Source organism: Hyperolius riggenbachi, chromosome 3, assembly GCF_040937935.1.
Source record: "Hyperolius riggenbachi isolate aHypRig1 chromosome 3, aHypRig1.pri, whole genome shotgun sequence".
Taxonomy (NCBI): Eukaryota; Metazoa; Chordata; class Amphibia; order Anura; family Hyperoliidae; genus Hyperolius; species Hyperolius riggenbachi.
Genome location: NC_090648.1, coordinates 346,107,566 through 346,248,765, shown reverse-complemented (window position 1 = coordinate 346,248,765; position 141,200 = coordinate 346,107,566). Strand labels below are relative to the sequence as shown.

Sequence of the window (141,200 nt, the reverse complement as noted above, 5' to 3'; positions counted from 1 at the left end):
CACCCACCCACACCAATAGATCGCCCGCAGATCCGACATCAGATCACCTCCCAAGTGCAGTGTTTACATCTGTTCTCTACTCTAAACACCCACTAATTACCCATCAATCACCGCCTATCACCACCTGTCACTGTTACCCATCAGATTAGACCCTAATCTGCCCCTTGCGGGCACCCAATCACCCGCCCACACACTCAGATTTCCCTCAGACCCCCCCCCCCCTTATCAATTCGCCAGTGCATTATTTACATCCGTTCTTTCCTGTAATAACCCACTGATCACCTGTCAATCACCCCCTATCACTGCCACCCATCAATCAGCCCCTAACCTGCCCCTTGCGGGCAATCTGATCACCCACACCATCAGATTGCCCCAGACCTACCCTCAGATCACCTCCAAAGTGCATTGTTTACATCTGTTCTGCCATCTAATTACCCACTGATCACCCATCAATCAGCCCCTGTCACTGATACCCATCAGATTAGACCCCTATCTGCCCCTAGGGGCACCCAATCACCTGCCCACACCCTCAGACCTCAGCCCTGATCACCTTGCCAGTGCATTGCTTGCATCTATTTCCCCCCTCTAATCACACCTTGAGACACCCATCAATCACCTCCTGTCACCCCCTAGCACACCTACCCATCAGATCAGGCCCTAATTTGCCCTGTGTGGGCTCTTGATCACTCGGCCAAACCCTCAGACCCCCTTCCGATCACCTCCCCAGTGCATTAATTGCATCTATTTTCTCCTCTAACCACCCCCTGAGACACCCATCAATCACCTCCTGTCACCCCCCTAGCACTCCTATCCATCAGATCAGGCCCAATACAACCTGTCATCTAAGAGGCCACCCTGCTTATGACCGGTTCCACAAAATTTGCCCCCTCATAGACCACTTGTCGTCAAAATTTGCAGATGCTTATACCCCTGAACAGTCATTTTGAGAAATTTGGTTTCCAGACTACTCACGGTTTTGGGCCCGTAAAATGCCAGGGCAGTATAGGGATCCCACAAGTGACCCCATTTTAGAAAAAAGACACCCCAAGGTATTCTGTTAGGTGTATGACGAGTTCATAGAAGATTTTATTTTTTGTCAACAGTTAGCGGAAATTGATTTTTATTGTTTTTTTCACAAAGTGTCATTTTTCACTAACTTGTGACAAAAAATAAAATCTTCTATGAACTCACCATAAACCTAACGGAATACCTTGGGGTGTCTTCTTTCTAAAATGGGGTCACTTGTGGGGTTCCTATACTGCCCTGGCATTTTAGGGGCCCTAAACCGTGAGGAGTAGTCTAGAAAACAAATGCCTCAAAATGACCTGTGAATACAACGTTGGGCCCCTTAGCGCACCTAGGCTGCAAAAAAGTGTCACATGTGGTATCGCCGTACTCAGGAGAAGTAGTATAATGTGTTTTGTGGTGTATTTTTATACATACCCATGCTGGGTGGGAGAAATCTCTCTGTAAATGGACAATTGTGTTTAAAAAAAAATCAAAAATGTGTCATTTACAGAGATATTTCTCCCACCCAGCATGGTTATATGTAAAAATACACCACAAAACACATTATACTACTTCTCCTGAGTACGGCGATACCACATGTGACACTTTTTTGCACCCTAACTGCGCTAAGGGGCCCAAAGTCCAATGAGTACCTTTAGGATTTCAAGGGTCATTTTGCGGCATTTGGTTTCCAGACTACTCCTCACGGTTTAGGGCCCCTAAAATGCCAGGGCAGTATAGGAACCCTACAAGTGACCCCATTTTAGAAAGAAGACACCCCAAGGTATTCTGTTAGGTGTATGATGAGTTCATAGAAGATTTTGTAAAAAAAAAGGTGGTACGAGCGCTCCTCAAAGTCTCACAATGTCCACTCCCTGAGTTTTGTAGATTATCACCAAACTGCTGGGTGGATCGCTATACAGTGGGGATAGCAATTCCCCTCTTCCTAATGTTACACGTAATATCTGTACAGCGCTCACTCCCCACAGTCATATATCAACAGGTTGATCACACAAAGTTCCACATTTTGCCGCTTTTCCCAATCTCTGCCAGAAATAAATACTCTCACCGATGTATAGAGGCTGATTTGCCACAGATCAGCTAAATACGCATTTCCGATGAACTCCCAGTCTGTCTTCCTCACACCGGCACCTCCGCTTTGGTTGCACTTGTTCCTCAGAAAGAAAAGAAGGCCAATGTACATAGCGTGAATCTGTTATAAGCCACAGTGCTTCTAAAGTCTATGTGGTGCAGAGTGAATACACCTCTTCACAGTGAACGACCTCCACACTTAGTGCCCGTGCTGACAACTACCACCAGACCAAACAGATACCCCTAACCGCTCACCAGATATCTTGCTGACCTCACAAGGACCAGCAATCAGTGCTTTTTGGTGTCAGTATAGGGACTCTCATCCAGATGTGAAATGTAATATCTGCAGGGCTGATATATAACTCACATAGCGTAATACCGTCTTTATTCCATCATAAAAGATTAAAAGTTACACTCACATTTGATAAAATAGTATGCGCATATCATAAAACCATTTGGACGTCCTCACCGCCGCTCAGCAAGCGTCTTCCTGTCTGCCGCTTGAAGCCACGCCCTACCGGTTTCGTCAGAGTGACTCATCAGGGGCTTGCTGGTCAGCGGCAGATTGAGACGCTATACGCTTTCCTCTATGCAAATTTTCTCTGAGCGGTCCCTAGTCTCGCGGTGTTTCCTCTGGGGGTTACGTGGCAACCTCCAGCGTACGCTACGCATCCCACCCACCTCATAGCGGGTATCCGATGACTGAATCTTCTCTAAAATTAACCCTATGTTTCCCCTAAAACACTACTCCGTGCTAAAAGTGCATTGGAACTACGTTTAATTCCATCCCATACTAATCTACTCCAAACACTGCTCCATGCGCAGTCTCCCTAGTACTCCATTCTCCTCTTACTATAAGGTGCATCATATATGTGACCAATATCTACTATATTATGTGAATATATGAATACCATAATCCCACTATTATACTATTATACGTAATCATGTAAATTTCATATGATCCCAATATTCTCCTATCATCCTAATCCCTACACCATCCTATTAACCTAACCTGTTACATTTAAGTTCAGATCTTTGTGCAAATCATAATAGGTCAATTACGTCTAGTTAGGAACCCAGTGGTGACATGCCATGAGCCAGGTTCAACCTATTATGATTTGCTCAAAGATCTGAACTTAAATGTAACAGGTTAGGTTAATAGGATGGTGTAGGGATTAGGATGATAGGAGAATATTGGGATCATATGAAATTTACATGATTACGTATAATAGTATAATAGTGGGATTATGGTATTCATATATTCACATAATATAGTAGATATTGGTCACATATAAGATGCACCTTATAGTAAGAGGAGAATGGAGTACTAGGGAGACTGCGCATGGAGCAGTGTTTGGAGTAGATTAGTATGGGATGGAATTAAACGTAGTTCCAATGCACTTTTAGCACGGAGTAGTGTTTTAGGGGAAACATAGGGTTAATTTTAGAGAAGATTCAGTCATCGGATACCCGCTATGAGGTGGGTGGGATGCGTAGCGTACGCTGGAGGTTGCCACGCAACCCCCAGAGGAAACACCGCGAGACTAGGGACCGCTCAGAGAAAATTTGCATAGAGGAAAGCGTATAGCGTCTCAATCTGCCGCTGACCAGCAAGCCCCTGATGAGTCACTCTGACGAAACCGGTAGGGCGTGGCTTCAAGCGGCAGACAGGAAGACGCTTGCTGAGCGGCGGTGAGGACGTCCAAATGGTTTTATGATATGCGCATACTATTTTATCAAATGTGAGTGTAACTTTTAATCTTTCATGATGGAATAAAGACGGTATTACGCTATGTGAGTTATATATCAGCCCTGCAGATATTACATTTCACATCTGGATGAGAGCCCCTATACTGACACCAAAAAGCGCTGATTGCTGGTCCTTGTGAGGTCAGCAAGATATCTGGTGAGCGGTTAGGGGTATCTGTTTGGTCTGGTGGTAGTTGTCAGCACGGGCACTAAGTGTGGAGGTCGTTCACTGTGAAGAGGTGTATTCACTCTGCACCACATAGACTTTAGAAGCACTGTGGCTTATAACAGATTCACGCTATGTACATTGGCCTTCTTTTCTTTCTGAGGAACAAGTGCAACCAAAGCTGAGGTGCCGGTGTGAGGAAGACAGACTGGGAGTTCATCGGAAATGCGTATTTAGCTGATCTGTGGCAAATCAGCCTCTATACATCGGTGAGAGTATTTATTTCTGGCAGAGATTGGGAAAAGCGGCAAAATGTGGAACTTTGTGTGATCAACCTGTTGATATATGACTGTGGGGAGTGAGCGCTGTACAGATATTACGTGTAATCATAGAAGATTTTATTTTTTGTCACAAGTTAGCGGAAATTGATTTGTATTGTTTTTTTTTTTTTTCACAAAGTCATTTTCCGCTAACTTGTGACAAAAAAAAAAAAATCTATGAACTCACCATACTCATAACAGAATACCTTGGGGTGTCTTCTTTGTAAAATGGGGTCACTTGTAGGGTTCCTATACTGCCCTGGCATTTTAGGGGCCCTAAACCGTGAGGAGTAGTCTAGAATCCAAATGCCTCAAAATGACCTGTGAATAGGATGTTAGGCCCCTTAGCGCACCTAGGCTGCAAAAAAGTGTCACATGTGGTATCGCCGTACTCAGGAGAAGTAGTATAATGTGTTTTGTGGTGTATTTTTACATATAACCATGCTGGGTGGGAGAAATATCTCTGTAAATGACACATTTTTGATTTTTTTTTTAAACACAATTGTCCATTTACAGAGAGATTTCTCCCACCCAGCATGGGTATGTATAAAAATACACCACAAAACACATTATACTACTTCTGAGTACGGCGATACCACATGTGACAATTTTTTGCAGCCTAGGTGCGCTAAGGGGCCCAACGTTGTATTCACAGGTAATTTTGCGACATTTGGTTTCAAGACTACTCCTCACGGTTTAGGGCCCCTAAAATGCCAGGGCAGTATAGGAACCCCACAAGTGACCCCATTTTAGAAAGAAGACACCCAAAGGTATTCCGTTAGGTGTATGGTGAGTTCATAGAAGATTTTATTTTTTTGTCACAAGTTAGCGGAAAATGACACTTTGTGAAAAAACACAATTAAAATCAATTTCCTCTAACTTGTGACAAAAAAAATCTTCTATGAACTTACCATACTCCTAATGGAATACCTTGGGGTGTCTTCTTTCTAAAATGGGGTCTTTTGTGGGGTTCCTATACTGCCCTGGCATTTTAGGGGCCATAAACCGTGAGTAGTCTTGAAACCAAATGTCGCAAAATGACCTGTGAAATCCTAAAGGTACTCATTGGACTTTGGGCCCCTTAGCGCAGTTAGGGTGCAAAAAAGTGCCACACATGTGGTATCGCCAGACTCAGGAGAAGTAGTATAATGTCTTTTGGGGTGTATTTTTACACATACCCATGCTGAGTGGGAGAAATATCTCTGTAAATAGACAATTGTGTGTAAAAAAAAAAAAGTCCTTTACGGAGATATTTCTCCCACCCAGCATGGGTATGTGTAAAAATACACCCCAAAACACATTATACTACTTCTCCTGAGTACAGCAATACCACATGTGTGGCACTTTTTTGCAGCCTAACTGCGCTAAGGGGCGCAAAGTCCAATGAGCATCTTTAGGCTTTACAGGAGTGCTTACAATTAGGCTCCCCCCAAAATGCCAGGACAGTGAACACACCCCACAAATGACCCCATTTTGGAAAGTAGACACTTCAAGGTATTCAGAGAGGAGCATAGTGAGTCCGTGGCAGATTTCATTTTTTTTTTTTTTTTTTTTGTCGCAAGTTAGAAGAAATGGAAACTTTTTTTTTGTCACAAAGTGTCATTTTCCGCTAACTTGTGACAAAAAATAAAATCTTCTATGAACTCATCATGCCTCTCACTGAATACTTTGGGATGTCTTCTTTCCAAAATGAGGTCATTTGGGGGGTATTTATACTATCCTGGAATTTTAGCACCTCATAAAACATGACAGGTGGTTAGAAAAGGCAGAGATGCTTCAAAATGGGAAAATTCACTTTTGGCACCATAGTTTGTAAACGCTATAACTTTTACCCAATCCAATAAATATACACTGAATGTTTTTGGTTTTTTTTATCAGACATGTAGCAGAATAACTTTAGCGCTCAAATGTATACAAAATTTAACTTTATTTGAAAAATGTCAGCACAGAAAGTTAAAGTCCTTTTTTTGACAAAATTCATCTCTTTTTTGATGAATATAATAAAAAGTAAAACTCGCAGCAGCAATCAAATAGCACCAAAAGAAAGCTGTATTAGTGACAAGAAAAGGAGGTAAATTCATTTAGGTGGTAGGTTGTATGACCGACCAATAAACCGTGAAAGCTGCAGTGGTCTGAATGGAAAAAAAGTGCCTGGTCCTTAAGGGGCGAAAAGACTGTGGTCCTCAAGTGGTTAGTAAGGTTTCTAGAGTTATCACCATGGTGATAAGGCATGTAGTATTCAGGAAGCATTTTACCTCAGGCAAACCTAAAGTTAACTCTTCTGTCGTTAGAGGAGCTGTCAGCCATACTATCTCAGAAAAAAAAACACATATATAAGTAGATAAATAATTTCTCTACTTGCATAACATATGTATTGCACTGTCCCCATTTTGACTTTAGTGATTTTTCTACAGTAAAAAAAGAGAAAATCCTTCTTAGCATTTCCTATTTTAAGTGTGGCTATTTTAAAGCCAATTCTGATGTCATTTCCTCCATTCGTCTCTGTCTGATTTGCCTGCCCTTCACTATAGAAAGTGCATTGTCTTAGCATGAGAAATATTGGCTAATCAGAGAGAAACAGGCGTGGGAGTGGAAAACAGGAGGGAAAGATGCTTCAGCCAATCAAGCTGCATTAAGGTGGCCATACACTGGTCGATTTGCCATCAGATTCCACCAACAGATAGATCCCCCTCTGATCGAATCTGATCAGAGGGGGATCGTACGGCTGCCTTACTGCAAACAGATTGTGAACCGATTTCAGCCTGAAACCGTTCACAATCTGTGGTGGTGTCGCCGCCGCTCCCCCCTCCCCCATACATTACCTGCTCCACCCGGCGTGACTCCCCCGGTCTCTGCTGTCTTCTTCTCCGCTCTGGTCTCCGGCATGCTTCACTTCTTCCTGCCCGGCATGAAGTTCAGTGGAGCGTCTACTGTTAAAACTTCCTGCCGGGCAGGAAGAAGTGAAGCATGCCGGAGACCAGGGCGGAGAAGACAGCAGAGACCAGGGGACTCGCGACTGCCGGAACAGGTAATGTATACCCGCTGTATTGAGTCGGTCGTCGGGCATTAGAACGCCGCTATCGCCACACTCCCGACCCGCCGGCGATCGAGAAAAATCTTCTGCGCGGACGGATCGACGGGAACTATCGATTTCGGACGGAAATCGATTGTTCTGTCAGCGGTGTGCGTGGCGATTTCCCAGCCGATTCGATCACCGTGATCGGGAAAATCGTTAGGTGTATGGGCCCCTTTAGTTAAGTCTGAGGGGAGATACAGCGGAGCAGTGCTTTTCAGCGCTGCTAGATTTGGGCGCAGCCGGCGCCTCCTTAGACTACAGGAGACGGAGCCGAGGTTGCTTAAAAAACACAATAATTCGGCCTCCAGCAATCGCTGGAAGCCGAAATATTTCATTCTCCCACTATCCATGTCGGCCTGGAGGGGGAATAGTAATTAAAACGGCCCGGACTTGTGCAGAAGCAGGATCAGCCATATACCGCTGTATCCTGCGCCCAAGTCTACCAGCGCCGATTTCAAATGTACTCAGATACAGAGGCAAAAAAGGACAACCCAGCATACCCTGCAACTTTTTTATGTACCAAATGTTGTGTCTACCAAATAAGTCATGTAAACTGGGGAATGATCATTTATTAACAAGAAAAGTAATAGAGATTTTAACCTTTGGATTACCTGGTTAGCATCCTTATTACTTGTTTACCAGATAAAAATTAAAGATTTGATTTTATGCCTGACAGTTACTCTTTAAGTTAAGTTAATTTTAATCCTTAAAGGAGTTGTCAGGCAATTTTAAATAAAATAAATGCTACTTACCGGGGGCTTCCTCTAGCCCCAAGCTCCCAGGACCTCCCTCGCCGCATCTCTGCAAGCAGCCGTTTGCCGGAGCTCCGACCCGTTCCCCGGCGATGACGTCAGAGCGACCTGTCTGTACTGCGCCTGTGCGATCGGCGCTGTCAATCACCGCCACGTGGGCTGGAGCAGATTGCGCAGGTGCAGTAGTTCTGCGCCTGCGCAGTCTGCTCCGGCCCACATGGCGGTGATTGACAGCGCCGATCGCGCAGTACAGAGCGACCTCCAGGTCGGTCATCGCCGGGGACCTCCGGCAAACGGCTGCTTGCAGAGATGCGGCGAGGGAGGTCCTGGGAGCTTGGGGCTGGAGGAAGCCCCCGGTAAGTAGCATTTATTTTATTTAAAATTGCCTGACAATGCCTTTAAAACTACAGAATGTTAAATTTTAAAGACAGGCTGTAGTTATTTTCACATGCAGTTAATTAACAGAGGAGGTAACTTAAAGGGACCCTGAGCAGAACTGTAAATCAAAACTTTCACTTACCTCGGGCTTCCTCCAGCCCAACGTAGGCCACGAGGTCCCCCGGCGTCCTGGCTGGCGTGACAGTATTGCGCATGCACGGTTCAGAGTTAGAAGACCTGCATGTGCAGTTCTGTCACGCCAGCCACTGCGATGATCCAGGAAGTGCCGGTAACGGAGCCGCCAGCGGCACCTGCAGACGAGTCAGGAGGATGCCGGGGGACCTCACGGCCTACGGTGGGCCGGAGGAAGCCCCAGGTAAGTGAGTTTTGATTTACAGTTCTGCTCAGGGTCCCTTTAAGGACTGAAGTGATAAGATAACGCTCTCACTGTGAAAACTTACCTCTACACCTTAAAGCTTCTTTTAGTGAATTAACACTGAAAATACCATGATGTGTGGTGGTGAGTTTTCTCTTGCCTTATCTCCACCATGATCTTAGTGAATTGAGGCCATTGTAATGCTAGGTACACACCATACAATTTTGTGTTAGATGGTTCGATAGATAATTTCCGACATGTCCGATCTTATTTTTCGATTGTTTTTCTGATCGATTTCTCATAGAAGTGAATGGAAATAAATAAGAAAAGATAACCGAATTGAAAATCGAATCGGAAATCAGGCGGACAGAAAATTGAATGAAAAAAACGCATGGTGTGTACCCAGCATTAGAGTTGAAATCCCCAGGCTGAATATATGTAGGGAAGACCTAAAATGCCTCCCTTTTTAGAGGATAAAGGGGAAATAGGTGCCCAGAGAAGATAAAATGCATTAAAAACAAATAAAATGAAAAAGTGAGGTGGCTTACCTCAATGAAGACAAATTCATGTATGAATAGAATTTTATTGCATTGGCAACGTGTTTCGTGGGTGCATACCCACTTTCTCAGGTCAAATAGTGCCTACAATCATCATACAAGGCGCTTAATGCCACAGCACTAACAGCATATAAAAAAACATATTTCTATCTATAATAAATACTACAGACAACATTGTATAATAAGAATCAAAAAATAAATAACAGCATTCAAACAAATTTATGCATATAGAATTTGATTTAAACTACCAGAGGCAACTATCAGTGCCAGAGCAGTTGCATGCAGTTTATAAAATACGCACATATCTGCCAGTGCAATAAAATTCTATTAATACGTGAATTTGTCTTCATTGAGGTAAGCCACCTCACTTTTTTTCATTTTATTTGTTTTTTAACAAATTTTATCTTCTCTGGTTGCCTCTGTCCCCTTTTATCCTGTGCCTTCACCGTCCTTTCGGAGGGGGATCAACCTTCTTTGACCAATTTAGGTCATTTGAGGTTTGCTTTTTATCAAGGGCGCGACCATCACCAGGTCTGTCTGGTCACCCGAGTGGAGTCAGGGTTCTGCATCTCCATCTGCTTCTGGTGGTCGGTTGCCCTTCTGCAACCCACTTTTGTGAGTATAATCCATCCACATATTTTACATACTTCTGGTACTGTGACACACTGCACCATTTGGGCTCCTGTTGTCTCTGTGTTTTCCTTCTGTCAGGGTGCAATTTTTATTATCCCTACTTTCTGTCCCTTTTTAGAGGAACATGCTGCTTCTGCTGCCACCTCTATTTATGGCTTTGAAATCCTATCGATCACCACACTCCAAGCTCATACAGGGAAGTGCAATGTGGTAGGTTTACTGGCATACAGATCCTTTCACACAAGTGGGGCATATTTGTTATCCAACAGAGCTACTTCAGGTTCAGTATTTTGCATCCAAAAATGTTATCTCCACAACAGCATGGTGAGATACTTTATTTTTTTTTTCCTTTTGTGTGAAGTCTACAGCACAGCAGATAGTAACTCAGTGGTGAAAGGCTTCCGTTAAGGTGCCCATAGACCTAACTATTATGGGCAGATTCGACACAGAGACAAATTTATCTCTAATCGAATCTGATTAGAGATAAATTTGTCTTTGTTGATTCTGCCCATATACTACAGGCCGATTCCCGTCCAATTTCAGCATAAAATCTTCAGGGAATCTGCACCACTGCTGCCCCCACTGTATAAATGTTCCCCCCAGTGTGTGCATTTATACATTACCTGTCCTGTAGCAGCCTCCGCGCGGTGTTCATAATCCTCCAGGCGGCTCTCTGTACACGCTACTGATGGCGCATAGCTACAGGACAGGTAAAGTATAAATGCACACACGGGGGGGGCACATTTATACATTGTGGTGGGGGTTTTGACGTCTCGTCGCTTGTTATGAAATCGGACGCCGAACCACCGCACACCCGACCAACCAACTTCGGCCCGACATCTTGCGGCATGCGTGATGGAACATGTGACCAATTACCGCCCCAAAATTGGTCGCTTTATCGATCGGGCATGCACTTGGCAGCACCAATTGTCATTCAATTCGATTATAATAATCAAATTGGATGGTCGATTGGCTGCCATGTCGCCTGATGTATGGTCACCTTTATAGGCATAGTGTTGGCAGCCTCCATCACTACGATTGACCAAGGAGTACAGACTATGTTGGAAAACTTTTAGCACTTTTAGCACTACAACCAAGCATGAGGTGTTTTATTGTTGAATGTACAGTATATACAGTATATATTGTTTTTTTTAAATGTTATATTGCAGAGATTTTCAAAAACATTTTCACCCAACAGAGTTAGAAGCAAAAGTGGTTGCCATAATACAATGAATGGAAGACAAGCTGTGATTTATAACCCTCGAAACATCAAAAGAGAATACCCCCCAGCTACTGTTTCCCATGTAGGAAAAGGGCATCTATAACTTACAGCAATGAATTCTCAGAGCCCATATTGGTCTGCTTCTAGACTCTAAGGCCCGGTTCACACTTGCGGTTCTCTGCCAAACGGACCGGATGACCTGACCGGATCCGGATCGGAACCGTACGGTTCTGATCCGGATCCGATCCGGTCAGGTTGCATCAGGTGTTCATCAGGATGCGATCCGGATCCATTTGGCAAAAGATAGTAGAAATAAAATAAAAATGTTGGGGTCTGGGAGGTCAGCAGAAGGTGGACCTGTGGAATCAGGCCCTCCGCTGTTTAGCACTCACCTCCACCTCCGACATACTGCCAACATCTCCAGCACGTTTAAAGTCACTGCTGCTCCACTCCAAAATGCTTGCCCATGTGTCCCCATCCAAAATCGCCGCTACAATACGCATAGGAAGTGGGGTAGAACATCCGGATTTTATAGCCAGTGTGTTGTGCGCTCTCCGGTTCTCATTGGTTTGTATTGGCCGGATGGTGCAGTCCGGCTCCGCTCCGGATCCGTCTGACGGAGGAGCCGGACCAAAAAATAGCGCATGTTGGATCTTATGCCGGAGTCCGGATCCGGTCCGGCTTCGGATCTGATGAAACGGACGCATGTGAACGGACGCATAGACTTGCATTGCTATGCCGTGCGTCCGTTCTGTCCGTTCGGCATGCGGTCCGGCTCCGGCACGGCGATTCCGGACGGAGACCGCCAATGTGAACCGCGCCTTAGTCTAAAGCCTTATCTACACGGTACAATTTTCCATAAGATAGATGAATCTATTAGATAATTTCCAACTTGTCCAATCTTAGTCCATTAGATGTCGCAAAAGTGGCGAGATTTTGAGTATTTAACAAAGCAAAATCTATTGGAAATTGAATCTTAAACAATTTGAATGTCTACACACAATGCAATTTCTTATTAGATTCTTATTAGATCTAATAGATGTCTAATAGATCTTGATCTGCTGGAAAATTGTACAGTGTATTTGTAAGCAGGTAAGATGACTGTCAGATCTTAAAAGACAACTGTAATGGGGATATATGGAGGCTGCCATACTTATTTCCTTTTAAGCAATACCTGACTATCCTGCTGATCCTTTGCTTCCAATTCTTTTAGCCATATACCCTGAACAAGCTATATGCAGATCAAATGTTTCTGACATTATTGTCAGATCTAATAAGATTAGCTGCATGCTTGTTTCTAGTGTTGTTCAGACACTACTGCAGCCAAATAGATCAGCAGGGCTGCCAGGCAACTGGCATTGGTTAAAAGGAAATAAATATGGCAGCCTTTATATTCTTGTCAATACAGTTGTCCTTTAAGATCCCAGAAGTTCCTTGCAGAACCTTAAAGGATACCACAACCGAAGGGTTGTGGTAAAAATCATTGCAGCACTTTGTAGCTTGATATTAGAACATACCCGCTGTTCCTTCACCCCCCCCCCCCCCTCCGTCTGCCGCCGTTCAGAGTGTATCCATCCCGGTGAGCGGCGACTTCCCTGACCTTTGACCCGGACATACTGCGCCCTGTGCACGCAGTATGTCCTTCCCCCTTGTCTTCTGGCCGGCGCATAGTGCGAGGCTCAGAAGCACATTGACTGCTCTGCGCTGCGTGTGCGCTCCATTACACAGAGCGTCATGTGACGCTCTGTGTAATGGAGCGCACACGCAGCGCAGAGCAGTCAGCGTGCTTCTGTACTCCATTTATTCACGTTACGTTTAGCTAAGTGTTTCACATTTAGACATTGAAGATCTTGGTGTATATCCGGTAACAATTTTGCTCCCCCCTTTGGCTTTAGGAACCTATCAAATAGGTTAATATCCATTATGGATTTGACATCGACTACTTGTGCATGTAAAAATAACTGGCATAATATACGAAGTGGGGTTTGGGGACCCCATAAAGAGACTTGATGTCCAGGAATGTAGACCACCAATTCTTTTTAAAAGACCAGAGATTACCTATCTTGGTAATCCCTTTTTGTTCCCACTCCAAAAAAACGTCATGGGCTATACTAGCCGGAAAGGTGGGGCGGCCCCAAAGAGGCATGTATTTAGAAACATGGCAGTGCACATTTTTTTTTCCTGTGTCAATTACCATCTTACAATTTTTAAGGTAATGGGGGAGATGGTTGAATGGTGTATGTAAGACTGCAATTGTTGTCCAGGGTTCTAGAAAGGCCTCCTCAAGGTGTGTATTAGCCTTTACCAATCATGACTGTGGCTGTCATACTCCTGCAATGCATTGTAGGACTTGTAGTTCCTTAACATCTGGAGAGCCAAGTTTGCAGATCACTGCCTTATATGATGAAATAAGCAAGCATGGTTGTAGAGACGCACGTCTGGTATACCAAATCCCGCCCAGATTTTAGGTAACTTTAATTTGGCCAGTGCTATCCATGGCTTCTGCCCTGCCCAGAGATGTTTTTGTGAACGGACTAGCTCTTGTAGGTCTTTGTTTTAGCCAAAGGGGAATAGTCTGTAGTGGTAAAGGAGTCTTCCAAATATCACACAGTTGAGAACTGCTGCCCTTCCCATCAAATTGAAGGGTAGGTGAGCCCAGCGCTCCATTTGTTGCTTGAGACTGCCCAAAAGTGGTTCATAATTAAGGCTATATAGAGAACTCAGATGTTTACTTAATCTAATACCCAAATATTTGACTTGCGCTTTTACTTGTATACCATGTCTCTCCAGTTCTCTTCTGGAGTCTGCTCTATTTGTTAGGTAGAGCAACTCGCTTTTAGTCCTGTTGACTTACCATAGTCCTATTGACTATTGCTGACCCATAGCTTGTATGATGTGAAACAGTTTGGGGATGTCTTTGTAATGATCCGCTCTGCTGTCTGCACAGACAGCTTTTTGACCATTTTTTTAGGTCTGAGTGCTGCAGGTCTCTGGAAAAGAGACCTGTCTTCACTTTGCAAGTTTCAGAGTTGCTCTTCTGGTGAGGAATTTGCATACACTTGTCATGCAAATTGCCTAGCTGCTTCCTTTGATGGCTTGCAGTATAAATACCTTTTGCTCCCAGAATTCCCTGCTGGTCATAGAGGTTTGTTCCTGCTAAACTCACCTGGAGTGTCAGCCATTGCTATCTTAGTATAGTTAATTCTTGGGGCGTGCTCCTTGCACTCCTATTTAGTGCAGTCAGGTTTGTGTTTAATTTGTACTGCCTATTCTGTCTTGTCTGTGCGATTGCACGGTCGCCAGCGGTTGGCGATAGTGAATCGTTCTGTCTTGAACTTAGATCGCATTTGCCCTAGCGTTAGAGGCAGTGGATCTTTCTAGTCCGTATCTTGGAGTATAACCTCGGCTGCGGTTGCTACTGGTTACTCCTTCTGTCTTGCGATTGTCTTGTCGCCAGCGGCGGTCGACAGGAAATCGTTCTGTCTGTTGGGATCGCACTCGCCCTAGCGGTAGTGGCGGTGGATCCTTCTGTACTTTGTCTGGGAGTGTAGGCCGGAGCTGCGGTTGCTACTGGCTACTCCTTCTGTCTGATATGAACGCTTGCTGTAGGCTCGGTGAGGTAACCGTTTAGCAAGCGTTTGCTTTCTCTATTTCGTGTTTGTGTTTCATTGGTTAGGGTGGCACGCTTATCACTGGGCGCCTAACGCGCGGTGATCGTGTCTTAAACACGTTCGCTGTTGCGAATGAGTTCGGTGTTCGCGTTTAGCTAGCGTGTGTTATTTTCCTTAAACGTTTTGATCATTGTTTATTGCTGTGTCTTTCTTGCTACACTTGTGCTCTGTCTAACTCGGTCTTGTGTCACTATTGGCAATCGCCACTTTTGCGATTGCGTTCCCACTTCGTTTCTGCTGTTGTGTGTTCACCGTCGCTGGGTGGTGACTAGATTGGTGGACACACATACATTCTGTCCCTGTGCTCATTCTCTCTCTTAGGGGTTATCTTGCCCTGTGTTGCTTCCCTTCATACAATTCCCATCTGACATCTGTGGCAGCGCAGAGGGTTTACTCCTCTGCACTCCACAGCTCCATCTGCCGGTGGGAATTCCCCTCTACTGGTGCTTTGCATCAAAAGCTGGGTTCTATCATTTGATACGCTTGTGGAGGACTTCCGCAGTGTCAGCGCACATCTTGTGCGCTGACCACGGAGATAATTCCACAATCGTTAGTCTTCTTTTGAGTTAGCTAGGAAAATCACTATATCATCTGGAAAAGCAGCTTGAGTGATCACTGCATTTCCAATTCTCACGTCCATAAAGGGACACTTAAGCCAGGAATAAAAAAAATCATTTTTACTTGCCTGGGGCTTCTATCAGCCCCCTGCAGCCGTCCCGTGCTCTTGCAGTCACTCACGAAGCCTCCTGTCCCCCGCTGCCAGCTAGTTTCGTTTTCGCTAACATGCCCTGACAGGGAGTCGGCGGGCTTTCTGCGCCTGTGCAGACCTTGCCACGCGTAACCTTCATGTTTCCATCCTCAATAGCGTCCTGCACAGATGCAGGACTCTATTGTGAACAGGGAACACAAAGAAAAATACACGTGGCCAGGCCTGTCGGCGAAAACAAAACTAAGTGGCAGTGGAGGACCGGATTTTTTTTATTCTTGGCTTAAGTGTCCCTTTAATGTATGTATGTAGTACGCTTAATATATGCTCCAGGGTGAGATCAAGCAACAAAGGGGAGAGGGGGCAACCCTGTCTAGTACCCTTTGATAGAGGGAAGCTATGTGAGATGAAGCCCGGTGTGTAGATGTGGGCCGTTGGGTTTACATGTGTGGCACGTAGGAGATTCAAAAGCCTTCTCGGCATCTAAAAGTAAAATGCCTTGATTTTGACACACAACTGAATAGGTCTTTGCATAGTCTAGTACCGTGAGAACTTTTGTGATTGTTGTGGACCTTCGTGGAATGAATCCAGATTGTGAAGCACTAACTAGTTTACACATTACTTGGGCCAATCTGTCTTGCATAATTTTGTTTAAAATTTTGATGTCTTAGTTCATCAGGGAGATGGAGAAATTTAATATATGCTACACGGGACGTGTCTGGCATAATGTCTCTTTTTAGGATCGCATTAAACAGTGTCAGAAGTATATGAGCTATATCTTGGCACAGTATTTAAATAAAAAAAATTGGCTGAAAGACTGTCTGGTGCTGGTGATTTATGGTTGGATACATTTTTATTGGTGTCATGGATTTCAGTCAGCATAGAGGGATTCTAAGGGATTCTAAAGGCGCATACACACACTGTATTTTTACAAATGACGGGTCCGTCAGACCCTTCCACGGGGCGGTCGTTCTGCCGACAGTAGCATGTGAGTTCAGACTTTTGGCAGACTGATAAAGACTGTTTTTGACGGATCCGACGAGCTCTGTACCCGCTGCCCCCCCTTCCTGCATGGGGGCATCTATAGACCTAACTAGGGGGAGCGCGGAAGGGGTGGCTCTAGGTGAGGGAGGGGGGGAGGCTTCCCCCCCTCCCCACCGCGCCATGCCCACTGCCCCCCTTCCAGCATTGGGGCCCCCACTAACTGGGGACCTGTTTTTGTGGGGAAATCTGCCGCCAATCTAATTGCATTTTGTGGGGATATCTGCCACCAATCTGATTGTATTTTGTGGGGATATCTGCCACCAATCTGATTGCATTTTGTGGGGGCATCTGCTGCCAATCTGATTGCATTTAGTGGGGACATCTACCGCCAATCTCATTGCATTTTGTGGGGAAATCTGCCGCCAATCTGATTGCATTTTGTGGGGATATCTGCCGCCAATCTGATTGCATTTTGTGGGGAAATCTGCCGCCAATCTGATTGTATTTTGTGGGGAAATCTGCCGCCAATCTGATTGCATTTTGTGGGGGTATCTGCCTCCAATCTCATTGCATTTTGTGGGGACATCTGCCGCCAATCTGATTGCATTTTGTGGGGATATCTGCCGCCAATCTTATTGCATTTTGTGGGGATATCTGTTGCCAATCTGATTGCATTTTGTGGGGATATCTGCCGCCAATCTAATTGCATTTTGTGGGGATATCTGCTGCCAATCTAATAGCATTTTGTGGGGATATCTGCCGCCAATTTGATTGCATTTTGAGGGGAAATCTGCCACTAATCTGATTGCATTTTGTCGGAAAATCTGCTGCCATTTGACTACTTGATGAATTATCATGAGGCATGTAACTACTTGATTATTTTATCTAAAATGTATCTGGTTTGACCTAATCTCTGTGAATAACACCGCTACTTATTTTGTGGTTTTTGTTTAGTCTGCCCATGACTCATCATGACCACGCCCATGTTCCAGTGCATAGTGACACATTCACTTTTGCTGCGGCGCGCCACATGTGGACATAACCCTATTGGAGACTGTCCTCAGAAGTGCTCACAATCTATTCCCTACCATAAAATCATGCAAAATTTGTAGAGTACATGTGTATGTGAGCCCAAAATGGGGGGGGGGGGGGGGGGGGGGGCGGGGAGGAGGAGGAGGAGGAGAGGGGGCGGGCCCCAGGCTGAAACTTTCTTGGTGGGCCCTTAGTGTCCCAGTCCGACCCTGTTGCCTATCATAAGGGTGATGTAACCACAAGATGTCAGTCAGCTGTACCCCTTCCATGAAAGTGCGCAGATTTTAAATTCGTTTTGATACATGGAGGTTAGAGTACAGTATCTCCTGTGGCTTCCATTATGGTTTTAAAATCGCCACCTACAATCCAGCTGGAGGTGGGAGAACTGAGAAGAACATTACCAATCTCAGACAAAAAGCTTCTATTATCCTCATTTGGGCCATATACAGAACGTTCAAAATTTGTATTGTCACCCATCTCTCTCACCATGTTTTACTGATTTACTCTCTAGATGTTAAGCTTTTGGCAGGGCCCTCTCCCCTTTTGTATCATACTTGACTGTGTGCACTTTACCCAGAATTTAGAACTTGTATTCGTAGCACTACCACTCCAGTGTATGATCTGGTATTGTATTACTATCTGCATTGTGTTGTGTATCTTATTGCTTATTACCTGTATTGTTGTATCTATTTTCTATTACCTGTACTGTGCTGTCACCCCTGTTATCATTGTCTGTAATCCTATTTATTGTACAGCACAGCGCTGCGTAATATGTTGGCGCTATATAAATCCAATACATAATAATATTACCGCATCTACAACTGCTGCCAAATTTGAAACCCCTGCTTTCCTGCTTTGTGCAGGAGACCCAAAGACTTGACCCACCTAGCTGTGTTTAAGAAATTTAAAGTGTTCCTGCGCAAGGTGGGTCTCCTGTAGGAGCGCCACCTCGGCACGCAATTTCTTGTGATGTCTAAGCACCATTGACCTTTTCTGTGGTGTTCTAAGGCCTTTGACATTCCAAATACAGACATTAATCACCTTGATGGGTTGGAAATGGAAGATAAGTGAAAATCTGCATCTGCATTAACAGTGTAGGTTGAACCATGTCCAGGGAAACCGTGGCATAATTAAAGACACTGAGGAAGATATCAAAATCCCTACAACCGATACTTCACAAAGACAAACGCCTGAAGGAAGTTTTTCCTGATTTACCACTGCTTGCTTTCAGACAACCTCCCAATTTGGGACAAATGATTATCATAAGTGCATTATCTACAAAAGAAACTCCAGGCACATTACCCTGCTGCAATAACGCAAGGTGTGAGACCTGCCCTTATACCTTGTGCACAAGCCAAATACAAATACCAAACTCACAGAAATATCATCAAATGCCAGACCAATTTTCCTGTGAGTCATCCAATTTTGTATACATGATAGTCTGCATGAAATACCCCTCAAGAGGAATCTATATAGGAGAAACAGGACAAAAACTGTGCACAAGAATGAACCATCAACGCTTTAAAATCAATGAGTAAAGGACAATGAGTAAAATGGACACACCAGTGGCTCAACACTTCTGTGAACCAGGACACAGCATGCAAGATCTGAATGTACTTATTCTTAAGGGTAACTTCAAAAATGAACAATCAAGAAAAATTTCTGAGTACAAATTTATGAAAATGTTCAAGTCAGACATTAACAGAAGGTATATATTGTGTAATGGGATTCATGACAGCTTATTGACTTGGCTTCATGATCTTCAGAAACCTTCTGGCAGGGAACACACTACATGCGTTTTTGCGCATTTTCCGCGAACGGCAAAACGTGCACGATTTTAAAGGCTATTGAAATTAATAGCCTAGCGCAGGAACTGCTTGCGCCACATCCGTTTGTGCGCGTTTGCTAAATGCACAGTTTTCTGCTTTTTCCCGCACATTGCATGGCAGTACATACCATGCAAACGCATAAAGGCGGAAATGCACGCAGAAAAACGCACGCTTTAGACGCGAACGCTAAAACCCGATGGAAACCTGGGAAACGCAGGGGAAAACGGCCCTGCAAGTGTGTTCCCTGCCTCTGGATTTCATGTATGCTTGCACTAACTCACTGGCTCCAGCCTGCTGATCACCCGACACCTAACGGCTAAACAGTAACCAGCACAACTGTCATCTTCTTGTTTACTATTTACTGGCATCAGTGTTTTACTTCAGCTTACATCTGGAAATATGTCTGAAAAAGGGGACTAGATCCCAGAAAGCTTGCATAATTTAACTCTATCAGTTAGCTATTAAAAGTTATTACTTTTACAAAACTTAGTTTTTTCTACCTACACAATATTGAGGCGAAAGCCTGAAAACCATGAGAAATCAGAGATAACATTTAGACAGGGGTCACACTTGTCTTTCAGTTTTCTACACTTTTCAGAAAACTGAAAGACAAGAGTGACCCCTGCCTTACAGCAGCTAATGTAATTTATAGAGAAAACTGACAAATTATGCAAGATGTAAATTTTTTTCTGGGCACGAAATCTGCATTCAAGTGTGACCTAGCCCATTGATAAACATGAGTTCTCAGTTGAAATCAGTTTTTCTGTGCAGAAAATGCGCACAAAAGCTGACAAGTGTGACCCCTGCTTCAGTAAGTGTGGGATAGAAGTGTGAGGGTCAGTGAGAGTCAGCAGGATGTCGTCGGCAAAACAAGCTTGTTTTGTACACCTTAGCACCTATAGTAACCCCCTGGATATGAGGATTGTTTCTAATACAATTGGCAATGGGCTTAATTATTAAGGCGAATACCGCCGGGGACAGTGGGCACCCCTGCCTTGTGCCCCTCTCAATGGGGAAAGAGGTTCTAACAGCAGCGGGGAGCTTAAGGAAAGCACTGGGCGTAGAGCATAATGCCCCAATAGGATGCAGGAATCTGCCAGTAAAGTCAAATTTAGCAAGGGTCCCTTTTTATATATGGCCATGTATGAAGGTCAAAGGTAATGAGAGGACAGCGAATGGGAAATAATGGGTTTTAACACTTTGTTGTATGTTGACACATGGGAATAAACCCGACCTGATCTCTGTGAATAAGAGATGGGAAGACTGTATTGATACGTTTGGTCTCACTGGATTCTTCACTCCACATTGGGCTCTATTCTCAAAGAGGCAAAATTACGGCAAAATTTTACCGCATTTTTCCACATTCACTAACATTTTCCGCATGCCATAAAAAAATGCGGAAACAGCCATTATTCTTGCGGTAAACATGCGGTAAAAAGGTCGCATGAAAAAGTGTTAGAAAAAAAAAATCAAAGTCCAGCAAGCACAGCCCTTAACCACTTCAGGACCACAGTCTTTCTACCCCTTAAGGACCAGGCACTTTTTTTCCATTCAGACCACTGCAGCTTTCACGGTTTATTGCTCGCTCATACAACCTACCACCTAAATGAATTTTACCTCCTTTTCTTGTCACTAATAAAGCTTTCTTTTGGTGCTATTTGATTGCTCCTGCGATTTTTACTTTTTATTATATTCATCAAAAAAGACATGAATTTTGGCAAAAAAATGATTTTTTTAACTTTCTGTGCTGACATTTTTCAAATAAAGTAAAATATCTGTATACATGCAGCGCGAAAAATGTGGACAAACATGTTTTGGATAAAAAAAAACCCATTCAGTGTATATTTATTGGTTTGGGTAAAAGTTATAGCGTTTACAAACTATGGTGCAAAAAGTGAATTTTCCCATTTTCAAGCATCTATGACTTTTCTGACCCCCTGTCATGTTTCATGAGGGGCTAGAATTCCAGGATAGTATAAATACCCCCCAAATGACCCCATTTTGGAAAGAAGACATCCCAAAGTATTCACTGAGAGGCATAGTGAGTTCATAGAAGATATTATTTTTTGTCACAAGTAAGCGGAAAATGACATTTTGTGACAAAAAAAAAAAAAAAAAAAGTTTCCATTTCTTCTAACTTGCGACAAAAAAAAATGAAATCTGCCACGGACTCACCATGCCCCTCTCTGAATACCTTGAAGTGTCTACTTTTCAAAATGGGGTCATTTGTGGGGTGTGTTTACTGTCCTGACATTTTGGGGGTGCTAAATTGTAAGCACCCCTGTAAAGCCTAAAGGTGCTCATTGGACTTTGGACCCCTTAGCGCAGTTAGGCTGCAAAAAAGTGCCACACATGTGGTATTGCCGTACTCAGTAGAAGTAGTATAATGTGTTTTGGGGTGTATTTTTACACATACCCATGCTGGGTGGGAGAAATATCTCTGTAAATGACAATTTTTTCATTTTTTTACACACAGTTGTCCATTTACAGAGTTATTTCTCGCACCCAGCATGGGTATGTGTAAAAATACACCACAAAACACATTATACTACTTCTCCCGAGTACAGCGATACCACATGTGTGGCACTTTTTTGCACCCTAACTGCGCTAAAGGGCCCAAAGTTAGGATTTCACAGGTCATTTTGCGACATTTGGTTTCAAGACTACTCCTCACGGTTTAGGGCCCCTAAAATGCCAGGGCAGTATAGGAACCCCACAAATGACCCCATTTTAGAAAGAAGACACCCCAAGGTATTCCGTTAGGAGTATGGTGAGTTCATAGAAGATTTTATTTTTTGTCACAAGTTAGCGGAACATGACACTTTGTGGAAAAAAACAATTAAAATCAATTTCCGCTAATTTGTGACAAAAAAATAAAATCTTCTATGAACTCCCCATACTCCTAACTGAATACCTTGGGGTGTCTTCTTTCTAAAATGGGGTCATTTGTGGGGTTCTTATACTGCCCTGGCATTTTAGGGGCCCTAAACCGTGAGGAGTAGTCTGGAAATCAAATTCCGCAAAATGACCTGTGAAATCCTAAAGGTACTCATTGGACTTTGGGCCCTTTAGCGCAGTTAGGGTGCAAAAAAGTGCCACACATGTGGTATTGCCGTACTCGGGAGAAGTAGTATAATGTGTTTTGGGGTGTATTTTTACACATACCCATGCTGGGTGGGAGAAATAACTCTGTAAATGGACAATCGTGTGTAAAAAAATCAAAAGATTGTCATTTACAGAGGCATTTCTCCCACCCAGCATGGGTATGTGTAAAAATACACCACAAAACACATTATACTACTTCTCCCGAGTACGGCGATACCACATGTGTGGCACTTTTTTGCACCCTAACTGCGCTAAAGGGCCCAAAGTCCAATGAGTACCTTTAGGATTTCACAGGTCATTTTGCGGAATTTGATTTTCAGACTACTCCTCACGGTTTAGGGCCCCTAAAATGCCAGGGCAGTATAGGAACCCCACAAATGACCCCATTTTAGAAAGAAGACACCCCAAGGTATTCCGTTAAGAGTATGGTGAGTTCATAGAAGATTTTATTTTTTGTCACAAGTTAGCGGAACATGACACTTTGTGGAAAAAAACAATTAAAATCAATTTCCGCTAACTTGTGAGGACAGTTAACAAACCCCACAAATGACCCCATTTTGGAAAGAATACACGCTAAGGTATTCCATGAGGGCCATGGTGAGTTTATAGAAAATTTTATTTTTTGTCACAAGTTAGCGGAAAATGACATTTTGTGAAAAAAAACAAAAACACAAAACCACAATTTCTGCTAACTTGTGACAAAAAATAAAACATTCTATGAACTCACCATGCACCTCACGGAATACTTTGGGGTGTCCTCTTTCCAAAATGGCATCATTCGTGGGGTCTGTCCTGGCATTTTAGGGTCTCTGCAATCATTACATGTATGGCCAGTATTAGGAGTTTCTGCTATACTCCTTATATTGGGCATAAGGGTAATGCACTATGGGCTGAAAGGAAAAATGAACGTCAAACAATCAATCAATGTGGATGAAAAAATATCTGCCAAAAAATTTTGAAAAAAAAAAAAAGAGGAGGAAGGCATCTGCCAGGACATAGGAGCTGCCGCCCCAAAAATCCAAACCCACCAGCTCGTATGCCCTGGCAAACCTGATTTATCCATTCACACTGATCGATGTGGATGAACAAATCATTGCCAGAGTTCTTTTTTGATACAAAGTGTTTGCCAAAGCATATGAATCCCCAACACCACTCCTCGGCCCATATGCCTCGGCAAACATATCTTTTTGACTGCGGAGGAGAAATCTCGTCCTGCAGCGCTACATGCACCGACTTGTGTGTAAGCTGACAGACGCGCAATGTTCTGTCAGGATGCACCATCAGTGCTGCAGCTGATTGGTCGGTCTGGATAGAAAAAAAGAGAGAAGAAAAAAAGACAAAACAATACAAAAAGGAGGGGAAGGCGTCTGCCAGGACATAGGAGCTGCCGCCCCAAAAATCCAAACCCACCAGCTCGTATGCCCTGGCAAACCTGATTTATCCATTCACACCGATCGATGTGGATGAACAAATCATTGCCAGAGTTCTTTTTTGATACAAAGTGTTTGCCAAAGCATATGAATCCCCAACACCACTCCTCGGCCCATATGCCTCGGCAAACGTATCTTTTTGACTGCGGAGGAGAAATCTCGTCCTGCAGCGCTGCATGCACCGACTTGTGTGTAAGCTGACAGACGCGCAACGTTCTGTCAGGATGCACCATCAGTACTGCAGCTGGTTAGTCGTTCGCTCGGTCCACCTGGAAGGTTATTGGATGGAAAAAGAGAAAAAAAAACCCAAAAAACAAGCAAGCAGCAAAGCAATTACTTCATTAACATTAATAACCTTTGAACTTTTTTAATAAAAAACTTAACATTGCAAACCAAACATTAACTTCTTTGCTTACCTGTTTTTTGTTTTTTTTTAACTTACCTCCCGAGGACAAACCTCTCCTCCCCCATGGAACAATGTGCGAAGTGCAAATCGCACAGAGTTGTGGCGAAATACATTACGCAATTTGTCCCAAGTGAAAGGAGAGGTTTCTGGCAGCCCTGTGTATTAGGGTCTCTGGAAACCCGATGTTTGGTTTCACACTGCATATTGACATATCCGGTGGGTCGAGCCCGCCGCACCGTATCGTCCAAAACAGACCTTCAGGCAATACCACAAGAGTAGCATTCGGCCTAGTAATGAACTGCGTCGCCATAGACTAACATGACTTCCGGGCCGATCGATATTGCCACAGAAGCCACGCAGTAACGTAGGCATGCACTAGCGTTAAGTCAAGCACTTCCGGCGTAGGGGGGGACCACAAAGTGTGACTTTTGCTAGGCATTTTGCCCTAACGCATCGCAGCAGTGTGAAATAGCACTGAGAGACCCTTGTGTGCCTACCGCTGTGTGTGGAGTTCCCTACTCTAATAGTGTACCTGCTCGTGGTACCTCTCAAAACACTCCCCTAGGCATAGGCCAGGCTGGTCAGGACAGGTGGGACAATAAACAGTGGTGTCACGCCTTATTCCAGCCCTGCTGCAGACACGACAGCGTTTTCTTCGGATTCGTTGACCTGGGGTAGTCGGAATTGGATAGGCGTAATGCCTTCCATGCAGCCGGCTAGTTGCATCTTGGGGTTGGGCCACGGCACCTCCTGGATACAGGAGTTCCATCACGATCTGTTTATTAAATTGAATAAACGAGCCAGTTCTCCCAGCCTTACTGTAGAGAACAAAGCTGTTGTAAATTGCCAATTGAATGAGGTAAAAAGACACTTTTTTATACCAGCGTCTTGTTTTTCGGGCAACTAAATAGGGCGCTAACCTCTGGTCATTGAAGTCCACCCCTCCCATGTTAGTATTATACTCGTGGACGACAAGGGGTTTTTCAATGACCTCAGTTCGCCGTTGAATTTCAACTGTCGTGTCTGCGTGAATGGTGGACAGGAAGTAAACCTCCCTCTTGTCCTTCCATTTCACCGCGAGCAGGTCGTCAGCACACAAGGCGGCCCTCTGCCCCCGTTGAAGTCTGGTGGTAATGAGCCGTTGGGGGAAGCCCCGGCGACTAGGCCGCACGGTGCCACAGCATCGGATTTTTTCTATTTTTAAGTGCTGAAAGAGGGCCACACTTGTGTAATAATTGTCCACAAAAAGATGGTACCCCTTCTGGAACAAGGGTGACACCAAGTCCCACACAACCTTTCCACTGCTCCCCAGGTAGTCAGGGCATCCGACCGGCTCCAATTTTGAGTCTTTTCCCTCATAGACCCTAAAATAAGATGTATAGCCTGTGGCCCTTTCACAGAGCTTATACAGTTTCACCCCATACCGGGCGCGCTTGTTTGGGATGTACTGTTTGATGCGAAGGCGCCCGGTAAAGCGTATGAGGGACTCGTCTACGCAGATGTCCTGGTCAGGGGTATAAGCATCTGCAAATCTGGATGACAGGTGGTCTATGAGGGGTCGAATTTTGTGGAGCCGGTCAAAAGCAGGGTGGTCACTTCGATGACAGGTTTCGTTGTCATTGAAGTGCAGGAAGCGCAGGATGTTCTCAAATCGTGTCCTGGACATGGCAGCAGAGTACAGGGGAACATGATGTGCTGGGTCCGTAGACCAATAAGACCGCAACACATTCTGCTTTACTAGTCCCGTGTGAAGGAGAAGGCCCAAAAAAAATTTCATTTCGGAAACTTGGACTGGTTTCCACCGAAAAGGCTGGGCAAGGAACTTTTCAGGATTGGCGGTTATATATTGTGTGGCCTTACGGTTGGTCTCTGCCACAATTAAGTCCAAGAGATCCTGGGTGAAGAACAGATAGAAAAAGTCTAGGGCCGATCCTAGATTATCTGTCTCCACCTGGACTCCAGACTGGGCGGTGAAAGGGGGAAGTACGGGTGCGGCGGAATCAGGGGATTGCCAATTTGGGTTTGCCAGCACCTCTGGTAAATTAGGGGTAGTACGGGCCCGTCTTCTTGGTGGCTGCGACTGGGATCTTACTGCACGTGCCACCGAACCAGTTTCAACTTCCATGCTGGTGCTCGCCACTTCACCAGGGTTTACGGAAGTACTGGTGCTAGGTCCAGGAGATGTTGTGCTGCTGGTGCCTGCCCCACCATGAAATCTCAGACCAGCACGAACACCACTCTGCTGCCCTTGAGGCTGATCCTGCGCCACCTGCGGTCCAACAACATGGGGTGTGGTACGCCTGGCTTTAGCCGGGACCTCAACCTCATCATCACTATCGGTCAGTGAGCCACTGCTCAATTCAGGTTCAAACTCTGACCCGGAAGATTCGTCGAATGAGGCGTCCCAATCGTCCTCATCCGACTGGGCCATGTACCTGAGAACCTCATCATCGGAATACCCCTTTCTTGCCATGGTGGGCTGCTAAATTTAGGGAGTATTTGAGAGGTAGAAAGCTGTGGTCACTGAGTTTTGATAAAAAAAAATAAATCAAAACTGAGGTTTACAGTGCCACAGCTATTGTACAGTGTTTTTTGCAGTGATCAGAAAAAAAAATTCAGTCACTGCGGTGGGGCGGGCTGAACGCAAGTGCAGGCGAGCGATCAGGCCTGATCGGGCAAACACTGCGTTTTTTTTGTGTGGATCCTAGTGACCCTAATAGATCTGACTGCGATCAGTAATGATCACTTACAGATACTATATAGTACCAATGTTGATTAGCGACAGTGATGACGCTAATTAGTGACTGTGGTGCAGTGGGCTGAGCACTAACTGACACTTAAGGCTCATACACACATCAGACTATAGTCTTTGGAAAATGAAAGATCACAGACCAATCTTACCACCCTTCATGTAGTATGAGAGCCATACCTACACAGTCTATTCTATGGAGCTGAACTCCACATCAGAAAAAATCTTTGCAGGCTGCTGCACACACAGATGCTGTACAGACACAAAAGATCAGTATCTGCAAAAGATCTGTTCCTGCCAAAAATCCATTACTGCAAATTGCAATGATAGTCTATGAGATCTGCAGATCATCATACACACATGATTTAACTGACATTCATCTGCAGATCAAGCAATCATTTGCAGATCTGAAAATCCATCCTGGCGGATCTGATCTGCAGATGAATGTCAGTTAAATCATGTGTGTATGATGATCTGCAGATCTCATAGACTATCATTGCAATTTGCAGGAATGGGTTTTTGGCAGGAACAAATCTTTTGCAGCTACAGATCTTTTGAGTGTGTGCAGCATGTTTGTGTGCAGCATCTTGCAAAGATTTTTTTCTGATGGGGAGTTCAGCTCCATAGAAAAGACTGTGTAGAGTATGGCTCTCATATTACATGGAATGGAGTAAATTTGGTCTGTGATCTTTCATTTTCAAAAGACTATGGTCTGATGTGTGTATGTGGCCTAACAAAGGGGCCTAGCTAACTGGCCTAACTGCTAACACTAGTGATACTAAAAAAGTGACAGTTTTCACTGATCACTGTTTTTAGATCACTAGGATAGTGACAGGGGGGTGGTGGTGAGTGGGGAATCAGAGGCAATCAGAAACAATCACAGGACAATCAAAGGCAATCGCAGGCCAATCACAGGGCACTCAATTCACGGGACAATCAAAGCCAATCACGGGACAATCAAAGCCAATCACAGGCCAATCAAACCAATCACGGCACAATCAAAGCCAATCGCGGGACAAAGCCGATCACGGGACAATCAAAGCCAATCACGGGACAATCAAAGCCAATCACAGGCCAATCAAAGCCAATCACAGGCCAATCAAAGCCAATCACAGGCCAATCAAAGCCAATCACGGGACAATCACGGGACAATCAAATACAATTACAGCACAATCAAATTGAATGTCAGCACAATGAAATTGAATGTCAGCACAATCAAATGCAATTACAGCACAATCAATTACAATGCACTGGGAAGGTGATTGGGGGGGGGGGGGGGGGTGTCTGAGGGCGATCAGAGGGTGTGGGGGGTTGACTAGGTGTCCGCACGGGGCAGACTGGGTCCTGATCTGGTGGGTGGCAGACACAGGGGGTGACGATAGATCAGTGAGGGATTACAGGGGAGAATAGATGTAAACAATGCACTGGGGAGGTTATCAGCAGGGGGGGGGGGGGGGGGCTGAGGGCAATCTGAGGGTCTGGGTGGGTGATCAGGTGCCCCCAAGGGACAGTTTAGGGTCTGCTCTGATGGGTGGTGGTGACAAGGGGTGATAGGCAGGTGATAAGCAGGTGATAGACAGGTGATCAGTGGGTAAGGCAGCTGTATACAAACGTATACAGTATACAGGGGGGTGGTCTGGGGGGTGGTCTGGGGGGGATCTGAGGGTAGGGAGGGTGATCAGGGTACCCTAGGGGGCAGTTAGGGACCTACCCTAGGGGATAGCGTCCCTAGATAGTGACAGGGAGTGATTGATGGGTTTTTAGGTGGGTGGTGGGGTGCTAGCAGTGGTGTGCTGGGGTGGTCAGGGGGGGTTCTGAGGGCTGGGGTGGTCGATCGGGGGGTCTGTGTAGGTAAAAGAGTGTGTTTATATACTTATCAGCAGGGCTGCCGTCCTCTCTGATGGTCGCACGACGAGTGACCATCAGCGGAGGATGCAGCCAGTATAATACACTTTGTTACAATAACAAAGTGTATTATACACTCTGATTGGCCAGATCGCGCAAGTTTGAAACCTGCCGGCGCTGCTGATTGGCCGGCGGGTTTCCGAGTAGGGTGGGCGGAGCCTATTGCCGGCGGCGATCGCGTCATTGATGACGCGATCGCCGCACAGCCACCGCTGATGCCGCCCCCGCCGATGGGCGTATTGCGGTCGTTTGGGCCCGGACTTTGCCGCCGCCCATCGGCTGGGGGCGGTCGTTAAGTGGTTAAGCCTCCAGACTTCATTAAAATCATGGGGATGCGGAATATATCACCTACTACTTGTAGGTGATTAAAAAACGGTAAATAACGACAAAATGATGCGCCTGGCCTGAACTGTTTTGTGAATTTATTTTTTTTGCGGAAAATAACGACTTTTGCGGAACTTTTTACGAATGAATCCTGCACATTTACCGCATTTTCTCCGTACTTTTTCCGCATGCGGAAAAAACATGCAGAAAATTTTGTGGATGCGAACTTGCCGTTATTTTGGTCGGTAACTTCCCGCATGTCCTCTACCGCATGCGGGAAGTGATTGAGAATAGAGCCCATTGTGTTAACTCTAGTGTGTGACCTCCTGACTTGTGCGGTAACTATAACACATTTACTGGTAGAAAAACAAAAAGACTACTGAACCATGCACTGCTTTTCATTTCGTTTATTAAGTCTGTGATTTGCACTAAACTACTTTTTCAAGATGCCGAAGCTAATGGTAATTCCCAATCACAATGGAACTTCATGGTGTTCTTTCTGTTTAAAGGAAGGAAATAAAAGAGGTAAATAATTCACTCTTAACAGATATAAATTTCATTTTTTTTTTATTTTTAAACACTGTTAAATCTACTGTGCCACTTTAAATAGGAGAAACTAAACAATTTTCTGTTAGTGTTGGTGAGGCTTTGGCCTCCACTAAGTACTCCCCAGCCTCCTCAGTCTGCAATTATCAATGCTCCCTTTAGGTTTCGGGTCAATACAAAATGTCAGTGTAGAGGTTAATCCTCTAAGCTTAAGCCTAATACACACATCCAATTATGATTGGCCAATCACTGACCAATTTTACCACTTCCATTTAATATAAAAGTTTACCTACACAGTTGGTTCATAGTATTTAATATCTTTTGACCCTCATATATGGAGGTGGTAAAATTGGCAAGTGACTGGCCAATCAAAATTGGATGTGTATGCACCCTAAAGCCTGGTACACACTTTCAATTATGTTTGGCCAATCAGTGACCAATTTTACCACTTCCATGTAGTATGAGGGTCAACAGATATTAAAGGGGCACTATGATGAAAAATTGTCAAATTTAGAATATGTGCAACCATAGACAAATAAGAAGTACATTTTTTCCAGAGTAAAATGAGCCATAAATTACTTTCCTCCTATGTTGCTGTCACTTACAGTAGGTAATAGAAATCTGACAGAAGCGACAGTTTTAGGACTAGTCCATCACTTCATAGGGGATTCTCAACAAGGCTTTTATTCTTTATAAAGATATTCCCTAAAAGGGATTTAACCACCTTGGCGGTAATGACAAGCTCAGCTCGTCCATTACCGCCGCGGTGGATTGCTCAGGCCCTGGTGGGCTGATTTTTACAATTTTTTTTTAAAACACGCAGCTAGCACTTTGCCGTGTTACAGCCACCCGAGACCCCTTGCGCAGCCTGGCCAATCACCGCCAGGCTGCGCTATGGGGTGGATCGGGACTCCCTTCGGCGCCATGACGTGGATGACGTCATCCCGATCGCCGCCATAGCGACGGGGGAAGCCAAACAGGAAATCCCATTCTGAACGGGATTTCCTGTCTGCTCTGATCGCCGGAGGCGATCGGAAGGGGTGGGGGATGCCGCTGCAAAGCGGCTATCATATAGCTAGCGCTAGGCTTTTAAAAAAAAAAGAAGAATATAAAAAAAAAAATGCTGCGCCGCCACCCTGGCGATTTTAATAGAACCACAAACACTGGTCCACATGACAGCCCAGGGGCCCCAGGTCTCTCTCACTCACTGGGGCCCCCAAACCACCATGCGACACCTAGAGGGAAGTGCGGGCAAGCCCTGGACCTCTCACCTCCAGGGAACTCACCCCACCACCTCTAAACTGAATGCCAACTGCAACAAACACAATTGCTAACTTCCTGGGGCCCCTGGGCTGTCATGTGGACCAGTGTTTGTGATTTTAAATTTATTTTTTGCAGCTTCTAGGATGCGGTTGACAGGTGAGTGGTTAGGGAGGGGACCGTGTGGGAGATGTGCCTACACGGGGCGTCCCTGTAAACGACGCAATTCACAATTGCGTCCAACCGAAGCCTCCCACCTGAATGCTAATCTATGTAATTCCTGCTAGGTATGGTACAGCAGGCAAAGGGTGTATGACAGTGCACTTGATTGGCTGACTAGCGTCTGCTGGCCAGATAGAGACAGGATATTGCTCTGACTGGAAGTTAGCAATTGTGTTTGTTGATTTTAATAGAATGCCAGGGTGGTTAAACAATGATGCTGGCCAGCTTCCCTGCTCACTACACAGTTTTTTGGCAGTTGAACACAGTAATTGCCATTCACTAAGTGCTTTTTAAAATAAATAAATCCCTGAGAATCCCCTATGAAGAGATGGACTAGTCCAAAACCTGTCGCTTCTGTCAAATTTCTACTACCTGCTGACAGCAACATAGGAGAAAAGTCATTTAGGGCCCTTTTCCACCTGCAATCGCTAGCGTTCACGCTGAACGCTAGCGATTGCTGAATCGCAATTACCGGCGATTCCCCGACGTTCGCGGCCGCGATTTTGCTATGCTATGCACTGCATAGCAAAATCGCGGCAATAATCGCTCCGCCGCGCGATCGCGATCCGGTCAAAAACGAATCGCGGTAGTGGAAATGACCTACCGCGATTCCTATGTTAAAAGCAAACTGTAGCGATTTGACAAATCACTAGCGGTTTGCGGTTTTGCGATTAAGCAATCGCAAACGCTGTAGTGGAAAAGGGCCCTTAGGGCCCTTTTCCACTAGAGCGATTGTGATTGCTGAATCGCAAAATCGCAAATCGCTAGTGATTTTTAAATCGCTAGGGTTGTTACTTTATCATGGAAAGCATGAGAAGTATTTTCCACTACAGTGATTCGATTTGGAAATCGCTAATCGCAAATCGCAATCGCTTGCTGGAGCGATTTTTACAATGATAATGCAATGCAAATGAAAATCGCAAATCGCAATCGCATAACAGAATTAATGAAAAATCGCAATCACTGGCGTTTGTGATTTGTGATTGCGATTGCTAGTGGAAAAGGGCCCTTATGGCTCATTTTACTCTGGAAAAATGTACTTCTTATTTGTATATGTTTGCACATATTTTAAATTTTAAAATTTTTCGCCATAGTGCCTCTTTAAATAAATAGCAATTGTGTGCTGTATGATGTACATGAAAAAGCTGACTAGAGATGGTATCTGGATTCTTTTTCTTACTCCTCAATGAGTGTCAATTATAACAACTGAGCATGGGTCTTATTAGATATTAAGGTTAATAACTGGTATCTGAACGTTAATTATTAAGCTAGTGCAATGGCGTTTTTAACCAAAGGCATTAAGCTCTACCCCAACGTAACCCTGCCTGTGTGCAGAAGCAGGAAGTTTGGTGTCCTGAAGAGCAACAGTCCCTGGAAAGCAGACATTACAAGGTCCAGATAGTATAAGTTGCAGACAGCTACCATTGTGTCCCTCTGTGTCCTTCTGTCCCCCATTGTGCCAACTTCTGTAGCTCTGTGCCACCCCTGCGTCTCCTTTTGTGCCTCCTTCTGTCCCCATTTAGCCTCCTTCTGTCCCTCTGTGCTACTTCTGCTTCTCAGAACACTAAAGGTTTAGCTGCGTTTCCTGCTGCCTGCTACTGGATGGACAGAAGGATTGGATGGTTCAGCAGAAGACGGCACTGCTTTGACAGCCCTGCTGCCACCTGCACCTCTCAAACTCCCTCCAGTGGTGGATCTTCTAGTGGGAATGGAGGCCTCCACTTCCCAGCTTTGAAGCCCTTTTCCCTCTCCGCACCTTCAATTGGCATATTGTGCAGATGGAGATGTACTTATCCGTGGCAGACTGGCGAAAATACTGCCACATGGATGCCGTAAACAACCCCTTACAGCTAGAAGGGGGTGCAGCTGTCACTGTGGTTTGGGAGCTGCTGGTTGCAGGCTTCTACGTCCACTGGAGGCCCTGCCCCTGGATTCCATGATGTACTGCCCCACCCTCTGCCTTCTTTGTTCCTCTGCCTTGTCCAAGCTGACTTCAGAGACACATGGAGCAAAAACAAGGTCATCCTCCTCATCATTCACTTCTTCCTCCTCTGTAACATCACAAAACACTGCTGATTGTGATGAACTACCTGCCTCTCCCCTTCCTCATTTGGGTCCTGTGGCTAACCTGCAATGGTTGGGATGCTGCTGTGGCTATCATCATCATCACCACCAACACCTCCTACTACAGGTGACAGGCCAGACAGAGGAGAATGTGCAGCGAACAGCACCTCCTCCTCCAGCAGATCCACACCATGCAGATCCTGCCCGTCAGCAACAGCTCTGCCGCCTCCAAAGCTACACACAACAAACTCACTGAGGCTGGACTAGATCAAAGCCGAGCACCCACACCCAAAGTAACCCCTCGGCTCACCATAGCCACCAATTTGCATTGCGGTCTATGCTGGTGCTGAGTTGCAACAGACGCAGGTCGCGCCTAAATGGCCTGTACCTGAGATAACAGCTCCAGAAATAAAGGCAATGGGGTGTTGACTCTACATATTGATTTAATATTTTTTTGTCTTTATACTGCACAGTCTAGGAATTTTATTAATAAAAACTGTACATGATATTCTTTTTGAACGCATAATCTACAAGTGCCTATGACTTTTGGTAGTACTGCACAAAGCTAGTCTGTAAAGTTGATTTAATTTGTATGCATGAAACTCAAGAATTTTAATTCGCTTACCTTGCACTATCCACCCAGTATTGATAATAAACCACCACCACTTTTTCCTCCTGCGACGCTATTAAGCAATCCACCTCCGTTGCCACCTCCAAGAAGGCCACTAAGCATTCCACCACCTCTGCCATTTCCAAGAATGCCACCAAGTAATCCGTCACTTCCAAGAAGTCCTCCAGTTAGACCTCCCGCAAGATTTAACACTGGGTCGATGGTATCTAGCGCACCTGTTAGTGAGCTAAGTAATGCAAATAATCCACCAATTCCACGAGTCAATCGTTTGTGCTCTTCTGGATTATTTTTCACAATATCCTGTATATATATAAAAAAAAATATTATTGTACTGTTTAATTTTTACTACTACTGTACATGTTTTAAACAAACAACAGGAACATTTGTAAACTAAATGTAATGGGTTGTATGCTTTCATCAAGCAAAACTTGGATCCATATTCTGGTTAACTAAGTATCTGAGGCTTTTGCTACCAAGAACTCTGGTTTTCACAAAGTTTGCTGCTTTCGTTTTTTTTTATGGCAATTTGCATATACTCCAGAATGTTATGAAGAGTGATCAGATGAATAGTAAAGTGCTTCTTTACCATGAAAATAATCTTCATCCCCCCAAAAAAAAATTCCACTGCATTTCCACCCTGCCAGAAAAGGACCTGCTGAGATCATTTTGTTAACACAGATCATTCTGTCATGCTGACTGAGTTAGAATAGCAGACTGCGAAGACATAACAAACGTTGTTTACATGATACCTTTAATAACTTACTGTACAAGATTTCTTTGCAAGCTTTCAAAATTTTAAGTTTCTTCTTCAGGAATGATAAAGAACTGGATCAGTACAGTTCTGATCCAGATCTGTATCATGCCTGATGAAGAAACGTAAAGTTTTGAAAACTTGCAAAGAAATCTTGTACAGTAAGTCATTAAAGGTATCATGTAAACAACGTTTGTTGTTATGTCTTTGGATTCTCTCCATGACTAATACCAGACCACGCGCAAATAGCAGACTGGATGCTTTAAAAGGAGGGTGATGCTTGAAATCATTGCTCTTCTTCTGTTAACCATGGTTACCTGCAAGAAAACACACACAGTGGCGTAACTGGGGAGCTTGGAGCCCAAGTGCGAGTTTTACATGGGGCCCCAAGCACTCTATTGATATGAAGCACCAAAACCTACCAAGGACAGGTGCAGTGTCAGAAATAGGTATTTAGAGTAAGGAAACAGTTTGTTAAGGATTAGCATTATGCAATGCACATACAGAGGTATTAATTACCAGCATAGCACCAAGAAAAGCTAATAAGTTGGATGGAGGAGGGCCTATAGTGGGCCCCTCTGGTCCAGGGGCCCTGGTGCAGTCGCAACCTCTGCATCCCCTATTGCCACACCACTGCACACACATGTATAACTTAGGGGCTCTATTTTCTATATTTTGAGCACTTTGTGAAATTCTTACCTGACAACAGAGTATAGAGTTCAAAAAGTCTCAGCTATTTAGTTCGTTTTTGAAGAATTGAAGCAAACTTTAGGCCGCTAGAGCGATGTCAGCAGCGTTTCGGCATCGCTGGCAATTCCAAAAGCGCTAGGTTAATTAATCTTAGTCAATGTAGGTGATCCCACAGTAGCGACTGCAAAGTCCCGAAATTTCAGTTGTGGATGTTGGCAGCATTTTTGGACTGATTGCGCTTCAATACAAAGTATAGGATTGTATTTCTGTTTCCCCTTGCTTTGGCAATACCTGTAATAAATCTTGGTCATGCCAATAAAGCTATCTTTGATTTGATTGTTGCAAAATGGCTTTTCAGATGCTGTACAAAGCGATTTTGCAGCGCTTTTTCTACCAATCCCATGGAAATGGTAAATCGTTATGGAAATTGCACTCACTGTACAAATCGCTTGCTATAAATTCAAAATCGTTTAAAAAACGCTGGAGATCGCTCCTAAAAAAGCTGCAAAAATAGCTACCAAAAGCACTCCCCACTTTCTAGTGGGACCCAATCTTTAGATTCCACCGTGAGGAGAAGACTAGACCAAAACTTGTCAGTAATCATCAAATTAAAAAACTGACAGCTGCATAAAAATAAAGTCATTTGCAGTGCATTTTACTCTGGAACAAATGTACATCTTCTGCATGTGTTTCTACATGTATTTTTAATTTTACAATTTTTATCATAATTTATCATAGTATGCCCCTTTAAAAGAAAACTGAAGTGACAGGGATATGGAGGCTGCCATCATTATTTCTTTTTAAGCAATGAAAATTTCATGGCTATTCTGCTGATCCTCTGTCTCTAATACTCTTAGCCATAGATCCTGAACAAGCATGCAGACGAGATGTTTCTGACAAAAATCTGACTAGATTAGCTGCATGCTTGTTTCAGGTGTGTGATTCAGACTCTACTGCAGCTAAAGAGATTAACAGGACTGCCACACAACTGCTATTGTTTAAAAGGAAATAAATATGGCAGCCTCCATAACCCTCTCAGTTCAGTTGTCCTTTAAGTGTTGGTACACAGGAACTAGGCATGAGTCCAGAAAGGGATCAGTACTTGATCACTTGGGCAACAGTGTAGGGCCCAGGCTGTAGAGAGGTGTACAATAGCATGTTCACTGGATTCAAATTGAATTAATAATAAGGGGGGGCTTCTGGTACTTTTCAAAGCTTTTTTTGAACAATAGAGGCCCAGGTAGTCATTCACAGGGGAGCAAGTATAGTGGGTACATTAGTCCCCCTTAAACACTCCCACAACCCTTAAAATTAAAAAAACAATTACACTGAGAAAAAAAAGAACAGAGAAGGAGTTGTTATCAAAGTCTACTGCCAAGTCTTGTGAACTTTCCCAATTGCTACAATACTCAGGGCTATTTGTAAAGCTAAAGTGTACCTGAGACGAGAAACATTCTACTCTCAGGGTAGCTTAGAGGTAGAGATAAGCCTCTTTGTGGTATATTCCCTAAACTTCAGTACAACTTACATGCACAGAAAGTACACAGGAATTGTAATAGGCATTATACAAACTACATAACATACCTTATGCAGTTTATGTAAATCACGTTAACCTCCCTAGCGTTCTGTGCTCGTCCAGAGACGCTAGAGGCACCGCTCAGGCCCCGCTGGGCCGATTTTGATAATTTTTTTTTTCAAACACGCAGCTAGCACTTTGCTAGCTGTGTGTTTGCCCCGATCGCCGCTGCTCGCCGCCGATCCGCCGCTACTCGGCGCGAAAGAGGGTCCCCACAGACCCCCGTGCGCAGCCTGGCCAATCGCCGCCAGGCTGCGCTTTGGGGTGGATCGGGAGTCCCAGTGACGTCACGACGTCGATGACGTCACTCCGTTCATCGCCATGGCGTTGGGGAAGCCCTAAAGGAAATCCCGTTCAGCTTTCCTTATGGGCGTGATCGCGGGCGCCGATCAGAAGGGTGGGAGGGAGAGAGGAGGAAGGGAAGAATCATGTAGCTAGCGCTAGGCTAGCTACATGATAAAAAAAAAAAAAAAAAACGGGCAAAAAAAACCCTCCCGCGGGAATTGAAACGCCCAGCAGGTTTTAAACACACGAGTTACAGAAATAACATGCCCACTGTCTGCGCACATTCATTTTACAGAGTTTAGTTAATATAGTGTTCATTACCAGACTGACACTGGTGACAGTTCTGAATGACTCCACATCATTGAATTCGGCCAGCGCTTCTGTGACTGACTGTATGTGTCAAGCGGAGGGACTCAGGGGGATAGTTTGGGACAGTTAGAGAGCCGGGTAGGGGGGAAGGAGATGAAGGTCACATGTCACTGTAGGGCAAGGGGGTTGGCGGGAAGGTCCCCCACCTCTTGTAGGTACTACTGTGATTTTTTTTTCTTTTTTTTGGGGGGGGGGGGGGGGCTTTTTTAAATTTGAGCACCCTCCACTTATAGAGAACTGAACTGAAAATAAAGAGTCAAAATAACCATACACATGTCATACTTACCTCCTGTGTAGTCTACTCCTCAATCTCTCTCTCCTCTCCTGCGTCCTGTTTGTCCACTGTGATCAATGGAATTCTCCATCCTCCATTTTGAAAATGGCCATTACCCCATAACAGCTTCCTGGTCAGCACACTATTAAACTGTAATATCACCCACTTGAGCCATAGGGAAACATGGATATTACCTTGCCCATTCAGTTGTAACTGACAGCTGCTGATATATAACTGACAACAACTGGTATATTTCAGCTCTGACAAAATATTGTCAGAACTGGAAGGGATCACTGTAAGAAGAAAAGCATCTGAGAGGGATTGACGGTGAGGTTAGTATGTAATATTAATTTGCAACTACATCATGTGTTAATTTTAAATAATTTTACTCGCTTCAGGTTCCCTTTAAGGACCCTCTGCACGGCCCTGCCCAGGAGAGGAGTAAACTAAGTACAAACTTGAATGGGACAGAATGGATTAGAGATGCATTTATTCGGTAAGTAGCAAAACAACAGAGTGCAAATGGAAAAGAGTGAGTAATGATCGTGTCACATTAAATAATGATCTACATATTGTAAATTTGTAGACTATGGGCTAGTGCAAACCAGAGCGGTTCTGAAGCGTTTTTTAACCTCCCTAGTGTTTTGGACGAGCTGAGCTCGCCCAGAGACGCCAGCGGTCACCACTCAGGCCCTGGTGAGCCGATTTTAATAATTTTTTTTAAAACACCCAGCTAGCTGTGCTGCGTGTTACTTACGATCGCCGCTGCTCGCCGCCGATCCGCATCTATTCCCCCCCCCTCCCCGCCATGGTGATTGGGGGGAGCCCTGAAGGAAATTTCCTGACGGGCATAGGCGGCGGCGGCGATTGGAGGAGTGGGAGGGACGCCGCAGGGAAGGGGGCATCATGTAGCTAGCGCTAGGCTAGCTACATGATAAGAAAAAATATGCAAAAAAAACCTTCCCGCGGCTGTAGCGCCGCGGGAATCAGAACGCCAGGGAGGTTAAAATGCTTGCAGGGGGAAAACCGCTTGGCTAATGAAAGTAAATGGGATGGTGCACACCAGAGCGGCTCGTTTTTTCCACAAACGCAAACTTGGAGGCTGCAGCATTTTTTGGATTTCTGAGGCGTTTCTGCCTCAATGTTAAAATATAGGAAATTGGAAAACCGCTCTGAAAAACGCTAGATCAGAGCGGTTTTCCAGGCGTTTTTGTTACAGAAGCTGTTCAGTAACAGCTTTACTGTAACAATATTTTTAATTTGCTACACACAAAACACTTCAAAAAATGCTAGGCATGTTTAGAAAATATGCCTAGAATCGCTCTGAAATCTGTCTCAAAAAGCCTCTAGCGTTTTGCGGATCTGCTAGAGTTTTTTGGTGTGCACTGGGCCTATGTCAGTTTTGGACTGAATGAATCCCAGGATGTTACATCTCTTGGGAGCATTATTAATAAGGTTTATGCATAAGTGGCCAGTTGCGCCAAATAGCTACAACATTACAAATGGGACTCACCATCCCTAAGGCCCCATTCACACTAGAGCATTTCGGCGAAATCTCTTTTGAAAGTGCTAGTGTAATAAAACCCTATGTGCCCGTTCTCACTTGGGCGATTTGCATTAATTGTCATGATATCGCAGCTAGTTATGATGTTGGGATAATACAGAAGCCATATTTTCCCATTTTTATGCCTGCTGTGTATTATGTCAGGTGTGTATGTTGGCTAAAGCCAGGCTGGCTTTGGGGGAAGCTGTGATTGTCTGTATGACACAGGATGAAGTACTTTGAGTCTGTATTCAGTCCTCTGGAAGTTGGAAGCTGCTAATTGGATTGCCTGTCAGCCAGGAGATAGTACAAGTACATTTGCATCTGAAGGTGAACTCTTGTGAACAATAGAGCAGGAACTGCTAAATTGACTTGCTAGCTTCGGGTAAGGAAATGGCTCATTAGGCCACTAGCCAGTAACCTTTGATCTGCTGTGAAATACTGTCTCAGATGTACTATTGTCCTCTGGCTCACATAAGCTGCTACTGTGATTGTTTGTATGTCAATGAAACTACATGTGCATTCGGTTCCTCTGGATACAGGTAATTGGGTAACAACCCTCTATTCTGTCCTGGATCTTGCATTATTTTGAACTTTGCGTATATGTAAACAAGCCACTATACAATCCAGCCTAAATGAGTCTGGACAGTTGGAAGCTAACACAGGATTGTTTGAAGTTTACATATGACAGCCTTCTGGAAGTGTGTGAAGGGTTTTGAAATCTCAAAAAGATCAAAAGTGGGACAGGAAAAACCTTGGAAGTTTGCATATCACAGGATATGACAAGTATTCTGTGCAAACCTTCGGAGGCGGGTTGGACTTGTACCCCCAGGCCCCAAATGGGCCTATAAGAATCCGCACAGGTCCTTCACAACTCGTAGCTCCTCGGCGATAGCAAAGACGCTAGAGCTGCCCCGACTACTACTCTAGCTGCGTTCTCCCGCAAACAATGCTCCGTATATGCTGGTAACGTTTATTTCCCTTTTATTTTTGCAACCTGTCTTGTGTGTACCTTTGTAACTTTTATTTTGTAATTTTTACTTTGTTTTTGAAAATCTTTTGTATATATTATTTTCTGCATTTTTCCACTTTTTTCTGGAATATTAAATTGTTATTTAATAAGTTTGACTTCTGCTGTACTAAGCTAACGCTCATAGCCTAGAAGAGACTGCAGTGTAACTTGCGTTACAAAGTCAGTGCCTTATTGTGCCTTGCTACTGTACAATTGTACTGTGTGTGTGTGTGCGTGGCATTCCCGTATTCTGCCTAAAGCGCAAAGCTGACCCGAATACGAAAACGTGGATTGCGTGCAAATCGCTCGACAGCAGAGTGGAAGTGTCTAGTAACAGCTAGTGATGGCAGTGAGAAGTGTTCTGAGGGGTCACAGCCTTGTGTGAGCTCGACTAAGGCTGCTTCCCCTCTCGATCTGGTCAAACCCGCAGTCGGGTACCGTATCTGCAGGCTTGCCGCGGGGCCGGTTCCTGACATTAATTGCCGGTGATTAACGCAAATCGCCAAACACAAACACGTAGCCTGCACCATTTTCAGGTGATTTCCCGGCGATCGCGTTTCAGTGCTATAGAGGCACTAAACGCAAATGTGGAGAAATCGCTGCAGCGTCTAGTGATTTTTCCACGTGAAATCGCAGAAAAATCACTCCCGCAAGGTTTTGCGCTTTTAAGTGTGAATGGGGCCTAATGGATATTTAATCTATTATATATCAGGTAGAGAGCAACAAATGGAGTGAGACTCTGTGGTAGGAATGCGAATGCAATTGAAACAGCTGAAAACTAAACATAACTGAAATCGCAGTTTGGTGTTTTACAGTTAACATCAGTTACATAGTTACAGAGTTATTTGGGTTGTAAAAAGATGTACATCTGTCGAGTTCGCCCAGGATATAAGGTACAACACTGGCCTGCACCTTCACATATCCCTGCTGATCCAGGGGAAGGTCAAAAATCCTTACAAGGCATGTTCCAGTTAGCCCCAAAAGGGAGAAAAATTCCTTCCCGTCTCCAGGTAGCAATCTGATAAAATCCCTGGATCAAAACCACCGGGAGTTACCTAGTAGTTATAGTCATAAATGTCTTTCAATGCAAGGAAAGCATTTAAGCCCCCTTAAATGCAGATATCGAATTTGTTACCACCTCCTGTGGTAAAACATTAAACATTTTAATCACTCTTACTGTAAAGAACACTTTACAGTAACACTTTACTTTCCATGCACGGATCATGATCCCTAGTCCTTTGCACAAAGCTTCGGACAAAAAGCTCATCTGCCAAGCTTTTATATTGCCCTCTGATGTATTTATGTATAATTAGATCTCCTCTAAGGCATATTTTCTCTAGACTAAAGTAGCCCAGGCTACTGTAAAGAACCCTTTCCTAAATATTTAGCTAAAACTTTTTTTCCGCCATGCTCATATCATGTCCCCTAGTCCTTCGCACACACACCTTGTGACAAAAAGCTTATCTACCAAGCTTTCATATTGCCCAGTGATGTATTTATACATATTAATTAGATCTTCTCTACGGCACCTATTCTCCAGACTAAATAAGCCCATGTTATCTAACCTTTCCTGGTAAGTGAGACCTTCCATCCCTCTAATCAGTTTTGTTGCTCACCTCTGCACCTGCTCTAAAACTGCATTGTCCCTCCTGTAATGCGGTGCCCATAACTTCCATATTCCGTATACGGATTAATGGGGTTCTGCCTAGAGTGAAAAAACAAAACAAAACTGACACTTACCTGGGTCTTCTATCGCCCCTCTGTAGCTGTCATGTCCCGCGTCGTCCTCCTACGATCATCCGTTCCCTGCCGTCAGTCCCAGTCTAATTATTCTTCTATGTAGACTGTAGCTACGCGTGTCTCCAGGAGCTTACTGCGCAGTCGCAATACGAAAAAACCTTGTACTGCGTCTGCACAGTAAACTCCCGGAGACGCGAGCTGGAGTGCGCACTATTCGTCTAGATGGATGAATAACTGGATGGGAACAGTGGCGGGGTATGGTTGATTGTAGGAGGACGGCACGGGACATGGCAGCTACAGGGGGGCAATAGAAGCCCCAGGTAAGTGTGAGTTTTTTTTTTCCCCACCCTCCACAGAACCACTTTAAAGAGAGGTAAACAGCTGCAGCTGCTTGGCATTAAATACAATTATTCCACTTGTTGTTGACGAGGATTACCAAGTCCCTCTCCAAGTCTGATGTCCCAATCTGTATCCTATTTATTTTGTATGGTGCCAGACTGTTGGTACGACTAAAACGCATGATTTTACATTTTTCAACATTGAATTTCATCGATGTTGATATTTCTACACAATTTTGTATCCAAAAATAGAAACATGACTTTCTACTTCATATACTAGGTCATTCAAAAATAAATTTAAGAGAACTAGACCCAGTACTGACCCCTGTGAGACCCTACTGCTAAAAGTCACTCATTTTGAATATGATCCATTGACCACAATTCTTTGCTTTCTGCCCATTAGCCAGTTCCCCAGTTCCCTATCCATGGACACAGATTCTTCAAACAGATTATTTATAAATAAATATTACCATCAGCTGTACTGTTAGAAATAATGCACTGTTATGATGGCTAAAACTAATAAAGCAGAATGGGCAGCTGGTTGGCTCAGTGGTCAGCACTATTGCCTGGTAGCACTAGAGGTCTATTTTCAACTACAAACTAGGTAAGACATGATCTACATGGAGCTTGACTGCTGTCTTATTACTTTGGGGTTTCCTCCTGAAACCGTGCTGGTAGTTTAATTGGATCCCTCCAATTAGATTGAGTTCCCTGGACTGTGAATTGCTTGATGCTTGAATGTTGACCGAGCAAATACAGCAGCTGCTTGACCATATTCAGTCTGCATAAATGTGCAGATAATCACCATAAAATTCAGAAATACTTGCATTTCACCGAGCATCCATACTAGATACGCTATTGAAGAAACTATGCACTTTATTTTAAAACCCAGCCAGTTGCGTAACAACAGCCCCCCGGGTTCTCCTGAAATCAAAATGATCATAAGGCCCCCTGCAGGACCCCTCCACTTTTTCTTCCGTACGTAATGGCTAAGCAAAATTATGCAAACCCCTCCCCCAACCTCCTCTTTACGTTATCCAAAACTAACATTAAAGTTTAAGTCACGCAAAGACATTGTCAGAGTCTCAACTATAGGAACACTTACCATTGATAAACAAGTAGCTACTCTTGGCAAATCTCTTTGAAGAACATGTCTCTGTAAAAGACAATACAGTAAGGAAAGTTTAATACAGTAAAATATAACAGTAATATAATGCTTGTGGACAAATATCAGCAAAGTAGGTTTAGTTTCATGTTGCACATCTCTGGTTCATTGATTAAAATTGTCATGACTTTTATCAGAATTACACAAGTCATTTTGTAATGTTACATTTAAAGGAAACCAGAGCTGGAATAAAGTAAACGTTTTATACATACCTGGGGCTTCCTCCAGCCCCATGCGCACGGATCGCTCCCATGCCGCCGTCCTCAGTCTTCACCGTCTTCTGTACTGGGTCCCGTTACTTCCTCCAGTCGCGGCCAGTCTGATGCAAGTGAAGTGCTCTATTTACGTATCAGCCACCGAAGAGATACGTAGAGGGCGCGCTTCTCTAGCGCAGACTGGCCGAAACTGGAGCAAGTAACGGGACCCGGTACAGAAGATTGTAAAGACTGAAAACGGCGACATGGGAGCGATCCGTGCGCATGGGTCTGGAGGAAGCCCCAGGCATGTATAAAATGTTTATTTTATTCCAGCTCTGGTACATTTTAAGAGTTGTTATACTGTACAATAAGGCAAATCTACACAAGGTAGAACATACCATATGATTAATGAGTAAGGAGCAGTGAAGGAATTGTCAACGCGCCTATTCAGGCTGCAACTGAAATGATTACTAAGAGAGGTATTCAATGCCCCCCAGAGACTTAAATATACAACTTGAATTCAAAACAGATGCAAACTCAAACTATGCACTGACTAGACCCTAAAACTAAATCAAATTGAATGCAAACCGAAACACATGAATGCAGCTAGCCATAAGCAGACTTACATTTTTGTACAACAGGAGGAAATGGCAGCGCTTCCAAATGCCGGCTGCACCCAAATTGACCAGCTGAATAGATGTGCAGAGCCCATACCCGGGATAATTACACAACTTGCATTCAAAACAGATGCAACAAATGAAGGAGGTTAGCTTCCAATGAACAGTTTACATGCATTTGTTTCATCTGTTTTGAATGCAAGACGTGCATTCTTCACATCTATCCAGCTGGTCAATTTGGAAGCAGCCTGCATTTGGAAGTGCTGCCATCTCCTCTTGTTGTACAAAAATGAGTAAAGAGCAGGGTCGGTTCTAGACTTTTTGGCGCCTGAGGTAAACTTTAGAAGATGCCTCTTCCCCCACCCCCACCCCCCATTCGGAGATCTATTGGAAATCTGTTCCTAGTGTGTGGTACACATCAGATAGATTCCGGTCAGATTCGACCTTACAGGCATCTGACAGAAATCTAGCTGGTGGTCGAATCTGCAGCAAATCTATCAGTGTATGGCCACCTTAAGAGTTAAGAGCTAATTCTCTTTTTTTTTTTTTATGTTTAACTAGGTTTTAACCTTTCTCTAATAATAGTTACAGCATCTGTATGACTATGAGTAAACAGTTCGTATAAAAATACTGCATTAATTCAAGTTTTATATCTTTATTAATAAGCCTATATCGTATAATTGTTAGTTTGTTTTACCAGCATCCTTTTCACATTTTGTATAAAGTTCTTCAATGTTCCATTGGTGTCCATAACCAGCTCCTCCTGGAAAATTAAAAACAAAAACAGCAATAAATGCATTATTTATGTGTTTAGTAATCGTTCTCATCTGCTCAATCTATGTTTTCAGAACTTCTCACAAGCTTTTGGAATTTACTTCAAAGATGCATTCTTCACTTTCCAACACTTGAAACCTTAAATCTAACATTTTCAGGCAACTAATTAAGCTATTATGAAGCGAGAGCTCACCCAGCGTAACCCCACCCTGAGGTAGTCCGGAAGTACCCGACAAAACTAGTAGGCGTCTGCATGCCGTTCTCCGCTGCTCCTGCTGCCGACCCTTTGCCTCAAGCCTGCTTCTGTGTGCTTCGTAAATATGCTTTCATGCCTGATAGCAATATGACTTACTTGTGTTGCCTTCTAAGAATCCAAGCTGGAGAACTGTCGTCCTAATGAGGAATTGTTGTTAAGTGGATGTTGCTTGCAGATTTAGGATTAAGTTCCCGTATACTGCTAAATCCCCAATTGGTACCACCTATGTGACTGGCCGGCATGTATGTGTGGTGAGAGAAGAGGTGTGTTTTTTTATTAACAGTGCTGTTATTTTTTCATGTTCTCCCACGTACAATCGACTGCGATTGTTCGTATGTTCACTTATATGTTTGACAAATAAATCCGTGTTTTTTCACATTGTTGGCTGGCTAAGCACTTTTTTCTCATTTAGTCTACACGACAATGGTGTGCCAGCCAGGGCATGCCCCTACAGTGGCTAAAATTACTGTGTAAAAAAGGTGAATCCTTCATAACCCCCCCCCCCCCCTTTCTCCTATAACTAAAGTAACTAATTAAGCCAACCTAGGTCATTAAGTACGGCTACGCTCATTACTGAAGAGGTGCACGCCCCTGATCTTCAATCTAACAAGCCATTCTCTGATTTTTTTCAGGAGGTCCATAAGCAGTAATAGGGGCCCAGAGGAATTGTCGTGGGAAGCCTCTACAGGATCCAGAGGCTTCCCTCTTCGTAGGTAAATATGTGGTTTTTAACCCGGGGTTCACCTCAGGTACACTTTAAATACTAGAGATGGCCAACCGGAGTGAAAATAAGAGGTTACCCACCCGGGTCTCTGCATTCCTTTTTCTCGGGTCTCTGCATTCCACTGACCAGATCTCTCTTTAGTGGGAGGCACCTCTAGCTACTTAATACTGAGGCTTCCTAATACTAAGGGGCAAGGGAAATAAAGTGACAGCTGGGACAGCCTGTACACTTGCAGTGCAGTTTGGTGGGGGTTTAGGTTCATGAGGGGCGAAATCTAAGCTGCCAGGACATCTGTTCCTATAGGCTCCTGTGATGTAAATCAGGGCCTGCCTGGTTGGATAATAAAGACTAGCAACTGATGCTATTGTACAGTCCTAGCTCCACCATATATTTGAGAACAATATTGTCAACAGTCAAGTGATACCACTTAATAGTTGCTCAGGATTAGCAATACACAGGCTAACTACAGTTGTGCAACATACAATTATACAAGGCCTCTACAGTCAGAATGTGAGCTGTGTGACCAGCTTAACAGAAATGCAAAGCGAGTAAAGCCATTAAATCAAACAAAATATTCTTCTTACTATGTTTGCATCTGATTCGAATAGGTTGTTGGTGGTGCAGCTGGTGACTTCCTAGTTGTGGAGACAAAATATTAATTCAAAGTGAAAAATCCAAAGGACAACTGAATACCATGAATTATCTGTAAGAAAAACAGATCAAAATACACCTAGAAACCCATTCACATCTATGAGTGCTCAGTTTTTATCATTCAAACACATGGAATTTGACTTCAAACACATGGCATTTGACAGGCAGATGCACAGGTTTGTATAGTGGAACAAGAAAGAATTTGAATCCCACTTTAAATATTAAAAAGGATGGATAGGAATATGGAAATCTGCATAAAGTTGCCTGGCTTCCCTGCTGATCCTCTGCCTCTAATACTTTTAGCTAGAGACCCCGAACAAGCATGCAGCAGATCAGGTGTTTTTGACATTATTGTCAGACCTGACAAGATTAGTTGCATGCTGGTTTCTGGTTTAATCATTTTTATTATTATTATTATTATTTAGTATTTATATAGCGCCGACATATTACGCAGCGCTGTACAGTATATATATATATATATATATATATATATATATATATATATATATATATCTTGTCACTAACTGTCCCTCAAAGGAGCTCACAATCTAATCCCTACCATTGCCATATGTCTATATTATGTAGTGTAAGTACTGAAGTCTAGGGCCAATTTTAGTAGGAGCCAATTAACTTATCTGTATGTTTTTGGAATGTGGGAGGAAACCGGAGTGCCCGGAGGAAACCCACGCAGACACGGAGAGAACATACAAACTCTTTGCAGATAGTGCCCTGGCTGGGATTCGAACCAGGGACCCATCGCTGCAAGGCGAGAGAGCTAACCACTACGCCACCGTGCTGCCCGGACTGCAGACACAGACACGACTGCAGCAAAAGAGAGCAGCAGAGCTGCCAGGCAACTGGTATTGTTTAAAAGGAAATAAATATGGCAGCCTCCATATACTGTACCTCTCACTTCAGTTGTCCTTTAAAGTGTACCAGAGACCATAGAAAATATAAGTTTTATACATACCTGAGGCTTCCTCCAGCCCCATCCGCATGGATCGCTCCCACGCCGCTGTCCTCATCCTTCTCCAGCTCCGGTCCCGGGTCTCATAACTTCGGAGAGTTACGTAGAAGGCACACGTTAGAGAGATACGTAGAGGGTGCACTTCTCTTGCGCAGACTGGCCGCAACTGGCTGAAGTTACGGGATCCGGTACCAAAGAGGGAGAAGACTGAGGGCGACGTCGTGGGAGCGATCCATGTGCATGGGGCTGGAGGAAGCCCCAGGTATGTATAAAACTTTTATGTTCCATGGTCTCTGGTTTCCTTTAACGGACACCCGAGGTGAAAATAAACAAATGAAATAAACAATTGTATCTATCCTCCTTCTCCTCAAAATGACTTTTTAAGATATTCCACAGTTTAATTTTATATTTTAATCTATTTTATATGTTTTTAAGTTTTTCCCGTTTTATTGTTTTTGCTCAATGACACATTCATTGAAGTATGCCAGAGCTAAAATCTATAACTATTGACCTTTTTTATCTCTTTCCTGCTCTCAGAAGCCATTTTCTGCTAGGAAAGTGTTTTATAGTTGTAATTTCTTATCAGTGAGGGTCACACTGTAGTCTGACCCAGTCCTGACTCAGACAGGAACTGACACTTGCATACCTGATATTTAACAATTTCAGGCAGAGAAAGAAAAATAGGAACACAGCATAGTTATTTGTGTCCTAGGCACTATACATACACATGTTCTTTGTTACAGCTGATACAAATCCTGCACTAAACCTGCAGTGTGTCTACCTGCTGCTTTCATGAAAGCAGACATAGGGTTAACATCCTATGCTTAAAAATTAACAGCTCTGGCAGAGGAGATTCCAGAGCTGACACAGCTGAAGAGATCAAATTGCACTAGTGATTAGTCACAGATGAGGGGGGGGGGGGGTGTTAGACAGTCTAAACTCTCTAAATACATTCAGAGTGCATTTCTCTATGTTTTTTTTCTGTCCTGTGCAAGAGTTCAGGTCCACTTTAAGCAGTTCTCTACCTCCACTGTACCTGTGTACTGGAGTGTGTGAGTATCAGCAGACCCTTCAGCTGACGTAAATGCAGTACTGCTGCAGGCAGTGTGTGCATTAAGGCGGTGGTCTTTTGACCAACGAGGAGTGGATAAACAAGAGGCATAACTACAGAGGGAGCAGCTTCTGGAATCGCTATTGGAATAGCATGTGTTATATGGAGTGTTTGTTCATTTTTCTAGTTGCACTGTGTTAAAGAACAAGCGACACCCATGCTAACCTAGAAATAAAAAACACATATATAAGTAGATAAATAATACTTCTACTTACATAACAGATGTATTGTGCTATCAACGTAATGATTCCTGTAAATTTTATAAAGGAAAAGCAGAGAATCCTATTCTAGGCAGTGGTCATCTTGCCAAGCTAATGCTGACATCATATCCTCCCTGACTCTTGTTTCCCCCACTCCCTTCTCTTGCTCATTGTGTATTCATTAGCTGCCCTCTTCCCAGAGTCTTCAGACATTCCCACTGAGGTGTTTACTAACAACTGCACTGTCTTTTTTTTATTTACACATCCAATCACTGAGTCACCTCAGCCTTGCTTGTAAACACAAGTAATCAGAGGGTGTTTCTGATAAGCAGCAAGGCAGGGAAATAAATGAAAGAGGAGGAATATATTATAGATAAAAAGAACTCCCAGAATTCAACTCTTTGGCACTGTTTGGCACTAGGGCCAGTGCTCCTAAAGTATGTGATAACTAAAAACCATAACAGCAGAAAAAGTTTTGCAAGTTTTGAATGTAGGATTATCATCTTTATCACTTAATACACTCAGACTAGTTGCTGTTTAAATTTGATTTTTATGGTGACAATACCGCTTTAACATGTGTTCTTGCTTGATAGGGGAAACAGTGCCTGTTGGCCTATCTGCTCTCAGCCGCCAAACTACATAACTGGATACTATTTCTAGCAGTTTAAATGCTGGTTTTTTTGTTGTTGTTGTTGTTTTTTTTTTTACTAATTCATGAATTTTGTTTGGCTGGTATGTGTTATTTCACCTGAAGAACAAAACTGACCTGGCATACTAGGAATTAGAGATGGGCCGAACGGTTCGCCGGCGAACGGTTCCACGCGAACTTCGGTGGTTCGCGTTCGCGTCCCGCTGGCGAACCTTTACTGCCTTGTGAAGCACTGCCACCTTCTCCTGCTGTACTTACTGTAAGTCAGGGGTCTCAAACTCAATTTACCTGGGGGGCCGCAGGAGGCAAAGTCAGGATGAGGCTGGGCCGCATAAGGAATTTCACAATCGCGGCGCATCACCGCCTCTGCCTGCCCCTCTCACTCTTCCTTCACAGAGAGGGGCGGGGAGAGGCGGCGATCCGTGCGGCGATTGACATCAGGAGGGGCAGAGCTGAAGCTGAAAGCTCTGCCCCTTCTAGGAAATGCCGGCGAATTGCCCCCCGGGCGATTTGGGGGCTCTGCAGCCCTCGTTTAGCGGCGGGGATGCGGCGGATTACTTGGGAGCACTGAAGCGAACTATAAGGAAGCTTTTGCCAGCGGGGGCCACAAAATAATTTATCAAGGGCCGCAAATGGCCCTTGATAAAGTGATCTTTGTACAGCAGGAGACATTGGCAGTGCTTCCAAACAGAGGCTGCACCCGAATTGACTACCTGCAATAGATGTGCAGAGCTCCACAATTGTGGACTAAAATACACAACATGCATTCAAAACAGGTACAGCAAAGGAGGATAGTATAGTATAAATAATATGTGCACAAATTATTCCCTACTAGACTTCCCCACGGCGGTGACGGGTCCTCTCGGGGAAGACCTACCGCTAGTCTAACAATAAAAACACGATTTTTTTTCTAGTGCTGCTAGTCATAAAATTGTATACACATTTCCCTCAAACAGACATCAAACAAATGACAGCGCTCATAGGCTGCAACTGAATTCGAGACTAACAGAGGCATGCAGAGCCCCACAGGGATAAATACATGCCTTGAATGCAAATCAGATGCAAATCTGATTTGCATTCAAGGCATGTATTTAGCCCTGTGGGGCTCTGCACGCCTGTGTTAGTCTAAAGGCCCATACACACGTCGGATTTCCGCGGACGGGTCGTTTGAACGTCCCGTCGTTCGCCCGCTAAATCGGGCGTGTGTACAGACTGTCGTTCGCTTGATAAGAGTGAGTTTGAGCGATCCACCGGGCGGATCGCTCAAACTCACTATTATCAAGCAAACGACAGTCTGTACACACGCCCGATTTAGCGGGCGAACGACGTAACGTTCAAACGACCCGTCGTTCGCGAAAATCCGACGTGTGTATGGGCCTTACAATTCAGTTGCAGCCTATGAGCGCTGTCATTTGTTTGATGTACTGTAAGTGATCGCAACATAGGGGAACAGTAATTCATGGCTCATTTTACTCTGGAAGAAATGTACTTTTTATATGTACGTGTTTACATGTGTTCTAAATTTTACAATTGTTTTCTGATAGTTGTCCTTTAAGTGTTTTCAGATCAATAAACCCATAATAAACGAACTGGATTGCTTCTTCCCTTATATAAACGTGTCTGATTCTATAGCATACATTCACTCTTTCCTATATACCAATTTTTTTTTCAGTTTCTTTTAACAAAGCATAATGTGATGTAAAATGGCACAGATAACCCCCATGCCAATGTTCTCTTACCTCAATTTTTTGTATTTCTGACATGATTTCATCTTTGCTTGGCATACCCTAAAAAACAAGGTTGAATAGGTTTTAAGTGCATGTTACCAACCCCCCCCCCCCCCCCCCAAAAAAAAAGATAGTTTTTACATACAGCAGACTGATTACACAAGTTTTCATTTATAGTAATTCAGGTCCCTATGCTGGAATAAATACGGCAGCTGTTACATTCTTTATGACCACTTCCTGATCTCACAAAATCCTTCAGAACTGATATAAGCCTCCCACATACAAAAAAACTGAAAAAACACCCTACCTGACCTCTAACTTCCACTCCCACCCTCTCCTGCACGCCTAGCCCTAATCCCCCCCTCCCCGCCAGTAATTGCCGCCCTCTCCGCCGCAAGGATAAAACAAAAAACGGAATTTTTAGGGTGCCCCCCATAGGCACTGGGAGATAATTTGGGCACCTTGGCGCCCGCTATTTATTAGGCACCGCTGGCGTCCAAATTTTACCTCATTTACATTATTTCAATGGGAGCAGCATATAACAGCAGGCACCCACATTTCATGCTACCAGCAGAGGAGGTTAAAAATGTTGTGAATTCTCCCTGCTGACATTGGTGTAACAACCAACGACCCCTGCGACCCCTGCCATCGTAGGGGGGCCTGGAGGCTTTGGGGCCCCTCCTCCTCCCTCTCCCCAACTGCAAGTGCAGCCAACTCAAAAAAACAGTTCCCGCCACTCCTGCCATGAAGAGTAGTGAGTAGCAGGAGCGTGCACCATTTTTTTTTACAGCTGCCAGACGCTGCTTCACAACAGAACACTCTGCTGCCATTCGCCGGCTCCCGATCACGTGACCCCTGCATGTGGTTCAGGGACCAAGGGGGCCCCATGCCATCATTTTTGCAGGGGCACTTATTAAGTCTAGTTACACCCCTGCCTGCTGACATCACCAGGATAGCAGCTTCCATGCAATGACAGTGAAAATGTGCTGTAATAAGCATGCAGGTTGCTGCAAGATAGACATAATGCCACATTTATTTTAAAGGACAGCTGAAGTGAGAAGAATATGGAGGCTGCCAAATTTATTTCCTTTTAAACAAAACCAGTTGCCTGGTGGCTCAACTGATCTATTTGGCTTCAGTAGTGTCCGAATAACACCATAAACAAGCATGCAGCTAATCTTGATAGTTCTGACAATAATGTCAAAAACACCTGATATGCTGCATGCTTGTTCAGGGTCTTTGGCTAAAAGTATTAGAGGCAGAGGATCAGCAGGACAGCCAGGCAACTGGTATTGCTTAAAGGGACATATGTACGGTAGCCTCTATATCCCTCTTGCATCAGGTGTCCTTATGTATGCATAAATCAAAGGTTTGGTTGCAGGATAATCCAATAGCATAGCTTCCAACCGTGCCTTTTTCAGAGGGATAGTGGCTCTTTTGAAACCAAATCCCTCTGTCTCTCTTTACACCTTATCTGTATCTATTGTAAGGCAAGTTTTACACTAGGACGTTGTATTGTGTAGTGTTATATCTTGCACATCAAGCAATCAAATACATTTGCGGTGCCACGCAATGTATACAGGCAAAGAAGCAACTGATCAACATGCACGTTTATTGATTGTGCGCATCAACCGTTGTGATTGTAGCAATGCACTGCATGTCCTGCATTGTAACAACAGGATCACTTTCACCACATCGCAACTCATGAGGTGGGAATGAGTTCATTGAAAAAGGGCGCTGGGGAAATTTAGGCACTGGAAATAGCTGCTAGTGGATTATTGGTAAAATTACTGATATTCTACGATTGTACAGTGGTAATTTCGATAGTAAAATATCAGTAAATTTTACCGATATTTTACTAACGCCAAACTTAACCCTATTCTCACACACAGCCTTCCTTCTACCGATGCCTAACCCTAACCCCCCCCCCCCCCATTGATGCCTAATCCTAACCCTAGCCGATCCCCCCACCAATGCCTAACCATATCTGACACCCCCCAACTCACCCTAACCGATTCTTCCACCGATACCTAACCCTAGCCAATCTCCCCACTGATGCCTAACCCTAACTAACCCGCCACCGATGCATAAAGTTAACATATCCCCCCCCCCCCCACACACACACATACACACACACACAATATCTAACCCTAAGCCCCCTCCCCCGCCACAAACCCACCGATTATTGTGCTCATCACTATAAATGGAAAGTTTGGTAGCCCCATAGGAACCCATGTTAACATTTTCTGCTTCCATGTGAACTGCTCATGGAATTTGAATTGCACCACGTTACAGTGCACAAACCTGTGTCAGTTACACTGCAATGTGTCAGTGTGAAATACCCTTACTCTAATTTATGTCAATATATGCATTTCTCTGCTTAAAAAAAATGTGTATATGTGTCTCCAAACTTTATTCTTACTCTCTAAACTAATATTTTGTTTCTAATTGCTAACATAAATGACAAGTAGTAAGAGATATGAGCACCAGTGTAGTTTTTATAATGAAAATATGTCTTTTGTTCATTAATTATTTGTGGTATGTATGACTAGAGGTGTGGCACAGAGTTGTCTTAAAGGAGTGCTGTAGGGGGAAAAAGAGTTGAACTTATCTGGGGCTTCTAGTGGTCCCCCGCAGATGTCCCGTGCCCGCACAGCCACTCCAGTCCCCGCCTCCGGTTCACTTCCGGAATTTGCAACTTTAAGGTCGGAAAACCAATGCGCCTGCGTGGCCGCGCCCTCCCACTGACGTCACCTGGAGTTTATTGCGCAGGCCCAGTAAGCAGTACGCTCCTGGTGACATTAGCGGGAGCGAGGACACGGCCGTGCAGACACAGTGGTTTTCAGACTTTAAAGTCGGAAATTCCAGAAGTGAACTGGAGGTGGGGACTGAAGCATCAGTGAGTGGCTGCATGGGCACAGGATGTTTGCAGGGAACCATTAGAAGCCCCAGGTAAGTTCAACTCTTTTTCCCCCTGCCCCCCTACACTAGTCCTTTAAAGGAAACATCAGGGTAATTTTAAAAAAATCAGATCTGGGGCTTTGTCCAACCCCTGGAAGCCTATGCGTCCCTCGCTGCAGCTCCACTCCAAGCCGGACTCCCAATGTCCTCTCCATAGCAAGCACTCAGGCACTACGCATACGCAAGTGGGCAGCAGAAGTACTGCGCCTGCGCACAACACTCCCGGCTACAGGAGTGCAAGTGGCGTGGCATATCCAGCACGCGCTGGACTAGACGTTGGTGACATGCAGGCGTAGTATGTCTGGGTCAGAGGACATGTGCACTGACTACATCTTCCGCGCGTACTCCTGCAGACTACTGCACGTGCGCCGACCCCACTGACCAGGATTTTGGAATTGGCACATTTACATCTAAACAAAGACAGCTGCTGGGCCACAGGACGTACGTTAAGCCCTTCTCACACACACAGGGCATCAATTACAGAATAATTTAGGGCTAAGGTATCCTTTAAGGGTGCCCCTCTTTCCTATCTCAAAATGCTGAGCAAAACCTCTTAAAACACACCTTTTCAAACAGGTGTTTGAATTATGTGTTATAGTTAGCATTGGAGGCTCACTGCCTCATCTGCTAACGCCTCTGTCTCCTATCCTAGTATCTCTACCCCAATACCCTCTAAATTGTAAGCTCACAAGGGGAGGGCCCTCCCTTCTAAATTGTAAGCTCGCAAGGGAGGGCCCTCCCCCTAGTGTTTGTTTCTGCTGTATTGTAATTTATCATATGAACATGTACCAGTATTGATGATGTCTCTAACCACACATCAACTATGTATGTATTTGTATTTGTATTGCTGGATGTCCTTATTGTAGTGTGTGTTGAACTTCTCATGTATCTATGCTTCCCACTATTTGTTTTGCATCATGTACAGCACTACGTAAGATGTTGTGGCTGAATGATAAATGATTATAAAATCTTCATATAATACAAGTTTCATAAACATGGAATATCATATCAGAATACTGAAAATGAGAAAATTATATTTTTAATTACCTTCTCTAATGAACACAGAAATTCTATCAGAATAACTGATACACTTGACTTGTTTTCATTCTGTCAAATGAAACAGAGACATACAAGTGAAAAGATGATGAGAACCACAATACAAAATTAAACTGTGAACTTAAATGTATGTTTTGATTAGGAAAAACAAATGCCTTAGTTTAGATGTAAGCAAGGTTTTTCAGCAAATTGTTCTTATGTGAATGTGCATCAATTGCTCAGAAAATGCCATATGGGTGTGTCAGTGTTTGCTGCAACCACATTTTGTACATTGCACAGAAACCGCTGTTAAATTACTCATTGTTGGATGGGTAAATGAAAAAAGGGCGCCAGGAAAAAAGGCCCCGGCTGGATAACAAATTTGCCCCGATGGATAACAAATCTCACTAAAGATAAACATTGCCAACAAAATTGGTTAACAATAATTACCGTTTTAAAATAGAAGGGAGATGAAAACAAAAAAATATTAAAGCGGAACTGAAATATATAAAAAAAAAAAAAAAGTGTTTGACTTACCTGGGACTTCTTCCAGCCCCTTGCAGCCTTCCTGTCCCGCGCCATTCCTCCACAATCCTCTGTTCTCCTGCCGCCAGCTACTTTCTGTACTGTCGTACCATCGACTTGTAAGAGGCCGGCAACGGGCGGAGAACTGAGGATCGTGGAGAACCCGCATGGGACAGGAAGGCTGTAAGGGGCTGGCAGAAGCCCCAGGTAAAAGAAACTCTTTGTTTTTTAAATTTCAGTTCCGCTTTAACTTTAAAAATCATTACATAATGCAACAATACAGCTTAGCATAACCTTACTCTCACACAGAACCCTCTCCTGGTGGTGCCTAACCCTATACACCCCCTTGGTGGTGCCTAACCCTAACCATCCTCCCTGGTGGTGACTATTCCTAACCATTCCCCCCTGCACTAATACCCTTACACACATAGAAATTATATTATATAATGTGACAATAACTATAACGTTGTAAGTTTTTAAAACGATAACATATTTCAAAAACTTTAATGCTCTAATGTTGTTAACGATATATATTCTGCTTTGTATTAACGATAAATGCATTAGAGTCTATGGCTGCACCCTTTTCGTCCACTAACCGCCGGTGTCGTTTTTTTTTTGCTACTGTTGGATGGGTTTGCAAAGCTGTCCTACCTGACAGAAGTCAGTGAGCTATCTAAACTCCTCCCCCATCTAATCACTGCCCACATGAGGTAATCAGGGAAGAAATAGATTGGGGCACTAGCTAGGCTTTGGCTCTGAGCAGAGAGAAGACCCAGCAGAAATGAAAATAGTCTACTTAAGTTTAATATTATTTTTTTCATCTACTTTTTTGTACTATATCAATGGCAAGGTGCTGAAAAGTTATTCTGTAGATAAGAAGAAAAATTATCTCCGGGGGTCATAGTGTACTGAATGCAGTACAACATAGTGGGACAATAGTGTACTGGGTCATAGTGTACTGAATGCAGTACAACAGTACTGCATTCAGTACACTATCAACCTCTCACCACTCCTAAACCACGCCTGCTGGGTGGAAATCTACTGCCGTATCTTACCACCCTTTCAATTTATGAACTTTCCAAAACTGGTCTGAAGTTAATTCTTCAAACATGTTCTTAGGAACAGATCACTGATACTGAACATTTAATCAAAGTGTTTGAACCTTCTGAAAAAAATTTACCTGTTTATGGCTTACCGTTATAAAATTCTTCCAGGGTATTGGAACTTTAGCATTACATAGGCATGAACATCCATCACTTAGGGCCCTTTTCCATTGCTAATGTGATGCTAATGCAGCTACCTCGCCGCATCTCATCACTTCCGCTGCCGTTCGCGTCACTTCCGCATCGGCAGATGCAGAAGGTTATGGAGGTAACGGCGGGCGGATTCTCGGATTGCTCCGCAGGCAATGCACGCAATAGAAACTGTTCTATTACTGTGCATTGGTTTCAGGAAACCCGTAGTGCGATAGGGCTATGCAGCCGCATCGCATTGCATGTATTGGAAATGGGCTCCTAGTCACTGTACTGCTCAAACTCCTCATCAATACAATTATCCTTCATATTTTTAAGCTAGCCTATACCGAACAGAAATTTTCCAGAGTGTGTGAACACTTTGATCAGGTCGGCCTGTAATCTTTTGGTTGCCATCTATCTGGTCAACTAATTTATGTTCAGTTTTAGACAGCTTAATATCCATCAAAGGCATGATTGTTCTTCAGGCAGCTGGATTGATTGACAGCTGAATAGTTTTGGATCGTACTGAGCAGTACAAATGTTTGCGTTTGCTGCAGTACAATTGATTTTTGGGCAGAAATCTAATTAAGATCAATGCTGCAATGTAATTAATCAATCTTTTCTCAACTTGTCACATTTTTAATTGGAGAGAATGGGAATTTGTATAATTGGGCCTTTGTAGACCTTTGTATAGCTACCTTACAAAGCTGCCTAAATTCCTCTGTATAATATTTTTGTTCTGGGTCTCTGAGTACTTCCAAAGATGAGTGAATCCGTACTGGGCATGCGCAGTACTCGGAAACATGAAGACAGGAGCTTTAAACGGGGGCCTGGTGGTGGAATGAGGGTAAGCAGAGAGGAACGGAAAGACTCCAAGAAATTCAGAGCCTTTCCTCCTCTTATTTGAGTTTTCAACTTTTTTGTTTTAAAAGGTTACAATTGCCCTTTAAGATCATATTAGACTAAAACCCTCCTCCTGTGTCATGTTTTGTGACTGCTTGACTTGTATTCTACAGTCCTTACTAACGTATTCCATAGAACTGTTTAATATGTAGGTAATTCATGAATAAATCATATAAATAATATAGTAGTAATAATAATAGGGAATCAATGTAAACACATTACATCCGTCTCTGTTTCCCAGCACTGGAAATTATGTCATGTTGAAGTGAAATAGACATAAAGGTTCTATCTTTATTAGGTTTTTCCATAGAACTATAATGGACATAAACAGCAAGATTCTATAAATGAACGACTCACCAATGCTTTTTCAAGGCAACTCATTTCTTTTGAGGAGTCTTCCTCATGACTGCCAGTTGGAATGTAGTAAGATCTGGACGGAGCTGTAATACATAAAAGATGCTACGTTAGCAATTAGGTGACTATTTCAGAATGGGAGCTGCACAAACTCACTGTTTGGTCATCTGATCTGTTGTGCAGCTTGTTCTGTTCTGCAGTGAGGGAAGGGGTGATGATCAAGAGAACCTCAGTGCTGACAATTGAAAGGAAGTTCCTTTAATTAGGATAGGGGTTGGGAAAGAGTGATCCATGCCACTGAATGGCTGAAAGGGAGGCCAACAATATCAGCGGGACACCTTTAAATACAGATGTAAAAATGTGTATGTACAAGGGTTTATATACCAAACCGCTAATGAGGTAATTATTATCCTTGTATCCTTAATAAAGTTGAAATAAGACTAAGGCCAAATTCCCAGTGCGTTTTGGTGCGGTGTAATGGCTGCGGTGTAATGCGGCTTTCCGTGCTACAATGCACCACCTATGTGGCGTTTAGAGTGCAGTGGGAGTGTTATATATACAGTAAGTAGTATAGTGGGTTGCAGCACTGTAACGCAGTGAATGCAGTGCATTACTGGAAAAGGTGTGCTTTTAACAGTACAGGTGAAGCATACTTTTCATTGACTGTATGCTTCACTATATTCGACACAACACAAGCGTAATGTGCGGCGCCGCTGTCCCAATCCATTGCATTGCATTCCTGCTGTCACAGGGAATGCAAGTGCCACTGTGAACGTGGCCTTTTGGCTGGATAAAGGACAACTGACTTGATAGGGATATGGAGGATGTCATATTTATTTCCTATACCAGTTGCCTGGCTTCCTGCTGCTCTTTCATGCTTTAGTAGTGTCTGAATCACACAACGAAAACAAACATGTGGTAAATGCAGTCAAATTAAGTCAAATATCTGATATGCATGCTTGTTCAGGGCCTATGGCTAAAGGTATTGGAGGCAGATGATCAGCAGGACAGCCAGGCAATGTCCATTGTTTAAAAGGAAATAAATACCACAGCCTCCATATTCCTCTCACTTCAGTCATCCTTTAACACAGGGGGGCGATTGTACTGAATCGCCAGTGCAGTGTCACCCTATGAGGGTGTTCCCACAGCAGCATTTAGCTTTTTAGAAAATCTAGCTACAAGTAGCATTTTTAGAAGCAATTCAGCTTCAAGGAGTGTGAAAAACGTACATTCCTTTTAAAATCGCTCTGAAAATCACATTGCAAAATCGCAATCGCTAAGTGCTTGCTGACTGGGTTTTGCATTGTGAACAAAGCCTAAGGCTAGGGCCACACTAGCTCCGGGTGCGGGACGCATCCGCGGTCCGGGCTCCGATTTTCAAAAACCGGAACGCAAACGGATCCGTTCTGCCTTTTTTTGCAGCACACGTTCTGGATCCGTTTGCGTGTTTTTTTCTTCCTAGAGGGGGTAATAGCCACAATGGGAGGCGGCGGGCAAAGCGGCGGACAGGGGGTTCGCACCCCCCCCTTGCTCAACTGGGTGCCCCCGTCCCCGCTCCCCCTCCAGCTCACCCATAATGTAATAAATTGTACCTAAGGAAGTTCGGCAAGCCGGGCACTTCCGCCCACACCGCTCAAGTCACTTCCTGCAATGCCGCCCTCTGTATTTCAGTGGGCGGCATCGCAGAAAGTGACTCGAGCGGTGTGGGCGGAAGTGCCCGGCTCGACGAACTTCCTTAGGTACAATTTATTACATTATGTGCGAGCTGGAGGGGGAGCGGGGACGGGGGGCACCCAGGTGAGCAGGGGGGGGGGGGGACCCCCCTGGCCGCCGCTTTCCCCGCAGCCCCCCGTCCTGGCTGCTACCCCCTTCAGCATGGCGGCCCCATCCTTCACCAAGGGACACTGGAAACTGATCCGTTTCCAGTGTCCCAAAATGTCAGTGAAGAGGGAGGCCCGTTTCTCCATTGATTTTCACTACCCGTACGTGTATACGGGTCCGTGAAAAATGCTGCAAGTCCGGACTCTGCGTTCCGGGTTTAAAAACGTATTCCGCGGATCACACGCGGATACGTTTTTAACTTGAGTGTGTACTGTTCCTATTTTTAACATTGGTATCCGTGGCTCAGTTTTTTGTCCGGGACAAAAAACGTAGCACGGATACGTTTTTAAAGCAAGTGTGAACTAGCCCTAACTGTGAAAAACAAAGCTTGCTTCACAACGCTCAGCATTTAAAAACTTTGGAGAAGGTGCTGAAATGTGTGGCCACATTTATTTTACAAAAACATAGCAAATTAAACATCTGCACTCTTATATTGGATTACCCAACAGTTGCCTTGCATAGTATCAGGGACTATAACTAAAAATCAAGAAAAATGGTTTCAGGCGACATCCCTTAATGATTGTTTTTATCTAGAGGAAGTCATGTTAGCTAAATCAGTAATAGAGTATCTAAATTCTAAGAAGACTACATGTTTTTGAAAAGAAGTTTCGGTACTTATCCGTTAGCCGGGCGCATCCTCTAGGTGGCGACAAAACTCCACCAAAGTTACATCTTTCCCTACTATCCATGTCGGCCTGGAGGGAGAATAGTAATTAGCGCCACCTGCCGGATGCGCCCGGCTAACGGATAAGTACCGAAGTTTCTAAGTGAAATATTAAATTTGCATATTAACAATCTTTGTATAACGTCTGAATTTGTCGTGTTTGAGGAAAGCCACCGCATTTTTTTTTTCATTATAATAGTTTTGTCATATCCTGGGCACCCCTTTGTATCTAAGCGAACGTATACCATAGTGAAATTATATTTGCACGCAAAGGCAGCTATGTTAACAAAACAAAACATTTTAAAAAACAGAAAAAATACCTGTTGAGGTCACTGTTTGTAACTCACTTCAGAGTATCATAAGGAAGGTTAATTTGGAATGATTTTTTTTCAAGATTTTTAGCTAAAGGGAACCTGAAGTGAAAGCATATGAAGGTTGTCATATATACTAGTTGCCTGACAGTCCTGCTGTTCTTTCTGGCATCAGCATGATATCTGAATCACACACCTGAAACAGGCATGTGGTTAATCCAATCAGACTTCAGGTGGTATGGCTACAAGTATTAAAAGGCAGATGATCAGCAGGACAGGCAGGCAATTTGCATTATTTCAAAGGAATTAATGTATCAGCCTCCATATCCTTCTCACTTCAAGTTTCATTTAAGAAGTATTACAAATTCTCAGGAATTATAGTTAATAAATATAATGAATTCTCTATGCTAATATCTCAATCATTGGATACTTACCAATGCAATAGATTGCAGCTACCACAAGAGCTGCCGCAATCATCTTTGCTTCTTGGTATCCTGCAGAGTAGGAATACCAGATAGATGCAGTTGCTGAGGGTTGGTCACTTTATATACATTTCAGCTAGTCCGTAAAGGTAATACTGATTAAACATATTTCAGGAGTGGTAATATGACACCACAATTATATTGAAAGATAAGAACTAGTATCTGTAATCATGATCCTAACTCACGTCGTCATCTGAAGATGATCACAGGTTTTACTGTGTGCTCACTTTCTCAAGTAGAACAAATCTGATGTTATCTGTAATGTTTACCTGGAAGATTATAATAACCATAAAAAATGACTTCCTAAGGTGTTGAAAAGGGTAAATAGCAATATCTGCTGGGTACAAACTTAATGAAATCCAATTAAATCATATCCAAACCAAACAGAAGCAAGGGAGGAAGGTTTCAACAAAGCTGCAGTAAATTATGTGCTATTACTCTAATAACAATTTATGAACACTCCATTAATCAGTAGCATAGACTGGTATGATGTCTATATATGAGTAATAGACATAATTCTGGTGTACTTGTGGGGAACCCAAACTCTCTTTCCCCCATTTCATCTTTATGGTGACCATGAGTATACATTATTATTACAGTGTATTATAGCTCTGACACACACACACGCACACACACACACACGCACGCACGCACGCACGCACGCACGCAGCACGCACACACGCACGCACGCACACACACACACACACACACACACACACTATTAAAATCGTTCATCAGTATCAAGCTTGATCCTTAAGGGAATGAGCGTACTTTGGATATCCCCCTACTTACAAACAGGGTACATTCTAGGAGATTGTTTGTAAGTTGAATTTGTAAGTTGAGTCCTGTGTTATACATAGGGAAATATGGATAAATGATTTACTTTCTGACAACTCTGGATCTGGACATATAACATAAGCAATGCTTTTTGGTTGTTTCATCATGCTTTTACAAAAATGAGTAATACCAAAATAGTACTGTATATTTTGTACATGGAGACAGCCTTTGATTGTATGTATGAAGTATTATCATTTGATGTTTGTAATTAGGGGACAGTCTGTACAGACAAGTTGCTTGGGTATTTTGGAGGAATCAATAAATGTAGCTCTATGCTTTTGGGATGTGCAAAGAAACCAGAATGCCTTAAAGTGACTCAGAGCTGAATAGAATAAAACGTTTTATACATACCCGGGGCTCCCTCCAGCCCCATTCGCTCAGATCGATACCATGCTGCAGTCCTCCGCTGCCCGCAGCTTCAGTACCGGTTCCCGTCACTTCCGTCAGTCGGAGTCAGTATGAGGTAAGAGAAGCGCGCTGTTTGCGTATCTCTCCAGCAGCCCTTGGAGAGTTACGTAGAGGGCGCACTTCTCCTGCGTAGACTGGCCCCGACAGGCTGAAGTGATGGCACCCGGTTCCCGAAGCTGCAGACAGTGGAGGACGGCAGCGTGGGAGCGATCTGAGCGGATAGTGCTGGAGGAAGCCCCAGGTATGTATAAAACTTTTTATTCTATTCAGCTCTGGTACACTAAGGACACACACTGGGAAAGCTTATAAGCAGTGTGGTGGCGCAGTGGATGGCATAGTGGGTAGCACTGTGGCCTTGCTGCGCTGGGTCCCTGGTTCGAATCCCAGCCAAGGCACTATCTGCAAGAAGATAAGTTAATTGGTTCCCCCTAAAGAAAAAAATTGGCCCTAGACTATGATGGACATATGACTGTGTTAGTTAGGGATTAGATGATGAGTTCCTCTGAGAGGCAAAAGAAGTTACAAGAGTATACTCTATGCTCTGTACAGCACTGCAGAAGATGTTTGTGCTATATAAATAATAATCTTGATGCAAAGAGTGCCCTGGCTAGTTTCATACCAGGGACCCTAGCAATGCTAGACATGGTGCTTAGCCATCATGCCACCCAGCTTTGTTCCATACAACTGCATGGGTCAAAGCTTATTATTACAGAATAAAAAAAAAAAAAAAGGAATTAGAGCAGGATTAAACTCTGATAAAACATTCAATAAAATTCCTACTTTTTATTACCCATACAGTTATCATATTTGCTTTTGTGCAAGTATTATTGCCCGTTTACATATTACAAGTTCCCAAAGTACAGTTTATCTGCTCTAAAAGCTGCTAGTATAATGTATACTGTTTTTTGGCTTCAAAAGGAATTATCGCTTTTTAGTAATCCTAATGCTAGACACAGATGTGAAGAACTGATTGTATGATGAAGCGATCAATTTAATAATTTAATAATCAGGCTACATCCATGCAAAATCATGCTATATTTGATTCATTGCCATCATTTTCCAATGCTATGTGATCACATTATTACTGTTAAATATTATTATTGAAGAGGCGAGACTGAAAATGTCAGTTTGAATGGAATCTGAAGATCATTTTTTAAAAGCAATTGATTACTTGATTGTTTTGGAAAGAGTCAAATGAAATGAGATTACATTTAAGCTTTTTGTACATAGATTTGTATGTGTTTTAAATTCAAATTGTATTTGTATTTGAACACCCTTTCCATACTGGGTTAATTCACCACTGTGCACAGGCGTGCTACCGGCTTCCTGCTCAGGCTGCAGCAGAAATAGCGAGTCTGCTTTACTGTGCAGACGCAGGCGGCTTATGCCACATAGCGATGTATGGGCAGATTGAACAAGAGATAGAGCTCTCTCTGATCAAATCTGTTGGCTGCCCATACACCTGACCGATTTCAGTATGAAAACTCCTGGGAATCGGTCTCGTGCTGCCACCTCCGCCGCTATTCTCCTAAATGTTGATGTGCTTCCCCAGTACCCGTGCACTCAAATCTCACCTGCCGGGACTGTCCAGCTGCTCCCAGTCTCATCCACTGCTTTCCAATGCAGTTACCATGTAGTTGTTGTATATATCACGTGGAGTGTGTGTGACATCACAAACACGTACCTGGTGGTGGAGAAGCAGCAAATGAGATTAGGAGCAGCTGGGAAGTCGTGGCAGCTAAAGCAGGTGAGATTTCAATACACGGGCACTGGGGGGGGGGGGGGGGGGAGTGGGGCACATTTACATTTGGGGGACAGTGGCAGGGGGTCTGTCACATTTGTCAGTCTTTGCGATATCACCCGCCGTTACCACTGCACACATGATCAACCACGTTGGCTCGAGATTTCCCAGCATGCTCGATCGATACATTTGACCAATTTTGGCCTGAAATATGTTGACTTGGCCGATCAGGGATGCTTGTTGTGGCACCGATTTTTATTTGATTCAGATGGCTAATCGGGCTGAAAAATTTGCCACCTTAACACTCCCGATGCCCGTGCAAATTTTATGTCGACTGGCATGTTATAAGACATTTATTGTGTAAAAAAATAACAATTTTCCTTAATATGCCCTACTTTTGCACATACAGCTGAAGATCCAACAATTTGCATATCATGCAACAGTTTATTTCGGTAATTCAACTTAAAAAATGAAACTAATATATATTAAATAGACTCATTACATGCAAAACAAGATATTTCAAGCCTTTATTTGTTATCATTTTGATGATTATGGCTTCCAGCTTATGAAAACCCCAAAATAAAAATCTCAGCCATGACTATTGCAAAACAATGGAAAAAAACTTTGGTTAATTTTGATGAAGTTAAATTAAGGATAAACTCCTTTATGGTCAATGAAAAACTAACTAGCATTTTAAAAGACACCCATAAGAAATTTGAGAAGGTCTGGGATCCATGGCTTAAACTGGAACATCCATTTTTAGATACTTCATCCTTACTTAGGCTGTGAGATGGACCTTCTCCCTCTTTCCCTTCTTGCCCCCCTTTCTTTCTTTTAATTCTTTTCTTGCTCTGTCTCTACTTTCTTTCCTGAGCAAATGCAAGTGACCTGCCCTTTTCTTATTGCTCTGTCTTTTCCTACGTGACAGACCACGTGGGTCACATTACCTGCCGGTTCTATAACCCCTGGACGACCCCTTTCTTTCACTACAAATATGTGCCCCAGATAGTTGGACATAGTCCTCCAGGGCATCAACCTCATGCCTCCATTAGCAAACCTGTTTTGGTTACTATTGATTCAGATTTAAGTTTTATGACTGTTTGTTTGTCTTTCTGTTTAACCATCAGTGTCATTGACAACTTTGTATATGAAGTTTGCTGTTCAGATGCTCATGTTTGTCATGATATACTTTGGATACTGTTGGTTTATTATTTTTCTCTCTTTTAAAAGAAAATCAATAAAATTCTTGAAACACAAAATCAAAATCACAGAAAATTTGAATATTACATGAAATCATTAAAACAAAGATTTTAAATTGAAAAATGTCAGACCTTTGAAAAATCTAATCATGCATATGTACTCAGTACTTGGTTTGGGTCCCTTTTGCATCAATTACTGCCTTAATGCAGCATGGCATGTACGCTATCAGCCTGCGGCACTGCTGAGGTGTTATGGAAGACCAGAATGCTTCAAAAGTGGCCTTCAGCTCTTCGAAATGCCCTATCGATTCTCTATGGGGTTCAGGTCAGGTGAGTGGCCAATCAAGCACAGTAATCCCATGGTCATTGAACCAGGTTTTGGTACTTTTGGTGGGCAGCTGTCAAGTCCTGCTGGAAAACATAAAGTGCTCCAAAATAGATGGCTACGTTGACTCTGGACTTAGTGAAGCACAGTGAACCAACACCAGCAGATGACATGGATCCCCAAATCAGCACAGACTGTGTAAACTTCACACTGGACTTCAAGCATCTTGGATTGTGTGCCTCTCCATTCTTCCTCCACACTCTGGGTCCTTGGTTTCCAAACGAGATGCAAAATTTGCTCTCATCAGAAAAGAGGACTTTGGACCACTTAGCAACAGATCAGTTATTTTTTTCTTTAGCCCAGGTAAGACGCTTCTGATGTTGTTTGCTGTACAGGAGTAGGTTGACAAGAGGAAAACAACATTTGAAGCCCATGTCCAAGATCCGCCAGTGTGTGGTGGCTCTTGATGCACTAACTGCAGCCTCAGTCCACTCCTTGTAAAAGTCCACAACACATTTGGACAGCATTTTTCTGACATCCTCTCCAGGCTGCGGTCAGCCCTGCTGCTTGTGCACCTTTTTCGTGCACACTTTTCCCTTCCACAAAACTTTCTATTAGGTTTTGATACAGCACTTTGAGAACATCTAACTACTTTTGCAACTACCTTTTGAGGCTTTCTCTCCTTATGGAGGGAGTCAGTGATGGTTTTCTGCACAACTGTCAGGTCAGCAGTCTTTCCCATGATTGTGATTGCTATTGAACCAGACTGAGAGACAATTTAAAGGCTCTTTGCAGGTGTTTTGGATTAATTAGCTGATTAGAGTCTGACACTTTGAGCCTAGAATATTGAACCGTTACACGATATTCTAATTTTCTGACATTTTGATTTTTCATAAGCTGTAAGCCATAATCACCAAAATTATTACAAATAAAGTCTTGAAATATCTCTCCTTGCATGCAATAAGTCTATTTCATATATTAGTTCCACCATTTAAGTTAAATTACTGAAATAAATGAACTTTTGCACAATATTCTAATTTTTTTAACATCTCCTGTACATGGAGGTTATTAAGCTGTATGGTTGAACTAACAAGACATTAACTCGCTGGTGCACCTAAAGGTGCCCATACACTGAGCCGATTATCGGCCGATCGATATCGATTGATCGCAAGTCGATTGACCAATCAATCGATTTGCGGCCGATTTCGATCGATTTCAATCGATCTGACATGCTGGAAAATCTAGGTCGATCTGTTGAGATGGCTTATCATTTTACATTGGCCCTAATGAAAATCTAATGGCAAAAAGATGCCATCAGATCGATTTTCAATAGATTTCATACTGAAATCTATTGGAAATCTGTTCCTAGTAAAAAATGTTCCTAAACACATCAGATACATCAGAGATCTATCTGATGATCTAGCTGCTGCTAATCTAACGAGTGTATGGCCTGCTTAACACTGATTTAAAGTAAGGACATTAGGATGTAACTAAAACTAGAGAATAATGGCCGGATAATAGGAAAAAGATAGCAGGTGATTAAGACTGATAGGGGTAGCACTCCAGTGGGGCACACTATAGGTCTACAGACCTGCTACATCTACTTTGGTATCCAAGTTACTTGGGAACCACGATGACTAGGCAAAAAGACAACAACATCCAAGTAACACCAAAGGATAAGATCAGATCTAATCACAAACTTAATTAGAAGAACAAAAACCACTACCTCCAGACGGTCTCACTCCTCGTCCCTACACAATCCGGACACAGCTGCTGAGGAATTCTCATCAGATCTGAACACTCCATCCACATGGAGCCCCGTAAAATCCAGGACCAAACTGCTACCACAACAACAGGTAGGAGACAATTCTCCAGTCACTCCAGCTATTAACATAGAATGCTTCCCAGCTTCTTACCAGTCCATATCCCAAACCTGCATGAAGGATGTGCTTCTGTCTTTTAAAAAATCACTAATGATGGAACTATCACTGCAGTGCTCCCTCAGCTCTTTAGGAGATAGAGTTGCTCTTACCGAAGAGAAAGTAGCTGATATTGTTGTGGAACAGAACAAGGCTGTTGATGCAGTAGAAACCAATGCTGATGATATCGTCTGGCTTAAGCATAAGACAGCGGATATTGAGGACCGTAACTGACTAAATAACTTGCAATTCTATGGTATCCCTGAATCAGTTGCTCAATCTGAAAATAGATGCTATCTTGGTGACCTTTTAAATAAATATCTGCCACAAGTGTCCGATTGAGAACTGTCGATCGCAATGGTTCACTGACTCCCCAGACCTAAACAAATACCTGAAAATATACCTAGAGATGTCATTGTGGCCTTCCAATTTAATCATACAAAAGAGGAATTGTTTAATGCTGTTAAACAAAAAGGTTCACTCCCCGAACCCTTCTCGTCTATATAACTTCTCACAGGCCACTCTCCAGCTCCGCAGATCTTTTACTCCCATAACTAGAGCACTGAGAGAAAACGATATTGCAAACAAGCCTCACAAAGCTGATCATACACAAAATGGGCAAAAAGCATATCATAGCATCTACTGCCGAAGGGGTCAAATCGCGAAACTCCTGGAAAATAAAACTGTCATAAATGCACGCACAGCCAAAACAACGCTCTGCAACGCACCGCAAAATCACCCCAGAATGTCACTAAAAAAATCTGCAAACTGAGCTGGCTTCATATGATATCTGGAGAATGGATATCTTCTGGATTCAACTTCCCTACAGGGTGTGTGGCCCTAGCCCCCACCACACTTCTGGGTCAGACAGTGAATCTCTCATACACACTAATGGTGCCCATACATGGTACAATTTTTTCATTTTTTTGATTACCGGTAGATAATTTCGTTTAATTATTCTGTTAGCTCAAATATGAAGATTTTTCAAACATGTCCGATCAGATTTTTATTTTAAAAAATTAGATAATCGTTCGTTTTTCTTGATAAAAAAAAAAAAAGATTACTTTTGACTTTTATTCGATTTGATCGTTTTGGTTTAATTAACGGGAAAATCAAGTGTATTTATTGTACCGTGTATGAGCACCATAAGAAGGACTGTGATACTCACAAATCGAAATCGTTATCTAAGTTGTTTTATCCTCAATTTACATTCTATTATCTTTCTCCCACTGCAACAAGGTGTGTATTAGCTGCTTCAAATAAGGTATCCACAATAAACTGTAATGATCCGCTCAGCTGGCTGCACAGGCAGACAGCTGTTTGACCATTCCTTATGTCTGAGGGATGCAGGTCTCTGGAAAAGAGATCTGGCTTCATCTTGCAACTTTCAGAGTTGCTTTGCTGAAGGATTTGCATACATGCAAATTGCCCAGCTGTCTCCTTTGAGGGCTGGCAGTATAAAAGCCTTCTGCTCCCACAATGCTTTGCTGGTCATCCATCTTGGTTTGTTGAAACACTCCTAGAGTGTCAGCCGTGCTATTTCTTGTTGAAGTTATCTTAGAGTAATTCTTGGGACTGCACTAGGCAGCTTCCCTAGTGCAGTTAGCCTATTATCTGTTTTGTCTGTATTGCCTCTCTGTTGCGATTGTCCTGTCGCCAACGGTGGTCATCAGGAAATCGTTCTGTCTGTCTGGGGGTGCTAACCAGAGCAGCGCTTGCTACTGGTAGCCTGTTCTGTTCATCTGTCTTGCCTGGATCGCACTAGCCTCTAGCGGTAGCGGCTGTGGATCCTTCTGATCTGCTTTCTTGGAGTATAGCTGGAGCAGCGGTTGCTACCAGCTATCTCATCTGTCTGTCTTGCTTGGATCGCACTAGCCTCTAGCGGTAGCGGCTGTGGATCCTTCTGAACTGCTTTCTTGGAGTATAGCTGGAGCAGCGGTTGCTACCAGCTATCTCATCTGTCTGTCTTGCTTGGATCGCACTAGCCTCTAGCGGTAGCGGCTGTGGATCCTTCTGAACTGCTTTCTTGGAGTATAGCTGGAGCAGTGGTTGCTACCAGCTATCTCATCTGCCTGTCTTGCTTGGATCGCACTAGCCCCTAGCGGTAGCGGCTGTGGATCCTTCTGATCTGCAATCCTGTTTCTGTACCTGGATCGCACTCGCTCTGGTGGAAAAAGCAGTGGATCTTCCCTTTCCTGTTCCTGAACCCGGATCGTACTTGCTCTGGCGGTAAGAGCAGTGGATCTTTCCTAGCCTGTTCCTGAACCCGGATCGCACTCGCTCTGACGGAAAGAGCAGTGGATCTTTCCTTTGTTATTCCTGTTTTCCGTTTGTCTGTCTTGTCTGATACGAACGCTTGCTGTAGGCTCGGTGAGGTAACCGTTAAGCAAGCGCTCACGTCCTCTGTTCCGTGTTTGTCTGTCGGTGGTTAGTTAGGGTGGCGTGCTTGTCTCTGTTGCGCTTAACGTGCGGAGACCGCGCTGTGAACGCGTTCGCTGTTGCGAATGAGTGCGGTGTTCGCGTTTAGTTAGCGTTTGTTGTTTTCGTTATTTTCTCATTGTCGTTTGCTGTGCCTTTGCTCCTCTCGTGTTCTGTTCTGATGTGTCTTGTGTCACTTCTGGCGATCACCTTTCTCGCAATCGCGTTCCTACTTTTGTTTCTGCTGATGTGTGTTCACCGTCGCAGGGTCGCGACTAGATTGGTGAACACACATTCATCCTGTACCTGTGCTCTTTCTCTTTAAGGGCTGTTCAGCCCTGCATTGTCTTGATCTGTACAATCCCCATCTGGCATCTGTGGCCGTGCAGCGGTTGTACTCGTCTGCACTCCACAGCGCCATCTGCCGGTGGGAATTGCCCTCTGCTGGTGCATTGCACCTAGCCTGGGTTCACTTAATTATACGCTTGTGGAAGGTTTTCATTGTGTCAGTGCGCATTTTGTGTGCGCTGACCGTGAAAACGATTCCGCAAACGTTACATAAACAAGCTGTATGTACCATTTTAAGATAACATGACTGAAAACTTTTATCTATTAATGCAAAAGGCTTCAATTCTCCCTGTAAGAGACAAACACTTTGGAAGGAAGCACTGCATGACAAAGCTGATATTCTGCTACTGTAGGAAACTAACTTTCAAGAAAACCACACTCCTCGCTCCTACTTGCAAACACAAGAATTACCCTCACCAAATCATGTGCAACTTCTAAAAAAAAGAGGTCCTAATCGGCTTCCAGGCTAACTTAGCAGTGATCGTGCAAAAGGTAATTAAAGACCCGCAATGAAGATTCCTTATAGTCCTCTGTACTGTAAATAATGTTGCTATTACTTTAGTAAGTCTATATGCACCTTACCAGGGCCAAAACTCTGTTCTCAAAGCTTTAATCAGCAAAACTAGGCAAATTTTCCCCCTCCGGGAGTCCTTGAAGGGCTCGAAAGTGCTTCCAAAGAAGGGCAACTAATCGCAGTATGCAGCTGATACTCTTCGGAAGCACTCGGGGATCCTACCAGTGGCTAGAAAGAGATGAACTCAAAAACATCATTAAGGCAATGATCATAGCAGCACACAAGAAGAGACACTAAGCATGAGATTCATAGCAGGAATCTCGAAATCTGAAAATTTTAACATTAGGCTTTATATTATATGCTGTCATTATTACAAATGTTTAAAATGTCAGCAGAGTTCCCCCTGGACTGTTTTGTTACTTTGCTATTCAGGATGTGAAGTTGGTGACCTAGAGGGCAACAGAGCAGTAGTCATCTGAGGATATGGTTATGTGGACCTTTCATATCTGTAATGCTGGGGGGGGGGCATACTTTCTGACCACCCAGCGCAACAAGGCTAAGTAGCTGGATAATGGAAGAGGCTTCACAGATGGACACAGGAGAAATGAACAAGGGAACAAGATTGCCCAGAGCAACTGCAGCTCTGGGCCGCCTATCAATCTAGATGCTAAGTAATACAATACACAACAGACAAAGTCGGTAACAGGCTTAGGTCATACACGTTAATTCAGATGTCAGTTGTTTTGGAAGGATTAGGCAGATTCGTAGTCGAGAGGCAGGCAAAGGTCGGTACACAATACAATATACAATATTACAATACTGACTGACTAGAGTACATATATATCGTGCTGATGCACAATATATGAAATGTAGCTCTCAAATAACTCACTAGCTAAAGCACAAGTAATGACAATTAACAAGACAGACAACAGACAGACAGACGGAATGCTCAGCCAATCTAGTCGCTGTTTCAGCGACGGCAACGCTCACAATGAGATAGACAAAACTAACAGGTAGGAGCGAAACTAATGGCAACCGCTGCTATAGTTCGTCCTCAAGAACAAGGCAAGAAGGAATACAAATGCATGCAGTACTATGCAACAACATGCATGCAGGAAATCCAGGGCTATCTGGCTGCAGTTCAACTGCAGCAAACCATAGGAGGAATCCTGACAGCATCCTGAACTGCTCTGAACTGCAGTGTGTTTGCAAATGACAATAAGACTCACTGCGAATACGCAACCAAATGCAAGCAGACAAGTCAGAATTTCCCAGTTGCAGCTCTTGCAGCTCCACTGCAAGCGACAGAACATGCTACAGGAGAGATCCTGACAATATCATAGTAGAAAGGAAAGGATGACTGGGTCTCCACCTGGATTTAAGCCACAATGGCTATATTTATTGTACCATAATATACAAAAACACAGGATGTTTCGGCCTGCGGCGAAACGACGTGTTTTTGTATATTATGGTATAATAAATATAGCCATTGTGGCTTAAATCCAGGTGGAGACTCAGTCATCCTTTCCTTTCTACTATGTATTACCACACCTTTGGAGGATCCAGGTGTGGACTGGTCGACTCCCTGCTATGTGAGAATGAGCTGAGGGTCAGTCTTTTCTACTGACTTTTCATATCATATCAGCTTTGGAAAATACAATAGCACACTTTAGACATGACTTTTATTTGTTATAGGAGGTAAGATGTAAGGGTCATTTATATGTCTCGTTTTACATTTCACTATGATGTTTGTATACATTCTGCTGTTATGAAATGTAATAATCTCAAAGGTCACTAATTGTAGTGTATAAAAGATCAAAGAATACAACACTAAATGTTAACTGTGTTTGCATTATGGCACCACTTTTCACAGACAAAAATGTCTAAAGCATTACATTCAATACAGTTCATACAAAGAACGGTAACTCAATCGTAGTGTTATATTAATGTGACTAAAATGTCCTGCTAGTGTAAACAGATTATTGCAGTTACAGTCATTTTGTAATTTAAACAGGGAAATGCCACATACTTGGCTGGTCAAAATTAGTTCATAGTACTCACTATGCTGTCAGTAGCGAGACAGCTCTACTTTGATGGAGACAGCAAACAACCTTATCCATCCTCATCTTACTTTAATTTTTTTTTCAATGTTTATTTCATTTATCTGTCCCTGGCTTGTCTATGCAACTTGTCTGTTTTGGCAGCATTTGGAAAGTGTAAGAACATAGGGCCATATTCTATTGCTGAACACGCCAGCGCTAAGCACTGGCGAGTTCTTAACTTAGGCGATGGGGGCATCGCCTAATCTAATTAAACTTTAGACCCCCCCAGGCGGAAAAGAACTCGCTTGGGCGATATAATCGCCCAGCGAGTTCTTAACACCGAATCCAATTACCCTTATCGTGTCTCCGGGAAGCGATGCTTCCCGGCAGACATGAGCGTTAGCTTAGACCTGCAAAAAGCAGGTCTAAACTAGCTAACGCACGTCGTCGCCGCTGCATCTGGGGGTCTCCTTTAATAAGGAGACCCCCAGAGCTCCCCGTCGGGTCGCCGCACAGTTTAGAAGCCCCCGCGCAGCTCTGCACCAGCACCCCTGCTGGCATACATACCGCCGCAGATCACCCGCTGCCTCTCGCCGCAAAATCCGTCGCGTAATTACAGTGTGTCTAACACTGTATTTACTGTCGGCATAGAAGGAGCCCTGGCAAAGCATCTTTGAATCTGCAGCCTGGGCTCCCCATTGGTCTGCTGTCTAAACCAATAAAATGGCTCAGACAGCGGACCAATGGGGAGCCCAGGCTGCAGATTCAAAGATGCTTTGCCCGGGCTCCTTCTATGCGGACAGTAATTACAGTGTTAGATACACTGTAATTACGCGACGGATTTTGCGGCGAGAGGCGGCGGGTGATCTGCGGCGGTATGTATGCCAGCAGGGGTGCCGGTGCAGAGCTGCGCGGGGGCTTCTAAACTGTGCGGCGACCCGACGGGGAGCTCTGGGGGTCTCCTTATTAAAGGAGACCCCCAGATGCAGCGGCGGAAGATGGCGGCGGGTGAGTGCGCATGTGTGGGGAGTGAGGCCGTGGTGCTGATGGACAGCACCACAGCGTAAACCTCACTGCCCATCGCTCGGTAAAAGGGAGCATCGCTCAGGCTTTCGCCTGAGTAATGCTCCCTAACGATCGGCCATCGCGCGAAGGATATGGGCAATAGGATTTGCCGGTAATCCTCGCGCGATGGCAAGGTGATAAGTAGCTCGCATCTGCAAGCTACTTATCACCTTGAATAGGATATGGCCCATAGAGTCTTCAGCTCCATGGAAAACTTAGATGCCGGAGTGGACAACAAGACATGTTGATATTCCAGCAGGAGAGCAATAAAGAGCAATGCACACTATAGCCCTAAGTCATAAAACATGCAAGCCATTTTCTTCCTCACTAAGCTTCCCCACTGGCCTAGTTTCATTAGATGTGATCATGTGGTATAGGTGACAAGATTGGTGGACACAGGATTAGTGAATAGATGAGTAGGCGTCTTCTCTGACTTCAGAAGAAAAAGAAAGGACAAGAAAATGGAAGCCACTAAGTGCAGTATTTTATGTGATTGTTTTCTGTTTTGATTGGCTACTACTCAAAGGAATTTGTTGCTCTAGTTACAAAACTTATGCATGCCTATGGGAAATATTGCACACAGAAGAGGGGGCAGTGAATAGGAAGAGTGCTATTGCATAAGGATAGGAAGAAACAAGAAAGTTGGCTTAGGGACAGAAAAAGTAGAACATACAGTATATTGGTTCCCTTAAACTGCAGCCCCAGACCAAGAAAAAATTGTTCTCGTGGGGAAAACTCAACGAAGGGTGGGAGAGGGTATTTAGGGGCTCAATTGGATGGATAAATAAATAAATAAAAATAATAGATCTGTTCAGCTGTAAAAGAGTTTAAATTCATATGTGCATAAAACACTAAAAAGGCTAGTGGTAATTGATATTAAAATATATTCATATATATCCATCCATCTGTATATATCAATAAACTACAGGCAATATGATTCCATAAGGACTTGGCCAGCTCTATGTAAAAAGGGAAAAGGAAGCACATTGCAGACAGTGCTAGACTCTAAGGTCTGCGTTTATCTGCCTGTTAAAACCAGCTGGTCACTGATAACGATAAGAACAAGCAAGTAGTGTGCATAATCTCACTGTCTAGCAGCAGGGGGAGCGCTCGTAGGCAGAACGTAATGGAGAGCAAGTCAGTAGAAAAATAATATGTCACTAAGGCCTGGTGCACACCGAGCGGTTTTTGAAGCGATCCGCAAACCGCTTCCGCCTTGGAAAATGCTTGGCTAATGTATTTCAATGGAATGGTGCACACTGGCGGTTTGCGGTTTTAAGCAAACCGCAAACGTGGGTCCTGCAGCATTTTTGCGGTTTGCAGAAGCGTTTATGCCTCAATGTAAAGTATAGGAAAAGCTCAAACCGCTCTGGAAAACGCTAGATCAGAGCTGTTTTCCAGGCATTTTTGTTACAGAAGCTGTTCAGTAACAGCTTTTACTGTAACAATATTTGTAATCTGCTACACAAAAACGTTCCCAAAAACGCTAGCCATGTTTAGAAAACATGCCTAGAATCGCTCTGATATCTGCTCCAAAAACCTACAGCGCTTTGAGGATCTGCTAGTGGTTTTGGTGTGCACTGGGCCTTACCTAACTAAGTAAAAAGATTCAGCAAAGGGAGCCTCTAGTGGGTGGAATCCCGCGCTGGGCTATATAGATTCCAGATGTAATTGATGGCCGCGGTAACTGCATGATGGTGAACAATCTTTGTCTTCAGGTCATTTGAGAGTTGTTTTGAGACCGCATGTTGCTACTCTTCAGAGAAAATTAACAGAGGAGGGAAACTTACAATTGACCCCCTTAAATACTCTTTCTCATAATTGGATTCACATGCGTATGTAGGTCAGGGGTCACTGAGCTTACCAAGCCAATTTGAGTTCCAATAATTTGTTCTAAAGTTTTTGGAATAAATTAAATGACAACAGTGCCCAAATTTATGCACCTGCCTAATTTTATTTAAACAATTATTGCGCACTTTCTGTTAATTCAATAAACTTCAATTCACTTCTCAAATATCACTGTGTGTGTCTCCTATATGATATATTTAACTGACATTTTTTATCGTAACAACCAACGATTATATACAGGAAAATCATGACGATGATTAATAAGGTTGTCTAAACTTTCGCATCCCACTGTAAGTGAACCAATGGGAGGCCTAGTATGAAATTCAAATAGCCAGTGCCGTGGTTTCCAGTCAATATTTGGAAAACCAATTTGAAGAATAGACATGGATAACAGTACTGGATTTTACTAAAGGACTTTACAAACAGGTGTGTCTATTTTTACTTAAAGAGTAACTGTCAGGCTGCAAAAGCTAATTTAAACCTCTATTCTCCTGTGTTAAACAGTTTAGAAGGAAGTCAAAAAGGCAATACTGAAGTTAAAAATCTCTCTTACTGTGATGTGTGCTGACAGCAAGGCTCTGTATTCCCAAGCCCATAAAAAGGACGAGAGGACGCATACAATACAGCAAAGCATTCTGGGGCCCTCCCCTCGGCTGCTAGTGAGAAGTAGGCTCAAGTTACAACAGCATGTCCAGCTAACAGCACTGATAAATCTCCAGGCAGAGTACACTGCAGGAGTCCGCTATTGTTCCTAGTCACATGGCTAATTAATATTCACTGCACAGTACTGTTATTCAGTACGAGCTTTTCTGTGAGTGGAATCATCAGGAAGCAGGCAGGACATGACAACACATTTGGCTTCATAGGAGACAGACAAACATGGAACCTGCCATGAGCTGTCAGGAGCATCATTCTCTGCAAATACTATATAAAAATTATGTGAAGTACAAATGTGGACAGTGAAATGCATATGTAATGTAAGTACAGCCAATATTTAGCTACTGATATATGTGTTTATTTTCTCTGAGACCTTATACCTAACAGCTCCTCTTTAAATAAATTTTGGATGAAGGAGTTTGGTAAGCAAGGTAGAAGAACTGAAGAAAAGGCATTTGAAACAAAGATGGAAATGATGATGGTGGATTATAATAAGATTAAAAAAAAAACAATATTTTTTGATACTGTGTGCATTTGCATAGATTACCGTTTACCAATTTTCCTTGGGTAAAGCTGATACCTAGGGGCATTCTTACTATCAAAGTGGCTTCCAGAGGAACTCCTCCCCATAATATTATATCCACCTCCTTTTTGGGGCACATGGAAGTTGAAAAGAACTCCTTGTCCTTAACCTTATACTGCTATTTTGCAACAATGGTGACTTCCACCTTTCTTTGCAGAACATCCATCCAATGTTAAAACATGGGTGTTGATATTTCCCAGGAGAAGTGAGCCTCAATTAATAATCATCTAGGATATATGCATACAACGGTAAAAAAAAAAAACTCCATCCAGAGACAAGTAAGTTGTCTTTTTAGCTGGGTAGAGCAGGCAAAAACACTCCCTCACTATCTAAAAGTGTCCTGTTGGGATCAGAACTCAACAGTTCAGGGCAGAGTTCTGTACGTAAATACCACTAGTCTCAAGGCTCACGACATGTCTGTTTCTATAGAGAGGGGAGGAGGGACAATGCATATTGCAGAAGCTTTTGGTGGATGGAGTGAGTGGGAAAACAACACGCTTGGAGGCCAGGCGAGTTTTTGAGATCTGGAATGCCAGATTTTTAGGTGACATCATGGGGTTCCTGTACTCACGCTAAATTCTTGCCAAAGGCGGTCCTTATCGGCCGATTTGGCCAAATGTAATCCAGCATGTGTACATAGCTTTAGTGCTCCAGCATGACAGACCACTAACAACCAGCTCATCACTGTGTGGAGGCAACTGTGCATGTTCTAGATTTTCAGGTGCAACAATCACAGAGCAAAAGAAAATGTGAAGTGTAATGGTTAAGGGCTCCGCCTCTGACACTGGAGACCAGGGTTCGAATCTCGGCTCTGCCTGTTCAGAAAGTCAGCACTTATTCAGTAGGAGACCTTGGGCAAGTCTCCCTAACACTGCTACTACTGCCTACCGCTTTGAGTCCGCCAGGAGAAAAGCGCGATATAAATGTTCTGTGTTTGTTTCATTCAGGAGGGGTGTGGAGAACGCAGCCGAGTGTTGTACACCAGTGTTTCTCAACATTTTATTGGTATGTCCCCTTTTTGAAAGCCTGTTTTCACAAAGTACCCCTTGGCATGGTAAAGATTACCAGTATCTCAAGTAGCCTTTGGTACTTGCTAACTGCTTCTAAACTATTTCCAAGCATTTACTTTTTGTCTAGGTTAACAGTGGGCAATGTGTTACCTGTAACAGCAGGAACGCAATGCAACAGATCAAGAAAGCCTCGTTGCATGTTATCTGTGCATTGTGTTGCATATAATGAAGCATATAGTCAATGAAAAGTATGCTTCACTGTTACTGTTAACATGCATGCGCGTTAGGATGCCACACACCGTTGCACCACAAACCACCCACCGTGCACGTTGCATAAGTGGTGCAATGCAGTGCAGCAAAGTGGTCCATTATGCCGCAGCACAACACACTACTGTGAACATAGCCTTAATAAGCTAAAATACTAATTGGTGATGTTTTTATATACGATTTATCATTTTCTAGAACTCTAAATTTGTTATATCACGCTTGACTACCCCTTGAAACCATCAGAACATCGACAAACCTTCTGAAGTGTAATGTTGAAGGCTATGGTTTAGGAACCATGCAGCAATGCAGAATAATGAGAGTAGAAAATGGCTACAGGTAGAATTACTAGCTATAAATGTGTATAACAATTTTAACATATCCAGGTGATTACAGAAACTAAACTCACAACACAAAAGAATGAGATTTACATTTTTTTTTTATCATTTAGTATTTATATAACACCAACATCTAACACAATGCTGTGCAGAGTATATAGTCTTGTCACTGTCCCTCCGAGGGGCTCACAGTCTAATCCCTACCATAGACATACTTTATTTTTATTTTTTTTAGAATAAGTTTAGACCAAGGACAGAAAGAAATATTCTCTCCTTACGTGTACAATGTTTCTGGAATGTGCTGCGCTATCACGCTAAATGTCAAGAATCTTTCATTCCCATTGGCTAAAAGTGATTACTTGCTGATTACTGATTGGTTCAATGACTGCCATAACTCATCTTCGATTTGTTTGCAAGGATTACGGCTTGCTAGAGAACGAAGTATACACGTGCCAGCAAGGGCCCGGGCTGTAGTGGAAACTGAACTTCAGCACCATCTTGCCGGAGCCCACACACAATTAAAGATCAAGGCGTTGATCCGCCGCAAAATGGCCCCAGCTACAGTGATAGAGGAACAGCCCAGCCGCATCCTCTTTCAGATCGAGCATGTATGTCAATGTGATAAGGGGAAGTTTATCCGGCGACATATCTGCTACTGGCAGAGATAAGGAGAATGAAGCGTATGCAAAAATTCCGCAGCTTTGAGCCCTATGTGGATAATTTCTATACCAACGTCTCTGTCTGCTATTACCAGCCAGAGTCCGTGTTACATTACAGAGCGCCTAAGGAGCTGTCAGCTTGGAAAAGGGATGGGCGGAAGTGACGTGAAGAAGCAGGAAGTAGTGAGGGCTTGTAGTACGAGCTGATGATGGCGCTTGTGTACAGTGTCTGGGTTCTCCAGTCTCTTCTCCTGTGTCTATTCGCCCCTAGCAGGGTCTGCAGCGACCTGACGGATGGGAATAGCGAGCACATGAAGCGGGAACACTCGCTCATTAAACCTTACCAAGGTGAGAGATGGTGCTGAGGCTGGACTTATTACAGAAGAACTTCACTTCAGCAGCAGGAGCAATGAAATAATACATACTGAGATCTCCTGGCTTTAAAAATATTACATGAGGATGTATGTTTTATGTCATCAGATTCATAAATTATAAAAATCTGTGGCCATGTGACCATAGTGCTCTACAGTGGACTACTAAGAAAACTTATCACCTAGACAGCCTGAGACACTCCCCCTTCCACTCACCACTGCAGGAGGAGCATCAGCATTATACGGATTATAAAGATGCTGCCTTCAACTAAACCGCAAACTTTAGTTCTTGGGTCCACAGGAACTTGAACTTTGTAGCGGGTCCAAGCAATAAGGGGAGCTTTTAATTCGCTAGCAATCGGCAGCTTTAAAATGTTATTAGCCCTCTGCAAAGATCTGCTTCAGGTCCCACAAATTCTGGTCCCCTGCAACCAAAATTTACTATTATGTGAAATTTAGTGATTTGTCACAAGAGGTGACGTACCTATTTTTGTACAGGAGTTGGAATCAGTATGGCTGAACCAGGACTGGTCAGGGTTAACCAGATTTGGAAAGCTAATACTTTACTATTTTATTAATTTCTCAGGAGCTTTTTTTGATACTTACATCTGATACCCTTGACAAATTTGGCAGACTCCTGTTCAAATTCTATTTACCTCCCCGGCGAGATCCAACAATCTTTGGAAAGCCGAAGGACTTGGCTTTTGTTTGGACCAGGTCCATGAGTTGTTCCGATGCACTTGTTCCCAAGTTGGGTGGTGTTAAAGGAGGGGTGTTCTCTGCACCTGGCAGCAGTGTCCACTCCTGCCCACTGACACCCCAGAAGTGCCCTTAGCTACACAGTTGCAGAGTCAGAGCTGCTCCCTATGTCTAGAAGCACAGGCTTAGTAGCAGCACACGTAGATGAGCTAGGCGCCGTGCACCATCACTGCATGGGGCACAGTGGTGGCCAATGAGACCCGAGCAACACCAATTTCTTCACCTCAGTTTCTGAAGAGTCCCATGGCAATGGTACCTCAAGCAAAATACAATTGCCAGGTTCCAAAGAATATCAATTTAAGCCTTTCATAAGTTTAAAGGACAGCTGTAGGCTGTATTTGGAGGCTGCCATATTTATTTTCTTTTAAGCAATACCAGTTGCCTGGTAGTCCTGCTGATCTATTTGGCTGCAATAGTGTCTGAATCACACCAGAAACAAGCATGCAGCTAATCGTGTCAGATCTGACAATGTCAGAAACACCTGGTCGGCTGCACGCTTGTTCAGTGTCTATGACTAAAAGTATTGAGGCAGAGGATCAGCACGGTAGCCAGCAGGGCTGTGGAGTCGGTCCAAAAATTCTCCGACTCCTCAGTTTAGGATTCCACGACTCCTCGACTCTGACTCCTCTAATTTGCATATTACAATTTTGTTGATTAAAAGTATGTAACGTGAAATTCGTCTCTTAACTGCCAACGCTTAGGAATTTTACAAGACAACTGAAGTGAGAAGGATATGTAGACTACTATATTTATTCCCTTTAGACTAAAACTAGTCCTTGGTAAGAGTACTTGTAAAAGGTACAAACCGGAACAAAGAACATCTATCAGGCCCTAGGCAATGTAACTGTGGGTGCATCTAAGAATGATGTGAAGGTGCTCTGCAGGGGAACCAGGAGATTCTTCCTCTATTACACATTATTCATGCACAATCTGAACATGGATCAGGCCCTAGGCAAAGGAACTGTGGGTACATGTAAGAGTGATGTGCAGGTGGTCTGCAGGGGAATGAGGAGATTCTTCCTCTATTACACATTCGTCATGTACAATCTGAACCAGGATTATGGGTGATAGACAACACCTCTCTGTTCAATGTGCACAACATTCTCAGTGGATTCCCTGCAGCTCTGTGGGGAGTGCATATGTAGAGTATAGTACTACTGTGTAACAAAGTAAACCTGAGACAGACGAAATTAAAGTTTTATACATACTTGGGGCTTCCTTCAGCCCCCTTCAGGCTAATCAGTCCCTCATTGTCCTCCTCCACCACCTGCATCTTCTGCTATTAGTCCAGGTACTTGAGCCAGTCTGGCATAGTGTGCATGCACACACTCCGCCGCCGGAAGCGTACTACACCTGCGCAGCACTATTGCGCAGGTGCAGAATGTTCCTGGCTGTGGGAGCGGCACGTGGCTGGACTGCGCTGACTGGCTGAATTACCAGGACTCATAGCAGAAGATCCAGTTGGTGGAGGAGGACAGCGAGGGACTGATTGGCCTGAAGGGGGCTGGAGGAAGCCCCAGGTATGTATAAAAAAAAAAACTTTACTTTTCATCCGTCTCAGGTACCCTTTAATTTGTAGTCACCAAACCAAATTTTAACAACATATCAAATTATTTGATTTCATGAGCAAAGGGAGTGCATACATTTGCATAAATCAGCATCAATGCAGAATTATTTCCATCTCGTTGACCATCTCTATTAGTGACACAGCTACACATCAGGCTTTATTCTTACAGCATATATGTTATTTAGTATATATAAGAGATTCCTGTGTACATATCATATATACAGTCACAATCAGACGTATATCTGACTTTAAAAATACAGGGACTGCGTTATTGAAGCAGCACAAGTAACTAATTTTGATTGGTTTATTTCATTTTTGTAGACTGAGCACAGCTATTACTGTATATATACATTATTTTTAATGACTATTATATGAGAAATAGAACATTTTATCATATTTTCTATTTTAATTACAGTTACAAATTCATTAGAAGTCGGTGCATTCTTTCCGACTCCAGGCACCCAAAATTGCTCCGACTCCACTACTCCGACTCCAACTCCACAGCCCTGGTAGCCAGGCAGCTGGTATTGCTTAAAAGCCAATAAACATATACATCTCACTACAGTTGCCGTTTAAGTTTACAGTGTGCGCATATTATAGCACAAACCCATTACTTACCTTTTTTTTGGGTGGGGAGGGGGCTGCTCCATAGCCTCCCTTCTGTATGTGCTCCATCATCTTCTCCATCCAGAATCGGAGGTTTGGAGCAGTGGGAGCGAGTACCAATTAGGTTACCCAAGCAGCCCTTTTTGTCTGATTACATATTATTATTATTTTTTTTTTGTAGGCGTGGGTTCTAGTTCAATGCCGCTATGGGATTTTCAAGGCAGTACCATGCTGACCAGTCAGTACGTCCGTTTGACTCCTGATGAACGGAGTAAAGAGGGCTCAATCTGGAACCGAGTAGTAAGTTGTGGTGTTAATATCTGTGTGATATCTCTGTGACACAAGTACTAATAAGTTGTTCTTTTTAGCCTTGTTTTCTGAAAGATTGGGAGGTGCATGTCCATTTTCGGATACATGGTATAGGGAAGAAGACCCTTCATGGAGATGGTTTTGGTCTATGGTATGCAAGGGATCGCCTAGAGCCAGGTACACCAACAGCTTTACTTTTAAGTGGTTTAATTAATAAACGCAACATTGATTTACAGTTTTTTTTCTTTACATTTTTAAGGCCCGGTATTCGGAAACCAAGACAAATTTCATGGTCTGGCACTTTTTGTAGATACCTACCCAAATGATGAGACTACTGAGGTAGGTGATTCTGCTTGTATGTGACTTGAAGCAAACAATGTACACAATACCCATAAGATACTGGAACATGCTCTTATTTCTGCACCATCCATGGCCTTGCTGAATACCGAGTAGTTTACCAAGCACTCATCGCCCCACTCTGGTTCACATTCTGTGAGGGTATCGTTACACAGCCTTGACCCCAATGTGAACCTACCTAGGCTTAGTGATAGGCATCCAGGCATCATCTAGCATATGAATGCCAGCTGCTACCTCTATACTTTTTAAAGACCACAACTGCATGATTGCCTACTTAGCATGTAATCCCCTCACCTTCTCATCTCACTGCCTTGTCTGCCTGATACCCAACGAGTATCTAATCCCTTTACCCACGTAATGCCCAACCAACTGCTAACCCCTAATGTTTTTCTCAAACCACTCATGTAGTCCTACTACCTGCTTAGCGTTCACCTAGTGTACAATCCATTGTGATGCTTTCCTTCATTTATGTAATTTCTTTATCTACATGAGGCAGCCCATAATGCAAACCCACTCCATTTTTCTGGAACACCAAGACTGCAGTTAAAGAATCACTGCATTTTTAAACTTACCTGCAGTTATTCAATTTCCCACATATGCATTCGATAGCAACCTGCATTTCCTACTTCAGATTTGCTGATCATTTTAAATTTCCACCGTAAGCGATAGTTGCTTGGGATTTCATGTAAAGCACTGCACGCTAATCTTGGTTTGCGGTACTGCTGGCCACAGATGACAAAGGTATGGAATCATGGTTACTAACTCCCAATGTCATATCAAGAAATGCAAGAACTTCCAGATGAGTAGAGGTTTCATATCAATGTTACGTATCCTACTTAATAACATGCCTGGTGTCTGCCTCCAGGCGCGTGTGTACTGCTGCACAGCACAGGGCCACAAAGCATACATGCAGGGAGGATGTAAGCTGGTCACTGCTGGTTGTGTGGGTACATCTGCTCAGGGCTGTGGAAGTGTGTGCACTGCAGCGCCCGTTATCTAAACTTATATAAACAAAGACATTTTGTTCTATCTATCTAGAACAATGTCTTTTTTTTTTTTTTTTTTAACTGTGCCAGGAGTTCTTCGTATGCTTTTTAACTTACATTATTAAACAAATGTAACCCATGACATGAAATTAAGCACTTTAACATGTTCTATATCAGCCTTTTTATCCCAGATCAAGCCTTTAAAACATACTTGTGAGAAAAAAAATTGTTAGAAATGTACCTCCATAGAAGGAAACCTCTGGATAATTGAGGCTTCCCTCATCTTGCTTGACCCATCGATCAATCGCTGGGACTCTCTGAACGTATTTGACAAGGGCTTGTCGAATATGTTCCTGTGGCTACACTGCCGTCCGTGTACCTGCTCAGTAGCATGGAGGAGAAAGCCTTGCACGAGTGGCTTTGTGCTACTATACGGGTCCTGGTTAGCATATTTGAGGGAGGGGGATTTATTTTGTAAGAGGCATGGTTTTTACGAGTGGGTCTGGTGGTATCTGTAATGTTTTTATTTTGCTACAGTGGCATAAGCACACGATTTATATTTGTGTCCTATTCTATTTGCAGCGGGTATTTCCCTATATCTCTGCTATGGTGAACAATGGCTCTTTGGAGTATGATCACAGTAAGGATGGACGAACAGCTGAACTAGCAGGCTGTACAGCTGATCTCCGCAATGTAAACCATGACACGTTTTTAGCCATACGCTATTCTCGTGGCCGTCTTACGGTAAGGCAGTGAGGATGACTTTCCTGCATGTTTCAATATATGCTTTAACCACTTCAGCCTAACTAGACGAGTATACACGTCCAGTGTAATTGTGAAGAGTGCACCACCAGTTTGGTACTAAATGAGGCACATGTGGTATAATTTTATCCAGGAGGAGTTGTAGAATACATTTTGGTGTGTTTTAAAGCTTGGACCCACATCACATGAGAAATGGGTAGGGACAAACTCAATTCAACATAAAAATTAATTTTCAAAATGTATACTCAAACTTGGGAAAGTATTAGTATAGCTGCACAAGACACATGGGGTAACATTTTAACTTTGATAAGTAGTAGAATCGATTTTAGGGTTAAGGGCTATGTCTTGTGTATTCTTTTTAGTAACAAACTGAATCAAAAGCAATAACAATTTTGTATATTCTGTACCAAAACCAAGACTTGTAAAATAAAAACAAAGTGAAAGGATATAAAAGAAAATTATATTGTTACCGTAGGTACTTGGCTTTTTAAATATGTATGCCATGAGGGTATATTACTGTTATTTTTGCAAATAAGGTTTTGTAATCATCGATAGAGTACAATGAGAAAGCAAAAAACACAAAACAGAAAAAAGACACCTTTATTTCCAAATACAATATTGTCACCATAAATAGTACTAGGTAGGAACATAATCTGAATGTTGTAATAACCAGGATGGGTAAGCAAATACAATTTGTGGGTTTAACTTCTAGTTAGAGCTGTTTATTGTAAAGCTATAATGGATATTAACCATTTCAGCCCCCGGGTATTTTTCACCTTATGCATCCGAGCAATTTTCACCTTCCATTAATTCGCCAATAACTTTATCACTAATTATCACAATGAATTGATCTATATCTTGTTTTTTCCGACACCAGTTAGGCTTTCTTTGGGTGGTACATAAATGCATTTTAACAGGAATATTAAGAAAAAAATTGAAAAATTCATTCTCAGTTTTTGGCCATTATAGCTTTAAAATAATACATGCTACCATAATTAAAACCCATGTATTTTATTTAGCCTTTTGTCCTGGTTATTACACCATTTAAATTATGTCCCTATCACAATGTATAGTGCCAATATTTTATTTGGAAATAAAGGTGCATTTCTTTTCAGTTTTGCGTCATCAGTATTTACAAGCTTGTAATTTAAAAAATGCATATTGAAAAAGTTCAGACCCTTAAGTAACTTTTCTTTTTTTTTTTTTTTTTTTTTTTTTTTTTCATTAAAAATGTTATTTGGGTAATCTTTGGTGTGGGAGGTAAACCGTTAATTTTAAATGTAATAATGTGAGTTTATTTTATAAAAAAAAGTATGTAGATGTAGTTCTACTTTTTTTTTTTTTTGTTTTTTTTTTTTTTTGTTTAAGCACTGGAAGCAAGTGCTCGCCCTTAGGGAGAATATAGAGGACTGCGGCATCTGACAAGAAGCCATCGGTTTTTCTGCCGGGGACTTAGATCAATGAATGGGAACGACTTAGATCAATGAAAGGGAACTATGTTCCCATTCATTGATCTCCGGGCTAATGGGGGGAGCGGCACGGGCAGGAGCACGCAGAAGCACAGCAGCAGTTGCCTGGACGTGACAATCACGTCCATGTGGCTTAAAGAGACTCTGAAGCCACGTAAAAACCAGCTTTTTACTTTTATTTATGTTAGACATGTTTGCCCCTGTTAAAATGCCGCTATCCCGCGGCAGAACGAGGATTTTTTTTTTACCCCCCAAATCCCCTGTGCAAAATCCACAACTTTCTTGGTCGTGGATTTTGCTGCCCAGGGAGGCATAACTTTCGGCTGTAGCTCTGCCTCCATGCGCATCAATCAGCGTGTATCTTCGCCTCTCCTCCGCCCCTCTCAGTGAAGGAGGACTGAGAGGGGCAGGGAGAGGTGGCGATCCGCGCTGATAGATGCGTGTAGAGGCAGAGCTGCAGCCAAAAGCTCTGCCTCTCACGGAAGCACTCCCCGCAATGTGCCCCAGGGGATTTGGGGGGTAAAAAAAAACTTGTTCTGCCGCGGAATAGCAGCGTTTTAACGGGGAAACATGCCTAACATAAATAAAAGGTAAAAAGGCGTTTTTAAATTGGCTTCAGACTCTCTTTAAATGATTAATGGAGAAATAGTGTGTTTTCCATTTTTCCCCCCTAGTTTTCCCTTTAAAATGCATAGAAAATAAGGTAATTACTAAAAAAAAAATTACTCACTAGACGCCAAATTTGTCCTGAAAAAAACAATACATAGATCATTTAGGTGTGACAAGTAGTAATAAAGTTATTGGCAAATGAATGGGAACAGCGCTGATATGTGAAAATTGCTCTCGTCCTGAAGTGGTTAAAAAAAAACCCATATAGCTTGAATGTAATCTATCGGTAGCTTCAGTTGGAACTTTTATAATGCTTTGTCACTTTTACTATACTGAAGAGCAGTAATGTTCTTCTATGTGTGAAATAAATGGTAATTTTATTCAGTGCCCCTTCACATATATTTTGCACTCACACGTGCACTTGCAGGACACCTGAAGTGGGAGGGATATGGAGGCTGCCATATTTATTACCTTTTGAACATTGTAGTTTGCCTGGCTGTCCTGCTGGTTCTCTATCTCTAATACGTTTAGCCATACATCCTGGATAACCATGCAGATCAGATGTTTCTGACTGAAGCTTGACTGGATTTGCCGCATGCTTGTTTCAGGTGGGTGAGTCACACTACTGATGCTTGAAAGTTCAGCAAGACTGCCAGGCACCTGGTATTGTTTAAAGAGAATCTGTATTGTTAAAATCGCACAAAAGTAAACATACCAATGCGTTAGGGGACATCTCCTATTACCCTCTGTCACAATTTTGCCGCTCCTCGCCGCATTAAAAGTGGTTAAAAACAGTTTTAAAAAGTTTGTTTATAAACAAACAAAATGGCCACCAAAACAGGAAGTAGGTTAATGTACAGTATGTCCCCACATAGAAAATACATCCATACACAAGCAGGCTGTATACACCCTTCCTTTTGAATCTCAAGAGATCATTTGTGTGTTTCTTTCCCCCTTCTGCTCTCATGCACTGAAGTTTCAGGCTGCTCTTTTCTTCCTGCAAACAGCTTTGCCTTTGTCTGTAATTACTCAGTATGTGAAAGCCCAGCCAGCTCAGAGGAAGATTTATCCAGCTTGTAAAAGATAAGAGAGAAGCTGCTCTAATCTAAATAATACACAGGCAGTGGGCAGAGAGGGGCCTGGAAGGGTGAGTTCATAGCAGAACCACAACACTGAAGAACTTGGCAGCCTTCCAGACACAGGCCGACAAGTCTGACAGGGGAAAGATACATTGATTTATTACAGAGACTGTGATAGTAGAAAGTGCTGCAGTGAGCTAGAACACATTAGAATAGCTTTTGGAACTTGTAGGATGATAAAAAACAGGATGCAATTTTTGTTACGGAGTCTCTTTAAAAAGGAATTTAATATGGCAGCCTCCATATGCCTCTCACTTCAGGTGTCCTTAAACACTGTGCATATGTCTCTGTTGTGGAGGCATTGCAGGTGCAGTGTAAAGTATGCCATTGTGTTCATGAATGACAATAAAGGCCTCAATTCACTGAGCTTATCTCCTGTCTTTAATAACGTTTCTCTAGTTATCACCATGGCGATAAGGCATGTACTATTCAGGAAACATTTTACCTCAGGCAAACCTAAAGTTAACTCTTCTGTCTTTAAGTTAACTCTTCAATCCTTAAAATAACTCCAGAGTTAAAGACAGGCTGATAATTAACTGCATGTGAAAATAACCACAGATGAGGTAATTTAACTACAGAGGAGGTAAATTAAGGAATGAAGAGATAAGATAACTCTCACTGTGTGGAGGTAAGTTTTCTCTTGCCTTATCTCCAGCATGATCTTAGTGAATTGAGGCCAATGCGTTCTACTGTCTGAAAAAATGTGTATTGCTGCATTGTCGTACCACTGCAACAGAAATGTGTGGGCTTATGCTGCATGTCTGTTGTGCATCAGTTGTCTGCTGCATTAACCTCCTTGCCGGTTTTCCCGACCTGAGCTCGGGGTAGAAAAAAGCAGCTGCTATCGGTGATCCCGAGCTCAGGTCGGGGTAGGCATTGCAGAGCTGTACCTGCAGTTGTGGAGTCCCGCGCGCGATCTCGCTGCACAGCGGGACTCCAGCCTCTCTCCCCGGCAGTGTGGGGTCTTTCCCTGGCCGCCGGGATCCCCCATGTCCCCGCTATTCTTCCGGGGACCCGGCAGCCAGTTGGAGCAGCGCAGCCGTGGTGGTGGCAGCAGAGCGGTGGTGGCAGCGTGACGTCATCGGGGGCGGGGCTAACATTGAAAACAAACTTCTCTATATTAGAGAAATATAGAGAAGTTCGTTTATATGTATATTAGCGCCATCTTGTGGGCAAAGAGAAAACTGCAGCCCAGGAGCCCAGGAAGGTAATTTTTTTTTTTATTTTGCTGCAGATCTCCCTGCCAGAATGATTTTTTTTCAGGTTTTAGGGTCTGAAAGAGTGAAAAAAAATTGCACCGCTTTTAGACCCTAAAATCTGGAAAGAATCAGACCGCCAAGGAGGTTAAAACATAAGGAAATACATACTGTGCAAGGACTTTAAATTCTGAAAGCAAACTAGTCAATGTAACATGGAATTCCTGTGCCATCTGTTCATGTGCTTTAGTACTGCTGTGCTCTCCAGAAAATGATTAATTCATATTAAAAGACAACTAAAGTGAGAGGTATATGGAAGCTGACTTATTTCCTTTTAAGCTATACCCGTTACCTGGCTATCCTGCTGATCCTCTGCCTCTAATACTTTTAACCACAGACGCTGAACATGCATATGCAGATCAGGAGTTTCTGAAATTGTCAGATCTGATAAGATTAGTTGCATGCTTGTTTCTAGTGTTATTCAGACACTACTGCAGCCAAACAGATCAACAGTGCTGCCAGGCAACTGGTAGATCAATATGGAATGGAAAATAAATATTTTTTAGGTGAGCCTACACCAGAAATATGCCTTGATTGGTGCAAACTGAGTTATGCCTCTTTTTTTTTTTTTTTTTTTTTTTTTTTTTTTTTTTGTTATTACCCCTTTTGTCACCTCTTGGGTCCCCTGCACGGTCTGTGTTTTTTTACTTTGCACGTATTACTGAAGTACTACTTGTACCCTCATGACAGCCCTATGACACCCCTCATGACAGCCCACTGGCCAACACTTCAGAAAGAGCGATAATCTCTCACCAGTACAGGGAGGAGGCGGGAAGGTCAGGTGATATATGCTCACAGGGAGAGACTGGCTGCTGCCCTCTGTTTTTTGTTTTGTTTTTTTGAATTTCCCACAAGTAAAAATGTCCACCCTTAGTTTGTTTACACAGTTGTTAAAATGAAAACACACACAATTGCCATAGTGGTTCTTATGCTTGCTTTTTCTATATTTTTAATATTTCTGAATTTCACACAGGTCATGACAGATATTGAAGGCAGAAATGAATGGAAGAACTGTTTTGATATTTCTGGAGTCAGATTGCCAACCGGATACTATTTTGGAGCATCTGCTGCTACTGGGGACTTATCAGGTTGGGCAGATTGTTCATTTTAACCAAAAGACATGTCATCCATACAGTATTAAGCAGAATACTCATTTAAGATATTCTTGTTTTGTAACAGATAATCACGATATTATCTCCATTAAAGTTTACCAGCTCATGGTTGAACATTCACCAGATGATGAGAATATTGACTGGACTAAAATAGAGCCCAGTGTCAGCTTACTGAAGTCTCCCAAAGGTGAGCGAGTGATGTGGACTATTTATCGACCAATTAAAATCCAGAATCGTGAAAATCTGCTATTTGATGTCATTTAGTATGTTGATAAACCTACTATACTCAGGCTAGGTGCACACATAACATAGCGTGAAAGGCTGCGTTTTATGTCATGTTTTAGGTTAATGTGTGTGTGTTTTTACTACATTTGCGGTTTTGTTTTTTTAAGTCCACCAGGAGAAAAGTGCAATATAAATGTTCTGTGTCTTGTCTATTTGCTTCCTGCAATGGTTTCATATAGAAACGCAGGTGACCAGTGTCTTTTAGCATGAAATAATGAACATAATTGTACATTTTGAACTCTGTTTCAGATAATGTTGATGATCCAACAGGGAACTTTCGCAGCGGCCCTCTGACAGGCTGGAAAGTGTTCCTCTTACTTCTCGCTGCTCTCCTGGGCATTATAGTCTGCGCTGTAGTTGGAGCTGTAGTCTTTCAGAAACGACAAGAAAGAAACAAGAGGTTTTACTAGCTGGACAAAGTCTGGGCAAATGAACCCATTCTGAAATGTGAACTCTTCCAGAACATGGATTGTACAACTACTTTTGTGCGTTAAGGAGAAGATAATTTAAATGGTATTTTGGTATGTTTCATTTACAGGGACTTGCATACTATAAGGATATGGGTGGAGACGCAACAATCATTTTTGAAGATTGCAGATGATTTTTTTTCTTTGGGGGATAAAAATATGTTTTGATTTGATTTATTTTTTTACTATGAATGCCTAACTTAGCAGAGCATGCTTTGGAGAGTTTGGGGCAGAGAGGTGGCTTTGTATAGTTGTTTTGAAATTGCCATACTTACAAAGCCTGCTCTTGGTGTATCTTGCAATGAGTTCTTCAATGTCGAACCATAATCTCCTGTAGCCTTTTGGCAGCTCGATCCTGTGGATTAAAATGGCTGCCTTGCACAGAACAGTGTCAATTACAGTATGCGACCACATCTCTCTGGTCTCCCAAGGTCTTTAGTTTGGTCACTCAATCTACTGTGTGTCTTCCTGACATTCATTGTTTACAGAAATGCGAGCTTGGGAAAGAAGGATGTTTGCCTTGGTCTGCACTACATATTGGATCCCTTGAGTGTGATTGTATACCACAGGTTTTTCTTTTTTTGTTTTTCTTTTAATTTTTAATAAAACTGCACAGGAGGGGTTTCCTCTGACCATGTAAGCATATTTGGCTTTGTCTAAAGGGACTACCCATTAAAAAAAAATAAAATCTTTGCTGTGTTTTTACTTTTCCTGGATAATATTAGGAAGTTGTCTTGTCATGGACATCATTACATATGAAAATAATCATTAAAGTCCAAAACCCACAAAACTCAAACTGTACAAAATTGCATCAAATTACTTCCTTCTTCACAACAGGATATGTGTATTTGCATGATGCCACGCCCATATTCACATCACGCGTGAATATGAGCATGACGTCATGTAAATACGCATATCCTGTAGTGTAGGAAGAAGTTAAATCAGTGTATTTTTGTACAGTTTGAATCATTACCTTTGAAGTCTGATTGAAATCCTCCAAAGGACCGGCACCACACGTTCAGTATTAAAGCTCAATTACTTTTATTAAAGCGTGTACAAAGTGACGACAACGACAGCACGCTGTTTCTGCCTCATTGGCCTCTCTCAAGTTGCCAAACAGTCAATATGAGACAAAGTGCGTGACCGCATATACTGTATATCAAAAAAACCACACACCCACACCCAGACTAATGGGGGAATAAAGAGGACCTCTGGTATTTTATTTTTGGGTGTGGTTTTTGATATATATGTGGTTGTGTCATGCACTTTGTCTCATATTGACTGTTTGGCAACTTAAAGGACTTACGAGCCCAAATCACAAAAAAAGGTCTGTACCTGCATGAATTTTGAAGGCACGGAGGACGCCTTCCGCACCCCCCGTGCCGTAACACTGGGTCCCCGCTGCTTATTCTCCCCCTGGCCGGATCTCGACCCCCACAGCCCGGGTCGGGCTCTCCTGCCTCCTCAAATATGGCCGCCAGAGGAGGCCGTGGCTGCGCAGCTCTAGGGCCTCCCTCCCCGATCCGCGCTACAGGCTATCTGCTGTAGCATGGATCGGGGAGTGGCCCTAGAGCTGCGTAGCCGCACTCGCATCTGTTCGGACAGCGCAGCCGCGGCCTCCTCCGGCGGCCATATTTGAGGAGGCAGGAGAGCCCGACCCTGGCTGTGGGGTCAGGATCCGGCCGGGGGGAGAATAAGCAGCGGGGACCCGGCGGAACTGCCCGGAGGGCGTGGATGGCGTCCTCCGTACCTTCAAAATTCATGCAGGTACAGACTTTTTTTTTTTTTTTTTTGTGATTTGGGCTCGTAAGTCCTTTAAAAAAAGGCCAATGAGGCCGAAACACTTCATTTTGCACGTGCTTTATTAACAGTAATTGAGCTTTAATACTGAACGTGTGGTGCTGGTCCTTTGGAGGATTTCATGTGTTGGTGACTCCTTGGTACAGAGGTGACTACCTGGGCACACCTTTTTATTTGCACCTTTGGGTGCTCCTGGACTCTTTGCTTCTATACGTTTGAAGTCTGATTTTAAGAAAAGAGATGCAGTCTTGGATTACTGTGTCAGGGCCTATTTCTGCTGCTTAGTAATCCACAGCGGTTTCCTGCAAGCGATTCGAGCAGGGATCGCTGCCTATTCCAATAGCTTTGCAGTTAAATTACATGCTGCTGCGTTTTGAACGGCATGCTGCATTTTACCACAGCAAGCCCCCGAAACCCTATAGCCATGCTTGGTACAGCTACAGGGATTCACATGCATGCTGGGTCTTGCAGGACATACAGCAGCTCAGTGAAAAGTGGCCCTCAGGGGGTTGAAAACGTTTTTGGATTTGTATATTTGCTTGTGTCCCTACCTTTGGGAATTGTTATTACTTTCTGTCAAGAAAAGCAGTGGGAAAATCTGGAAGATGGGATCCCTGACTAATCATTGTTGTCCCTCTTACTGGTTCCAGGACTGCCAATTTCCATGTAAAAGCTGCAGAAGTCCTTAAAAGTCCCAGAGCCCAGACATGAGAGAACATGTAAATTGTGGACACAGGAGTAAAACTTCCCACATGTTTCCAACACAATCCAAATTAATTAACTGATTGCTGGCGATCAGTAAAGCGCTACAGCACAAGTAATCCAACAGGATTGCTCAAACTGCAGCAAATGTGGCACAATTACAATTTCCACCTATCGCAATTGCGCTGCATGCAGCATTTTCTTTAAACTGAGTTTGAGATATTTCTCAAGAGAAAACTGGAATGGTACACTTACAATTCTTCTGAAACAGTCAGTCAAATGTCCAGCAAACATAAAGACATTAATAACAAGGACAAATATTCCTGCTTTATGTAGAGAATAAGATTTAACATCAAACAATAGAAACCTGTAACAAGGTCACTGAAAAGAACAATAAACAAGATCCATATCTTTTAAGTTGAGCAGCCTCCAAGTATATTAACGATAGATGCTATATTGAGAAAATCGAATGGGCCATGGAGTAAGGTTAAGCTTGATTTGGACCACGCATCCCAGTTCACCTGTTGTCTACAGTAGGCATAGTCTGTCCTGGTGTGATCTATGATATCCATTAACCTCCCCGGCGTTCTATTGAGATCGCCAGGGAGGCTGCGGGAGGGTTTTTTTTTAATTAAAAAAAAACTATTTCATGCAGCCAACTGAAAGTTGGCTGCATGAAAGCCCACTAGAGGGCGCTCCGGAGGCGTTCTTCCGATCGCCTCCGGCGCCCAGAATAAACAAGGAAGGCCGCAATGAGCGGCCTTCCTTGTTTTGCTTACATCGTCGCCATAGCGACGAGCGGAGTGACGTCATGGACGTCAGCCGACGTCCTGACGTCAGCCGCCTCCGATCCAGCCCTTAGCGCTGGCCGGAACTTTTTGTTCCGGCTACGCTGGGCTCAGGCGGCTGGGGGGGCCCTCTTTCGCCGCTGCTCGCGGCGGATCGCCGCAGAGCGGCGGCGATCAGGCAGCACACGCGGCTGGCAAAGTGCCGGCTGCGTGTGCTGCTTTTTATTTGAAGAAAATCGGCCCAGCAGGGCCTGAGCGGCAGCCTCCGGCGGTGATGGACGAGCTGAGCTCGTCCATACCGCTCAGGAGGTTAACCAAATCACCTCTTTTCTACCCAATACTTGGTCAAATGGGAGTTGAGATTATCTCCAATGTCTAGTTATTACACTGAGGATGGAACAAATAAACTCTTCTCCATTTCTTAGGACCTGTAAAATGTGCTACTAGCACTAAGGCATGTGACACAGTTAAATCCTGATTTGAAGAGAATAGCCAGGTTAAATCGTGAAAAATAGCAATGCAAAATCGCAATCTTTGCTGTTCTGATCCGCAGTAGTACGGTGCAGCAGGAGCGTGCACGCGGCAGATCCTCACATGCGCAGAAGCCCACGACTGGCAGCGAACGTCCAGATTACTGGGGCTGATTCCAGGACAACCAAGTGGCCGGCGAGGATGGTGAAGGATCGATTGCACCTTATAGGGGCTAGAGGAAGCCCCAGGTAAGTATAAGCATGCCTAGTGTCCCAATCTCAGGTACACTTTAAGCCAAACATTTGATCTGCATGCTTGTTCAGGATCTATGGCTAAAAATATTAGAAGCAGTGGATCAGCTCTCTTTATGGTTCTTAAATTCTGGATTAATAATGAACAATTTTGTTCAATTGTAGAGTTTCTTGTATTTTGGCCATCTTTTATATTCTAAGTTTACATTCTTTACAGTGTCCAATGTTCCCCATTGAAACATTATTGTTGCATGTATCACACAAATAATACAGAATGCATTATATTCTGAAATCCATTATTAATAAGTATTTATATAGCACCGGCATCTTCCTTGAGTGATACTGTGTCAAAATTACAGCAGACGTTCTTCCACTGTCAACCCTGTGACACCAGTGCCCTATGACTGTCACTCCAGAGTTGCCCACTACCCTTCAGGAGTCTCACCAGATACGAAGCTGCCTCCATAAAATAAGCAGTCAAAAGCTCTTTGTATATGTCTCCAAAATGTTCCTTTTAACCAGACGATTATGAATAGGGGTTGAGTGTGGAGATGAATACAGAACACTTTAGGCCACTTATGCTGTAGAAGCAGGGATGTCGCACTCCAGTCCTCAATGCCCAAGATCCTAACACATTTTTGGCACAACTAAAATGAATTGATGGGACTGAAACAGGAAAGGTGTGGGTCATCGGTCCATCCAAAATGCTGGCATGTATATACCGTAGCCCTCCAGGACTGAAGTTTCCCTGTGTTGTAGAGGCTATTTCTTATCTAATGAGCCTCGTGTGTGACGGAGAGTTGGGCACAAGTGCAACATTGAAGTGACAGTCACAGGGCACTGGTATCACAGTGTTGACGTGGAAGTGGCACTGTTGTAGTTTTGAGGCAGTATTCTGCTATGTGAGATTTTGTTTTGCAGCAGCACAAGAATCAGAGTGAGCCTAACCTTTAAGTTGTTGTTATGCATATATAAGATCTAGAGGATTATGCCATTGAAGGAGACTACTATATTGTGGGCAAGCAGCATGGCGACTTTTCATGTGAAGTATAATCTGGTTTATGTCAAAACCTTGCTGAAGGGGTATTTTAACAAGTTTGTCTGGAAAGAGCAGGGCAAACCTAGTCCAAAGCAGAAAAGTAAGTTTCCATGCTAACTTGTCGCCTGAGCTAAAGTGAAAGTCTACCCAAACCAAAGCTTTTAAATGAGTAGCGAGATTATTGTAGCAGAGGCAGCACTAAAAACCTCAAAGTGAGATTTCACCTCAAATGCCTTGCAATCAATAGATGTTTTTAGAACAGGGAGTGGGTGTGAATGTTTGACAGTTGACGCATATGGCAAAAAGAAAACTAGGTACTTAAGTATTATGATATTTACTGAATTTGGCTGCCCCCTATTTAAAGTAAATGTAAAGACAAAAAAAAAGTTAAATACTCACTTATGGGCAGGGAAGGCTCTGGATCCTATAGAGCCTTCCCTAATCTGTCTTGTACCCCTCAGTCCAGCGCCTTTGCCCCCTAAGGAGGCTTTCGGAAGTTCTATACCGAGAGTGCTTCTGAAGACGGGCAGCTCCGTACTGGTGCTTCCGAAGCCTGCCAAGGGCTCACAGGTGTGTGTATTTGCCCAATTGTTTGAGACGAGTACACACAACGATGGAACGATAGAACGAGGGGAGCAAGGGAAGGCCTAGCTGCCAGCAATACTAACTTTAGCAACAATCCAATCGATTAACTGCGCTTCTCAAACCCTGTAAAATCAATTAAAAAGCGCACATAGTGCCAAGTATTGTCTAAAAAAGGCTACAACTTGCACCCCGTGCTCGCACTCCTGGGGGTAGTGCCTCCACCAAATAAGGGAAAAGACTGCGTCACTCTCCCCCTCGTGAGTGCACTTACCAGAAGCGCGTCTTGAATGTCAGCATATAACAATCATCCAGTGGTCAGCCAAGAAGGACCAGATTGTAAAGAAACATCCAGCTTTAATAACGTATTTAGGCGGAATAACAGCGGGTACATACGCTCCTTACCATGGATACAATGGAGCCGCACGCCACCACACTGCCTTTCCTGCTCGTGACGTCAGCGCGCACACCTCCGACTCCGCCCTACGCGTTTCGTCACAATACGTCACTCATTCAGGGGCTGGAGATCACCGCTTGACGTCGACCTAAAAAACACCAGCCACGCCTCCTCCGTCCAGGGCCCCGCCCGCAACACCACCCTCCCTTCGTTGCTAGGCTACTACCTGGCGTGCTGACCATTTTATCCATGGCATGGATTACAAAATAAAATTACAAACATTAGTAAAATAATCTCGTTAAAATATCTTAAAAAACACCTTAAAAAATACTTGCAGCCTTAATAACCCTCTTTGACCATTACCAATCAAAATCCCACCCCCTCCACCTCTCGATATCGTAACATATTCTAATACAATCCCTCATATACCTATTATTGACCCTTTCTATATCTAATAGACAAAGTGCGAATTATTACTAACTTCTCCCTTCACATCATCAATCATGAATTACAATATCCTACAATCAATCTCCCACCCCATTATCTGTGCATTCCTTAATGCGCATATTTTTACAGTGAATTACCACCCATTTATTTGTGCGTTCCTTACTGGATATATCTAAGGCATACCCTCTAATCATAAAGTGCTAGATCCATATATCTCCCTATTATACTCCCTAGGATATACCTGAGGCATACCTTCTAATTATAAAGTGCTAAACCATACTTATCCCCATTTTACTCCCAATAGCTTTCAACCTCATCGTATTGTGTATACTACCTATGTGTGTTCCCTATTAACCCTTGTAAGAGAATAAACATTTATTCATAATACTCACCCATATATAACCATGATTTTAGTGATACATTAAAGTGACCTGTGCTAATAACATGTGCAAATAACATGTGCAAACACTGCAAATTCATAGTGACAACATTAATATTAAAACTGCCCTTTATGCTACACAATATCCCATTACTCATCATCATCCATTCGCTATAAAACAATTAATATCTAGTTCAATGTTCAGACCTTTGGGGGAGCTAGTTCCCAGTCTATAGATCCACTCAGTCTCTTTTCTACAAAGTTGCTGCAGTTTATTTCCCCCGCGCCAATGCGAACGTATATGTTCCACTGCAACAACTTTTAGACTTGATGGATCACATGCATGTACTTCACGAAAATGGGCTGAAACACTATGCCAATCATATCCTTTCCTAATATTATACATGTGTTGGTATATTCGCTTTTTTAATGGTTGCGTTGTCCTCCCTACATATTGTAGGCCACACCCGCATATCAGAACGTACACCACATACGTTGAAGAACATGTCATAAATTGTTTAATTTTAAAATCCCTTTTAAAATAACCTGACTGTATACTATCAGTGGGTACACTTGAGGTCTCCCTACATATACAGCAGTTCTTACAAATATGATAACCCGGTCTCTGCCATGGAACAACAACTTGAGCTGGTGGGTCCACACAACTGGGGACCAATAGGTCCCTCAGGTTAGGTGCCCTCCTGTACACAAACTTTGGTTTCTCAGGTATAATACGCTTCAATTGAACATCTTGCTGTAACACTGGCCAATGTCTACCAACTATCTTCTCTACTTGTTTGTGCTGCACACTAAAAGTGGATATAAATGGAATCTCAGATGGAATTTTTTTGGATGAACTTTTTTCCTTTTTCTTCTTTCCTCCCACCAAAATACCTCTATCCATACCTTCCACTTCTCTCTCCAATCCACTTATTTTTTCTGGACTATACCCCCTTTCAATAAATCTTTGAGACAGAATGGAGACCTGACTTTGGTAATCTGATAATTTGGTACAATTCCTCCTGACTCGCTGAAACTGCCCTTTTGGAACCGCCTTTATCCAGGAGGGGTGATGGCAGCTAGCTGTAGGTATAAAACCGTTACGGTCCGTCTTTTTAAAAAAAACAACGAGTGGACAACCTCCCCATATCTTTATAAATAGTGAGGTCCAAAAAATTAACGTTGGAGAAAGGGATTTTATAATTAAACAATTTATGACATGTTCTTCAACGTATGTGGTGTACGTTCTGATATGCGGGTGTGGCCTACAATATGTAGGGAGGACAACGCAACCATTAAAAAAGCGAATATACCAACACATGTATAATATTAGGAAAGGATATGATTGGCATAGTGTTTCAGCCCATTTTCGTGAAGTACATGCATGTGATCCATCAAGTCTAAAAGTTGTTGCAGTGGAACATATACGTTCGCATTGGCGCGGGGGAAATAAACTGCAGCAACTTTGTAGAAAAGAGACTGAGTGGATCTATAGACTGGGAACTAGCTCCCCCAAAGGTCTGAACATTGAACTAGATATTAATTGTTTTATAGCGAATGGATGATGATGAGTAATGGGATATTGTGTAGCATAAAGGGCAGTTTTAATATTAATGTTGTCACTATGAATTTGCAGTGTTTGCACATGTTATTTGCACATGTTATTAGCACAGGTCACTTTAATGTATCACTAAAATCATGGTTATATATGGGTGAGTATTATGAATAAATGTTTATTCTCTTACAAGGGTTAATAGGGAACACACATAGGTAGTATACACAATACGATGAGGTTGAAAGCTATTGGGAGTAAAATGGGGATAAGTATGGTTTAGCACTTTATAATTAGAAGGTATGCCTCAGGTATATCCTAGGGAGTATAATAGGGAGATATATGGATCTAGCACTTTATGATTAGAGGGTATGCCTTAGATATATCCAGTAAGGAACGCACAAATAAATGGGTGGTAATTCACTGTAAAAATATGCGCATTAAGGAATGCACAGATAATGGGGTGGGAGATTGATTGTAGGATATTGTAATTCATGATTGATGATGTGAAGGGAGAAGTTAGTAATAATTCGCACTTTGTCTATTAGATATAGAAAGGGTCAATAATAGGTATATGAGGGATTGTATTAGAATATGTTACGATATCGAGAGGTGGAGGGGGTGGGATTTTGATTGGTAATGGTCAAAGAGGGTTATTAAGGCTGCAAGTATTTTTTAAGGTGTTTTTTAAGATATTTTAACGAGATTATTTTACTAATGTTTGTAATTTTATTTTGTAATCCATGCCATGGATAAAATGGTCAGCACGCCAGGTAGTAGCCTAGCAACGAAGGGAGGGTGGTGTTGCGGGCGGGGCCCTGGACGGAGGAGGCGTGGCTGGTGTTTTTTAGGTCGACATCAAGCGGTGATCTCCAGCCCCTGAATGAGTGACGTATTGTGACGAAACGCGTAGGGCGGAGTCGGAGGTGTGCGCGCTGACGTCACGAGGATACGAGCAGGAAAGGCAGTGTGGTGGCGTGCGGCTCCATTGTATCCATGGTAAGGAGCGTATGTACCCGCTGTTATTCCGCCTAAATACGTTATTAAAGCTGGATGTTTCTTTACAATCTGGTCCTTCTTGGCTGACCACTGGATTATTGTTATATGCTGACATTCAAGACGCGCTTCTGGTAAGTGCACTCACGAGGGGGAGAGTGACGCAGTCTTTTCCCTTATTTGGTGGAGGCACTACCCCCAGGAGTGCGAGCACGGGGTGCAAGTTGTAGCCTTTTTTAGACAATACTTGGCACTATGTGCGCTTTTTAATTGATTTTACAGGGTTTGAGAAGCGCAGTTAATCGATTGGATTGTTGCTAAAGTGTGGTAAAGTGACCTGCTGTTTTTTCTGCGAACCCCTGAGTATTGGTATATCTATTTTCTATTAGCAATACTAACTTTGTAACCTGATCCAGCCCAAAGCCCAGTGAGCAGAAGGGATGGTCACTGCATTCCGCGGAATTTAAAATTCCGTGATTCCGGCCGGAATTTGATGATGATTTGCTATATCAGTATGGCGAAATTTCCACAGAAAAATATGAAATTTTGTGGAATTTTACGGAATTCAAATTTTTTTCCCCCACCGAACTGATTTCTGTCTAAAAAGTATAATTTCTCCTTGAAAGACTCCTTCCTCCCGTAGGGAGGAGGGTCTCATCTTCCAGGGAATTGTAGGATTTCAAAAGCCAGCTTACGTACCTTGGCCGGGAATTGAACCCAGGTCTAGTGCTTGGTAGCCAGCTCTCTTCACCACTATACCACCACCAACACTACATGCTGAAGCCAGCCTAGCATGTACCATTATGATATATCCAAGAGAAAAATGAGCTTGCTTAGGGATTTGTAGGATGTCAAAAGCCAACTCACATACATTGGCCAGGAATAGAACCCAGGCCTACAGCTCTGTAGGCTGCTATCCTAACCATTATACCACCAATTTAACACACTACAATGCTACATGCTGAAGCCAGCCTAGCATGTACCATTGTGATATATCCGAGAAAAATGAGCTCTCTCTCTAGGACTTGATGCCATTGAACTGAATTTTCAGCTTAAAACCATCAACAGATACTGGTAGAATTCCCTGGAAGATGAGACAGGAGGGGGGAGAAGGGAGGAGGAAGAAAAAGGACTAAGGGAACAGTCAATGGGGTCTATGGGCTATCATTTAGCATAAATAAGGTTCCATTTGCGATTACTTTAATTTTTTCCGTCTGTGCACCCGGTTCGATCATGTACCTGTCGCCATAAGTGTCCTGCGCAATTCAGTTTTTCGAGAACCACGCATGCGCAGGACACTCATGGCAACATACGCATGCGCAGGACACTCATGGCAACGTACGCATAAACAGGCTGGGTGCATGGACGGGCCATGCATGCACATGACTTAAGCCGAAGTCGCACACCTAGCAGAGCCGTCAGTGAAACCACAGAAGGGACCTCACGGGCTAGGGGGGACTGCAGGAAGCTCCAGGTAAGTTCAGATTTTCATTTTATTACTCTGCTCACTGTCCCTGTAAATATCTATCTGGGGTCACTTTGCAAGTGTTTGCCTTATATTTACTCTGTACTTCGTATGTGTGCTTGATTAATGTGAATCCAGTTCCTAAAGGTGAATAAGAGAAGAGCGAGAAAAACCCAATGCTTAGGATTAGTTCTGTCAGCACTTCCACTGCCTCTGCGCTGTCACTTCCTTTATTGGCTGACGTCACGAGTGTAAAGCTACACATCCGTACTGCGGCGTGCCGGAGCCCGGCTCTGATTGGACAGCGTGGTGGACGTGGCAGCCGGTGTGAAGCTACCTCATCTTCCGGTGTGTTTCTCTGACCGTACAGGAACATGGCTGCCATCTGGGTACTGCTCTCTCTCGCTGCCTGCCTCGGCCCGGCCACCTCCCTCTACTTCCACATCGGGGAGACGGAGAAAAAATGTTTCATCGAGGAGATTCCAGACGAGACGATGGTGATAGGTGAGGCAGGGGGGCATTACATTGGGCGCATCCTGGCATGTAGCTTCCATCTGTCCACTGCCCCCTGCAGGGAGGGGATCGCCCTGCTGCTCTCCCTGGGGGATGGTGAGCTGATGGTCAAGAGCTGTCACAGAGGCAGATCTGTCTATTTTGAATTATAATGTGTAAATAAAACAGTACGGTGGGTTATTTAATTATGGAAAGTGCCTTCTCTGATATTCTTTCAAAGTAAATTGACATTACACCGCCCTTATTTTTAGTTATTAAAATATTTTCATTTTCATCTGCTGGCTATAAAATATTTAATACTGACTGATTTAAATACAATTTCTATACAAACATCTATTCCATTAGGAATTTGTGTTTACAGATTTAAATTCCAATCTTCCTCTTCAGCAATACCAGGCTTTTCTTTCTCATGTCTGTCATTTAGTGGAATTTTTAATAATTGCCAATCCCCACCCCATTTCCTCCCTTTCCAAAAATAATAAACAAAGTGACAATTATCAATTTCTTGCTCAAAAATACCATTTCATGATCTCATCATATGTCGGCATAACGGAAAAGAAAATGGGGTGTTGTGAACCCTCCAGTTTTGCAAAAGGTCATAAATGCTGTTAAATGCATCACAGTTCAGGTCATGCTAGTGAACACAGCATGCACCATATGGGACCGTTCTGTAGAAAATTGATTACACATCTCCGTATATCCAAATGTCTAGTATGCTAAGGATGCTGCCTGGATGCAAATGCAATGGTATTTCAGAAGTGTCGGAAATCGCAGTGGACCAATGCAATTTCTACGGCATCAGAAATGCGCTGCTTGCTGTATTTCATGAGCAGTCACACCCAAAATTGTATAACAAACGCAGAGTAAATGTGGTTGCATTTTTCCCTGCATACACCTGCTGAATGTGCTTGAATATGTGTTTGTATAATTCTGAGAGTTGATGATTTTCTTGTTTTGTGTTTTTTGTTTGTGTGCATTGTGCATAAAATATGAGTATATTTGGTTGTGATGGTTAATAAAATTTTGTTTAAAGCAGGATTCTCACCATAAGAATCAAATTTCAACAGAAACTGGTCTGAGTGTATTAAGTGATAACGATCCTGCATTCAAAACTTTTTCTGCTGTTATGATTTGGAGAGCACTGGCCCTTTAGTAGTCAGTGCCAAACAGTTGCATGCTGGGGGTTCTTTTTATCTATAATATATTCCTCCTCTTCCATTTATTTCCCTGCCTAGCTGCTTATCTGAAACCCGATCCCCTGCTCACTTGTGTTTACAAGCAAGGCGGAGGTGACTCAGTGATTGCAGGAGAAAAGAAAAAAAAAGTAAAGGGCAGACATTACATCAGGATTTAGCCTAAACTGTGGGCAAAAGACATGGTTCCCACCAGGAACAGAATGCTCTTCATTTACTATATAAAATTCACTTAAAGAGAATCTGTACTCTAATATTCTTACACTAAAAAGCATACCATTCTATTCCTTATTTTCTCCTGTGCCCCTCTGTGCTGTTTCTGCCACTCTCTGCTGCAATCCTGGCTTGTAATTAACAGTTTTAGGCAGTGTTTACAAACAAACTAACCAGCTTCTAATAGGCTCAGCTAAGCATAGTGTATGAGTCATTCACAGTGTGCAGGGGGCCTGCAGAGGGTGTGTATCGCTTCTACCAATCACAAGCAGCCCTGCACATTCCACACAATCAATCCTTAGCCCGACAAACAGGACAGAGGAAAGATGCATTGATTTATTACAGAGACAGGGTAATTAGGAAGAGCTGCAGTAAGCCCCAGCACATTAGAACAGGCACAGGAACTCATAGGATAGAAGAACTAAGGCTGAAAAAATTGTTACAGAGTCTCTTTAAAGAGAATCTGTATTGTTAAAATCGCACAAAAGTAAACATACCAGTGTGTTAGGGGACATCTCCTATTACCTTCTGTCACAATTTCGCCGCTCACCACCGCATTAAAAGTAGTCAAAAACAGTTTTAAAAAGTTTGTTTATAAACAAACAAAATGGCCACCAAAACAGAAAGTAGATTGATGTACAATATGTCCACACATAGAAAATACATCCATACACAAGCAGGCTGTATACAGCTTTCCTTTTGAATCTCAAAAGATCATTTGTGTGTTTACCTTCTGTCCCCTTCTTCTCTCATGCACTGAACATTACAGGCTTCCTGCAGACAGCTCTGCCTGTGCCTGTGTTTGTAATTCTTCAGTATGTGTTAGCCAGCTACTTTCACAGCCTAACAGAGGAGGATTTTTATCCAGCTCTCTTCTATCACTGATAAGATAGCAGAGAAGCTGCTGGCTTATGTAAATAAAACACACACTGGAGTGTGCATAGAGGAACAGACCAGCACGGAAGAGTTGGCAGCCTTCCAGACACAGGCCGACAAGTCTGACAGGGGAAAGATACATTGATTTATTACAGAGACCGTGATAGTACAAAGTGCTGCAGTGAGCCAGAAAACATTAGAATAGGTTTAGGAACTTGTAGGATGGTTGAAAAAACGTTGTAATTTTTGTTACAGAGTCACTTTAAATCAAAACATGGACAGTACAATACATGTTATGTAAGTAGATCAAGTATTTATCTACTTATTTATTTTTTTCCCTGGCATAGTATGGCTAATCCTCCTGCTTTAAAGAGACTCTGTAACAAATTTTTCAGCCTTAGTTCTTCTATCCTATAAGTTCCTATGCCTGTTCTAATCTGCTCTGGCTTACTGCAGTCTTTCCTAACTGCACTGTCTCTGTAATAAATCAATGTATCTTTCCTCTGTCCTGTTTGTCGGGCTAAGGCTTGATTGTGTGGAATGTGCAGGGCTGCTTGTGATTGGTAGAAGCGATACACACTCTCTGCAGGCCCCCTGCACACTCTGAATGACTCACACACTATGCTTAGCTGAGCCTATTAGAAGCTGGTTAGTTTGTTTGTAAACACTAGTAATGATACTTGCGCCCAAAACTACAGTAAATTACTGTTGTATTTAATGATAGTTCAATCTTAAAAACAATACACTAAAAATCATACATAAAAACAGTATTTCTGTCAATGGTAATTGGTAGAAAGCAGCATCGGCACCTGCATGTGATCACAGCAGCATTCACTCCCTCACACTGCGAACAGACACAAGCGCTTCCTATCTAGCTCCTACACAGTAACCAAAAAAACCCTTCTGCTAACAGGATCCTGCGTTCATATATTCTTTAGCACTCCTCTTCTGTGAAAGGTTCTATTAAAAATTCCTCTATGGAAGTCCAGGATAACTCACTTGCCAGGAGGGGGGAGAGAGAGAATCCACACTTGTTGTAACTTCCCACGTTCCGCTCTCACCGGACGGTCATGTGCGGCAGGTTACAAGTACCTGAACTCTGTTCCTGCGAGACGGCGATGAGTAGTGTGCCCCGGCCGCAGGCTCGCTTTTTCTCACAGTCTTCTCCGGTCTCCGTTACTGGCCCAATTTCCGATCAGTGTTACACTCCGGCGTACTCTTCCGGGTGTTTGGGTGACGTCACCACTTCACAACCAATCTGCTGACATGTTTCGGTGGGCCCGCCCACCTTCCTCAGAGCTGATTTCCATTGGGCCAGTCTTGCTGTTATATACACACCTCAGCTCCACCCCTCTGCTTTCACGTGGGGCTCATCTCTGCATAACCCTCGATTCCATGCTACAGCAGTTATGCAGAGATGAGAATGCATATGAAGAGATGTGGCAGCACGCAGGAGAAAGGGGTGGAGAGAACGTGTGCAATAAAGAAAGATTGGACTAACATAAATGATATTCGGAGTGAAACACAAGATGTGGCGGAATATCTATATACAAGAGCTATCTATGTACAAAAGCCAGAGAAATGGTGCTGTTTCCGTATGAGAAGAATGGATATGTTACGGCCAGAACCCGAAGTTTGGCCAGAACTAGAAGTGGCCGCAGCGCAGCGGGCAAAATGTATCACACATCTTTACTTTATTCAATGGCATTAAGCCGCCCGGCTTTTTCCTCTGCCTCTCTCTCCTCCTCCCCCCGCCTCTCTCTCCTCCCCCCCCCCCCCCCCCCCCCGCCTCTCTCTCTCCTTCTCTTATGGGCACAGCCGGGCGGGGACACGCGTGTCCCTCCGGAGTCGTTCGTCGCGGCAGGGGAATCCTGCCGTTCTTGCAGAGCGGGTGCTGGCAGAAGCAATGTCTGCAGCCTCCCCGCTCTGCTCTCCTGCCGCGAGGAACGACTCTCCTGGACACGCGTGTCCCCGCCCGGCTGCCCATAAGAGAAGGGGAGAGAGAGGCGGGGGGGGGGGGGAGAGAGAGGCAGAGGAAAAAGCCGGGCGGCTTAATGCCATTGAATAAAGTAAAGATGTGTGATACATTTTGCCCGCTGCGCTGCGGCCACAACATCACATTAAACCTTACAGGAATTGTTTCATTTCTCACATTGGCCGCAGCGCAGCGGCCAGTTCGCGCATTGGCCGGCCAGAACCCGAAGTGGCCGGCCACTTCTAGTTCTGGCCAAACTTCGGGTTCTGGCCGTAACAGATATAACGATACAATATGATACAAATCCGTATGGGGATACGGAATAGCCCCACGTGAAAGCAGAGGGGTGGAGCTGAGGTGTGTATATAACAGCAAGACTGGCCCAATGGAAATCAGCTCTGAGGAAGGTGGGCGGGCCCACCGAAACATGTCAGCAGATTGGTTGTGAAGTGGTGACGTCACCCAAACACCCGGAAGAGTACGCCGGAGTGTAACACTGATCGGAAATTGGGCCAGTAACGGAGACCGGAGAAGACTGTGAGAAAAAGCGAGCCTGCGGCCGGGGCACACTACTCATCGCCGTCTCGCAGGAACAGAGTTCAGGTACTTGTAACCTGCCGCACATGACCGTCCGGTGAGAGCGGAACGTGGGAAGTTACAACAAGTGTGGATTCTCTCTCTCCCCCCTCCTGGCAAGTGAGTTATCCTGGACTTCCATAGAGGAATTTTTAATAGAACCTTTCACAGAAGAGGAGTGCTAAAGAATATATGAACGCAGGATCCTGTTAGCAGAAGGGTTTTTTTGGTTACTGTGTAGGAGCTAGATAGGAAGCGCTTGTGTCTGTTCGCAGTGTGAGGGAGTGAATGCTGCTGTGATCACATGCAGGTGCCGATGCTGCTTTCTACCAGTTACCATTGACAGAAATACTGTTTTTATGTATGATTTTTAGTGTATTGTTTTTAAGATTGAACTATCATTAAATACAACAGTAATTTACTGTAGTTTTGGGCGCAAGTATCATTACTACTTTTTCTTCTTGTCTCGAAGGGGATGAGAGTAACCCCTTGTACTTTGCAGCCTAATTTTAAATTGAATATATGCAGAGCGCTACAACTGTTATTTAAAAAATTATTTAAAAAATGTTTGTAAACACTGCCTAAAACTGTTAATTACAAGCCAGGATTGCAGCAGAGAGTGGCAGAAACAGCACAAACAGCACAGAGGGGCACAGGAGAAAATAATGAATAGAATGGTATGCTTTTTATTGTAAGAATATTAGAGTACAGATTCTCTTTAAGGGCCCATTCAAACTAGTGTTTTGCCGGCGGTTTCGGCAAAACGCTCAAGCGCTAGCGCTTTTTAAAACGCTAGTGCAATAATACCCTATGGGCCCGTTCTCACTTAGGCAATTTGCGTTAATCGCCGGCAATTAACGCAAATCGCTAACCGCGTAGCCTGCACCATTTTCAGGCGATTTCCTGGCAATCGCGTTTCAGTGCTATAGAAGCACTAAACGATATCGCTAAAAAATCGGCAAGTGTGAATGGTGACTTTTTTTCCGCGGTCAACGCAAAAAAACGCCATAGCAAAACACTAGCAAAAGTGCTAGCGGTTTGAGTTTAGCAAGTGTGAATGGGGCCTTCGGCCCCGTTCACACTTGCGGTTTTGTAAAAACCGGAACGGATGTCCGGATCCGGACCTAATCCGTACGGTTCCTATCCGGATCAGGTCCGTTTGCATCCGTTTTCCGTGCGGTATGAACACGGTTGCGGTTCGGATCCAGTTTCTTAAAGGGGACCAGAGAGGAAGCACCCTTGTGTATTTTACCATGTATATCAGTAAGAACATTAGAGAAAACACTTACCATGCTCTCTGTTTCCTCCTCACTGCTAAAAGTGTCTGTTAACAGCAGTCACAAGAATCCCAGACTGAGCAATTAAATCTGGCTTTGCTGGGAATGATTATAGCTGAGTCATTATAGCAAAGCCACAAGGGGGCAGGCTTGGGCTTGAAATAACACCACAGAAGACAGACTTAGCTATAATCTTTCTGTAGCAAAGCTAGACGGAGCAGCCTGACTTCTCAGTCGGGGATTCTTATCAGACGTGATAACAGTCAGATTACACAGAGAACAATGAAACAAAGGGCAGATTAGGTGTTTACTGTCATGTTCCCACTGATTTATAAGGTAAAATACAAGAGGGTGCTTCATCTCTGGTTCTCTTTAAAGAGATAACAACCTGTAAATACCTGGGGTCTGGGAGGTCAGCAGAAGCTCTGGGGTCATTGTTGGAGACAGGTGGACGTGTGGAGACCATCCGTGGATACAGAGACTGCAGTTGGGACCATGGATCCAGTCATTTTTTACTCGTACCTGGGAATTCTCTCCTTCCTGTTGTTCACCTACTACTATGTGGGGAGAAGGCCTCACCTCCTCGTTATCAGACATATCATCAGACATGTTGCTTCCAAAAAGAGCTCCAGCATGAAATCCCTGCTGCTCCACTCTGTGAACGCTGGGCCCATGTGGTCCCCATCCAAAATGGCCACTAGTAAAAGCATAGGAAGTGGGGTAGAACGTCCGGTTTTTATAGCCAGTGTGTTGTGCGCTCTCCGGTTCTCATTGGTTTGTATTGGCCGGATGCAACAGTCCGGCTCCGCTCCGGATACGTCTGCCGGAGGAGCTGGACCAAAAAATAGCGCATGTTGGATCTTATGCCGGGGTCCGGATCCGGTCCAGCTCCGGTCCGGACGAAACGGACGCATGTGAACGGACGCATAGACTTTCATTGCTATGCCGTGCATCCGTTCCATCCGTTCCGCATGCGGTCCGGCTCCGGCATGGCGATTCCGGACAGCGACCGCTAATGTGAACCGGGCCTAAGGCTTCTTTCACAAAGGAGGCTAAAGGCGGTGAATTCACCACCTGTCAGTTTCTCCTATCATGGTTGCCAAATCATCCCTTTAAATATTGACGCATCTAAGTTATGCAGGATCTGGGGCTACTTACACATAATTAGTGCCTAAACTGCTTCTTATTAGCCACAAGACCTGTATAATCTATCTATATATCTAAATCAGTAATTAAAGAGCACCCAAGGCGATCCTGGGGTCAAAAGGTAAATGCTTACCAAAGGAGAGGGAAGCCTTTGGATCCTCCAGAGATTTCCCATGTCATCCTCTGATCCTCCGTTGTGGAGTGCAGACCCACCCAAAGGAATCCAACAAGTTACTGTCACATTCCATGCTTGGGACCGCGCTCCATACTGTTGCACTCGCGTGCATGAAGAGGTGCGCTGTCAGCATGTGCTGGAGCGAGCACTTTAATTACAGTGCAGGAAGATTTGGGCTCAGCTAGCACCACCAATGTTCTCCCCAGGCTCTTTTAGCCGGGTGTTCCACCCGGCTACTTTTGGTGAGCACCCGGCTGTCATTGGCTCACCTCCTCCTATTCTGTAAGCAGAGTTGCACACAGAAGCACCAGTCCTGCATTCTCTCATATTGCGCCACCCGGCTTCTTCATGCCACCCGGCTACTATTTCATGCCACCCGGCTGGAAAACATTTCCGGGGGAATACACTGCGCCACCATAGGCTGTAATAGGAATTACGGCTATAGCAGCGCACACAGAGTAACTCCGGTGCCGTCAGAAGATGGAGCTGAAGTTACATTTAAAACACTGTAATTCGGCCTCCAGCAATAGCTGGAAGATGAATTACATCATTCCCCACTATCCACGTCCACCTAGAGGGGAAATAGTATTTAGCGCAGCCGTGAACTTGTGCAGCAGCAGCATCAGCCATATACCGGCTGTATCCTGCGCCCAAGTCTCCCGGTGCCGATTTTATATGTGTCCTGCTGGAGGGTCCCAGGCAGTAGCAGCGGAGGACAGCATGTGAAGGATCTTCTGGAGAATTCTCTTCTCTTTCTCTCTCCTTAACTTTTGGTTCAAGGTTCACCCTAGGTTGTTTTTAAAGGAATAAGTTGGCAACACTGTCTCCCGTGCAGCAGCCTGGAAATTTCTAGCGCTTGGCACATGGGATGGAGAGGCGGCCCGCCTATTGAGACACATCTGAGAGTGGCTGTGCTCAGCTGCGACATTGGGTGGTGTTTGCTTCCGGGTAACTCTGCTGCCTTTGAAACGCTGATACAAGCTGGGTGACAAACGCTGACATTCGGCTGTATTTTAATTGCGCCTAAAAGGCACTGGAGGCCGGCATCTGGAATGCTGAACTGCCTGACAAGCTTGCAGGTTAGCTGTCCATCTGAAACAGGCCTTACTAGTTTTTTTTTTTTTTAAATCTACTTTTAGTACTTGTTTGAAAAGCAGATGATTTAGGTCACATTCATTAATACGGTAAATATAGAACATTTTACAGGGTTTGCAAATGCTCATCATGCACCCTTGTATAAGAAGCTACATAACTAATTTTGTAGTTTGGCTATTAAAAAATGATCTTTTTAACAACTGGGCTAGCCGAGTGACTGACAGCAGGCTATCCATGGATAGGAGGGAAGACTGCTCCTATCCATGGGCAGGAGTATCCGTGTTTCTGTACATTTGATTGCCTAGCCCCAACCCCCACATTACATGTGTATGGTATATCCAATGCAGTGAGCAAAATTAACATTGCAGTTAGGGAAAAGGTAACATTTGAGCTCTTGGATTATTAAGCTTGGAGATGTATGTAAAATATATGATCTTGGACTCTGGACAGAATAGAATGGCATCTGTGGTGGCCAGATTATCCTTTGCATTGTGGGAGCACCATACAACGTACACAGCTTAACCCTTTAGCAGCCACATATAGCAAATCTATTTTTATTTTTTTTATTTTCTTCCTTCTTCTTTTGTTGCTGGAGAAGTGTGCCTTCCCCAGCCTGGCAGGGTATGCAGAGCGGCGCAGGGAACTTGTCATATTTACCTGTTCCGGGGGGCTGCATTGGCTTCTCCTCCCCTCCTCTCGCGGCGCTACAATGCCGACATCCTGTTTGGAGTTCCAATCACATGATATGACATGATCGTAATCTAGGGGATGGTGTCAACGTCTCGAAGAGTCTGTCATCTCCCCCTCTTCAACCACTGGATGGTGCTGCAATGCTGACACCATCCCCTGGGTTATGATCACATGTCATATCATGTGATCGTAACTCAGAAGAGGATGCCAGGAGAGCAGTGTCACCAGTGGATAAAGAGAAGCCGATCCAGCCACCCGGAACAGCTAAATATAAAGAAGCTCCCGGTGCCGCTCTGCATAGCTGCATTAGACAGTAAAAGGGCATATGCCGTTAGTAGACGTCCTGACATGCATAATCTATCTTGAGATAATGCATGCAGGGCTCTTAACAGGTTAAAAATGTCCTAATATTTTCTGTGTAAAGCCTTCTTACATTTCTTCTTTACAGTTTTGCAAAAGGTCATAAATGCTGTTAAATGCATCACAGTTTACGGCATGCAAGTGAACACAGCATGCACCATATGGGACCGTTCTGTAGAAAATTGATTGCACATCTCCGTATATCCAATCATTGTCTAGTATGCTAAGGATGCTGCCTGGATGCAAATGCAATGGTATTTCAGAAGTGTTGGGAATCGCAGTGGACCAATGCAATTTCTACGGCATCAGAAATGCGCTGCTTGCTGTATTTCGTGAGCTGTCGTTTCCACTAGAAGTGGTGCGATGCGGCTACATAGCCTCATCGCACCGCAGGTGTCCTGAAACACATGCACGGCAGTATAATAGTTTCCATTCCGTGCATGTTGTGCGGAGCAATACGAGAATCTGCAGCAGATTCTCTCACGGCCACATCTGCCTGCACCCACGTCCCATCTCGGAAGTGACGCAGCCAACAGTGGAAGTGGTGCGAAGCGTTGAGGTCGCCACAGTAGCATCACTATCCAGGTGAAAAACTGGATCTTAGGCCTCTTTTTTTACGGGCAGTTGAACTATGTGTGCTCAGCAAGCAGTTGCCAGGCAGCAGCAAGCAATTGTGAGAGTTTGAGAGGCATTTCACTGCCTTTCAACTGACCATGGTAAAGAGGAGCACTGTGGAAGAGTGTCATTGTTGCGATACTCATGGTCAAGAAAACACAATGTACTTGTTATGATCAGATGATCTACAGGTCCTTCTAAAAAAAATTAGCATATTGTGATAAAGTTCATTATTTTCTGTAATGTACTGATAAACCTTAGGCTTTCATATATTTTAGATTCATTACACACAACTGAAGTAGTTCAAGCCTTTTATTGTTTTAATATTGATGATTTTGGCATACAGCTCATGAAAACCCAAAATTCCTATATCAAAAAAATTAGCATATTTCATCCAACCAATAAAAGTGTTTTTAAAACAAAAAAAGTCAACCTTCAAATAATTATGTTCAGTTATGCACTCAATACTTGGTCGGGAATCCTTTTGCAGAAATGACTGCTTCAATGCGGCGTGGCATGGAGGCAATCAGCCTGTGGCACTGCTCAGGTGTTATGAAGGTCCAGGATGCTTCGATAGCAGCCTTAAGCTCATCCAGAATGTTGGGTCTTGCGTCTCTCAACTTTCGCTTCACAATATCCTACAGATTCTCTATGGGGTTCAGGTCAGGAGAGTTGGCAGGCCAATTGAGCCTAGTAATACCATGGTCAGTAAACAATTTACCAGTGGTTTTGGCACTGTGAGCAGGTGCCAGGTCGTGCTGAAAAACGAAATCCTGATCTCCATAAAGCTTTTCAGCAGATGGAAGCATGAAGTTCTCCAAAATCTCCTGATAGCTAGCTGTATTGACCCTGCCCTTGATAAAACACAGTGGACCAACACCAGCAGCTGATATGGCACCACAGATCATCACTGAATGTGGGTACTTGACACAGGATTTCAGGCATTTTGGCATTTCCCTCTCCCCAGTCTTCCTCCAGACTCTGGCACCTTGATTTCCGAATGACATGCAAAAGTTGCTTTCATCTGAAAAAAGTACTTTGGACCACTGAGCAACAGTCCAGTGCTGCTTCTCTGTAGCCCAGGTCAGGCACTTCTGCCGCTGTTTCTGGTTCAAAAGTGGCTTGACCTAGGGAATGCGGCAGCTGTAGCCCATTTCCTGCACACGCCTGTACACGGTGGCTCTGGATGTTTCTACTCCGGACTCAGTCCACTGCTTCCGCAGGTCCCCCAAGGTCTGGAATCGGTCCTTCCCCACAATCTTCCTCAGGGTCCGGTCACCTCTTCTCGTTGTGCAGCGTTTTCTGCCACACTTTTTCCTTCCCACAGACTTCCCCCTGAGGTGCCTTGATACAGCTCTGGGAACAGCCTATTCGTTCAGAAATTTCTTTCTGTGTCTTACCCTCTTGCTTGAGGGTGTCAATGATGGCCTTCTGGACAGCAGTCAGGTCGGCAGTCTTGCCCATGATTGCGGTTTTGAGTAATGAACCAGGCTGGGAGTTTTAAAAGCCTCAGGAATCTTTTGCAGGTGTTTAGAGTTAATTACTTGATTCAGATGATTAGCTTAATAGCTCATTTAGAGAACCTTTTCATGATATGCTAATTTTTTGAGATAGGAATTTTGGGTTTTCATGAGCTGTATGCCAAAATCATCAATATTAAAACAATAAAAGGCTTGAACTACTTCAGTTGTGTGTAATGCATCTGGAATACATGAGTCTGTTTATCAGTACATTACAGAAAATAATGAACTTTATCACAATATGCACATTTTTTGAGAAGGACCTGTATTTGTAAAGCTGCTAATGAGTTCCGTTGTAGATAAGTGATGCTTGTTGTCTATTCACTGCTGCAGTTTCCTCCCCCTCCATCTCCATAGAGCAAAATGGGCTGCTCAGCAGAAAACACAGCAGTGTTCAACATGGTGATTGCCCACGTGAAACAATCAAGGAGGTTTGTTTTATGTGACTAAAGTTGCAGATTGTACTAGGTATAAGCATTCTGAATGTTTCTTCACCTTCTGATTTTTGAAACTTTTGAGAATATTTATCAGACTGTGTGCTTAATGATGCATCATTATCTGTAAAGTGCATCAGAAAAATTGTCAACACAATATAGTGGAGTAAAATGAATACTGTACTGCAATAATGTAGATGTGATGAAGAGCACTTTGATCTGCCAGCATGCCTGAATACAGATATTAGCAAAAAGCATACAAGACACAATATGTGGTCTTTTTCCGTTACTGCAGGTAATTACCGCACCCAGCTTTATGACAAACAGAGGGAGGAGTATTTACCGGCAACACCTGGGCTCGGTATGTTTGTGGAGGTGAAGGATCCAGATGATAAGGTGAGAATTTCATTCACAGCTTGTCTTCTCAGCTATAGACTTTCTTCAAGACCGCATTTATTCATAGTCAATCGTATAACTCTTCCATCTTAGGTCATCTTGTCCAGGCAGTATGGCTCAGAGGGGCGCTTCACCTTCACGTCACACACGCCAGGAGAGCACCAGATATGTCTGCATTCCAACTCCACCAAGTTTTCTCTGTTTGCTGGTGGCATGTTGGTGAGTATTAAAGTGTATGGATAGACTTCTATTTTGCAATCCTGGCCAGCGGGAGTGGACAGTGTAGTGTCCACTCCAATTATCACTGTAACCTGGCTGAGGCTGATGCGTTACCACCATAGGCTATATGGGGAATGCATCTGCCCGTCCGGGATTATGACAGGCGGCACAGAAATGTGGTCTGCTTACCACAACGGATCTGTTGCAGGCTGATAAATGTGAACAGCTCAAATATTTATAATAGGATTCATTTACCGAGTCAGGTAAATACAGCACTGGAAATTTGGGTGCAGCCAGCGCTGTCATAGGCCATAATGTGAATTGCAGCTATAGCGATTCTCAGTCCGTTTTTTTTTTTTGGAAGCCGTCAAGACTGAGCCCAAGTTACAATTAAGACTGTGTAATTCGTCCTCCAGCAATAGCTGGAAGCCAAATTGCACCTAACGTCCGAGTCAATGGAGGCTTGGAGAGGGAATTGTAATTAATGCCAACAGGACTTTTGCATGAGCACGGTGAGCAACCGTTTTGTGGCCATTTGACGGACCCCTGGCCGGTCTCCACCATCTAAAGAAGTGCTCCCTTGGCCCCGTGCAGAGTGTTGGCAGTGGAGAGCACACTCTTCCCATGTCCTCTCGCCATCCCTGATGGGGCACCTGCACCCTGTGACCTCAAGGCATGTACATGTTATCGTAAATGCTGCTGGGTCACAGGGTACAGGCAGCCATTAGGGATGGAGAGAGGACACAGGAGGAGCATGCCGTTGGACAGGTGAGTGTGCGCTCTGCTGCCAGCTGCATGGGTCACTTGGGGAGCACCAAATGTTAGGGAGTTAGTTGCCAATCAGTCCTGCATTGCGGTTGCGGCTCCATAGATTTTTAAAAGATTTCTTGACGAATTCTATTAAAAATCTATTTACAGTTTGTGGCAGTAGTAGATCACTCTCTGATCGTATTTGGATCAGAGAGGGGTCTATCTGTGTGGTCATCTGCCTGTGTATGGCCACCTTTACAGCCAACAAATTATTGAATAGTTAGGTACTGACAGAAGCCTGATTTTATCGTTGACAGTGGAAAAAGGCCCCTAAAGTTAATTACTGGATATTATTTTTATGTCTTCTTGGATTTTATGCTTGGTTCAGTAATTACATCTACGTCTAGGCGTTGAACCTAAACAAATGTTGATATGCAAATTTCCTTTCACTAGTGATGAAGGGTTAGAACTTCTATAACGTATAAATATTTAGAAGCCTCCAGGGCTGTGGCCTTGAAGTCGAGGAGTCTGAGCAGTTTTGGGTACCTGGAGTCGGTGGTTTCAATAAACTGCGGAGTCCAATGATTTTTGTACCTACTCCACAGCCCTGGAAGCCTCATATATTGCTGTTTAGTCTCCTTGCTTTCACCCCAATCTATGTAGTTAGTTACTCTTGTAGCCGTCATTTTCTGCATTTCTGTTTTTAAAGGGAATCCGAGGTCAGAGACAAATGGAAGCTGACAAATGTATTTCCCTTTAAATGGAAACTGAAGTGATAGGTATATGGAAGCTGTCATATTTATTTCCTTTTAAGCAATACCAGTTGCCTGGCTATCTGGCTGATCATTTGCTTCTAATACTTGTAGCCATAGACCCAGAACAAGCATGCAGCAGACCAGGTTTTTCTCACATTATTGTCAGAAGTGACCAGATTAGGTGCATGCTTGTTTCTGGTGTGATTCAGACATTTCTGTAGCCAAATATATATCACTCTCACCTCGAGTTCACTTTACTGATTGTTGAACAAACATAGGGGCAACATTTTGGAGAACGAGTGCTGTAATAAGGTTTAATGTGCAAGGTTTTGCAGATTAAAGTGGATTAAACTCCCATTTTAAAACTTTTGTACCTATTGTTAGGAACAAGAGTAATTGTTTAACCCTTTCGGAACTGTCTGCCTAACCCCCCCCCCCCCCCCCCTTAAGGACCAGGCGATTTTGCATGGGGGGTGTGTTTGGGGGGGTCAGGCAGCCGGATACCTGCTAGGGCTTAGGTGGGCATGGTGTCCCCAGTGTGCCCAGGTGTCCCCCACTGTATGCGGCAGCCTTTACTCACCTCCCAGGCTCCAGCGATGTGCAACTGTGGACCCCTGCGCTCTCGGCGGCATCCCTGCTCGTACTGACAATAAGTCCTGGGTCGCGGCATGATGTCAGCAAGCCGCGACACGGGACTTGCGTCAGAGCGAGCAGAGATGCCGGCCAGAGCGGAGGGGAGCGCCGATCGACTGGGGTACGTAGGGAAGGTGAGTGGATCCTCTTCTTTCCCCCTAACACCGCAGCTCTAATGGTGATCTCTATGATCCGCCGGCGATCATAGTGATCAGAAGCCAAGTGCGATGGCCCCTGATCGCTGAAGGGAGATGTCAGCTGTCATATGACTGCTTAATCTCCCCTCTCGGGTGCGCACGATCGCATCAGGAGCGGAAATAGCGGGCGGCATAAGTCCTACTCCGCATGAGGCTAGGACAGCCACAAGTGCGGCGTAGGATTTCATATCGGCAGTCCCCCAGAAGGTTAATATAAAAAAAAAAAAGATGTATATGTATAGATCTAGATAGACAAATTAATAATTATCTGTCTGATCCCCCAGTGTGATTATAGCAGAGAGTTCCGAGTGCAAGGAAGTTCTAAAGGCACCATCCCGCTCTTCCCCACCTCCTTCTTCATAGTGATATGTCACCGTGGGAACCACTGATGCGTCACTCGGATATGGGCCTGAACTGCATGGCTCTCCAGTGCCCCAAACATGCTGATTTCGGTGACTGATAGTGTTTTCAAGTTAGTGGAAAGCCCTGCAGTTGGGTCCACTTATGAGTGACAGGTCAGTTGCTGCCATGGTGATGCATCACTACAAAAGGTGGAAGAGCGGGAGTGTGCCTTCAGACCTTTCTTCTGCTTGGCACTCTGATCTAATCACACTGGGGATCAGCCAGAATATTTTGTTAAACTGCTCTTGTACTTATAGGGAACCTAAACTGAGAAGGATATGGATTTCTTTTCCTTTTAAAATCATACTAGTTGCCTGGCAGCCTTGCTGATCCTCTGCCTCAAATACTTTTAGCCACAGCCCCTGAACAAGCATGCATAGCAGGTGCTCTGACTGAAGTCAGACTGGAATAGTTGCATGCTTGTTTCAGGTGTGTGATTCAGCCACTACTACAGCCAAAGACATCACCAGGAGAGTCAGGCAGCTGGTATTGTTTAAAAGGAAAAATCCATAGGTTACCTTTTTAATAGGGTTCCTTCCCACTTTAACCCTCTGGGGACTAGCTGCCTAACCCCAACCACCACCTGCCCCCCCCCCCCCCCCGCCAGCCTTTACTCACCTCCCGGGCTCCAGCAATTAGCAGCTCTAGCCCCCCCCCCCCCCCCAAGCTCCTTATTACTGAGGGGAGATGTTAGGTGTCATGACAGCTTAATCTCCCCTTTCGAGTGCACACGTTCGCATTGGGAGCGGAAGCAGAAGGTGTAGTTAATCCTACATTGCATCAGAGTTAGGCAGCCACAAGTGCAGCGTGGGATTTACTATCCAGCAGTCCCCAGGAGGTTGAACTCCATGGTAAAAGAAAAAAAAAATAAGATTCCTGTTTTTCATTTGAAATATTATTATTGTTACATTTAAAAACTTTGTTGGTGTATCAATATTTGGACCGTTATGATCTCATGGGCGCATGTTTACTTGTAGCCTTTGTTTGATTGAAAACATTAAACAACTTTAATCCTCCCATGTGACTGATTTGGTGTGTGAATTGTTTATTACTTTGCTTGTCGTTGTTTTGTGACTTTTGTATGCATTTACTTGGCTTCACTAGAGCCCATAAAAACACTTTTTTTGCCCAGGTCTTGAGCGTATAAATTCCCTCTGAACTGTGTGTTATGTTTTGTAGAGGGTTCACCTTGACATCCAGGTTGGAGAGCATACCAATGATTATGCCCAGATTGCTGCCAAAGACAAGCTGAGTGAGCTGCAGCTGCGAGTGCGACAGCTGATAGAGCAAGTGGAACAGATTCAAAAAGAGCAAAATTATCAGAGGGTAAGAGAAGAAAGTAAAACAGGATTGACTGTATGTTGTTAGAGGCTTGTTTGCCTGCTTTGTATAGATTGAATACTAGAAATGCAAAAATCGATAAACAGAATGAGGGTTTTAGCAGGGCTGTGGAGTCGGGGCAATTTTGGGTGCCTGGAGTCGGAGTCGGGAAAAAATGCACCGGCTCCGACTCGTAACGAATTTTAACTGTAATTAAAATAGAAAATATGATAAAATGTTCTATTTCTCAGATAATAGTCATCATAAATAATTTATACATACAGTAATAGCTGTGCTTAGTCCACAAAAATGAAATAAACCAATCAAAATTAGTTACATGTGCTGCTTCAATAAAGCAGTCCCCATATTTTTAAAGTCAGATATACACATCTGATTGTGACTGTATATATGATGTGTACACAGGAATCTCTTATATATACTAAATAACATCTATGCTGTAAGTATAAAGCCTGATGTGTAGCCGTGTCACTAATAGAGATGGTCAATGAGATGGAAATAATTCTGCGTTGATTCTGATTTATGCAAATGTACGCACTCTCTTTGCTCATGAAATCAAATAATTTGATATGTTGTTAAAATTTGGTTTGGTGACTACGAATTAAATGGTACCTGAGAAGGATGAAAAGAAGTTTTATACATACCTGGGGCTTCCTCCAGCCCCCTTCAGGCTAATCAGTCCCTCGCTGTCCTCCTCCGCCACCTGGAACTTCTGCTATGAGTCCTGGTAATTCAGCCAGTCAGAGCAGTTTGGCTACGTGCCGCTTCCACAGCCAGGAGCGTTCTGCACCTGCACAATAGTGCTGCGCAGGTTTAGTACGCTCCCGGCGGCGGAGTGTGTGCATGCGCACTACACCAGACTGGCTCAAGTACCTGGACTCATAGCAGAAGATCCAGGTGGCGGAGGAGGACAGTGAGGGACTGATTAGCCTGAAGGGGGCTGGAGGAAGCCCCAGGTATGTATAAAACTTTAATTTCATATGTCTCAGGTTTACTTTGTTACACAGTAGTACTATACTCTACATATGCACTCTCCACAGAGCTGCAGGAAATCCACTGAGAATGTTGTGCACATTGAACACAGAGGTGTTATCTATCACCCATAAACCTGGTTCAGATTGTGCATGAAGAATGTGTAATAGAGGAAGAATCTCCTCATTCCCCTGCAGAGTACCTGCACCTCATTCTTACATGTACCCAAAGTTACATTGCCTAGGGCCTGATAGATGTTCTTTGTTCCGGCCTGTACCTTCTACAAGTACTCTTACCAAGGACTAGTTTTAGTCTATGACTAAAGGGAATAAATATGGCAGTCTCCATATCCTTCCCACTTCAGTTGTCTTTTAAAATTCCTAAGCGTTGGCAGTTAAGAGACAAATTTCATGTTACATACTTTCAATCAACAAGATTGTAATATGCAAATTAGAGGAGTCGGAGTCGGTGGAATCCTAAACTGAGGAGTCGGAGTCTGTGGATTTTTGTACCGACTCCACAGCCCTGGGTTTTAGGGCTTGTACAAAAATGTCAAGTACTATACAATGTAACTTTTAATTACTTTATTTCCTAAATGGTCAGATATGACAAACACAGTAAAAGTCTGAGTCACGTGATCTTAACATGAATGGCCTAATGGACGATTTCTGGTTGTTAACATGACCGCTTCTTCAGAGGCACAACATTGAAGTTTCAGAAAACGTGACAGAGGGTAGTTAAAAACATCTGTAGTGTCAAAAAATGTAAATGATTAAATGGAATCCCAGGCTCGCATAATGGGCCATTTAATGCAGTGAACAAACTCCATGTATCAGAAAGCACTCACATATAATGGAATTCAGTATACATCCATTACATAGATGCTCCAGGTGTCCACTTCGTCTGGGCAGCCAAATGTCGCATAGTATTTAAGAATTAGTAATAATCTCTGGTTAAAAACTGGGCATATATTGCCCATGACTTAAACCAGTAATCACCAGTTTTTAGATCAGCACCTGTCCATAGACCTATTAAGATTAGGGGACCCATACTGAAGAACAAACGTGACAATGCAGTGGTACATGAGTTGTGTCTCCTGGAGGGAGGGGGGGGGGGATGGTGGTGGTTAGTGCGAACAATGCTCTCTGTGGGCTGAGTTGATTCTGCTGGATAGATCGCTAGAAGAGGCATCGAAGGCCACTGTAATCGTGCTAGATTATCAGCAGGGATGGTCTTAATGGGCCACCTCAGCTGAGTTTAACCACTTTGTCCTCCTTGACGTATAAAAACGTCAAGGAGGACAGGCGCGCTCCCGCGGCCGATTGCGCGCGTGCACGCGCACTCCCGGCCGCGGATTTGGTAGCCAAGGAATCAATGTATCGGGCTATGGAGCCCGATCACTGATTCCTCTCCCCCCCACTGAAAAAGCGACAGCTTCTCTCAGAAGCTTCGCTTTTTCTGAAGCTATGTCCCTCTAAGCGTACATTGTACGCTTAGAGTGACGTCATGTAAACAAAATCAAGTTGCCATGTTGTGGCCAAAAAGTAAAACTACAAGTAAAAGTTAAAAAACATTACAATACACAAATATTTCCCCAAATAAAACACTTTTATATCCCACCCTCCCAAAAATGCCCACATAAAATGTTTAATAAAAAAACAAAAACATTACTATAAAAAAAAACATATATTTACCTAAGGGTCTAAACTTTTAAAATATCTATGTAAAGATGAAATATTTCTCTCTATTTTTTTTTTTTTTTTTAAGCTTGTAAATAGTGATGAATGCAAAACGGAAAAAATGCTCTTTTATTTCCAAATAAAATATTGTCGCGATACATTGTGATAGGGACATAATTTAAACGGTGAAATAACCGTGACAAATGGGCAATTACAATACGTGGGTTTTAATTATGGAGGCATGTATTATTTTAAAACTATAATGGCCGAAAACTGACAATGAATTTTTTAATTTTTTTTTCTTATTCTTACTGTTAAAATGCATTTACAGTAAGGTAGCTCTTAGCAAAATGTACCCCCCAAAGAAAGCCTAATTGGTGGCGGAAAAAACAAGATATAGATCAGTTCATTGTGATAAGTAGTGATAAAGTTATAGGCTAATGAATGGGAGGTGAACATTCCTCGGATGCATAAAGTGAAAACGACTGAGAGCTTAAGTGGTTAATGTAGCCTGTGTGCACAGCTTTGTATGAAAAACACAGTATCTGTAGTTATCCTTAGGCTTGGTTTAGTTTAAAGGACAACTGTAGCAAGAAGGCTATGGAGGCTGCCATGTTTATTTCCTTTTAAACCAGTTGCGTGGCAGCCCTGCTGATCTATTTGGCTGCAGTAGTGTCTGACTAACATCAGAAACAAGCATGCAGCTAATCTTGTCAGATCTGTCAATGTCAGAAACCCCTGATCTGCTGCATGCTTGTTCAGGGTCTATGTCTGAAAGGGAAGCAGAGGATCAGCGGGGCTGCCAGGCAACTAGTATGACTTAAAAGGAAAGAAATATGGCAGCCTCCATATCCCTCTTGCAACAGTTGTCCTTTAATGCCTGGTACACACCATGCAATTTCCTGTCAGATAAACGGGCCGAATTGAATATTTTTGACAGGTCCGATCTGATTTCCGATTGTTTTTCTGATTGATTTTGTATACAAGTGATCAGGAAATTTATCAGACATCAGGTCTGACCTGTCGTAAATAATTGATTCCACCGGTCTATCTGAAGGGAAATTGTGTAGTTTGTACCAGGCATTATGCTGGGAATACACAATGTGTTTTTTATCTTTTTCCATTCACTTGTATGAGAAATCGAGTTTTAAAACGATCGAACATGAGATTGGTCATGTCGGAAATTATCTATCGAACCATCTATCTGCTAGAAAAACGCATGGTGTATTCCCAGCATTAGGCTGTTACGTATATAGTGTTGCCTTATTTCGTTATCCCTTTATAACTTTGCAAAAGCATGTCCTTGGAATGCTGCCTTGTAAATCTGTATTGTCATTTCCTAATCTCCTTTTTGTCCCTCTGCAGTGGCGGGAGGAGAGATTCCGTCAGACCAGTGAAAGCACAAATCAGCGTGTCCTTTGGTGGTCAATTGCCCAGACTCTGATTCTCGTGACCATAGGAGTCTGGCAGATGAGACATCTGAAAAGTTTCTTTGAAGCAAAGAAATTGGTCTAAACTACGAAAGGAAATAAGGGCCCGTTCTGCCAGACAATGTTCAATGTTGGACCCACTTCCAGCTTTAATTAGTCTTCCACCTCTAGTGTTGCTGGATGAAAGTGTGCTGCAAGGTGACACCAGCACTGGTGGGGACAGAACAATTTGCTTGGAGCTTCACTCACGCTTTGTCCCAAGCAATGATAGAATTTTGGAACCTTTTTTAAAAAAAAAAATATTAAATGAGATTTCTTTGTTTACCATCCATTGATAGTATTCAAATTCTGCATTTTTGTTACCTATTTTCTACAGGACATGAACTGATACCAAAAGTCACCTAAATAAGCTTCACCTTCCCCCTCCTTCTTGCTCAATTTAATCAGGGAAAGCACCACATCTGCAGTAAAAAAAGTTTGTTTTTCTTTTTTTGTTATGTTCTGCAAAATTAATTGTTTTTATGGTGAATCGGTCTTTGGGTTAACTTTACCTGCTTTTTAACTTGACTGGGGGATGTTAATAATGAGATTTGTAACCTGCCATAGGTTTGCACTGCACTGGAGGAACTGGCCACAGCATCTAATGGACAGATACAATGCATTTTTTGAAGGTTGAATTTATCCAGTGGGAGTAAAGGGCTTTCCAGAAAGCACTCCTACTGCTGCTACTGCTTCTTCTCCATCCCAATGAGATCTTTGGATCAATTGCACTTGCCAAGTACCATCAACCGTTAAATCATCCAAGAGACTCTCAATGCTGGCTCCCTATTGTGTTCAGGGAATTGAGCCACTGGGATTCCAGGCTATGTGGATCCTGTTGTTACTGATTTTGAATGTCTTGAATTTTTCATGTTTTGCTTTGAATAAAAGAAAAACATTCCTCCATCTTGGTGTATTGTTTTGGTGGTATGAACAGAGGATCACATTAAAGAGTATATAAGATAAAACTCATGCGCCTATGCATAAAAATATTGCACTATTTATTAATCTCCATTGTGATTTAATAATCTGCATATACAGTGTAAACCGCAAACTTAGTTTCCCAGGCTCTAACCCAGACGTCATAAAATCTCAGGAGTGGTACCTAGACTAATCTGCCGGCTATTACCTCATACATGCATGTATCATAAAAAATATTGATAAAAATGCAATTAAACACTTAAAAGCGAATGGCTGTTTAAAAATGGTAGCGTCATTCATCTATTCATAGAGGCTCCACACCACATTTAGGAGTTGGTCACAGATTTCCAAGGTCCTAATCTAGTGTATGTACATACAAACAAGCTTGTATATGATCTTCCGCTAATCCAATAATAAACTCACGGTTCTTGGTTAGTTCTGCGCTGATAGTTTTTGTCAGTCTCTTTCAGCGGGAGGAGAGGCAAAGAGAGTCCACAATCCTTCGGAAAATAACGGAGTTGCTTGAGTCCCGGCCGGCGACTCACTGCAAACTTCCCATGTTACAGGCTTCTCACGGACTTCCGGATGAAAGAGTTGTTACAGCACACGGAGTCCGGGGGTGACGTCACCACACTCTTAGCCAATAGCCGACGCGTTTCGGTAGGGTCCGCCTACCTTCTTCAGGGCGTGCTCCTATTGGTTGTGTCTTCTCTTTATACTGTGTGACTCCGCCCTCCTCTCTCGGCAATGTTTCAGCGCGGTTTCTACTAGGCAAAATTGATTAAAATGCATAGATCTCAATGTCAGAATTTAGTCCCAGTGGAATTCCACTATTCATAGTGTATATCCACTCCGTTTCTTTACGTGACATCTTGTCTATATAGTTTCCACCCCTCTTTCCTAGCCCTATCCATTTCTTCCAAAACATTCGATTCATGCACTCCCTGTGTCTCATCACACACCAAGGGGTCCTTTTCCAATCTCTCCCCCTCTTTTACAGTGGCACTAGATATTCCATCCTCCACCTTCTCCTCCATACATTCTTCTACCCTTGCCTCATCATTCAATACCTCCAAACGTTCAACTTCCTTTATTACAACACCTCTAATACATTCATTCACCCCATTCAACATCCCTAACCCTCCTCTATCCTGACTCTCATCCTTATGATCTTCCATTCCTCTAGATTCTTCATCCAAGGTTGTCAAACTCAGTTCTTCCATATCTCTCTGAACTTCTTCGCCACTCTCTGATTCAGCATAATTCCCAATAATATGTAGATCTTCACATTCAACAGCGTCTCTAGAGAACTTTTTAAGTTTCCGATACATAATTTCCTACTCCAACTTCACCAACCTCCCTGCATTCCAGATTCTTGAATACCTCAGTCTCAGCATGTGGTTCTAATTTTGAATATAAATTCCTCACCTCCTCACTTCTATTTATAATTTGCATTTTTCGTACTTCAGTAATACAAGAACCTGCATGGAAAAGGATCTGAACATCCTATCCCAGTCTGCCTGAACTTCTTCAGACTGTAAATCATAAGCCAATGTTTTATAGACTTCTAGTCCCGGAGGGCAGAAAAAATACAAGACACCACACACCAATACAGGAGTTTGAGTCATATGTGACACATGAACGATTTAATGTAAAGGGAGACCTGAATTGTAATAGCACTGGTGTGATATATATATAATAGAATGTGGCTGTAGAAAGCAATATGTCGGCAGGACTAAGAGGAAGCTCCTCTCCAGGATAGGAGAACATATAAACAACATCAAAAGTGGAAATATGAAACAACCTTTGAGTAAACATTTCAAAGAAACACATGGGAAAAATCTTGAAACTTTCAGATTTTATGCTATACAGCAGGTAGATAAAGATTGGAGGGGTGGAAACTATATAGACAAGATGTCACGTAAAGAAACGGAGTGGATATACACTATGAATAGTGGAATTCCACTGGGACTAAATTCTGACATTGAGATCTATGCATTTTAATCAATTTTGCCTAGTAGAAACCGCGCTGAAACATTGCCGAGAGAGGAGGGCGGAGTCACACAGTATAAAGAGAAGACACAACCAATAGGAGCACGCCCTGAAGAAGGTAGGCGGACCCTACCGAAACGCGTCGGCTATTGGCTAAGAGTGTGGTGACGTCACCCCCGGACTCCGTGTGCTGTAACAACTCTTTCATCCGGAAGTCCGTGAGAAGCCTGTAACATGGGAAGTTTGCAGTGAGTCGCCGGCCGGGACTCAAGCAACTCCGTTATTTTCCGAAGGATTGTGGACTCTCTTTGCCTCTCCTCCCGCTGAAAGAGACTGACAAAAACTATCAGCGCAGAACTAACCAAGAACCGTGAGTTTATTATTGGATTAGCGGAAGATCATATACAAGCTTGTTTGTATGTACATACACTGGATCAGGACCTTGGAAATCTGTGACCAACTCCTAAATGTGGTGTGGAGCCTCTATGAATAGATGAATGACGCTACCATTTTTAAACAGCCATTCGCTTTTAAGTGTTTAATTGCATTTTTATCAATATTTTTTATGATACATGCATGTATGAGGTAATAGCCGGCAGATTAGTCTAGGTACCACTCCTGAGATTTTATGACGTCTGGGTTTGAGCCTGGGAAACTAAGTTTGCGGTTTACACTGTATATGCAGATTATTAATCTCCATTGTGATTTAATAAATAGTGCAATATTTTTATGCATAGGCGCATGAGTTTTATCTTATATGTTTTTTGGTATATAGTGACGGACTCTATAGTAACTTATTGCTGCCAAGTCTAATTAACATAATTATAAGCGCTACAGCCATTATTACCAATCACATTAAAGAGTGTTTGGTAATGTAATAGAGAGGAGCTGTAAATAAACTCAGCACTGAATTTCTATTTGAACATACATTCACTGGCCACACTATTCGTTCCCTTTCACACTACCCTGCGTTTTGTGATCTGATTCCGAACGCAAAATACAAGGTACAGTAAAAGTAATGGAAATGACGGAGGAGTTTCCATAAGTGCAATTGCAATTGCATTTTGTCCCAAGTGCAATCGTCGTACTGCCGAGTTTTGGATGTGATTGAGCTCTCTACAGAATATAGTAGCGCAATCGCATTAGTGGAAATTAGTTTGAAAGATTGCGATCACGTTTCATAGTGGAAAAGAACCCTTAAATATACATTCTTAATTGCTTGTTAACACAAACAGCTATTCAAATCAGCCAATCAAATGGCAACAAGTCAGTGCATCTAGATCTGGTGAAGACAAGTTGCTGAAGTTCAAGCAGAGCATCAGAATGGGGGAAGCAAGGGGATTTAAAAAAACTGCAGTGAAAATAACTTAATGAAAAAAGTGCTTATTTTTTACAATAATTTATAAATTATTTAGTCTGTGTTTGCCCCTTGTAAAATCTTTCCTCTCCCTGATTTACATTCTGAAATGGTGACATCTTTACTGCTGGCAGTTGGAAACAGCGTTATTTCCCACAATGCAACAAGGCAACCACAGTGTGATGTCAGTACCTAGGTGCTGACGACATACTGTGGGGGAGGTTTCACCGCTGTATCAGCCATACAGAGCCCCTTGAATATCCGTTTTTGGGTAAAGATTTCTTGTGGGAAAGGCGATATCGGCTACTGGTGAAGTTCAATCCTTGGTTACAGTTCCTCTTTAAGTGACTTTGAACATGGCATGATTGCTGATGACAAAAGGGCTGGTCTGTTTTTTCAGACTCTGCTGATTTACTGATATTTTCACACACAACTATCTCTAGGGTTTTAGGATGCAGGATGACAAAGGGATTGTGAAAATCTATATTTTATGTTCCATGTCAAGGGAAAACCCAAGGAAACTGACTCCTTATTGATAGGAGGAAGCTTGGCAGTCATATGATATCCGAGTCCACAGTCACGACGAGCAGAGATCGGCTCGGGATCGCGGTAAGCTGTGGCATAGAATCTATCGTTCTCCATTGAGCATTTGTCTTTACGTCCTGATAGGACCCAGACAAGAGGGCCCCTGTGATTAATAGAAGTGATCAATTAGATGAGATTTCTCCTTGTATTCAAATGTCATGTGTTATGCAGCTTGAACTTGGAGCAGTAAAAATTGATAGGACGTTATTCTGATTGGTCCAATTTGAAGCTGCACATAATTTGCTTGAAATTTGAATGCAAAGGAGAAATTTGCACCTCATTGATCATCCCTATTGATTACTACCTGATAGCAAAGTGACACTGCTGCTAGCGTCTCTGTAGATAATTGGAGGAGCTTTTATTATGCTTTTATAGGGAAACGGGCAGATCATTTTGGTGGGAATTAAGTGTAATGATGAGGCTTTTGGAATAAAATGGCTTCCTGGTGAGAATGATTAGTGTTCTCATAAAAAAAAATTATGGTAATTATTATACTTGCCATAAGCCTTGGTCACTATGGCCACACAAGAGATTCTTGAAATTGGTTTAATCAATAATGACTATAATCTGAAAGCTGTGGACAGACATAAAGGCCAGGTCGCACGGGCTTCTGTGAGATGGCTGGCCGCAGCTTATTTAGCTGATCCTAAACGCTTTCTTGCAACCAAGCAGAGAAGGGTTCGCCATCGGCTCCTGGCGTTTTGATCCCCTAAAGCTCAACACACACCATACAATCTTGGTTGTACAGATTTACCAAATCTATGTAGTATAAGGGCTAACACACACCATACAATCTAGGCTGTACAATCTTACCACTTTCATGTAGTATAAGAGCTTATCCAATCAATCATTCAAGGTATTTTCAATCTGTTGGCCCTTATACTACATAGATTTGGTAAATCTGTACAACCAAGATTGTATGGTGTGTGTTGAGCTTAAGGGCCAACAGATTGAAAATAACCTGAATGATTGATTGGATAAGCTCTTATACTACATGAAAGTGGTAAGATTGAACAACCAAGATTGTATGGTGTGTGTTGAGCCTTAGGGGGACATGGAACCACTCCAACGTAACCATCCAATGTAGCATCCAAGACAGATGAGACGACGGGATCTACTGCAACGTTTACGTGAATGACGCACAAAGCTATTACTGCAGTTTAGAAACCAACTTCATTCATTTGAATGGAACTGCAGTTAATCTCTTTCAAATTATGCTTTCTTTGACCGTCGAAAATGCTACTTTACCGTCTGTCTGAACCAGCCCTAAGAAAGATGTTAGAAGAATAATTAACAAAGAATTATTAAGCATCTTCATATATCAGCAGGTGAAAATGCCACTGAGAAGACTGCCGCCTATAGCAATAATAGTGTGTGATGCAGCAGGCACAGGATGGGCAACAATCATCTACAGTATATCTGCACAAAGCTGTAGCTGCATTGGAATTGTATTCTGTTCGCATTTCAGGTATTTCCTGTTTGTTGGGTGTGTGAGTGCCAGCCCCAGGGTCAGTTCAACTGAATGAGGAATTAGATAACAGAGAAAGTATACAGCCTGATAAAGAGCTACAATCTTCTGAGAGAGCACCACGCAATGATTTTGAAGATCTTTCTACCTGAAATACTGCAGCTCTACAGCCTAAACAGAGCCAAATGTGAGTATTATGATTAGTCTATTGCGTCATGGTAAAATATCCTATATACTGTATATACTGGATCCAACATTCAGTACAGCACCAGTATCTGTTCATATATAGCACCAATATATGATGTTTTTTTTCATTTTTATTTGGTGTGCGTTGGAAGAGGGGTAGTCTTAAATGGCGAGTATATCCCAAACTCTATATTTGAATTGGAAAAGTTGGGGGGGTCGTCTTATACGCCGGAATATACGGTACTAACTGAAGGTTGTAATAATTATGCATGGGACCTGTGGGTGGTAGCTTAGGGTCCTTTTACACTAAATCAGTTGCTGTCATTTATAAATAAAAGGACAACTGATGTGCAAGGTATTGTCCATGTTTCCATATGACCTCTTTCACACTATATGCTGAAAATCTTAAAGCTTTTTCACAATGCACTGCTATGGAAAGTTAAAATGCACCAATTTTTCAGTGTATAGCATAAAAGAGGCGTTAGCCTGGGTGGCAGCTTAGAGCAATGACTGCTTACTGAGGACAGGGTTGTTGAGGGTGGCAGCAGCTTTGTGCAGTGGTTGTGTTAGTGCATACTTAAGTATGCACATATGCACCTATTGGTGGAACTGTTTTGGACAGTGGCTTTGAGTGGGTGGCGGCTTAGTGCAACACACATTTCTTTTGAAAAAGGGGTTGTCCCAGGTTGGTTGTATTGTATCAATTTCTGTCAGTGCTTTTGAAACGCTTTGAAATATATAATAACTAAATGCAGAGCCAGGACAAGGTCCTCCAGCACCCAAGGCTGAGACCCCAAAGTGCGCCCCTCCATCCCTGCCACCCCAGCCATCACACACTGATTGCTATTAGACTAAGAGGCGCCACAGGGCCCACAACCTCCCCAACACCTCAATATCTAGTTATCTGGCTTGCAGTCACTGCCATGTATCCCCTTTTCTTATTTCTTTCTGCTTCAAACACAATTAGGAATGACAGCTGAATGAATTCTGCGCCCCCTCCTACACTGCGCCCTGAGGCTGGAGCCTCTCCAGCCTATGCCTCGGCCCGGCCCTGACTAAATGTATAATAACTAAAGACAAAATCTCAGGCAACTGGCATTGTTTAAATGGGACTGAAGATGACCCCTTCCATATTGCTCTCACTTTAGGTACCCTTTAATGTTTGACTATCGATTGGATTTAAAACCATGAAAATGCTTATAGGTAAATGTGAATATGTAATTCCCTTTGGGAAGTTCAAGGTGTTCTGTGCTTGATGAATGTAAATAACAGGGAAGCCAAAGTTGCATATAGCAGTTTGCAATGCTGGGGATTAGTAAGCTGGTTGCATGATTATTGAGCTTTAATGTAATCCATTTATATGAAAGTATTCCTTCATGAAACACAGAAGTAAAGCACAGTGCACATTAGATGATAGTGGATCAATCCAGTAAGCTATTGCTCACTGTCTAAAAAGCTTTGTTCTTTCTCTTGAGAGTAACGAACATTGTTTGTCCATTTTATTGCATCAGAAAACTGACAGTGAACAGCTCCTATTTTATATCTAGGAGCTGTTATTATTATTATTTATATAGCACTGACATCTTACACAGCGCTGTACAGAGTATATATTGTCTTGTCACTTAACTGTCCCTCAGAAGGGCTCACAATCTAATCCCTACTGTAGTCATATGTCTATATCATGTAGTGTATGTATCTGTAAATCTGTGCAGAGTTATTACAGTTCAAACTTCTTAATGGTATCGTAGTCTAGGGCCAATTTAGGGAAAGCCAATTAACTTATCTGTATGTTTTTGGGGATGTCAGAGAAAACTGGAGGAAGCCTACACAGACACAGGGAGAACATACAAAATCAGTGCAGTTGTTGACATGGCTGGGATTAGAACCAGACACCCAGCATTGCAAGGCAAGAGTGCTAACCACTACGCCACCGTGCTTTTCACACTTGTCACACACACTTGTCAGTCTTCAACTGATCCATTGGAAGTGTTGCAGTAAGCGGACCGCACTTCTGTGCAGTCCACGATAATCCCAGGCAGGTGAATGCGTTCCTGTATAGCCTATGGTGGTATCCAGGGCCAGTTCTCTCATGAGGCAAGGTGAAACATTTGCAACAGGCGCAGAGATCACAGGGGCAGCATTTTTGTCCTGTGCGTTCAGTTACAGCATGCAGTCAGAGTAGGGGGAGAAGCGAGACTCACAGACTCACATCCAGCTAGTGTGCTATTGTGTTGAGCTGCAGCAAGTCATGTGAGAACATTATCTGGGGGGGGGGGGGGGGTTTATCGTCGGCGGAGTTAGGCACATCCTTACAAATTTGCCTTACGCAGCAAAGTCTAGAACCGGCCCTGCTGGTATTGCACCTGCCTCAGGCTCCAGCTAGACCTCGGTGAACTATGGTAGCAGACACTACTCTGCCCACTCCTGCTGGTAGCACGTGATCCCGCTGCAGAAAGGGAGCCATGCCTTATTGGAAACTTGACCAGCTAATATTGAAGGTTCTATCACCTTACCCCACTTGATCTCAAACAGATTTCAAGATAAATCTGAATGAATTGATCAGACATCTGCCTTTACTGGGATTTGCTACTGCTTGATGCAGTACTAAGCTATTCAACAGTGGATCCCCTGATTCCCCTCCACCTGCCCACTTAAGGAGGCACTGTAGTGACATATAGTAGAATGCAGTTAATTATTCAGGATATCCAATTTTATTGTAATTTTCCTGGTTTCAACATCATAAACACTAAATTGCTATACTGTACATTGGTGACTCGGAGATCAGTTATTTTGTACTGACTCAGAAACAAACATTCCACTGTGATTCACCTGCCAGCAGTAAAGATGCCACCACCTGAGATACATTTCAGAATGTAAATCAGGGTGAGTAAAGACTGTTCAATGGGCAAACACTGACTAAATAATTTATAAATATGTAAAAATAAGAAATTGTATTAATTACATTATTTTCACTACAGTTGATCTTTAACAAAAATATACTGCAAAATGTAGTGCCCTATTACCCTTTCAGTCAATAAACTATTCCAAACTGAATGGAAGATTATTGATCTGATGTGTTTGGTTCAATATTTCTTTAAAGTTATTTAATTTTCCAGAAACACTAAACTGTGTATGAACTCACTGTCCATTCAACATTTGTTATAATCAAATAGAGCTCTACTCCTTGTACCACAATTGTAATATACTTGAAGGTCTTGATGTTTAAAAATACGCCTAAATATCTGTATGTATATTTTATTATCTTTGTTAGGTAAATAGATGTGGTCTCATTTCCATGTAGTATGAGGGCCAATAGATTTTGAATACTATGAACACATTGTGTAGGTAAGCTCTCATACAACATGGAATTTGTAAAATTGGCCAATCAAAATTGGATGAATGTACGCATCTAATGGTGGCCATACATGGTACAATTTTTTCATACAATCTTACCATTTCTATGTAATATAAGGGAACTGCCTAAATTATCCTTTCAGTATATTCACTTAATTTACCCTTATACTACATAGAAATGGTAAGATTGTATGAAAAAATTGTACCATGTATGGCCACCATAAAAGCCTCGTACACACGTATTAGGCATGTCACCTGGCAAGAATTGGGACTCAACCCCTTCTTCGGCGACATTGCCCAGTGCACACCAAAACCGCTAGCAGATCCTCAAAACGCTAGAGGTTTTTGGAGCAGATTTCAGAACAATTCTAGGCATGTTTAGAGAGGTTTTCTAAACATGCCTAGCGTTTTTTGGAGATTTTTTGTGTAGCAGATTACAAATATTGTTACAGTGAAGCTGTTACTGAACAGCTAATGTAACAAAAACGCCTGGAAAACAGCTCTGATCTAGCATTTTTCAGACCAGTTTGAGCTTTTCCATTTACATTGAGGCAGAAACGCATCTGCAAACCGCAAAAGTGCTGCAGGACCCACGTTTGCGGTTTGCTAAAAACCTCAAACCGCTGGTGGGCACCAGCCCATTGAGATACATTAGCCAAGCGTTTTCACAGGCGGAAGCGGTTTGCAGTTCGCTTCAAAAACCGCTCGGTGTGCACCAGGACTGACATCACATGACGGGAGGAGTGAACAGGGAGAAGAGTGCTCTCGGCAATATTCAAAATTACTGATTCAAAATATTTTTCCAGACTTTTTTCTTCCTGTCTGAAATCACAAATGCAAACGCATCACAATTGTGCTGTACACATGATGGATCACAGTGGAATCGTAGTAGTGAAAAAAAATAAGAAACATGATTGGATTCTGGAAAACAGCCCTTACCTCAGTATTTAATGTATCTACATTTTATACATTAAACATATTTCTAGTGTAGTGGAAAATGGAAAGAACTATTAGTTTAGTTTTGCCTAGACAGGGGCTGCAAGGGACTATAGTAGAAAGGAAAGTAACACTTCTATAAGTTTCATTTTACAACCATTTTTTTTTATGTAAATTCAATGAACACTTTCTGATTCATGGCTTTTTTCTAGCCAGGAACCTTTAACGCCGGAACCTTTATGTTAGGGTCTTGAGGCTGGGTGGGACAGAATAACGTGATGCACTGTATTTTCAATAGCCAGCGTGTAACGGGCAGGAGGGGGTTGTAGCGGGGTTCCGGGCAGTGGCAGGCAGCTGGGTACAGTGCGTGTAGTGGGAACGGGGCCCTCGGAGGGAGCTGCTTGCTCTGTGGCCGGGAGAGGTGCTGTATGTGCGGGTAGGAAGCGGTGCCAGGGCTCGCTCTGTACAGACAGAGCTGGGAATAACGGGGCTATGGCAGTAACACTGCACGGTGGGATCAACAGATGATCTCCGCAAAGCTGCCCATATATTGCAGGGCTTCTGCCTATGTGCTTAGAATACTGACTTCATAGAAGTCTCTGCCTAGTTTTAGAACGGCACATCATTTGTGTCTCAGTAGTTTTATAAGCCTTTTTAGAGGGAGTTCATGACAGAGGTTGATGGACATAGCCTAGTGATGAAGGCAGTCTTTGTTTATGATGTGTGGTCAGCTGTAGAACAGTTTGCAGTATGCTACTATTTTCTGTAGAAAAGTTGAATTATGTAACGTTTTAAGAATAGTAAGAAGAGATGTATTTAACTCGAAGGAAACCGGCATTGTATCTCAGAGAGGACAGCAGGTAAGGAAGTCACTGTGAAAATATTTTAAAACACTTGTACAGTTTTATATTTCTATGATGCAAAACAATCGGCAATAGTATACCTTAGGGGAGATAATCAGGAAAGGAGACAGTTCTTCAATCACAGTACCCTCTTATAGCACAAAGCATTGTGATTATCCAGATAGTGTGGGCGTAGTTTACTACTACCTATTGCAAACCTAGCAGATTGAGAGGGTGCCGTCCACCCAATCACGTTAGCTGAATTTTCCTATGAGGTTTCCTGCTGGGTCCCCTATAGTAGAATTGTGCCCAATCTTCTTTGATTGTTTTGGGTAACAGAGCAATACTTGCTCATCTTTCTATAAATAGAAATGTGATGTGAAATTTGGTTTTCCATTTTGTTCTACATTCTTAGAGGAGGCTGAAAACTAACTTTAATAATAATAATAATGGCAGTATTTGTATAGCGCCTTTCTCCTGTCGGACTCAAAGCGCTTGCGAGGCAGCCACTAGAGCGCACTCAGTAGGCAGTAGCAGTGTTAAGGAGACTTGCCCAAGAAACTCCTTACTGAAATAGGTGCTGGCTTACTGAACAGGCAGAGCCAGGATTTGAACCCAGGTCTCCTGTGTCAGAGGCAGAGCCCTTAACCATTACACTATCCAGCCACTGCTTTACATAGGGATAATAAGATTCTGTGAGCAAATGATTAATTGGCTGCTTGATAGAAGCCTCATACACACACTAGACTGACAGTTCTTGGCTGGAGTCGGCTGGTCGGGGTAGTCTTTGAGAATTTCGCGTTAAATGATTCAGGTGTCCCTTGTGAAGTTATAAAAAACATAGTTTTGATAAGAGCATTTACTAACCTGCATGCTAATTTTGTGTTGCTGAGAACCATCCTTTTTGATGGTTCTGGGCAATGCAAAATCTGACTCGCATGAAAGAGTATAGGAATCTGTATTTTTTTTTTTCAGTTTAGGCTTTGATAAACTATTTCATGTTTTATTCAACCCAGTATTTAAAAGCTGTTTTTAATGCCTGCATTAATTATTCTTCTATATGAATGTCTTTAGGTCAGGCCTCTTCCTGGGGATCCTGCCAAGGAAATGCAGCATCTTTAAACTGTTTCTGATCTGCTTGTTACTTGGATTTTTATCTATGCTGTGGTTACAACTCAGCTGCACAGGAGATGACAAGAAGCAAGAAGAGAAGTCTCCCAAGCAGACCTGTCCCCCACTTCCCAGGACTATAACTGAGGATCCATCATGGGGTCCCCACCGTCTTGCTATACTTGTTCCTTTTAGAGAACGATTTGAAGAACTCCTTAGCTTTGTCCCTCATATGCATCAGTACCTGTCAGAAAAGAAAATCCGCCACCATATATTTATCATAAACCAAGTGGACCATTACAGGTTTGTATGTCATCACTTGCATGCTTTGGGTATGGTGTTATTTTGTACAATATTACAGTGTGTCATTTTTGTTACACAGACTCAGTACCACCAGGGATTGTGTAGCAGAAGGAAAGGTTCCTTAAAGCCTTTAATGAAAAACACAGCAAAGTACAGGTTTGCGTTTAACACCCATAATGCATCACCTCAGGGCGATAGATGGAGCCTTGCAAATTATTATTGTTTGCCTCTTTGAGCAAGAAAATTAATCCAGAGCATGACTGAGCTGTACACACTGTAGTCAAGGACCTTCCTTGTAACAGAATTGATAAGCAGACAGATTGGTAACTACCATAGGGGAAATACAGAAGTGTAGGTCCTCACCTTTTCTAGTTACCTTCCTGTTGTGTCTGTCAGCAAAGTTGTTGTTTTTTTCCAAGCAAGGCGACTCGACTGAAGACAGCAATGTGGAGGGGCGAGGGCAACTATTCTGAGATGAGCAGCGGATCAATATAGAATGTTGTAGAAAAATCCAGAAGACTTCAGTCAACTTACATAAGAAAGAAATTACTGGAAGTGGTGTCTGTGGTTTGGTACGATTTACAATTACTGCAGATCAACTGCTGTTTCTTAATACCTCATTAGGCGTGTATCTAATGGTTTCCTTTCTGGTGCAATTAGAAGCAATTCTACCTCTGCTCCTTCATGAGTTGACCTTCTGCTAGGCTTGGTGGGGTCTGATGAGCTTTTGTGTCCACCAGCTGTGATTATGATGCTGGGGTGGATAAGAGTTTGCAGCTTTTACACCTAATCAGAATCTTTTATTTCGCCAATTGGGCTTGGTACAAACAGGGCTAAGTGTAGCGATGCAAGGATACAAGAATATAGCAATTCCAGCATAGACAATATTAACCAGAATTGGCCACATTTGTACAAAGTGAAACAGTGCAGCAACAAATTCAGTCATGAAACAAGCTTGCTCAGCAAGGGAAAAAAACAGCGTGTAGGGGAAGAAGGGTCAACGGTGGGGGACCTTTGTGGGGAGAGAGTGCATTGAGTTCAGAGAGTTGACGGCTGAGGGGAAGAAGCTGTTCCTGTGCCTAGAGGTCCTGGTGGCGATGGTGGCTTATACCTTGCAAGAAATCCCCCACTGCTTGGAAGCACAGTGGGCTAGTAACTAGGAGGAGACTTGGTCTCTCCAGTTGTTTCTCTGCCTGTTGAATGTGCACTAGGGGAAATTGTAATAGTTTTGCTGTTTTGAGTCACAATTAATTAATTTTTTTTGTGTTAGATTGTTTCACTTTTCATATTTATGTTGCAGGAAAATAAATTGGTTGCATTCTGCTTTTTTTCCCTCCAGAAGCAGAGAGTGTTTGAAAAACAATGTATTTTAACATTATGCATTTAAACACATGCAAACGCAATACAGAAGATTAAAAACCAAATGGGAAAACACAAGTGTAGTGAAAGGTGTGCACTTAGGGTAGGATCACTATGGGAGTTGCATTGCGTTCCTTGTAAAAGTAAGGGAAAAGGAAAGTGTGGCAATCCACGTTACAAAGCGTCCGTTATCACACACACTACAGCGAACTTAGCCTTAGGGAGTTTTTCGTTTTCTCCAATTTTTTTTTCTCAGTATATATTTACATAGCTCCTACTCTCTGATAACTGAGCAGTCAGCTGACTATATGTTGGTCTGAGCAACTTGCCCTTTCCCCTTTTTGCTAATTGCATTAAGATTGTGATAGCTTGTATGTGATGGAACAGATTTTATAGACAGGGCTGGACAAATCCCAGAAGCCAGGTAGTCAAGGCTACTCTAAAATTTACAGCTTTCACGTAAAGCATATCTGAATCGGAAAAAAATGGGAATCTTGCCTCAGCAGTAGGAAGTCTCTGGATAGTCCAGAGGTTTCCCAGTACCTCCTGCAGCCCACTGTTTCAGTGTTAGGTACCTCAAAACCTATTCAACAAGCTTGTTGCATATGATTCTTGTGGCCACTCTCCCGCCCAAGCACAGCCATACTGGGCATGTGCGAGTATGGTCTGTGCATGCCTAGTAGAAAAAATTGCCTGTGCAAGGAGAAAACATACATGAGTTGCTTCATTCTACGGGGCATGCTCAGACTTTATCCCGGCTCTTCCACATCCGGAAGTGCTGCCAGGAGATAGAGGGTCCTGTCCAGGAAGAATCATCTGGACCATCCAGAGGCTTCCCACTACTGAAATATCTATATTTTGCCCCACCTCCCCATCATAGATTTGATTGATTCTTTGAAAGCTTCCCGAATTCTACCTGTATATTATTTATCCTTATCGGTCACAGTTTTCTTAGTCCCTAACATAATGCATTTTATGAGCCAGCATATGGTAAAGATAATCTTGACCTTTTTGCACCATTGTACATGTGCTATTTGGCATTCCTGCCTCCAGTTGATAGATATGTCAGTTCTTTCATACAGCATTTATGCCAGGCCTAGACCAAATAATACAGGATTCAGGAGTCAGTCTGTCCAATTCAAGAACCAGTTGGAAATTTTAAGTATCGAGCTCCATTGAAAAGTCAGAGAAGCTGAAACATACCTGACTTCAAGGGTTACTTCAGTTCTGTGTCTGGTGCTTCTTGTCTGAATAGCTGTTTACACCTGCCTGGGCACACATGGAACAGTCTGCCATCAGTACATGGTGAGATCAGGACTTTGCAGCAGTGTTTCCATGGAATGTTGCACAGCATTTGCCTTTGTGTTGGATGGAGATGTGTTAAAACGGAGTCATAAACCCTGAAGCATGTGTATGTGAGGGTTTTTACATGTACTTAAGTTAATGAATTACATAATTTATCTGTGGCTTATTACATTTCAGGTTTAACAGGGCTTCTCTGATAAATGTGGGCTTCCTAGAGAGTGGGAATGAGACGGACTACATTGCTATGCATGATGTTGATCTGCTACCTCTTAACTTGGATCTGAATTATGGATTTCCGGAAAAGGGACCTTTCCACGTGGCTTCCCCAGAGCTGCACCCCTTATATCATTACAAGACTTATGTGGGGGGTATCCTACTTCTCACCAAACAGCATTATGAACTGGTGAGCCTCCTCTGTGTCTTCCTTTCCATTCTGAGCAGCTTCTTTTCTTCCGTACCAGATTGGCTCCAGATCCCCTGGCATTGGTTTGATAAATCTGCCTTAGGCCTGGGGCCAACTAGATTTTCTGCTTTTTAGGTGTCACCGTCGATTCCAAAAATGCTATGCTAATGAAAGCCTTTGTGCTTTCCACAGGGATCATTGTCATCTCCACTAGTTCTGAATTTGGCGCTAACCTGCAGCGTTTCCCTGAAGACGTGGGGCGCAGGGAAATGTTGACTATCTTTTCAATGGCTTTGCCGTCCAGCCGATCTGGACGGCATGCTGCAGATTTCAGCAGCACACACCCAAATCAC

The 141,200-nt window shown here is 43.2% G+C and overlaps 4 protein-coding genes across 5 annotated transcripts in view; 3 read left to right on the top strand and 1 right to left on the bottom strand.

Moving 5' to 3' along the window:
- Window positions 1-29,862: 29,862 nt before the first annotated feature.
- On the bottom strand, window positions 29,863-80,474 carry LOC137563926 (keratin, type II cytoskeletal I-like). 2 transcript variants are annotated; one of them, XM_068277034.1, is made up of 9 exons: window positions 79,955-80,474; window positions 58,826-58,908; window positions 55,818-55,877; window positions 51,822-51,869; window positions 47,089-47,139; window positions 45,448-45,513; window positions 43,877-43,927; window positions 34,188-34,493; window positions 29,863-29,969 (listed from the first exon to the last, which is right to left on the bottom strand). In XM_068277034.1, exons 2-8 carry the CDS (start codon window positions 58,847-58,849, stop codon window positions 34,194-34,196), a joined length of 600 nt encoding a protein of 199 aa, XP_068133135.1. In that variant the 5' UTR covers window positions 58,850-58,908; window positions 79,955-80,474; the 3' UTR covers window positions 29,863-29,969; window positions 34,188-34,193. The 2 variants fall into 2 exon arrangements, with proteins under 2 accessions (XP_068133135.1, XP_068133134.1); XM_068277033.1 differs by lacking the exon at window positions 79,955-80,474 and adding an exon at window positions 62,113-62,194.
- On the top strand, window positions 80,378-93,081 carry LMAN2 (lectin, mannose binding 2). Its single transcript, XM_068277032.1, has 8 exons — window positions 80,378-80,683; window positions 83,820-83,938; window positions 84,007-84,124; window positions 84,207-84,286; window positions 85,873-86,034; window positions 91,499-91,613; window positions 91,705-91,824; window positions 92,172-93,081. The coding sequence occupies exons 1-8, from the start codon at window positions 80,542-80,544 to the stop codon at window positions 92,330-92,332; spliced, it is 1,017 nt and encodes a 338-aa protein (XP_068133133.1). The 5' UTR covers window positions 80,378-80,541; the 3' UTR covers window positions 92,333-93,081.
- Window positions 93,082-103,576: 10,495 nt separating this feature from the next.
- Window positions 103,577-125,632, top strand: TMED9 (transmembrane p24 trafficking protein 9). Its single transcript, XM_068277031.1, has 5 exons — window positions 103,577-103,762; window positions 116,212-116,312; window positions 116,406-116,531; window positions 120,448-120,594; window positions 124,623-125,632. Exons 1-5 carry the CDS (start codon window positions 103,633-103,635, stop codon window positions 124,770-124,772), a joined length of 654 nt encoding a protein of 217 aa, XP_068133132.1. The 5' UTR covers window positions 103,577-103,632; the 3' UTR covers window positions 124,773-125,632.
- A 10,178-nt stretch (window positions 125,633-135,810) lies between these two features.
- B4GALT7 (beta-1,4-galactosyltransferase 7) overlaps window positions 135,811-141,200 on the top strand; it is an 11,855-nt gene continuing 6,465 nt past the window's right edge. The window contains exons 1-3 of the mRNA XM_068272816.1: window positions 135,811-136,385; window positions 137,442-137,780; window positions 140,622-140,847. Of these exons, the coding sequence (XP_068128917.1) occupies window positions 136,336-136,385; window positions 137,442-137,780; window positions 140,622-140,847 (615 nt within the window). The 5' untranslated portion in view covers window positions 135,811-136,335. The remainder of the gene's footprint in view (window positions 136,386-137,441; window positions 137,781-140,621; window positions 140,848-141,200) is intronic.

Coding starts and splice junctions, on each gene's coding strand:
- LMAN2 (XM_068277032.1), top strand. CDS start 80,542: ATGATGGCGCTTGTGTACAGTGTCTGGGTTCTCCAGTCTCTTCTCCTG. Junction 84,125..84,206: donor AAGGGATCGCCTAGAGCCAG/GTACACCAACAG, acceptor TACATTTTTAAG/GCCCGGTATTCGGAAACCAA. Junction 84,287..85,872: donor CAAATGATGAGACTACTGAG/GTAGGTGATTCT, acceptor TTCTATTTGCAG/CGGGTATTTCCCTATATCTC.
- LOC137563926 (XM_068277033.1), bottom strand. CDS start 62,155: ATGATTGCGGCAGCTCTTGTGGTAGCTGCAATCTATTGCATTG. Junction 51,870..55,817: donor TTCTGTGTTCATTAGAGAAG/GTAATTAAAAAT, acceptor CTTGTTTTTTAG/GGTATGCCAAGCAAAGATGA. Junction 47,140..51,821: donor CAGAAATACAAAAAATTGAG/GTAAGAGAACAT, acceptor CTCCACAACTAG/GAAGTCACCAGCTGCACCAC.
- TMED9 (XM_068277031.1), top strand. CDS start 103,633: ATGGCTGCCATCTGGGTACTGCTCTCTCTCGCTGCCTGCCTCGGCCCG. Junction 103,763..116,211: donor AGACGAGACGATGGTGATAG/GTGAGGCAGGGG, acceptor CCGTTACTGCAG/GTAATTACCGCACCCAGCTT. Junction 116,532..120,447: donor TGTTTGCTGGTGGCATGTTG/GTGAGTATTAAA, acceptor TATGTTTTGTAG/AGGGTTCACCTTGACATCCA.